General features: G+C 36.0%; 2 protein-coding genes and 1 non-coding gene across 3 annotated transcripts; 1 reads left to right on the top strand and 2 right to left on the bottom strand.

Annotated features, from left to right (window-relative positions):
- Window positions 1-217: 217 nt before the first annotated feature.
- On the bottom strand, window positions 218-336 carry LOC115802228 (small nucleolar RNA SNORA57). Its single transcript, XR_004022646.1, has one exon. It is a non-coding gene; the product is annotated as a small nucleolar RNA SNORA57 (small nucleolar RNA).
- Window positions 337-29,306: 28,970 nt separating this feature from the next.
- On the bottom strand, window positions 29,307-121,390 carry CEP126 (centrosomal protein 126). Its single transcript, XM_089915877.1, is given in 12 exon segments — window positions 29,307-29,473; window positions 29,476-29,532; window positions 29,535-29,759; window positions 31,582-31,657; window positions 34,549-34,661; window positions 49,417-51,577; window positions 55,196-55,391; window positions 56,574-56,648; window positions 76,869-76,980; window positions 84,095-84,240; window positions 114,605-114,724; window positions 121,069-121,390. Coding segments are annotated over 12 exon segments (3,576 nt in total). The 5' UTR covers window positions 121,197-121,390.
- A 4,618-nt stretch (window positions 121,391-126,008) lies between these two features.
- ANGPTL5 (angiopoietin like 5) lies at window positions 126,009-141,922 on the top strand. The gene is given in 8 exon segments (XM_022562070.2): window positions 126,009-126,254; window positions 128,452-128,596; window positions 130,461-130,564; window positions 131,454-131,547; window positions 133,766-133,866; window positions 135,500-135,620; window positions 137,705-137,890; window positions 141,127-141,922. Coding segments are annotated over 8 exon segments (1,167 nt in total). The 5' UTR covers window positions 126,009-126,158; the 3' UTR covers window positions 141,447-141,922.
- The last annotated feature ends 2,257 nt before the right edge of the window (window positions 141,923-144,179 follow it).

Below are 144,179 nucleotides of genomic sequence, written 5' to 3'. Positions count from 1 at the left end.
CTGCTTACCCCATTGGAATATCATTATTTATTTATTTGTTTGTTTGTTTATTTATTTACTGTAGAACAGCCTTTATAGTTTGCAATGCAATGTGGAAGAGGAGGGGATACCACAACTCTGGCTCCTAGGGCAGCTCCACAGACCTGAAATCAAAGAAGGCGTGAATACCCCAGGAAGGAGCCTGCTGAACCCTGGTTTTGCCCTGCTCCTTGGAGCCCGGTGTCTGGGCACTTGAGGTTAGAACATATGGAATGGAAGACTTCCGTGCCAAAGATGTGACACTGGGAAGGCCAGAGCCCTTTCCCTAGACCTCCATACATTACTGGGACCGAGAGGAATGTCATTTAATAAATGACATCAAAATTCACAAAATTGTATTGATGGCATAAAAAAATGTCTCAAAATAGTTACTAGTAGAGGCATACAACTTTCTATTTTTTAAAATCTAAGCTCTAAATTTACTCTTGCCTTCCTAAATTCTGCTCTTATACACCCCAAATAAGATGGTACAAAATGCTTCTTCTTTCAGTTGGTCATGACCTTGGGTGGGTTTAACTGTCTCTGGATTATGGTAACAGAATAATGATTCACCAAAAACAGTCACATTCTGGGCTTCCCTGGTGGCGCAGTGGTTGAGAGTCCGCCTGCCGATGCAGGGGACACGGGTTCGTGCCCTGGCGTGGGAAGATCCCACATGCTGCGGAGCAGCTGGGCCCGTGAGCCATGGCCGCTGAGGCTGCGTGTCCGGAGCCTGTGCTCTGCAACGGCAGAGGCCACAACAGTGAGAGGCCCACGTACCGCCAAAAAAAAAAAAGGTCACATTCTAATCCCCATAACCCATGACTATGTTATGTAAAATGGTGTATTAGTTTCCTATTGTGATGTAACAAAATACCTCAAACTTAGTGTCTTAAGACAATATAAATTTGTTACTTAGTTATAAAGATCAGAAATCCAAAACGGGTTTCTGTGGGCTAGAATCAAGGTGTTGATAGGACTGTTACTTCTGTAGGCTCTAGGGCAGAATTTGTTTCCTTACCTTTTCTTGCTTTTAGAGGCCACCTGTATCCCTAAGGGTGTGGTCCCCTCCTCCATCTTCAAAACCTGCAGTTTAGCATAATATGCATATCTCTCTCTGACTTTAACACTGACCCTCCTGCCTTCCTCTTTTACTTATCTGGACCCTTATGATTACACTGAATCCACCCAGATAACCCAGGATAACATCCCCATCTTAATATCCTTAACTTAGTCATATCTGCAAAGTTCCTTTTGCCATCTAAGGTCATATCTTCACGTGTCCTGAAGAGGAGGATGTGAACATCTTGGGGGACCATAATTCTGCTAACCAGTTCCATTTTGCCTAACTTTTATTCCTATAAAATTTGTGGTAATACCTTATTATTATCTTTTTTTTTTTTACTCCCTCTTGAACCCATTCCAATTAGATTTTTGTTCCAAAACTCTGCTGAATCATTTTTGTCAAAACCACCAGTGAGGGGCTTCCCTGGTGGCGCAGTGGTTGACAGTCCGCCTGCCGATGCAGGGGACACGGGTTCGTGCCCCGGTCTGGGAAGATCCCACATGCCGTGGAGCGGCTGGGCCCGTGAGCCATGGCCGCTGAGCCTGCGTGTCCGGAGCCTGTGCTCCGCAACGGGAGAGGCCACAGCAGTGAGAGGCCCGCGTACCGCAAAAAAAAAAACAAAAAACAAAAAACCACCAGTGACCTCCAGGTAGCCAAATCCAGCAGGAGTTTTTCAGTCTTAATTTAACCCAAACTTATTACCAGCTTTGACACAGTTGATTCCTCCCTCCTTCTTAAGACAATTTCTTTCTTCGCTGCTCAGATCTCTTCTCTAGCTACATTCTCTCTCCAGGTGATTTCAACTGATTTCACAGCTGTAAATATCATCTGCACACTGGCAATTCCCAAATTACATGTTGATTCAGGGCCACACACCCAAATTCCAGACTTGTGTATTTAACTACCTATTTAGTATCACCACTTGGATAGATAATAAGCATCTTAAACCTAAAAATGGATTTTCAGCCAAAACCTGCTTCTCCTTCCGTATGCCTCATCTCAGGAAATGGTTCCATCATTCACACAGGTACTCAGGCCCAAAAACATTGGAATCATCCTTGATTGCTCCTTTTCTTTATTTCACATCCATTCCATCATAAAATATTTCAAAATATATTCTTTATCTGACCGCTTATTACTGCCACCATTGTTAACCTGATCCAAGCCATAAACTTCTCTCACTTAGGCTATTGCAAAAGTTCTTTAATTGGTCCCCTCCTTAAATACTTGCTACCTTCTTCCCTCTCCTAAATATATGTTCCAGACACCGGGGTGATCCTTTAAAAGGATCATGTTCCTCCCTTACCCTAAACCCTGCAAAGGATTCATTCACATAAATCTAGGCTGAAATCCCATGGCCTACAAGCCCTAGATGGTCCTGCCTGTGGCTACCTCTCTTACATTATTTCCCAGTAATTCTGCCTTGCTTGCCGCTCAATAGCCATGCTGGCATTTCTATTCCTTAAACATGTTAAGCACACTCCTGTGGAAGGTCCCCTCTATGTAGAATTCTATTCTACTACCACCAAGGTTAGCTCTCCTACTCACTCAGATATTTGCTCAAATGTCACCTTCTCAGAGCCCTTCTCTGAGCACTCTACCTCTGTCTCTAAAATAGTACTCCCATCATTCTCTGTCCCTTACCATGCTCTCGTTTTCATTTGGTATACTGTATAACTATCTGATGTTATAGTTTTATGTTTTAAAATCTGTAATCCACACTAAAATTTAAGTTCCATAATGGCAAATAATAAGTTTTGTCTTTTATTGTATTTCTAACACACAGAGCAGTACCTAGCACATAGTAGGGGCTCGATAAGTTGAACAATTGAATATTTTTTCCTTTATTTGTTATTTTGATCTGCCACTATGTACCCTATTTTAATTCCTAAGGGCACAAACGAATGACAATCTTTAGTTTCCAGGAGCTCTCGATTTAGAAGGAGACATTTATACACACAAATAATTACAGTTTGGGGTACAAAGTACATAATTTATATACAGGAGGCAGTAGAGATGATTATTAGGAAAAATTGGAGAAAATTCAACCTAAGCAGAATTTAAAAGAATTAATTAAATTTTATTAGGCAGATGTAAGTAGAGTGAAAGGGAAGGCATTCCAAGATAGTAGTATATATACAAGCAGAGAGGCATGAAATAGCAGGTTGTATTTGGGAGTCTATAAAGAGTTCAGTATATTGGAATAAGTGGTGTGGTGAGAAAGGTGTTAAAGATGATGTAGGTAAGGAGGGATGACTCATAATATGAAGAGCCTTACATGCCACACTCAGGAGTGTAAATTTTCTCTAGTAGCCAGAGAGGAAGCTCTAAAAACATTTAAGATTGGATTGATATAATTTTCATTCTGGTCATTTCACTCACACTTTAGAAATGCCATTCTAGCAGCCTTATTGGTGCCAGAGGTAAGAAATTCATCTTGAGATAGTCCAGATGAGAGGTGATGAGAACATGAAGTAGAAATAGTTGATGGAAAATAAAAGGATGTATGAGACTGTCATAATTCTATGAAAAAATTTTTTTATGATCATACAACTTTTGGCTTTGTTTCTATACTGAAGAAAACAAACATAATATAATCTGGTTTCTCCAGCAGACTTTCTTATTGGGAAAAGAACATACCGATCAGGCAATTCAAGTAATCCAGTTGAGATTGCAGTTTATTTTTTATATTTACCATTTACCTTGTGAGCTTTGCTAGTAAAGTCAGTTTTTTAGAGACCCATCAGCCCTGGATAAAGTGATAACTTTAATTTCTGAACCTGCATAATTGAGAACAAGACCCCTTGGTAACATCTCCGAAGTACAGAGATCCTTCAAAGTCTTAAATAAATAGCATTACTATTTATGAGAGGAATTATTAATCATAAACTTTTTACACCGCTGTACAAAAATTTTGTAGAATTTATTAGGAATTTCAGAAAAACAAGCTTCAGTACTATAGCTAATACATAATTTGAATAATAAAATGCCTTATTTTATTTTTAAATACAATGACTTTATTTCCAGTAGCATACTCATTAAAAACAATGAAGTATTTTCATTCATTAAAAATGTATTTATCAATAAAAACATAATAAAGTATAATTTGTAGCATTAATGTAAACTAGTCAATTTATCTCCATTGCCCATGTTATGATTTACCTTTATTTTATGGTTATAGTGTTTTAATAATTAACAAATGCATAAATATATGATATATTTACAGGAGATTCTCAAAAATAATGATGTTACTGTTATACTTCATCAGTGTTTTCTCTGTGATCCGGATCCAACATCAGGATGGATTGGTCCTTGGCTGGCTGTTCTGTAACATAATTTCAGAATATTCTTTAACTGTAGTATTCATAGACTTTAAGGTAAAGTCTGTAAGGTGGATCTCCTTACAAAATACAGACTTTAATAAAACTAAACTCACAATTCAATTTCTCAAATGCTACATATACATCAGTCTCAACATAGTGACTACCACTTTACATAAGGCATCATACTAATCATAATAGTCCATAATCTTTACTCTTTGGTAAGATTTGCTTAAGAGATGCTTTTTAAAATCATAATCTGCTGTGTAAATGGTCAAAATTTAATAATTTCATTTTCTACAGGAGACACTTGGAGCCGATATAATACCCTAGGAATAGTTTAACAACATATTGGGCTAAAGAAGTTGCTTGGGAAGGTAACTGTTAAAAATTCATTAAATTTATTTCATTTAAAAAAGTAAATACAACATTCCAAACTAAAAATTCTGCTTCTAAGATTCCTAGTTTTTACATTGAAAAATCATGGTAGGTGTCTTGAGGATGCCCTGCGGTAACCCTATTATCCTATATTGTTTGCATTTTGTCTCTATTATAATGCACACTACTTCAGGAAAGGAAAGTGTTTTCCTCTTTCTAGTCCCAGCCTGGCACATGGTAAGAACTCAGGTAATATCTGTTCAACAAATAAAAAGAGACAAATACCATAGTTTTTACCAAAAAAAAAAAAAGAAAAAAAATCAGGCTGCTATGGTTTGCCAAAAAGAAGAAATTCTAAATTTTGGATGGGACAAAGTTTGGGCTGAATAAGCCCATCTAAAGGGGATGACACTGAAGTCAAGTCTTAAAGAAGAGTAGGAGAGAGACATTTACGAGCAAGTCCTGAGAGGCAGTGGGAGCAGTGTGGGCCTTGGAAGCTGCAAGAAGTTCCAGGGAGACCTGCCTGTTACTCAAGAGAGTGTAAATTATGAGCTGTGGAGCAACTGGAGATGAGGGTGAAAAGGTCTTGAATGTAGTTCTCTGGAGATATAATTTTATCTTTTAGGTGATGTGTAACTACTGAGGTTGGGTTTTAAGAGAGAGAGTGATATGTTCACATTTGTGCTTTAAAAAGATTACTCTGGTGGTGGTGTGAAAGAGGCAGTGGAGCGAGCAAACAGGGAGGCTGTTGAAATGGTCTAGATGAGACATGATGAATTCGTAAACTAAGATACTATCAGTAGAAATGGAGAGGAGTGAATGGATTTGAGATGCACTTTATTATTAACAGGTAAGGGAGAATGAGAAGGCTGGATGAGATACAAATTTCTCTCTGGGAAATTTGGTATATGATGGTGTCATTAATTGAAATAAAAATTGTAAAAGGAACAGATTTTGGGGGGAAGATGGGAAACTGTAAACCCTAGTTCACCACTGAACAGTTCTGAGGCTTGAGAAAATTACTTGATGTCTTTAGCTGAGAAGATTAAACAGAAGAATATGCATGACACCATTTGGCATAGTGCTTTTCAAGGATAGGAACCCAGTAAGTGTGAGTTTCCTTTCTTCTAATTATATCTCAACAATATTCAGTTGTCACAAAGAATATTAATTGATTAAATATTAACACTCAGTAAAGGGCTTTGGAAGAACTCTAGAAACAGTTGTACTTTTATGGAGTATAAAATGGTCAGAATATTAAAAAAAAGTTTCAGTTTCAAATAAATCTCTGCATTTTATTGCAGTCTGAAAAATGTGGATAATTTATATATTCAAAGCCCATGTATAAAAAATCATAAAATCTCAACCAATATTTTCAAGTATTTAGTATGTGCAAGTTTCTGTGAAGTAGGCAGATAAGTGAAAAATAGCCTCTCAGATTATAGTTCTAAAGAAGATTATTCACATATAAACACAACTAACAAAAGTGCATACGGAGAGGGCAGAGTCAAGATGGCATACGAGGAGGATGCAGAATTCACGTCTCCTCACAACTAGGGCACCTACCAGGCACCGATGGGGGACCATGGACACCTAAGGGGATGGGAGGAACCCCCAGTGACTGGTTGTTTCAATTATAGTTTAATTTCTCCTAATATATTTTTTATCTTTCTAATTTTATTTTGCTTTTTATTCTTTGATATTGTACTGCTCCTTTTTTTTTTTTTCTTTCTTTCTTATTTTTTTTTTTACTGCTCCACGAAGCTTGAGGGATCTTGGTTCCCAGGCCGGAGGTCGAGCCCGAACTCCTGTGGTGGGAACTCCAAGTCCAAACTGCTGGACTAACAGAGAACCTCAGACCCCAGAGAATATCAATCAGAGTGAGGCCTCCCGGAGGTCCTCAACTCAGCACCAAGACCTGGCTCTATCCAACTGCCTGCAAACTCCAGTGCTAGACGTCACAGGCCAAACAAACAGTAAGAAAGGAATATAGCACCACCCATCAAAACAAAACAAAACAAAACAAAAGAAACAACAAAAAATATGTTACAGATGAAGGAGCAAGGTAAAAACCTACAATACCAAATAAATGAAGATGAAAGAAGCAACCTACCTGAAAAAGAATTCAGAGTAATGATAGTAAAGATGATCCAAAATCTCAGAAATGGAATAGAGAAAATAAAAGAAAAATTTAACAAGGATCTAGGAGAACTAAAGAACAAACAAACAAACAGTGATGAACAACACAATTACTGGAATTAAAAATACTCTAGAAGGAATCAATAGCAAAATAACAGAGGCAGAAGAACGGATAAGTGACCTGGAAGAAAAAATGGTAGAAATAACTGCCAGGGAGCAGAATAAAGAAGAATGAAAAGAATTGAGGACACTCTCAGAGACTTCTGGGACAACATTAAATGCACCAACATTCGAATTACAGGGGTCCCAGGAGAAAAAGAAAGGGTTTGAGAACATATTTGAAGAGATTATAGTCGAACACTTCCCTAACATGGGAAAGGAAATAGTCAAGTCCAGGAAGCGCAGAGAGTCCTATACAGGATAAACCCAAAGAGAAACATGCCAAGACACATAGTAATCAAACTATCAAAAATTAAATACAAAGAAAAAATATTAAAAGCAGCAAGGGAAAGCAACAAATAACATACAAGGGAATCCCCATAAGGTTAACAGCTGATTTTTCAGCAGAAACTCTGCAAGCCAGAAGGGAGTAGTAGGACATATTTAAAGTGATAAAGCAGAAAAACCTACAACCAAGATTACTCTACCCAGCAAGGATGTCATTCAGATTCAATGAAGAAATTGAAACCTTTACAGATAAGCAAAAGCTAAGGGAATTCAGCACCACCAAACCAGCTTTACAACAAATGCTAAAGGAACTTCTTTAGGAAGGAAACACAAGAGAAGGAAAAGACGCACAACAACAACCCCAAACAATTAAGAAAATGGTAATAGGAACCTACATATCAATGATTACCTTAAATGTAAATGGATTACATGCTCTAACCAAAAGAGATAGACTGGCTGAATGGATACAAAAACAAGACCCATACATATGCTGTCTACAAGAGACCCACTTCAGAGCTAGGGACACATACAGACTGAAAATGAGGGGATGGAAAAAGATATTCCATGCAAATGGAAATCAAAAGAAAACTGGAGTAGCAATTCTCATATCAGACAAAATACACTTTAAAATAAAGACTATTACAAGAGACAAAGAAGGACACTACATAATGATCAAGGGATCAATCCAAGAAGAAGATAAAACAATTGTAAATATTTATGCACCCAACATAGGAGCACCTCCATACATAAGGCAAATGCTAACAGCCATAAAAGGGGAAATTGACAGTAACACAATCATAGTAGGGGACTTTAACACCCCCTTTCACCAATGGACAGATCAACCAAAATGAAAATAAATAAGGAAACACAAACTTTAAATGACACATTAAACCAGATGGACTTAATTGATATTTATAGGACATTCCATCCAAAAAACCAGAATACACTTTCTTTTCAAGTGCTCATGGACATTCTCTGGGATAGACCATAACTTGGGTCACAAATCAAGTCTTGGAAAATTTAAGAAAATTGAAATCATATCAAGTAACTTTTCTTACCACATGCTATGAGACTAGATATCAATTAAAGGTAAAAATCTGTAAAAAAATACAAACACATGGAGGCTAAACAATACACTACTTAATAACCAAGAGATCATTGAAGAAATCAAAGAGGAAATCAAAAAATACCTAGAAACAAATGACAGTGAAAACACGATGACCCCAAACCTGTGGGATGCAGCAAAAGCAGTACTAAGAGGGAAATTTATAGCAATACAATCCTACCTCAAGAAACAAGAAACATCTCAAATAAACAACATAACCTTACACCTAAAGCAATTAGGGAAGGAAGAACAAAAAAGACACCAAAATTAGTAGAATGAAAGGAATCATAAATATCAGATCAGAAATAAACGAAAAAGAAATGAAGGAAAAAATAACAAAGATCAATAAAACTAAAACCTGGTTCATTGAGAAGATAAACAATGTTGGTAAACCATTAGTCAGACTCATCAAGAAAAAAACGGAAATATTCAAATCAATAGAATTAGAAATGAAAAAGCAGAAGTTACAACTGACACTGCAGAAATACAAAGGATCATGAGAGATTACTACAGGCAACTCTATGACAGTAAAATGGACAACCTGGAAGAAATGGACAAATTCTTAGAAAAGCACAAACTTCTGAGCCTGAACCAGGAAGAGAAAATATGAACAGACCAATCACAAGCACTGAAATTGAGACTGTGATTAAAAATCTTCCAGAAAACGAAAGCCCAGGACCAGATGGCTTCCCAGGCGAATTCTATCAAACATTTAGAAAAGAGCTAACACCTATCCTTCTCAAACTCTTCCAAAATATAATGGAGGGAGGAACACTCCCAAACTCATTCTACGAGGCCACCATCACCCTGAAACCAAAATCAGACAAAGATGTCACAAAGAAAGAAAACTACAGGCCAATATCATTGATGAACATAGATGCAAAAATCCTCAACACAATACTAGCAAACAGAATCCAATGGCACATTAAAAGGATCATACACCATGATCAACTGGGGTTTATCCCAGGAATGCAAGGATTCTTCAATATACGCAAATCAATCAATGTGATAAACCATATTAACAAAATGAAGGATCATGTGATCATCTCAATAGATGCAGAAAAAGCTTCTGACAAAATTCAACACCCAATTATGATACAAACCCTGCAGAAAGTAGGCATAGAGGGAACTTATGTCTACATAATAAAGGCCATATATGACAGACACACAGCCAACATCATTCTCAATGGTGAAAAACTGAAACCATTTCCACTAAGATCAGGAACAAGACCAGGTTGTCCATTCTCACCATTATTATTCAACATAGTTTTCGGAAGTTTTAGACACAGCAATCAGAGAAAAAAAAGAAATAAAAAGAATCCAAATTAGAAAAGAGGAAGTAAAGCTGTCACTGTTCGCAGATGACATGATATTACACATAGAGAATCCTAACGATGCTAGCAGAAAACTACTAGAGCTAATTAGTGAATTTGTTAAAGTAGCAGGATAGAAAATTAATGCACAGAAATCTCTTGCATTCCTATGCACTAAATATGAAAAATCTGATAGAGAAATTAAGGAAACACTCCCATTTACTATTTCAACAGAAAGAATAAAATACCTAGGAATAAACCTACCTAAGGAGACAAAAGACCTGTATGCAGAAAACTATAAGACACTGATGAAAGAAATTAAAGATGATACAAACACATGGAGATATATACCATGTTCTTGGATTGGAAGAGTCAACATTGTGAAAATGACTATACTACCCAAAGTAATCTACAGATTCAATGCAATTCCTATCAAACTATGAATGGCATTTTTCACAGAACTAGAACAAAACATTTCTCAATTTGTATGGAAACACAAAAGACCCCGAATAGCCAAAGCAATCTTGAGAAAGAAAAACGGAGCTGGAGGAATCAGGCTCCCTGACTTCAGAATATACTACAAAGCTACTGTAATCAAGACAGTGTGGTACTGGCACAAAAACAGAAATATAGATCAATGGAACAGCATAGAAAGTCCAGAGATAAACCCACGCACATATGGTCACCTTATCTTTGATTAAGGAGGCAAGAATATACAGTGGAGAAAAGACAGTCTCTTCAATAAGTGGTTCTGGGAAAACTGGACAGCTACATGTAAAAGAATGAAATTAAAACACTCCCTAACACCATACACAAAAATAAACTCAAAATGGATTAAAGACTTAATGTAAGGTCAGACACCATCAAAGTCTTAGAGGAAAACATAGGCAGAACACTCTATGACATAAATGACAGCAAGATCCTTTTTGACCCACCTCCTAGAGAAATGGAAATAAAAACAAAAATAAACAAATGGGACCTAATGAAACTTCAAAGCTTTTGCACAGCAAAGGAAACCATAAACAAGACCAAAAGCCATCTCTCAGAATGGGAGAAAATATTTGCCAATGAAGCAACTGACAAAGGATTAACGTTCAAAATTTACAAGCAGCTCATGCAACTCAGTATCAAAAAAACAAACAACCCAGTCCAGAAAGGGGCAGAAGATCTAAATAGACATTTCTCCAAAGAAGATATACAGAATGCCAACAAGCACATGAAAGAATGCTCAACATCACTAATCATTAGAGAAATGCAAATCAAAACTACAATGCGGTATCACCTCACACCCGTCAGAATGGCTACCATCAAAAAATCTACAAACAATAAATTGTGGAGAGGATGTGGAGTAAAGAGAATCCCCTTGCACTGTTGGTGGGAATGTAAATTGATACAGCCACTATGGAGAACAGTATAGAGGTTCCTTAAGTAACTAAAAATAGAACTACCATATGACCCAGCAATCCCACTACTGGGCATATACACTGAGAAAACCATAATTCAAAAAGAGTCATGTACCACAATGTTCATTGCAGCTCTGTTTATGATAGCCAGGACAGGGAAGCAACTAAGTGTCCATTGACAGATGAATGGATAAAGATGTGGTACATATATACAATGGAATATTACTCAGCCATAAAAAGAAATGAAATTGAGGGCTTCCCTGGTGGCACAGTGGTTGAGAGTCTGCCTGCTGATGCAGGGGACACGGGTTTGTGCCCCGGTCCGGGAAGATCCCACATGCCGTGGAGCGGCTAGTCCTGTGAGCCATGGCTGCTGAGCCTGCACGTCTGGAGCCTGTGCTCCACAACGGGAGAGGCCACAACAGTTAGAAGCCCGTGTACTGCAAAAAGAAAAAGAAAAAATAAAAGAAAAAAAAAGAAATGAAATTGAGTTATTTGTAATGAGGTGGATGGACCTAGAGTCTTTCATACAGAGTGAAGTGAGTCAGAAAGAGAAAAGCAAATACCATATGCTAACACATATATATGGAATCTAAAAAAAAAATGGTTGTGATGAACCTAGGAGCCAGGACAGGAATAAAGACACAGATGTTGAGAATGGACTTGAGGACATGGGGAGGGGGAAGAGTAATTTGGGACAAAATTAGAGAATAACATTGACACATATACACTGCCACGTGTAAGATAGATAGCTAGTGGGAAGTAGCTGCATAGCACAGGGAGATCAGCTCAGTGCTTTGTGACTGAGCTTTGTAAACTTATCCCACCTAAAGGGGTGGGATAGGGAAGCTGGGAGGGAGACCCTAGTGGGAGGATATATGGGGATATATGTTTACATATAGCTGATTCACTTTGTTATACAGCAGAAACTAACATTGTAAAGCAATTATACTCCAATAACGCTGTTTAAAAAAAGTGCATATGGAGTATATGTATAAAAACAGAAATACTACAGTAATAAGTTCAGAGGAAGGTGAGAATATCATAGCTGGATCGGTCACAGACTTCATGGGAGAACTAACATTAAGTTGGAGCTTTGATGGTTGTACCTGAAGAGCAGAGCAAAAATATAATGTAGATAGGAATTGGGCATGAACGTAAGTGAAGAGGGCATGAACCTAAGTGAAACACTCTAAATGTGTTTGGCTGGAATGGAAGATTGACACTGTAAGAGGAAAGGCAGGTGGGACTACAAATTGTTAGAATAATTCTTATTTTTTTGAAGGGAAAGTTATACTTTGCATGTAAATTTCATGTAAGTACTTTCTGGAAAGTTACTTTTTTTGAGACAATTTAAACTTATTAAGATAATCATTATGGTGGCAATAATACTAATAATTTAGCTTAACATGTATTTAGCATATATTATGTGACAGGCTCTGTTTTAAATGTTTTACATGGGTGATTATCTCACATAATCCTCACAGGTGCTCCATGGGGATAGATATTATAATTATTAAGTTGATTATGAGTGTTCAGTGAAGGGATACAGGAAAGAGTGGGTTGAATACTTTTCTTCTGGAAATCTCAGAACTGCACTTGCTCTAAGAAATAGCAGAAGATTGCCTGTGCTGTGAAAGATACTGAGAAGGCTTCCTGCTCAAAATTATTCCTCTCACTCAAGTGTTAAAGTGCCTGAAATCCCACTATTAGAAGTTCATTATTGTTCTTTCCATATAATGGTTTTAAATGATTGAAATTGTTTTAGATCTTTTAAAATGATTTTTTGAAATGGTAAAGTGTCTTTTAAAATTCATGCTAAACACCTTAACAAGAATGAATACATCAGCTTACTTCTATGCCTGAGATAAACCCAAATCAACACCATCAATCACTCGTGTGGGGGAACAAACCCCAAAGGTCAATAGAAGGGGTAAATACACAAACAGCAACAACAACAAAACCACGCATGTGTGGGGTGGGGAGTAGTGGATTAATATATAAACTTCACCCAAGTTGTGAATTTTCCAGAGATAGATACAATTTCTGGGAATTAAGCATCAATTCTCAAATCTTTTTTTTCTTTTAGTGTATTTACTTATTTATTTATTTTTATTTTCGGCTGCATTGGGTCTTCGTTGCTGCGTGCGGGCTTTCTCTAGTTGTGGTGAGTGGGGGCTACTCTTCGTTGTGGTGTGCAGTCTTCTCACTGAGGTGGCTTCTCTTGTTGCGAAGTACGGGCTCTAAGTGTACGGGCTTCAGTAGTTGTGACAGGCTGGCTCAATAGTTGTGGCTCATGGGCTCTAGAGCACAGGCTCAGTAGTTGTGGTGCATGGGCTGAGTTGCTTCGCGGCATGTGGGATCTTCTCGGAACAGGGCTCAAACCTGTGTCCCCTGCATTGGCAGGCAGATTCTCAACCACTGCGCCACCAGGGAAGCCCAATTCTCAAATCTTAAACCAAGGACATTTGGGTTTTCAGTATTGGGGCACCTGATATTATATAATTAATGTTGCTAGGCTGAGAAATTCAGTTTCTGAATTAACTACATAATACTTGTACATTGTAAAGTTGTTATATAAGACAGTATAATTTAAAAACAAAATTCTTGTTAAGTTCATATGGGTATGAAAACATTGGAACTGAAATGTATAATAAAAAACATTGACAAAAAGCTTACCTGCAACATCTCCAAAATAACAAATACTCCTCAGTAGATATTTTTGCCATTGTTTGAAGAGATGGAAATCTTTTTTAGAAAAATCTCTATTGACTAGAAATAGGCTATACCACAGTTGTCCTGGTAAATACAATACAGTTTTAATGGTCTCTTGTGTCATACATACAGAAAGTGTAAGAATATGGTTATATATTGCCTTTCTAGAACTTGCATATTAAATAATTTTATGTATATAAAATACAATGGAGATCCAGGAACAAATTTTGAAATCTTTTAGAAGACCAAAGTATATCTAAAGCCATGCACTTTATTCCCAGGGGAGGCAATAAGTACCTATTTATTTGCTTTAACGTAACTCTAAAAGCTTGCATATCTGTTTTCTGGACTCTAAATAACAAGCAGTTAAATAGAAGACTTGAAGGCAATATATAGGTAGGAGTAAGTCCAGGTGATTAAAAGAAAACAAACAGGCTATAAAAGCATAAACTTTGAAACTCTGCATTTACCATAAATATTAACCTGAATCTAATAATGAGAAAACAATCAGACAAATTCAGATTACAGGATATTCAACAAGATAACTGGTCTGGATTCTTTGAAAGTGTCAATGTGTATGAAAGATTGAAAAAGAGCAAAGAGACTTTTCTAGGTTAAAAGACATGACAACTAATTGCAATGTATAATCCTGGGTTTGATCCTGGATCAGAGAAATAAAATAGCCACAGAAGACTTTTTTGTAGACAACTGAAGAACTCTGAATATGGAATGGGTATCAGATAATATCATATCTGATATTAAATTTCTTGGGTGTGATGATAGTATTGTGGTTATGTAGGAGAATATCTGTTCTTAGGACAAGATGTATGCTGAAGTATTTAGAGGGGAAGTATCATCATGTCTGTTATTTAGTTTTAAGCAGTTCGTTAAAATGTATGTTTGTGTGTGTGTAAGTATGTCTTATCCTATCCTATTCTATGTATTTTTTTCTACTCTTTCATCCATCCATCCATCCATCCCTCTATCAGATAAATCAAGTGTGGCAAAATGTCAACAATTGGTGAATCTAAGTAAAGAGTAAAGTAACATAAAATAAAAATAGCAGACAAAAGGGCAAACAAGAATAAAATGTTCAAATCCCTATGCAGAATATGACAAATGAAGCAGTATTGATGGAGGAGGGGGATGAAGTAATTTTGATGCCAGCTGCTTAAACAGGGAGTTAATAATTCTGTGAATTTATACCATTTTCCCTGAAAAAAAAGAAGTTTCCTGACCTATGTTAGTGATGTTAAAATACGGAAGAGTAACATGTTGGAGATAAAGAGACTAAGAAAGCTAATGGTAACCACCTGTCAAAAAGAATGAAAAAGATATGAGATAAAAATGATTTCAATCCTACCAGACCCTAATCACACCATTAACTTTTCAGTTAGTAGATACTCTAGCAACATGACACAGTGCACCAATGTGCACAAGATAGTAATTTGCTGAGTAGGTAACTTTCTCTTCCTGTTGAGTAGTATTTACAATTCATGCTCAGTCATTTGTGTTTAGTGAACTGTTTTCAACTTAAGTTGAAGTGTATAGAAGAGTGATCTCAGTCACTGTAGGTATTATCTCACTTAAGTGAAGTAAGAATCATAAATATCATAAATGACAAAAAATTGTCACAATCAAAATTCAGACCCAGAAAAATTAACACTGCAAAAATTACTTAAATTGCTGGAGATGAAAAATTGAGCAAAAAACACAACTAGGATGTAAAAAGTAACCATGAAAAAATACATCAGGAATTGAAATGACCTTTGCCAAGAGTTCCGTCTAAAAATTGTAGCATTAAAAATGCCACACCGAAAAGGTCACTTCTAAGAACCATGTGCTCAGAGGTAAATAATAAACTGCATGAGAGCAGGGACAGCCTCTTTCTTACTTACTATTATTCACTACTATACCCAGAGCATAGCAAAAATATGAGACATAAGTAAGACAAGTATAACTTTATTTATGTAAAACCAAATAATAAGAAATGAAGTGTATTTGCATAAACTTATTTTCTCCTGTCGAGATTTCATAACTGAGGGCACATGATGAAAATCAATTGAACAAGCATCCAATTAATTCTTTAAAATAACATTTCTTTGTTGAACATTTAAATTGAGGATTGTGAGAGTACAGATAATATCTTAATTTGAGGATGCCCTTTCCATAGACCTGAATGTCTCCTGATCACATCTGGCCAGATATGATTTTGTCCCTTTGTGATTTCCTAAGATTGTGCATCACATAGTCTTATCTTACCTTACATTACAACTATTTGTTTATACTATGCATTTATGTCTTTATCCCTGTTGGACTGAAAATTCCTGAATGCAATGACTGTTTTTCATTTATATGTATATCTCTGCCAGAATCCAGAGTCAAGGCAAAACTTGAAAAAAAAAAAAATCAAACTAGTAATGTCCAGTTTTGAAATCTGAAGACATGGAAGGGATATGAGCAAGGATGCGCTCATTATCAATGTAAACTCCTTAACAATCTTCTAATTAGGCTACATATCTAAAATTATTTGAAGAATAGTGCACTGATGCTTGTTTCTGTTCCCATGACTGATGAAATACTCTCAATGTAGAAATCTTTATATTATGATTTTTTATTTCTATTTTTACTTATTTTTATTTTCTTTTTGCAGTACGCGGACCTCTCACTGCTGTGGCCTCTCCCGTTGCGGAGCACAGGCTCCGGACGCGCAGGCTCAGTGGCCACGGCTCACGGGCCCAGCCGCTCTGCGGCATGTGGGATCTTCCCGGACCGGGGCACGAACCCGTGTCCCCTGCATCGGCAGGCAGACTCTCAACCACTGCGCCACCAGGGAAGCCCTAAAGTGCTTTTTGATGGATGGATTTTTGCAAATGGTTTCTTGTACATCTGAAATAATTATACCATGATATACAAATAATTTAGTTATGTATATTGAAAGAGAAGAATGACTAAAGAATCAAATATTAAATTCTGATATGTCAAAATATTCAAAATCGAGTAAGAGACTTATTTTCCTGTTGTCCCCAGAAACAGTCTTTATACTTATATTAAGTGAGGAAATAGAGTTAATTTGATTAAAAACAATTACATAAAATTTAGTTGCTAAAAAGGCATTCCTAGTACCTTGACTATTCTAAACCAATCTTTGTTCAAATGCTAGGTTATCTTTTCTGTTAAATTTTTCTTTCTTCTTTTTAAACCAAAAGTGAATTTCATTCTTGGAGCATCTCAGGAAAAAGTAGGAGATGTTTATTTAATTAATGAGGCACGAAAAAGTTTAGTAATTTGATCATCTCTTGCCTTTTTGGCTTTTGTCCACATAATAACAAGGGTCTGGGCAAAAGAAAAAAATTCAGGTGGAATCTTTTACATGAAGCATTTAAGATATGTGGAAATATCTAATGGAAAAAAGAACCCTCCAAAAAAACTGACTTGAGGTTTTTACTCTTTATCTTCATAGTTTTACATCTTAAACTTATAGCTTTAGTTCTGTATTGCTTTGTGTTTTAGCACCCTGCCTTTTATTAATATATTATTTAAACATTTTAATTTTGAAATTAACAGAGTATATAAAACATATATGCATATTTTAATTAATAATAATAAAGCTAACGTTTTGTGTAACCACCTAGGCTAAGACATTTGAACATTATCACCACTTCGGAGGCATCCTGGAGCTCCTTACCTCAACACTGCCCTGTGGATTGTACTCCCTTCCCTTCTCCACAGAGGTAACTCTCTAAACTGACTTTGTTTCTCTATAGGTTTAATACATATGTGTATATCCCCCAAACAACATTGTTTAGTTTTGCATGTTTCTGATTTTACATAAATAGTATTGAACTGTCTTTATTCTCCTGTGATTTTTCTTATTTTGCTCAAAATTATATGTTATTTGGATTCATCCATGATGTTATGTGTAGCCATAGTTTATTCATTTTCCTTGCTGATTAGTATTCCAGCACATGAATATACCACATTTACATATTTTTAATTTTTGGATTTTGTAACAATGATGATCTCTATATACTTATACATGTCTCCTGATACACATGTGCAGGGTTTTCACTAGGTATGCATGTAGAATTTAAATTGCTGGATTGTAGGGTATGTTCATGTTCAACTTATAAGGTGGTGGCAAAAAATTTCCTAAAAGATTGCCTCAGTTTACATTCCCACCAGCATTATAAGAGAGCTTTAATAGCTGTACGTCTTTGCCAACCCTGAGCATTGCCAGGCTTTTAAAGTCATGTCTTGGGACTTCTTACCTAGCAGTCCAGTGGTTAAGACTCCATGCTTCCACTGCAGGAGGCCCGGGTTCGATCCCTGGTTGGAGAATTAAGATCCCACATGCCACATGGTGACGAAGAAAACAAAAAAAATAAAGTCATGTATTTCTGATGTGTATATAACTATATCACATTGTTTTATTTTGCATTACTAATAATGTTGAATATCTATCAATGTTTATTTTCATTTTCATTTCCTTTGTTGTGAAGTTCCTGTTCAAGTCTTCCCCCCACCCCTCCATTTTTCTACTAAGTTGCCTTTTCCCTTATTGATTTGTAGTTTTTTTTTTTAACATCTTTATTGGAGTAAAATTGCTTTACAATCGTGTATTAGTTTCTGCTTTATAACAAAGTGAATCAGTTATACATATACATATGTTCCCATGTCCCTTCCCTCTTGCATCTCCCTCCCTCCCACCCTCCCTATCCCACCCCTCTAGGTGGTCACAAAGTACCAAGCTGATCTCCCTGTGCTATGCAGCTGCTTCCCACTAGCTATCTATTTTACGTTTGGTAGTGTATATATGTCCATGCCATTCTCTCACTTTGTCCCAGCTTACCCTTTCCCCTCCCCATATCCTCAAGTCCATTCTCTAGTAGGACTGGGTCTTTATTCCCGTCTTACCCCAAGGTTCTTCATGACATTTTTTTCCCTTAAATTACACATATATGTGTTAGCATACAGTATTTGTTTTACTTTCTCACTTACTTCACTTTGTATGACAGACTCTAGGTCCATCCACCTCACTACAAATAACTCAATTTCGTTTCTCCTTATGGCTGAGTAATATTCCTTTGTATAGATGTGCCACATCTTCTTTATCTATTCATCCAATGATGGACACTTAGGTTGCTTCCATGTCCTGGCTATTGTAAATAGTGCTGCAATGAACATTTTGGTACATGACTCTTTTTGAATTATGGTTTCATCAGGTTATATGCCCAGTAGTGGGATTGCTGGGTCATATGGTAGTTCTATTTGTAGTTTTTTAAGGAACCTCCATACTGTTCTCCATAGTGGCTGAACCAATTCACATTCCCACCAGCAGTGCAAGAGTGTTCCCTTTTCTCCACACCCACTTCAGCTTTTATTATTTCCAGATTTTTTGATGATGGCCATTCTGACCGGTGTGAGATGATATCTCATTGTAGTTTTGATTTGCATTTCTCTAATGATTAATGATGTTGAGCATTCTTTCATGTATTTGTTGGCAGTCTGTATATCTTCTTTGGAGAAATATCTATTTTGATCTTCTGCCCATTTTTGGATTGGGTTTTTTTTTTTGGTATTGAGCTGCATGAGCTGTATATAAATTTTGGAGATTAATCCTTTGTCCGTTGCTTCCTTTGCAAATATTTTCTCCCATTCTGAGGGTTGGCTTTTGGTCTTGTTTATGGTTTCCTTTGCTGTGCAAAAGCTTTGAAGTTTCATTAGGTCCCATTTGTTTATTTTTGTTTTTATTTCCATTTCTCTAGGAGGTGGATCAAAAAGGATCTTGCTGTGATTTATGTCATAGAGTGTTCTATGTTTTCCTCTAAGAGTTTGACAGTGTCTGGCCTTACATTAGGTCTTTAATCCATTTCGATTTTATTTTTGTGTGTGGTGTTAGGGAGTGTTCAAATCTCATACTTTTACATGTACCTGCCCAGTTTTCCCAGCACCACTTATTGAAGAGGCTATCTTTTCTCCACTGTATATTCTTGTCTCCTTTATCAAAGATAAGGGGACCATATGTGTGTGGGTTTATCTCTGGTCTTTCTATCTTGTTCCATTGATCTATATTTCTGTTTTTGTGCCAGTACCATATTACCTTGATTACTGTAGCTTTGTAGTATAGTCTGAAGTCAGGGAGCCTGATTCCTCCAGCTCCGTTTTTCGTTCTGAAGATTGCTTTGGCTATACGAGGTCTTTTGTGTTTCCATACAAATTGTGAATTTTTTTGTTCTAGTTCTATGAAAAATGCCAGTGGTAGTTTGATAGGGATTGCATTGAATCTGTAGGTTGCTTTGGGTAGTAGATTCATTTTCATAATGTTGATTCTTCCAATCCAAGAACATGGTATAACTCTCCATCTATTTGTATCATATTTAATTTCTTTCATCAGTGTCTTATAATTTTCTGCATACACGTCTTTTGTCTCCTTAGGTAGGTTTATTCCTAGATATTTAATTCTTTTTGTTGCAATGGTAAATGGGAGTGTTTCCTTGATTTCACCTTCAGATTTTTCATCATTGTTGTATAGGAATGCCAGAGATTTCTGTGCATTAATTTTGTATCCTGCTACTTTACCAAATTCTTTGATTAGCTCTAGTAGTTTTCTGGTAACATCTTTGGGATTCTCTATGTATGGTATTCTTGTTATCTGCAAACAGTGACAGCTTTACTTCTTCTTTTCCGATTTGGATTCTTTTAATTTCTTTTTCTTCTCTGATTGCTGTGGCTAAAATTTCCAAAACTATGTTGAATAAGAGTGGTGAGAGTGGGCAACGTTGTCTTATTCCTGATTTTAGTGGAAAAGCTTTCAGTTTTTCACCATTGAGGACGATGTTGGCTGTGGGTTTGTCATATGGCCTTTATTATGTTGAGGAAAGTTCCCTCTATGCCTACTTTCTGCAGGGTTTGTATCATAATTGGGTGTTGAATTTTGTCGAAAGCTTTCTCTGCATCTATTGAGATGACCATATGGTTTTTCTCCTTCAATTTGTTAATGTGGTGTATCACGTTGATTGATTTGCGTATATTGAAGAATCCTTGCATTCCTGGAATAAACCCCAGTTGATCATGGTGTATGATCCTTTTAATGTGTTGTTGGATTCTGTTTGCTAGTATTTTGTTGAGGATTTTTGCATCTATGTTCATCGGTGATATTGGCCTGTAGTTTTCTTTCTTTGTGACATCCTTGTCTGATTTTGGTATCAGGGTGATGGTGGTCTCGTAGAATGTGTTTGGGAGTGTTCCTCCCTCTGCTATATTTTGGAAGAGTTTGAGAAAGATAGGTGTTAGCTCTTCTCTGAATGTTTGAAAGAATTTGCCTGTGAAGCAATTTGGTCCCGGGTTTTTGGAAGATTTTTAATCACAGTCTCAATTTCAGTGCTTGTGATTGGTCTGTTCATATTTTCTATTTCTTCCTGATTCAGTCTTGGCAGGTTGTGCATTTCTAAGAATTTGTCCATTTCTTCCAGGTTGTCCATTTTATTGGCATAGAGTTGCTTGTAGTAATCTCTCATGATCTTTTGTATTTCTGCAGTGTCAGTTGTTACTTCTCCTTTTTCATTTCTAATTCTATTGATTTGAGTCTTTTCCCTTTTTTTCTTGATGAGTGTGGCTAATGGTTTATCAATTTTGTTTAACTTCTCAAAGAACCAGCTTTTATTTTTATTGATCTTTGCTATTGTTTCCTTCATTTCTTTATCATTTATTTCTGATCTGATATTTCTGATTTCTTTCCTTCTGCTAACTTTGCAGTTTTTTTGTTCTTCTTTCTCTAATTGCTTTAGGTGCAAGATTAGATTGTTTATTTGAGATGCTTCCTGTTTCTAAGGTAGGATTGTATTGCTATAAACTTCCCTCTTAGAACTGCTTTTGCAGCATCCCATAGGTTTTTGGTCATCATGTCTCCATTGTCATTTGTTTCTAGATATTTTTGTTTTTTTGTGGTACGCGGGCCTCTCACTGTTGTAGCCTCTCCCATTGCGGAGCAAAGGCTCTGGACGCACAGGCTAAGCGGCCATGGCTCACGGACCCAGCTGCTCCACGGCACATGGGATCTTCCCGGACCAAGGCATGAACCTGTGTCCCCTGCATCAGCAGGCGGACTCGCAACCACTGCACCACCAGGGAAGCCCTCTTTCTGGGTATTTGTTGATTTCCTCTTTGATTTCTTCAGTGATCACTTCGTTATTAAGTAGTATATTGTTTAGCCTCCGTGTGTTTGTAATTTTTACAGATCTTTTCCTGTAATTGATATCTAGTCCAATAGCGTTGTGGTCGGAAAAGGTACTTGATACAATTTCAATTTTCTTAAATTTACCAAGGCTTGATTTGTGACCTAAGGTATGGTCTATCCTGGAGAATGTTCTATGAGTACTTGAGAAAAATGTGTATTCTGTTGTTTTTGAATGGAATGTCCAATAAATATCAATTAATTTCATCTTGTTTAATGTATCATTTAAAGCTTGTGTTTCCTTATTTATTTTCATTTTGGATGATCTGTCCATTGGTGAAAGTGGGGTTTTAAAGTCCCCTACTATGAATGTGTTACTGTTGATTTCCCCTTTTATGGCTGTTAGTATTTGCCTTATGTATTGAGGTGCTCCTATGTTGGGTGCATAAATATTTACAATTGTTATATCTTCTTCTTGGATCGATCCCTTGATCATTATGTAGTGTCCTTCTTTGTCTCTTGTAATAGTCTTTATTTTAATGTCTATTTTGCCTGATATGAGAATTGCTACTCCAGCTTTCTTTTGACTTCCATTTGCATGGAATATTTTTTCCATCCCCTCACTTTCAGTCTGTATGTGTCCCTAGGTCTGAAGTGGGTCTCTTGTAGACAGCATATATACAGGTCCTGTTTTTGTATCCATTCAGCCAGTCTGTGTCTTTTGGTTGGAGCATTTAATCCCTTTACATTTCAGGTAATTATCGATATGTATGTTCCTATTCCCATTTTCTATATTGTTTTGGGTTCGTTATTGTAGGACTTTTCCTTCTCTTGTGCTTCTTGCCTAGAGAAGTTCCTTTAGCATTTGTTGTAAAGCTGGTTTGGTGGTGCTGAACTCTCTCAGCTTTTGCTTGTATTAGAGGTTTTAGTTTCTCCATCAAATCTGAATGAGATCCTTGCTGGGTAGAGTAATCTTGGTTGCAGGTTTTTCTGCTTTATCACTTTAAATATGTCCTGCCATTCCCTTCTGGCTTGCAGAGTTTCTGCTGAAATATCAGCTGTTAACCTTATGGGGATTCCCTTGTGTATTATTTGTTGTTTTTCCCTTGCTGCTTTTAATATGTTTTCTTTGTATTTAATTTTTGACAGTTTGATTAATATGTTTCTTGGTATGTTTCTCCTTGGATTTATCCTGTATGGGACTCTCTGTGCTTCCTGGACTTCATTAAGTATTTCCTTTCCCATATTAGGGAAGTTTTCAACTATAATCTCTTCAAATATTCTCTCAGTCCCTTTCTTTTTCTCTTCTTCTTCTGGGACCCCTATAATTCGAATGTTGGTGCATTTAATGTTGTCCTAGAGGCCTCTGAGACTGTCCTCAGTTCTTTTCATTCTTTTTTCTTTATTCTGCTCTGCAGTAGTTATTTCCACTATTTTATCTTCCAGGTCACTCATCCGTTCTTCTGCCTCAGTTATTCTGCTATTGATCCCTTCTAGGTTATTTTTAATTTCATTTATTGTGCTGTTCATCATTGCTTGTTTCCTCTTTAGTTCTTCTAGGTCCTTGTTAAATGTTTCTTGCATTTTCTCTATTCTATTTCCAAGATTTTGGATCATCTTTACTATCATTATTCTGAATTCTTTTTCAGGTAGACTGCCTATTTCCTCTTCATTTGTTAGGTCTGGTGGGTTTTTATCTTGCTCCTTCATCTGCTGTGTGTTTTTCTGTCTTCTCATTTTGCTTATCTTACTGTGTTTGGGGTCTCCTTTTTGCAGGCTGCAGGTTCATAGCTTTTGTTGTTTTTGGTGTCTGTCCCCAGTGGTTAAGGTTGGTTCAGTGGGTTGTGTAGGCTTCCTGGTGGATGGGACTAGTGCTTGTGTTCTGGTGGATGAGGCTGGATCTTGTCTTTCTGGTGGGCAGGTCCATGTCTGGTGGTGTGTTTTGGGGTGTCTGTGGCCTTATTATGATTTGACGCAGCCTCTCTGCTAATGGGTAGGGTTGTGTTCCTGTCTTGCTAGTTGTTTGGCATAGGGTGTTCAGCACTGTAACTTGCTGGTCTTTGAATGAAGCTGGGTCTTGGTGTTGAGATGCAGATTTTCACCGTTTGATATTACTTGGAGCTGGGAGGTCTCTTGTAGACCAGTGTCCTGAAGTTGGCTCTCCCACCTCAGAGGCACAGCAGTGACTCCTGGCTGGAGCACCAAGAGCCTTTCATCCACACGGCTCAGAATAAAAGGGAGAAAAAGTAGAAAGAAAGAGGATAAAATAAAATAAAGATAAAATAAAATTTATTAAAATAAAAAATAATTTAGAAAAAAATTTTTTTAAAAAGTAAAAAAAAGAAAAAGTGCTTCCCTCATGGTGCGGTGGTTGAGAGCCTGCCTGCCGATGCAGGGGACACTGGTTCGTGCCCCGGTCCAGGAAGATCCCACATGCCGCGGAGCGGCTGGGCCCGTGAGCCATGGCTGCTGAGCCTGCGCGTCCGGAGCCTGTGCTCCGCAACGGGAGAGGCCGCAACAGTGAGAGGCCTGCGTACCGCAAAAAAAACCAAAAAACAAAGTGGGCGGACAGAACCCTAGGAGAAATGGTGAAAGCAAAGCTATACAGACAAAATCTCACACAGAAACATACACATACACACTCACAAAAAGAGGAAAAGGGGAAAAAACCATAAATCTTGCTGTCAAAGTCCACCTCCTCAATTTGGGTTGATTCGTTGTCTATTCAGGTGTTCCACCGATGCAGGGTACATCAAGTTGTTTGTGGAGATTTAATCTGCTGCTCCTGAGGCTGCTGGGAGAAATTTCCTTTTCTCTTCTTTGTTCGCACAGCTCCTGGGGTTCAGCTTTGGATGTGGCCCCGCCTCTGCGTGTAGGTCGCCTTAGGGTGTGTGTTCTTCACCCAGACAGGACAGGGTTAAAGGAGCAGCGGATTTGGTGGCTCTGGATCACTCAGGCCGGGGGGAGGGAGGGGTACGGATGCAGGGCGAGCCTGCGGCAGAGGAAGGCGTGATGTTGCACCAGCCTGAGGCGTGCCGTGCATTCTCCCGGGGAAGTTGTCCCTGGATCACAGGACCCTGGCAGTGGCGGGCTGCACAGGCTCCCCAGAAGGGAGGTGTGGATAGTGACCTGTGCTCGCACACAGGCTTCTTGTTGGCTGCAGCAGAGCCTTAGCATCCAATGCCCTTCTCTGGGGTCCACACTGTTAGCCGCAGCTCGCGCCCATCTCTGGAGCTCCTTTAAGCAGTGCTCTTAATCCTCGCGCACCAGGAAACAAAGGGGGAAGAAAATGTCTCTTGCCTCCTCAGCAGGTCCAGACTTTTTCCTGGACTCCCTCCCTGCTAGCCGTGGTGCACTAACCCCTTCAGGCTGTGTTCACGCAGCCAACCCCAGTCCTCTCCCTGCGCTCAGACTGAAGCCCGAGCCTCATCAGCTCCCAGCCCCCTCCTACCCCAGCGGGTGAGAAGACAATCCTCTGGGGCTGAGTGCTGGTTGGCACTGATCCTCTGTGCGGGAATCTCTCCGCTTTGTCCTCTGCAGTCCTGTTGCTGTGCTCTCCTCCACGGCTCTGAAGCTTCCCCCCTCTGCCACCCGCAGTCTCTGCCCGCGAAGGGACTTCCTAGTGTGTGGAAACCTTTCCTCTTTCACAGCTCCCTCCCACTGGTGCAGGTCCCATCCGTATTCTTTTGTCTCTGTTTATTCTTTTTTCTTTTGCCCTACCTAGGTACGTGCGGAGTTTCTTGCCTTTTGGGAGGTCTGAGGTCTTCTGCCAGCGTTCAGTGGGTGTTCTGTAGGAGTTGTTCCACGTGTAGATGTATTTCTGATGTATCTGTGGGGAGGAAGCTTATCTCCGTGTCTTACTCTTCTGCCATCTTCCCCCTCTCCCCCTGTAGGAGTTCTTTATATATTTTGGACAAGGGTCTTTTTCCTATGTATTATAGATATATTCTCTTATTTTGTGGCCTGTTTTCTCATTATTTTAATGATGTTTTGTTATGAAGAAAAGTTTGTAATTTTAATATAGTTAAATTTATTATTTTTCTCCTCTACGGATTTTGATCCTTGTACTCTACTTAAGAAATCCTACCTTACCCTGAGGCTAGAAAATACTTTCTTATAGTATCTCCTAAAAGCTTTATATATTTTCTTTCACATTTAATCTTTAATCACCTTGTAACTGACTTTTATGTATGTTATTTGGTAGGGGTTCAATTTAATTTCTTTCTATTTGGTATCCAATTGTTACAATATGAAGTCTCAAAATGACCCCAGAAGTTCTTCATAGTTACCTGGGACCCACAAACATGTTCTCACCTCATGTCAGAGGGGCTTTACCTATACCCAATCAGTAGCTCCTTCTCCCAGCAAAAAAGGCTGCAATTTCTCACTTTGGGATCCCAATCACATATTTGTGAGACTGATTTATATTGTCCCACAGCTCTTAGATCCTCTGTTCTTGTATTTTCCCTCAATCTTTTTTTTTCTCTTGGTGTTTCAGTTTGGAAATTTTCTCTCACCTGTTCTCAAATTCATTGATTCTTTCCTCATCTCTGTTGAATCTGACAAGCCCATAGAATACATTATTCATTTCTGTTACAGTGTTCTTATTTTTCATATTTCTATTTGAGTCTTTTGTATGGGTTCCATCTCTCTGCTGAAATTCTGTATCTGTCCATTTTTGTAGACTCTTTCCCATGTTGTCCACGTTTTCCACTATAACCTTTTAACATATTAGTCATAGTTATTTAAAATTACCTACCTGATAGTTCCAACATCTGGGTCATCTCTGTGTCTCAATCTGTTAATTGCTTTGTCCCTTGACAGAGTTTTTTTCCTTACTTCTTTGTGTCTTGTAAGTTTTGATTGAATGTTGGACTTCTTGTTTAGAATAGTGGATACTGAGGTAAATAGTGTTTGTGCCTGGAAATGGGCATGTCTTTTCTGTTAGGCAATTGATGTGTGTATGTATGTGTATGTGTGTGTGTATATGTGTCTCTGTGTGTGTGTGTCTGTGTGTAATCAACTTAGGAATTGAGCTAGGTTTGGGTTTTATTGTTGCTATGGTGACCTTCAGTACACCAATGGTTTCAAAATCCTCTAGTGTTATTTTGTGCTTCTGCAGGAGTCATGGAGGTTTTTTTCCTTCAATTTTCCTGCTCTACTTTCAGCTTTTGGCCTTCCTGTGTGTCTGCACAATATCACTAGATTCTCTCTATGCCCTTGCCTTTCTCCAGCTGATTTCTATTGCTTGTGTTTTGGTACTTGCTGGCCTTGTGGTCGGGGAGTAGGGAGATTTTTCTGTTGTCCTGGTCGAGGCTGTCTTAGACATGTCCTCTATTCCTTCTTAGTCATCCTGCTCCTCCTTCCCATGGCAGTCAACTTTGCCTTGTATCTTTGGCAGGTTTTGCGCAAGACAATTTTGCGTCCCTCCTCCTATAGCAGGATACCTCTAATAATCTGGGCCCATGCCTCTTTCTTGCCCCTTCTCCAGAAGTAGAAGCTTACTTCTTTTACCTTTCCCCTACCCGGAGTAAGTCTTCATTTGTGCCCTGGGGGGCAATCAACGAAGTTTGCTGCCTCTGTCCCAGTATTTTATGACCTTTATTCTGTAGGAGAGAAGGTTCTGCATGGGGCTTCATACCATTCCTACAGTGGTGGCTGCTCCCCTTTTCCAAGCCTGCACCACTGAGAGAGGATTTCTCTGGTTTCTTGTTCTGCCCCCTCTTTTTCCCATGAACACACAGTGTAGGTTCATAAAGAAGAATCTGTGAGTGGTGTGAACAAGAAGAGTGTCTAGGCTCCTGGGGGTTTTACGTTCTCACAATAGTTCACATTTATCCTTGAGCAATTTGCTAAAAATATATGCATAATTCCTAATATCAACTTGTATGGAGCCTGGCATTTTTTTTTCTCCCATATTCAGCCATAGTTGAGCCAATTGTCATGTCATGTCTCTCCTTGGAAGTTCCTGTCTTTCCTTGGATGTCAGGCTACTTGGTTGTGCTGGAACCTCAGCTTTCTAATGGGTTTAAGAAAATCTATACTTTTGTTGTTTATCTGCTTTTTCTTATTCTTAGTGTGCGATTGCTATATTCCAATTTTCTACATTTTAGGCAGAAGTGGAATATATACACACACACAGTAAATACACATTTATTTATATATATGCATTATATATGAATACTGTATATATGAAAATACACATATTTTTACATTTATTATATACATTTGTATACACCATCTTATAGTATAGTATTTGTATTTGTCCTTTTGTCCTATCTCTTCTATGATTATTTTTATCTCCTTTCTTGTGTTAACTTGGTTTGATTTGATTTTTTTCTTTTGCATGTCACTTTCTTTCTCTAAGAGTCTGGAATTTGTATATTCTATTTCTGACTCTTTAGTTGTGACCTTAGTAATTACCATAGACATGCTTCATTTATCAACATCTAAAGTTAACCTGTATCTTTACTCAATTCCTTAATAATACAAGAATCCTAGCACACTTTAACACCATTTATGTTCTCCAACTTATGTATTATTTTTGATAGGTATTTAAATTCTGTTTTCTCTTTGAACCACATACAACTTTTAAATTACATTTATTGTTTTATACAATGTTCAAATTTACCCTCTCAGACTGTCCATCTGAGATTACTTTTGGTTTGCTGAAGTACATTCTTTAGAATTTCCTTTAGTAAGAGACTGCTGTTGACAAAACCTCTTAAAGAGTTACGTCCTACACAGACATACATGCAGAGAGGTGAAAAAAGCTTGCATGTCTTCTCCCCTCATCTGCTTAATATTGAAACTTAAGTTATGTAAGCTTTCTTTTTACCCCTCTCTCTGTTTCTCTGGCAGTGTAAGTCTGTATAAGACGTAGCTCTTTGGGAGGCCCAACTTTAGGGTGGGAGGATCTTCTACAAGGCTACTCATCTTAAGTAGGCCATGGATTTTGTCTTCTGTTCCCATTTTTCTGTGAGGCCATGAAAAGCAAAGCTCAATTTCACTCTATGGGTTAAATGTTCTCAAGAGAAAAGCTAGCAGCAGCACTCTCCTTATCATTCTAGGTTCTTATTTATATTTACTTCCTGGTCTTAAGAATTTCTTATATTCTTACCAGCTCATTGCTATATTTAAGATTTTTAAAGTACTTAATCCTGAATTTATGGTTGTTTTTGATGGATGGTCAGTAGAGATAGCCTGTCACACTGCTGAAATGAAGTCTATTCAAGCATTCCCAAAAGACTGTTAAGCCCGCCAATGAAATTGGCATCAGCATAAATGAAATGAGTACAGTATACCCGAAATAGTATGGTATATTCAAATAAATTTTTGTTATATACTTGATTCAAGTAGGTGATAATCTGGATACATTTTGTATTTTTATTTTTAAATTAAATTTTAAATTAAAATTGTTTAAGTATAAAATTCAACATTTCTTACAAAAGGTGTTCTTCCATACTTACAGTGTATCCTTGCATTGAGATGATTAAGGGACTGTAGGATCTTTTGTTCTTCAGCTGATAGTGCACAGATGTTAAATTGCTGGGTTTTATTTAAAGTCAGATTTGATTTCTGTAGCTGCTTGCTATTCATGACAGTTAGAATTTCATCCTCAGGCACTGAAGCTTTCACTAGGTTTTCAGCCATCAAAAATTCAGAAGTACTGCCTGAAACTATAGAAACTTTACATTAACTATTCTTTGATCCCTTTTTGTCTTTGGGATTAGCCCTTATACATACTTAACTGACATATGTCTGTATGTATTCATTTCACAAACAGGAACCTAGTAAATCTTTTGTTACTTTGCATTGTATTTACCAGGATCTTCTATAGCTACCATTTTCCCATCTCTAATTAAAAAAAAAATACTCAAAATGATGGCAGTGAGGTAATAATTTCTAGAGTGTTACCTGAACTAAGGAAAATAAATACATTATGTATATGTAGATTATTTCTGTTTTGCTTTTGTTATTCATTGGTAGTTCAAGGAGAAGGTGAAGTAGATTGTCTTTATAATAGCAATTATGATGAGTTATAAATAAAAGTAAGAGAAAAGAAACTTATGGAAATTTTATAAAATTAGATGATCAGCTGAACAGAATTGAAAGCCTAGAAACTGACCAAATTCAATAAAAGAACATATGATCAAAGAAGTATCAAAGACTTGAGAGAAGGGAAAGATGACTCAATAAATTAGTTTGTTGTTTATAAAATAATCAATTTGGAGTATCACTTCACATCGTCTATTTAAACAAATTCCAAAGACCTTAAAGAATTAAATTTAATGTATCAAACCATTAAAGTAATCTAGAGGAAAAGAAACATTTCTAATTTTCTGCATTGGGAAATTTCTTTGAGTAATGGACAAATCACTAAGAAAAGACTAAAAACAGGTTTATTTAAGGTCAGACTTCCCTAATAGATTTTAAATTCTGAAGGCCAAGACTTTTGTATGTTTTGTTAACTATTGTATATCCAAAATATTTAGTTGCAGGCAGGAGATTGGCTCTCAATAATTATTTATTGAATGAAAAAATGTAAAGTAAGACTTCTATATGTAAAAATAAAACATTAAGTGGAATAAAATGCACATAGTAAAGTGTTAAAAACATTTGTAACTAACATAAGGATCAGAATCCTTGATATTTAGAGTTCTCAGAAATGATTAAGAAAATACTAAAACTCCAGTATTTACAGGGAAAAATAATATGAAGAAATAATTCATCAAAATAAATATACAGGGCTTCCCTGGTGGCGCAGTGGTTGAGAGTCCGCCTGCTGATGCAGGGGACATGGTTTCGTGCCCTGGTCCGGGAAGATCCCACATGCTGCAGAGCGGCTGGGCCTGTGAGCCATGGCCGCTGAGCCTGCGTGTCCGGAGCTTGTGCTCTGCAACGGGAGAGGCCACAACAGTGAGAGGCCCGCGTACCGCAAAAAAACCAAAAACCAAACAAACAAAAAAAAAATTAAGCCTATTATTAATAAAAGATGTACAAATAAAAACTAATAATATATCATTTGTCTGTCTTATAAGTAAATAATAGAAGTGATTCTACCTCAAGTTGGCATACACCCCAGAAGAATTTTGAATGATAATACTTTTCAGGAAAATGCTATAGGAATATGTATAATAACCTCTAACAATGTTTATTTCCTTTGATCCAGTACTCATTTAATACAGAGTTTCATTCAACAAATATTAATTGGGTGCCAATTAATGCCAAGTACTGTAATTTTAATTCTGGGAATCTAAATATGGAAATAATTGAAAAGTCTGAAAAAACAATGTAGATAGATGTTCAGTACATTACTATTTAGAATAAATTAAAAAACTGGCAACAATCTAAATGTGCAGGGTGTGGAGAACTCAGGTCCCCAAACGGTCATTTAACAGTCATGTAATATGTAAGTACTTGGGAAAATATGTATAAGAACAACAAAAAAGAAATCATTGGGAACAAAGCTAAGAGGAAAATGTTTAAACTAAAACATACCTTCTTCAATATTAGAAGTAGCCCTTGTGGTTTGTTTTGGCTCACTTGAACTTAGTTGGACACTTTGTCCAAAATTCTATAAAAATAGAATATTGAATCAGAATATAATTCCATATTTAAAATTAATGATATATTGACTTAGCAGACTTTTACTTGCTGTTTATATTTTCAGCTATCTCTGTTCATATAATATATATTTTCTTTTTTTTGGAGCAGAAATCAAGAATTATGGGAATAAGACCTTTCTATGATGCCTAAAGATTAGAAAAATGTTTTATGTAGATTTTGGTAAATTTTCAGATTGCAATATTGTCTTGGACATTTGAAAGAAGGAAGTAAGTTGGGTGGCAATCAGAAGTGCTAACTAAAGGAAAGGTAAAAAATTACCTTAAGGCTGGTTTATCCTTGTAAGGGTAAGTCACAATTATTGATAGTAGCCAAAAACCTCTGATTATGGCTAATACCAAGGACAGGTAAGTGTCTTAGGTGACAAAACTTAAAACAGAAATAGCTGCCTCGATGTTGCACAGTACTGGGAAATGAAAAATATCAGAGCACTGGCAATTAGCACTCCCATTCAATACTATGAGTGATACCAACTCTCCTTCCTTGGATATGGTCTACTTTGATTCTTTACCTCCATTCTGTTCCACTTTTAAGAACTGACTGTTTCTCTTAGATAAAATTGCCTGGCTATGACTATACCTAGCTTTTGTTCAGTCTAATTTGAAGAGTAACCGATGCAGGTTTCTTCAACAGCCCTGCTTCGATAGCTCTCATAGCCTCGCCTAAACTCCATTATAGACTTGAGACAACCTGGACTGAGACCCTGGCACAAAGTGGCAATGGTGCTTTATCTGTCTTTCACTAACCTCTTTTAGATTCTCTCCATGTAGAAGTAGTGGCTGGGAAAAAATCCATTGTGATAAAATATATTTCCTAATACAAGGTGACAGGGCTGGTGCTATAGTAATTGAATGCTTGTTTAAGCTCTTGAGTAAAAACAAAATCAAACCCAACCCAAAACCAAATATCAAACAAAACAAGAATGAAAAACAAATAAACTTCAAAACTTTGTTTTGATTCAGGAACACTGACCTATTTTAAAGCTAACAAGACTTTGGTAGATGTATAAGTGGTGTGTGAGTGGAAGATGTGTATTATGTGAAACTGGAAGTGAAGCTTCTGGAAAGAATATAAATGGACTCTAAAGACAGCAAGATAGAATGCAAAGGAGCAAGACACAGAAGAACAGAATAAGACACAGAAAAATAAAGATGAATTTAGAAAGGGCACTAATAATGGCATTTAAAATTTAATTTGTTCTATTTTTGTTATAACAACTACACATTACTTTTAAATTTAATGTACATTAATAAAAATAAAGAAAAAATAAAGATAAAATTTGTTCACTTTATAGATTTTGAGATGTTTGATGTGGACAACATGGAAATTAAAAGGAAGGACTTAGGCATTATTCTATTTGTAATCAGGAAGTTATGTTTGTAATTAAGTTTGTTATTAAACAGTAAAAATATATTGGTAATGAGACAATATTTACATAAATAAAAAACTAAATGACTTGTTTTGCTGATAAAATTAAATCACTGTTGATAATCTTCATATTAATAATCATCTATATAAAAATCAATAGTTTCTACAGTATGCAAATAATAGGACCCTCAACCTTTGACGTGGAGTATAAATTCCTCATAAAACACTCTATTTCCAGTTCTATTAAAAATCAGAAGTGGTATTTAAGGTAGAAACTTCAAGTGAAATGCTATTCACTTATCCATCTAGATTTTTTAATATTTGTAAATTTTATTTATTTATTTATTTATTTATGGCTGCATTGGGTCTTCATTGTTGCATGCAGGCTTTCTCTAGTTGCATCGAGCCGGGGCTTCTCTTCATTGCAGTGAGTGGGCTTCTCATTGCAGTGGCTTCTCTTGCTGCACAGCATGGGATCTAGGTGTGGGGGCTTCAGTAGTTGCAGCACTCAGCCTCAGTAGTTGTGGCTCGCAGGCTCTAGAGTGCAGGCTCAGTAGTTGTGGCGCACGGGCTGAGTGGCTCTGTGGCATGTGGGATCTTCCCAGACCAGGGCTTGAACTCATGTCCCCTGCATTGGCAGGCGGATTCTTAACCATTGCGCCACCAGGGAAGTCCCCAAGATTTTTTAATATTTTAAATTCAACCCTTGGGTCATGCTAGACCTCTAGAAAATGTCATATTTAGGTCACATTTACTTAGCTCTTACAGAATTACATCCACTAATTTTTAAATCAACATTATTATGCTATGGACCTTTATTGAAGATCTCTATTTGAAACAGCACATGAAACTCCTTATTTATTTGTTGTTGACTGTTAATAGGGATATATCTATTATGAACTTCAAGGTTCCCTATAGAGGATTCTCAATGGAAAATGGCTTTTAATACAGTATACCTCATATGAAATCATTATTGATATCCCCTGATAACTATGCAACACCTTATTTTCCTTCTTGCCATGTCTTCCAGGAAGCTTAGATACCAATAGGATATTTAAACACATGGAACTATATTAGTCTTCATGATAAGCATACTTGCTTCCTGTTTCCATGGCTCTAATTTACTTTTCTTTTCTTTTTTTTCATTTTTAATGTATATTTAAATAACTGTTGCGAATAACCTGTTTTTTCCCAGAGTTGAGTATAAATAATAACAAGTAAAATAATGTGATTTCTTAAAGTTAGTTTAAAATATTCATTAGTAACTGATCATTTAGGCTAACTAGAATATAGTGTATTAGTACAGTGCAGTAAGCCCCTAGCATAGAGTCTGCACTGCTTCACAATGGCTTTGGCTATATCATTTATGTTGTGGTGCACAGTTTACAGGAAAAGCACAATCCTGTAAGAATATTCTGTTTTCCAAGCAATTTTTCACTATTGAATAAAGATTTTTACTAACACTGTACTTACATTCATCTGCTCACTGTACTTCTGTCCTACAGATCCAGGGTTCTGTCTTTTTTGCTCTAAAAGACTTCTGTGCTTATTTTCAACAATTTGTTTTCTTCTTGTAACAGTAGAATCTTAAACAAATGCCAGGACAATGTCAAAATTTACACAAGTTGAGTAGACAGTATATACCCACTGTAAACTTCCAAGTTACCTTCAAACATCACAGAAAACCCTGTTTCTTTCATTCAGTTGGCAAACTTCTATTGAGCTTCTCTTTTATGTACTGTGCATGGCACAGTTACAATAAAGAATTGAACAAAATCTCTGTTTTTGAGGGGTTTATAGTTTAGAGCAGTGACCTCTAAAGGTGGTGGTAGAGCACCAGAATAAATCACTGCTGCACAGGAAGAACATATTAAAATTCCAGTTTAAATTTATTACCTAAAAATTAGAAATTTAAACTTTACTATGGTAATATATGATTGACACTGGCACCTTTGTCAGTTTGCAAGGTAGATGGTCATACACTGCATACAGTAAACAAAGTTATCTTGGAGGAACAGTAGAGGTTCTAAGTGTATAAGGTTGGCAGTGTTATCATTCATTAGTGTTCTTTTGTGTCCTTCAATGCACTAAATTTTATGTGTGCCCTCAATTTATGGGTAACTCGTAGTATCTGAATGAGTCCTCACAAAATAGAAAAGAGAATAAAAATGACGTTTGTAGGGCTTCCATTGTATGTGCAATGTTTTATTATTTAAGCTGAGTGGTGGGTACATGGATAATTATATTATTTCCTATGCTTTCTCTATGACTAACCAAAAACATAGTCTTGCAAAATCATAAAGATAATACTAATAATGCAAGCACAGGTAAATAAGAAAAAGACAGAGCTGACACACATCTTATTCTCATTACAAACTCTTTGCCACATAATAACAATGGCAGTATAGTTATATTGTAACAAAGAATCACAAATTTAAAAATTAAAAAAAATAACAATAAACCTCACCCTAAATGCATATTGTTCCTTGAGATATTATCTAAGGATGGTATATGGAACGAAGTCATCAAAATTGATAAGACATTTGAAACTAAGCATTCAGAAAATTACTTATAATACATGAGATTTTTTTGTATATTAATACATAAAATTATTTTTATAATTATCTTAAAATGTATGATTTATAAAATACAAAATTTAAAAATTATTTAAAAAGCTTGTACTTCATCTTTACCTCATTTAAAAAAATTTCTAATTCTGGCTAAGGTCCTTAATGTATGTATTAGTACAGTAATACTGTACTAATATATGGCATATACATTATATATATGCCATACATATATGTGTATATATACATATATGTACATATATGGCATATATATGATATTTGCTTTTAATAGTTTATTGTACCACTTTTAACAGTGGTACAATAAAAACTCTTGGAGTCCAGTGGTCCAGAAGAATGGATATAAATTTAAATGATTACAGTAAAGTGAATAAATTCTATGTGGAGCAATAAACAGAATTAAGCGAAAGCACAGAGGCTACAGTGTATTTGTAAGAATCAAGAAAGGCTTCACACTGAACCAGGAAGAATAGAAAATATGAACAAATCAGTCACAAGCATTGAAATTGAAACTGTGATTAAAATTCTTCCAACAAACAAAAGCCCAGGACCAGATGGCTTCAGAGGCAAATTCTACAAAGCATTTAGAGAAGAGCTAACACCTATCCTTCTCAAACTCTTCCAAAATATAGCAGAGGGAGGAACACTCCCAAACTCATTCTATGAGGCCACCATCACCCTGATACCAAAACCAGACAAAGATGTCACAAAGAAAGAAAACTACAGGCCAATATCACTGATGAACATAGATGCAAAAATCCTCAACAAAATACTAGCAAACAGAATCCAACAGCACATTAAAAGGATCATACAGCATGATCAAGTGGGGTCTATCCAAGGAACGCAAGGATTCTTCAATATACGCAAATGTGATACACCATATTAACAAATTGAAGGAGAAGAACCGTATGATAATCTCAATCGATGCAGAGAAAGCTTTTGACAAAATTCAACACCAATTTATGATAAAAACCCTCCAGAAAGTAGGCATAGAGGGAACTTTCCTCAACATAATAAAGGCCATATATGACAAACCCACAGCCAACATCGTCCTCAATGGTGAAACACTGAAAGCATTTCCACTAAGATTAGGAACAAGACAAGGTTGTGCTCTCTCACCACTCTTATTCAACATAGTTTTGGAAGTTTTAGCTACAGCAATCAGAGAAAAAAAGAAATAAAAGGAATCCAAATTGGAAAAGAAGAAGTAAAGCTGTCACTGTTTGCAGATGACATGATACTATATATAGAGAATCCTAAAGATGCTACCAGAAAACTACTAGAGCTAATCAATGAATTTGGCAAAGTAGCAGGATACAAAATTAATGCACAGAAATCTCTGGCATTCCTATACATTAATGATGAAAAATCTGAAAGTGAAATTAAGAAAACACTACCATTTACCACTGCAACAAAAAGAATAAAATATCTAGAAATAATCCTACCTAAGGAGACAAAAGATGTGTATGCAGAAAATTATAAGACACTGATGAAAGAAATTAAAAATGATACAAATAGATGGAGAGATATACCATGCTCTTGGATTGGAAGAATCAACATTGTGAAAATGACTCTACTACCCAAAACAATCTACAGATTTAATGCAATCTCTATCAAACTACCACTGGCATTTTTCACAGATTTGAACAAAAAATTTCACAATTTGTATGGAGACACAAAAGACCCCAAATAGCCAAAGCAATCTTGAGAACAAAAAATGGAGCTGGAGGAATCAGACTCCCTGACTTCAGACTATACTACAAAGCTACAGTAATCAAGACAGTATGGTACTGGCACAAAAACAGAAATATAGATCAATGGAACAGGATAGAAAGCCCAGAGATAAACCCACACACATATGGTCCCCTTATCTTTGATAAAGGAGACAAGAATATAAGTGGGGAAAAGACAGCCTCTTCAATAAGTGGTGCTGGGAAAACTGGACAGGTACATGTAAAAGTATGAGATTAGATCACTCCCTAACACCATACACAAAAATAAGCTCAAAATGGATTAAAGACCTAAATGTAAGGCCAGAAACTATCAAGCTCTTAGAGGAAAACATAGGCAGAACACTCTATGACATAAATCACAGCAAGATCCTTTATGACCCACCTCCTAGAGAAATGGAAATAAAAACACAATTAAACAAATGGGACCTAATGAAACTTCAAAGCTTTTGCACAGCAAAGGAAACCATAAACAAGACCAAAAGACAACCCTCAGAATGGGAGAAAATATTTGCAAATGAAGCAACTGACAAAGGATTAATCTCCAAAATTTACAAGCAGCTCATGCAGCTCAATAACAAAAAAACAAACAACCCAGTCCAAACATGGGCAGAAGACCTAATTAGACATTTCTCCAAATAAGATATACAGATTGCCAACAAACATATGAAAGAATGCTCAACATCATCAATCATTAGAGAAATGCAAATCAAAACTACAATGAGATATCGTCTCACACTGGTCAGAATGGCCATCATCAAAAAATCTAGAAACAATAAATGCTGGAGAGGGTGTGGAGAAAAGGGAACCCTCTTGAATTGTTGGTGGGAATGTAAATTGATAGAGCCACTATGGAGAACAGTATGGAGGTTCCTTAAAAAACTAAAAATAGAACTATCATATGACCCAGCAATCCCACTACTGGGCATATACCCTGAGAAAACCATAATTCAAAAAGAGTCATGTACCAAAATGTTCATTGCAACTCTATTTACAGTAGCCAGGACATGGAAGCAACCTAAGTGCCCATCAACAGATGAATGGATAAAGAAGATGTGGCACATATATACAATGGAATATTACTCAGCCATAAAAAGAAACAAAATGGAGCTATTTGTAGTGAGGTGGATGGACTTAGAGTCTGTCATACAGAGTGAAGTAGGTCAGCAAGAGAAAAACAAATACCGTATGCTAACACATATATATGGTATCTAAGAAAAAAAAAAGTCATGAAGAACCTAGGGGCAAGAAGGGAATAAAGACACAGACCTACTAGAGAATGGACTTGAGGGTAATGGGGAGGGGGAAGGGTAAGCTGTGACAAAGCGAGAGAGTGGCATCGACACATATACACTACCAAATGTAAAATAGATAGCTAGTGGGAAGCAGCCGCATACCACAGGGAGATCAGCTCGGTGCTTTGTCACCACCTAGAGGGGTGGGATAGGGAGGATGGGAGAGAGGGAGATGCAAGAGGGAAGAGATATGGGAACATATGTATATGTATAACTGATTCACTTTGTTATAAAGCAGAAACTAACACGCCATTGTAAAGCAATTATACTCCAATAAAGATGTTAAAAAAAAAAAAGGCTTCATAGAGGTTATGTTTAAGCTTGGTCTTAAAGGAGTAATAGCTCCCAAATAAAAAGATCTTTGAGTCAAAAGGAACACTATGTTCTAAAGCACAAAGTAACAGTGACACATAGTTTAAGATTCTTGGGGCTGAAATGTGGAAAATTCAGTTAGTCTGGGACATAGAATATGAATATGCATGTAAGGACACAAATGTCTTGGGAATTACATGGGAGTGTGTATATGTACTTTTGTGATATGAGTTCAGGTAGGAAAAAATGATACAAATATTTTTAGCCCTGAAATTAAGTACTGAAAGAACATGAGTACTGTATCTAATTTATGTTACCATAGCTAATATACATGTATATTTTCTCTACATAACTATACATATATAGTTATACACATACACTATAATTAAATATTTGTCTATATAACAACAAAGACACAAAAGCTTCCAACTTTCAAGAAAGTTGGCTAGTAATTGAACACCTGACCTTTTAGAATAAGAAATAATAACATAATTCTAGCTAATGTGTTGAGCACTTGTAATTGCCCAGGCATTGTTCTAAACTATAGGCACTATTATCATCACTATATTTACAGATAGAGAAATTAAGGCACAGGAGACGGTAAGTAACTTGCCCAAGGGCAAAGAGCCAGTAAAGAGCAAAGCTGGGATTTAGCTCCAAACAGTCTTTAAAATCTAAAATTCTAGCTCTTACCCTCTATGTTAGTAACTTTCATTCTGATTTGACTGTGTCTCATAGAAAGATATTTTGCATTGTGAATTAGGATGTATACATAGTTTTGTGAAACATACTCTTATATAATGCTCTCTGGTAGTTTCTATTCTAGAACATTCTACAATTATATTTCATTAAAAAATCCTGGTCACTACTCATTAAATCAATTTTATAACCCGCTAATGAATCATGACCAGTAGTTTAAAAAGTACTGTATTATGTTTATTCTCACCTATATGGGAATGCTAAATATGTTAAATGATAGATATGCTAAATGTTATAGTTTATAGTGAGATCATTTGGGCAGTATAAAGTTTTTATACTGTTTTGTATGCTTGGAATTGTCTTCCCCTAAACCTTATAAAGTCTCTATCTTTCTATTTTTGAACAGCTTTAAAAATATATTAAATAAATGAAAATTAACTTGGCCACATGAGTGCTGTATCAATAATTTTTCCCTTCCTTTAGCCCTGTTCATAAATCTTCTGGAGGCAAGATCTACCAATACTTTTGTACTTTCTTTATTTGTAGCATAATTGTTTTTGATTGTTATTTATGTAGATGTTCAGTTTTGTGGATTATAGACTGACCCCAGGAACAGATGAAGGGGAAGAACCTACAACCAAGACTACTCTACCAGCAAGAACCTCAGTCAGATTCGATAGAAAAATGAAAAGCTTTACAGACAAGCAAAAGCTAAGATACAAGTTTATGCTTAAAACTGTTCCACTCACATACATGCACTTAAATACTATTTACTAATTAATATAATAGCTGACAACCTTGGTATTTTTGCAAAAATAATATAGCTTGTAATGGCATCTCTGGCCAAATTTCTAGTCTCAATGAAAATTCTAAATATGGTAGTTTTACTACCAAAACTCAAAATAATGCTACTAATCTTTAGTAAAGTATTACTTTTTTTTTTTTTTTTTTTTGGTGGTACGCAGGCCTCTCACTGTTGTGGCCTCTCCCGTTGTGGAGCACAGGCTGCAGACGCGCAGGCTCAGCGGCCATGGCTCACGGGCCCAGCCACTCCGCGGCATGTGGGATCTTCCCAGACAGGGGCATGGACCCGTGTCCCCTGCATTGGCAGGCGGACTCTCAACCATTGCACCACCAGGGAAGCCCAAGTATTACATATTTTAAAATTTGCAATATTCTTAATTATAAACGAGGGAAAAATCTGGAGACATTCACGGAATTATATATTCAGATGAGATCTTAGACATTAACTAGTTCAACCACTTACTCATAGATCTAAATCACTCAGAGGTGAACTTGAATGCTTAGTGATGGGGAGCCATTACCCCATGTGGTGCCCTCCTCAGTTGTTGGTGGTTTAAGCTCAAACCCTTACTTATGCTGAGCTGAAAACATCCTTGCACTTTTTACCACTTCATCTTTTTCTGTTTTCTCCTTCTTTTACATAATAAACCTTCAAACATTTGTACAGAGCTATCATGTCTCTTAGGCTTGAGCTCCTTTAATTGGTCATCAGACCAAACCCCTCCTTCCAGAGTCGTGGCTCACCCCAATTTTTTATATGCAGCCCTTAAAATATATAGCCTAAAATAATGTAGAGTATAACAGTACTTCCAAAGATCTGGTTATTATAGCCTAAAATTATATTAAGTTTTTAACAGATATAGTAAACTTTTTTTTTTTTGGTTTAGCTTTGTGTGAATTTTTTCTTTTTTTTAAAGAACAGTTGTCAAGATGGATATCTTTCTTCTTCTGTAAAATTAAAAGAAAAAAAAACCCCAACTAAATAGATACAAGCAAAATGCAAAATGCAAAATGCAAAAAAAAAAAAAAACCACATTAAAATGTGTGAGTTTTGGGCTTCCCTGGTGGTGCAGTGGTTGAGAGTTCGCCTGCCGATGCAGGGGACATGGGTTCGTGCCCCGGTCCGGGAAGATCCTACATGCCGCGGAGCGGCTGGGCCCGTGATCCATGGTCGCTGAGCCTGTGCGTCCGGAGCCTGTGCTCCACAACAGGAGAGACCATAGCAGTAAGAGGCCCGCGTACCACAAAAAAAAAAAAAAAAAGTGTGAGTTTTATTCACCAAGAAGAGAGAAACTACAAATCACAAATTGGCAGAAAATATATGCAACACATATAACTGATGCAGAATCCTAGAGTATACAAGGAACTTATATCAATAAGGGAAACACCTTCCCGCCCCAGAATCCAAGAGCAGACATTTCACAAAAGAGGTAATGCAAATAGTGCATAAACACATGAAAAATGCTCAGTTCATTAGTAACCAGGGCAATGCAAATCGTTATAATTAGACACCATTTCTCACCCATATGATTGAAAACATTAAAAAGTCTGATTATCAGAGTTTTGGTGAGCATGTAGTAAATGGGACTTTCATATATTGCTCTGGAAAATAATTTGGCATTACCTATTGAAATACACTTAACCTACTTAAAAATACACATACTCTATGACCCAGCAACATGTTTATCAGTAGATGTGCAAAACTGTTCCCAGAAGCATTATTCATAAAAGCAAGAAACTGAAAGCAACCCAATGTCCAGTAATAGGAGAATGAAAAATTTTTGTAGAATACAGCAATTTTAATGAAATGTAATACAAAAATGAATACAAATGAAGTACAACTAAACTAAAACAAAACTATTGAGTATTGTTCCAAAAAACAAATCTATTGAGAAAAGCAAATCATAGAGGTATATAGATGAAATGGCTCCATTTATATGAGTTACAAAACTAGGCAAAACTAAACAATATATTGTTTGAGATACATTTACGCATGGTAAAATTATAAAGACAAGCACAGAATAATTAACACAATTCTATATAGTGTCATTTTGTAAGATCAGAGGGGGATGCAATTAAGGAGAGGCATGTGAGATTTCAACAATACTAGTGATTTTCTATTTCTGAAACTGGGCATTGGGCACAGGGTTCTTTTATTATTAGTCTTTAACTTGTTCTTGTACATTATGTACATTATTTGTATGTAAGACATATTTCTCAATTGAGAACCTTTAAAAAGTATATTGAGTGCAAATACATGACTATAGTTATCTCTGCTAAACCAAACTTTATTAGTTTTTGCTTATCATTTCAGTTAGTAAAGATGATTTTAAATCTTCATGCCATTCTTCATTTTATTAATGACTTCCTTTGTTACTCTGTACTTTCCACAAACTGTATAGATGAATGTACTATTTTTTAAAATGTGTATCACTGAAAAATCTAGTTATTCAGCGTTTTAAAAATTAAATTTATATTCTCCAGCTTTATTGAAATATTGACAATACAACATATTTTGTTTACAAGTTATACAATGTGATTATTAGATACACATATATATTTCAAAATAATCACCACAATAAGGTTATCTCCATCTCCTCACAGAGAGAGTTTTTTTTTTTTTAAACAAGCTAAGTAATTAAGAGAACAGATGCTAGAGAAAGAATGCCTGCATTTTAGTCCTGGCTCTGCCATTTATACTAGTTATGTGACCTACACAAGTTATTAGCCCTCTCACTGTTTCAGTTTCCTCATTTATGAAATGGGTGTAATATTATTTACTCACAGAGTTATTGAGAGAATTAAATTTGTTTCCATATGTAAAGTGCTCAGAATAGTGATTGACACACAGTAGATGCTATCTAATTTTTACCTAAAATAATTTGCTTCAGTGTCTCTGATTACATTTCTGATTCCATGAAAACTAGATTTATTCTAAGGTAAGAACACTGGAGCTTCAGTACAAAATCCTGGCTTTGTTTTGAACTACCTGTGTCATCTTGAGCTATATAATCTCACTGTTACGTGTGTCAATTTCCTCATCCATAAAATATGGGAGTTAAGCTCAATTGCATCTTTGATCTTTTCTAGCAATCAAATTTTTGATTCCTTGAAGGTATTTTTAATACTTCCTAGAAAAGAAAAAAAATACATTCTTTCTGAAATCAGGTTTCGAAGTATTTGATATGCCAACATCATTTGGCTTTTTAAAAAAGTGAAGTATAACCACCTATAGAAACATGCGCAAATTATAAGTATACAGGTTATGTAGACACACCCAGATTGCACAGACACCCACTGAAAAAGCTTTCCTTATAACCTGTTTCCATATACCCCCATCCATAGTTGTACCTATTCTTCAACCTGATAGAAATGGAATATAATATGCATTTTAATGACTGGCTTCTTTTGCACAATATCATGGTGATTCATCCATGTTACTGTTTCTTAGCAGTGGCAGATTCATTTTTTATTATGGTATTTCTCTGAATGAATAAATTTCACTTTATATATTGTAGTGTTGAAGAACATTTGAGATCATTCTAGATTATGGCTATAAAGCTACTAAAGTTTTAGAACTTTAGAAAGTTCTTGTACATGTCTTCTGTTTTACATATGAATGAATTTCTGACACACACACACACACACACACACACACACACACACATCTCTTGGTCTGGAATTGCCAGGTCAAAGGATATGCATATATTCAAATTTAGTAGACGTTGAGTTTCCAGGTGTTACACATCTTTGTTAATACTTAGTATTGTATTTTAAAAATTTTAGCCATTCTGATAACGTGTGTGTAGTTGTATCTAATTGTTTTAATGTGAATTTTTCTGAGGACTGAAGATGAGATCTTTCCATGTTTATTGACCATTTGGCTATCCTCCTTTATGAGAAGCTAATTCAAATATTTTGCCTTTAAAATAAATCGGTGTGATGGTCTTTTTGATGTGTCATCTGTCTACTGTCCCCAGTTATTCAATCAAATACTAATGTGTTGCTGTGAAGATATTTTGTAGATGTTATTAAAGTCTATAATCAGTTTGCTTTAAGTAAAGGGGATTATCCTAGATAATCTTAGTGTACCTGAGTCAATCAATTCAAAGGCCTCAGAAGCAAGCTTTCTTGAGAGAATACAAAATTCTGCCTGTGAATGGCAACGTTTGTCTATTCCTATGAGTTCCTGCCTTTCCTCCTGGCCTGCCCTAAAAATTTCAGACTTGCCTAGATACCCTCCTCCCCCAACTCCACACACATTTATGTAAGCCAACCTATTGAACTAAATCTTAATATATCTTACTGGTTCTGTTTCTCTGGTTCAAACCTGACTGATATAATTAGGTTGTCTTTTTCTTATTGATTGTAGGAGTTCTTTATAGATTCTGAATATGAGCTCTTTGTTGGTATTATGCATTATAACTATCTTCTTTCACTCTATAGTTTGCTTTTTTAATATCTTAATGGTGTTTTGGATGAAAAAGTTTCAATCTTCTCTTTAATGGTTAGTGCTTTTATGTCTGTGTAAAAAATCCCTGCCCGTCCCAAAGTCATAAGCATATTCCCTATGTTATCTTCTAGAAGCATTTCTTTTTCACTTTCCATACTCATATATACATTTCACTTGGAATTGATTTTTGTGTATGGTGTGAGGTAAGGGTCATTTTACTAATTCCATATAATCATTCAATTGACTCAGCACCATTTAATAAAAAGACAAATATTGGGCTTCCCTGGTGGCGCAGTGGTTGAGAGTCCACCTGCCGTTGCAGGGGACACGGGTTCGTGACCCGGTCCAGGAAGATCCCACATGCCGTGCAGTGGCTAGGCCCGTGAGCCATGGCCACTGAGCCTGCGCATCTGGAGCCTGTGCTCCGCGATGGGAGAGGCCACAACAGTGAGAAGCCCGTGTACTGCAAAAAAAAAAAAAAAGACAAATCTTTTCTCCCTGCTATGCAGTACCACCTTTGCCAAAAATCAAGCATTCAAATATGTGGGTCTGTTTCTAGACTCCATTCTATTCCATTGGTGTAAATATCCTGGTGCAAAAAGCATATTGTAGTCAGAGAGAAGGATGTAAATAATTACTAATTTTAGGAATAAGTTATTGATGTTGACCTGGTCCAGAGTATGACAAAAGGAATGGGTACTTGAGGCAGAATGGTAGAGAAATTCATTAGAGGTGAGAAAGGATTGAGAGAGATCAGGGCGTTGGATTGTTCATTCACATCAATACTGAATCACCAGTATATTGGCAAAGACTTTTCCAATAAAGAACGACTGTGAACCAGATGCCAAAGTCCTCTTTCAGGGGAAAAGTTACTTGAGAGATCAGGAGTTGGCATAGTTGAATGACTTGGGTCTCATGGAAATAGAGTTTTTACTGAGAGTTTTGCTGGAGAGTTCTGGATATGCTAATGGAGAGCAAGATGCCCTCCACAATTGTCAACTCTGGGTACACTGTGAGAATAAAAGTGACCTGGCAAATAGGAGAGTAGAAAAAAAATGAATAGATGCTCACTGAACTATAATCCAGTATTAGCAAAGGGTTCATTTGAAATGTTTAATATTTAAATAGTTTTGAAAAAAAAAAAGCTTGAATGACTGAACATACAAAGATGTTCAGTAATGTAATACTGAACAGATGTAATCCTGTTAGTATTAGATTTTCCAAGTATAATTACAGTATTAAGAAGTATAGACATATACAACAAAACAGAGTGGTACTGGCACAAAAACAGACACATAGAACAATGGAACAGAATAGAGAGCCCAGAAATAAACCCATGCACTTATGGTCTATTAACCTACTTCAAAGGAGGCAAGAATGTACAATGGAGAAAAGACAGTCTCTTCCATAAGTGGCGCTGGGAAAACTGTACTGCTACATGTTAAAGAATGAAATTAGAACATTCTCTAATACCGTATACAAAAATAAAATCAAAATGGATTAAAGACCTAAATGTAAGATTGAAAACCAAAATGGATTAAAGACCTAAATGTAAGACTGGAAACTCCTAGAAGAAAACATAGGCATAATACTCTTTGACAGAAATCATTGCAATATTTTTTTGGCTTTGTCTCCTAAAGCAAAGGAAATAAGAGCAAAAATAAACAAATGGAATCTAATTAAACTTAAAACCTTTTGCACAGCAAAGGAAACCATCAACAAAATGAAAAGACAACCTCATGAATGGGAGAAAATACTTGTAAATGATATGACCAATAAGGGATTAATATCTAAAATATATAAATAGCTCATACAACTCAACAGCAAAAAACCCAATCAAAAAAAAAAAAACAAAAACCAAGCAGAAGACCTGCACAGATATTTTCCCAAAGAAGACATATGGATGGCCAACAGGCATATGAAAAGATGCTCAACATCACTTTAGAATTAGTAGAGAAATGCACATCAAAACCACAATGAAGTATGACCTCACACCTGTCAGAATGGCTATCACCAAAAAGTCTACAAATAACAAATGTTGGAGAGGATGTGGAGAAAAGGGAACCCTCATACACTGTTGGTGGGAATGTAAATTGCTGCAGTCACTAAGGAAAACAGCATGAAGCTTCCTCAAAAAACTAAAAATAGAACTACTTTCACTCCTCGATATATATCTGATGAAAGCGAAGACACGAATTTGAAAAGCTACTTGCACCCCAATGTTCATAGCAGCATTATTTACAATAGCCAGGATATGGAAGCAGTGCATAATGGAATATTACTCAGCCACAAAAAAGAATGAGATTCTGTCATTTGCAATAACATGGATGGACCTAGAGAGTATTATACTTAGTAAAATAAGCCAGACAGAGAAAGTCAAATACTCTATGTTACCATTTATATGCGGAATCTAAAAAATAAAACAAATGAATCTATATAACAAAACAGACTCACAGATGTAGAGAACAAACTAGTGGTTTGAGGGAAGAGGGAATGGGGGAGAGGCAAGACAGGGGTATGGAATTAAGAGATACAAACTACTATGTATAAAATAGATAAGCAACAAGGATATATTGTACAGCACAGGAAAATATAGCCATCATATTCAATAACTTTAAAGTATAATCTATAAAAATATTGAATCACTATGATGTACACCTGAAACTAATATATTGTAAATCAACTATACTTCAATAAAAGCAAAACAATGAACAAAAAAATAAGTATAGACATATATAACAATTTCAATATTTCTATCTCTTTAAAAACATGGCAAAAAATGTTAAAATTCATTACATTTTCCAGTGTTCCTCATACAAAGACCCCTAAGAACTATTACCTACTTTGGTTAAATGTTAGAAAAATATTGGTGTTTTAGATTTTATATATATATATATATATATATATATATATATATATATATTTCTTTTAGCAGAGAAGAGATCATAATTTTCATATGTTACCCTTTTATGCTTGAGCTATTGGGAAACTATATTTCCTAATATTTTTCCTGATCGGCTCAGACTCCGATACATGTTCACTTAATAATTATATTTATTACATAGTTTTAGTAGAAAAACTATGGGACTTGGAGCCATAGATATTTGAATGAAAGTACCATTTTTGCTATTTCCTAGCTCATGACCTTGGGCAATTCTATTTCCTTCTTTGCAAAATGGGGTTTTAAAAAATACTTATTTGTCAGGGTTGCTGTGAGGTTTAAATGAGACAATAATTGTAAAGCACTTAGCACTATAACTGGCACAGAGTAGGAATTCAAAAAAGGCAACCATCATAATTTATTTACCATAATTTCCTTTAAAATATCAAATCTACATGATGCTTTCATTTTCTGGAAGGAGTGTGAAAACTGAAGTTACATTGTGAAGTGGCTGGATAAAAAGAAAATGAAACCTTTTAGTGAGAGAAATAATAGTTAAAAATCTAGGTTTAGATTAAGGTCTTTGCATTTAGCTTCCCATCTGCTAATCTGGCTTGTGTCCATTCAATTCAAGAAAAGACTGGATGCCTACTAAGTGCCAGGCAGTGTTAAAACCTGGGGATAAGGTGAAGAATTACAAAAATAGTCCCTTGTTCTTAAAATCTCATGGTCTAATTGAAGAAGCCTTTAAATAGTTTAAATTTAAACTAACTACCTCATTATATCCTCTTTATATTTATTCATACCTTTGGGAGAAGAAAAGGGTTGCTTTTCTGATGTTTCCCAAGTCTTATCTATTTCTGAATAGGCAATTGATTTCTACTGGTAGGAAAATTTATGGGCCTATAGTCCATTCACTTAGAGGAAAGTAGCTTCATGAGGCATCAACCAGCTACTAAGGGCAAAGCCATAATATAGAGAATTAATTTTCAAAAATGTTTAAAGGAATGCTATCATTTTTTCTCCATATGAAACCCTACATACATAACAGATAAAAGTAAAGTTGCCACTCTTTTGGAAAGAGAATGAGAGGGGTAGGCACACCTATTATTAGCTTATAACAATTAAATTTAACAAACATTTTAAAGAAGAATAAAGAAAAGTATTATAATCACATTTATTCACCTATTTAGAATAATTTAAACAACATTTTTCACTGTGGTTACTTGACAGAAATTTTGACTGTAATATTGGGATAATAACAGAATGATATGGGACAAGAATAAAACTGCATTCTTTGTCTTCCCTCTTTTAAACTAACAAGAAAAGTCATGGAAAAAATGGAGGTTGGCAAAAGTTTCTAGTTTTAGTTGAGCAAAGGTTGGGTCATTCGCTTAAAAGCAATAGCTACTAGATAGACAAGGGTACAATATTAAGGGTGATAAGTTATTTCTATAAAGCTGTTATTATTTAATATTAATATCTTATAAGGTGCATATTGCCATATCTGAAGAAAAGAAAGTTCACATGAATTTAAAAACTTGTACTTTTTACCTATAAAAATACACAAATTTATTCTTACCAGCGGCCTTTTCATTTTGACCCAGAATATTATGCTGTATTTTCCACAAGGGAACAAATTCTTCTTTAGTAGTTTTAAGAGTCACAGAGGAATGACTTTCTTCATATGTTGGACATCTTTGGGTGTAATATAATGTCCCATCTTGCTGGGCAACCATTTGATTGCCATTTGAATGATTTAGTTTTGCTAAAGTTTGGCACTCAGAAGAACAATATGGTAGCGATGGCATCGCAGTGACTAAGTCAGGACAAACATGTGAGAGTGGAAGACTACTTTCTTGATTCCACTGATTTAACTTGTGTTCTGTTGGAAGCACATGTTTTGAATTAACATAGTCACATGTACTGATGTTTTGAGAATTTTCAGGCATTACAGTTTGATACTGAGATACTTGTATATTTTTACAACTTCTAATATTTAATTGAGATTTAGGAGGAGGATGAGGTACAATTAATTTACCCTGAGCTTGTAAAAATGTGTTGGCTTTGCTCGCAGACTGTGGTCGAATAACAGCGCCTTTTCTGTTCATATATATAAAGCCTGATTGAACTTTAGCAGATCTTGTTCTTCTAATTACTTTTGCTCCACCCTTTTGTGGATTAGTTTTCTGAGTTTTAGAATCACCACTATTTACAGGGGATTTACTTTCCTCTTCTTTTGAGTCTGGCCAGGCTTGTTTAGCAATGTTATAACCTGAAGGTATAAAGCAGTTCAAAGGCACATGGTCTATTCCAGATCCTCCTAAAGCAGTGACATTTTCAGAGATAAAATCATCCTTGGGCTTTTTCTTATCAGCAGAATTCACAGAAGAAGCAGGAATAATACTAGTAATGTTGCTGGCAGCAACACTTTTAGTTTGAATGTGGAATTGTTGAGACCACTGTTGAGTTATTCCTATTCTATTTTTCAGTGAATGATTATCTTCAACATGTTTTTCTGTATCTTCAGTTTCATCAATCCATCTCAGTTTTTTAATAATCTTTGGAATTTCTGCACTTTTCCCTTTTTCTTTTGTTAATTCAATACTATCTCTGATATCTGCTGCTTTTTGATTTCCTAACTTAAAGCCTTGGTTTGTAACCAGTGCCTTAAAATAATCATGTTCGTATTTAGATTCTTTCTTTAAAATACTTTTAAGAAACCTCACACCATTTCTCTCATGAATATTGCATTTCATTTTCTTGTGCTGACCAACTAAGTCACGATTAGAAATTATACTATACAATGATGTTGATGCTTCAGCTATTTTCTGTTTTTTATCTTTTGAGTCAGAGTTGTAAGGTATACAGCCAGCTTGAAAATTATCTGAAAATAAAGACAACTCTTCCTCATCACAGTTAGAATATCTTATCTTTTCATCTTTAATGTCTTTCATTTCCCCTAACTTATCAGAACACTGCACTGGGTCAATTTCTTTTATATGTATACTTTTTTTTGGTAAAGGCCTAGCTGATTGTGTATTCAATGGCAAAACTAAAGGTTTTGCCACAGGTACAAATGAAGTGGGAACTGAAGTAGTTCTATTTTCTTGAGTCAATTCAGAATATTTCTCTTGGTCTGAAATTGTTGCCATTTCCTGGGTTGGAGAATCTGGATTGGCCTGGGCTTTGCTGAATTTAAATGTTGGGCTCTCAGTAACTAATGGTCTCTCCCTTTTGAATGATCCAGGAGTGGTGTCAGTTGTCCTCATAGCACTAGTTTCAGAGGTCTTTTTGCTTTTTTTATCTTTTACAAATATGGGTGGACTATATATAAAGGCTACTGAATTGTTAGCAGTATTTGTGGCTCTTTCCACAGTTCTACTCAGAGCAGATGAATTTTGTTCTTCACTATTAAGACATTTACGTGAAGGTAGAACATTAGGTTTACTTAAAATATCTGAGAAAGGTGTGACAGTCTGAGTGTTTGGATCATCTAAATTTATAAGCCAATTATTTATATATTGAGTTTTAGAGAATGACAGCTTATCTTCATCAAAGCAGCTTAGATTAGTTGATTGCAGATTTGCGGATTTGAGGGAAATAGAATTCTGCTGCTGGATTGATGTAGAAGGCTCCTTATTAAGTTTTAAATATATTTCTTCACATTCCCTAGCCTCAAGACTGTCTATACTTGAGAGGGTTTCAGAATTTGTTATATGATTAACTTCATCACAAAATTTCTGAAAGAAAAAAAAGAACATTGTTTTATAGCTTAGAAAATTTTAAGTGCCAAAATTAATGATTCAACACACCATTGTTACTGAGCCCAATTCTATCTGGCATATAAAATAGAGTAGTACGACTACAAACCGTATAGGTATATAAATAATCTATATCCCTGGAGTAGTCTTCAGAGTGAAAAAGAGGGAGCCAACAAAGACTTACAATAAAGTGTGTGTGCCTTAATTTCTTCACCTTAAAGTATTGATAATTACTTAATTATCCTAGCCATAGTTATAGCTTAAAAAATAATTTTGCTATTGCTGTTCCATTCAGAGAATGGAGTTTCTTGATGATTTCATAATGGCATGTGAAATTCTGAAAAATAGTAATTTACAAATGGTATTTTTTTCCTGAAACCTTCACTAGACTTGAACAAGGCTCCTAAAAGCCCTATGACTCTAATATGAGCTTCCTATTGGTAAGGCTACATCTTTTTATAAAAGTTAATCTCATGGTCTGTATAATAGAGTTCTCAACTCTGGCTGCATATTAGAACCACATAAGAAGCTTTGTAAAAACATGCCAGGTCCTGCTGATTGAATACTTGGATGGGGTCCAGATACTGGTGGTATTATTATTATTTTTAAATTCCCCAGGTAACTCTAATGTGGATTTAGGATTGATTTTAATGACTCGTTTTTGGAGATTTAGCACAGTAATAATTTCTATGAATTCCTTACATGTTCTTATCGCTACTTCAATGAAATTTCATGGAAATTATCAGTTTTTAAAAAAATTTCATGATCACTTCAAAGTATAGTCAATGTTTAAAACTATTTCTAATTTCTCACATATATAACATATGTTTAGAATGCATTAATCTGTATCACATATGTAGAAATAAATTCAAGAAAACTTTAAATTGTTAATCTAGTCAAGAAGTTAACTGGACTCAAAGAAAATTAGTTCCCTTAATATTTTAGAAAATTTAAATATTTTGGTATTAAACAAAAATTTATTATTTTTATAGCCCCCCAAATAAACTGAGAAACCAATGAAATCAGTTACAGATAAAATATTTTACTTCGTATAGTTCATGCTTATTGATATACTATTGCGAAATGTTTTGAAAATGATTCATAAGAGTTTGTTATTACTAGCATTTACTCCCTGCCTGTCACATCCTTCAGTACTGTGATATCTTTTTAAAGAGATGGTCACTCTACCTAACTAGAACAAATCAAAGCACAGCTTCTACAGTGCCTGTTTTTGGAATTGAGTTATATTAATTGATAATGAGGCTCCTAAAACCTCTATGACTCTAATATGAATTTCTTTGAGATTACATCTAATGAGATATAGAAATCTGGGTTAGAAGGTCCTTCTAGCTGTAAGTGTGATGTTCATGGCTTTAAGATTTCTCTTCGCATAGGTCTGTGATGGCTTCATTTCCCAAAGCACCTCAGAAGAAATTCAACAACTTCTGATTTCACTAAATTATACTATTTTTTCCCTCAGAAATTTTCTTATACTAAAAAATGAAACATTATGATCAGCTTCAAGTTTTGCTTGTAAGTTACTGATATAAACTGTACTAGACTTAACATGCCTTGTGTTTTAGTCTTTAAATCAACTTTATTGAGATATACTTATCTACAATAAAATGCACTCATTTAAAATGTATAGTTCGATAGGTTTTGAAAAATTATTTACCCATAACCATCATACTGAAATATTTTAGAACCTTTCCATCTGTTGAAATTTCCATCATGCTTCTTTGTAGTCAATACTTACCCACTAACAACCACTAATCTGTTTTCTGTCACTATAGATCTGAGTTTTCATCTGTTATCATTTTCATTCTGCCTGAAAAATTTCTGGGAGCATTTCTTATAGTGCAGATACTGGTGGTGGTGTTCAGCTGATGTTTGTTTGAAAATGCCTATTTTGTCTTCATTTTAGAAGGACATTTAGAAGGACATTTTAGTTAGATACAGATTATAAGTTGGTCATATTTTTTTTTCTCAGAACTTTAAAAATATTGTTTCACTGTCTTCTGGCTTGAAATTAGTATGGTCCATCTTATCTTTGTTCACCTGCACATAATACATCTTTCCCCCCCTCTAGCTTAAGCTAATTTTCATGTGCTTTTATGAGGGGTGTGTGTGCACATGCACATGGGTGCACACTTATCCTTCTGGAGTTTGTTGAGCTTCTTTGATTTGTGGATTCATAGTTTCATCAAGTTTGAAACATTTTCAGCCACTGTTTTCTTTAAAGATTCCCTCTACCCCTTGTGAGATTTAAATTAAATGTATGTTAGATTTAGATATTGTTCCTCAGGTCACTAACATTTTGTTATATATTTTTTCCATCTTTTTTCTCCCAATGCTTCAGTTTGGATGATTTCGGTCCACTGATCTTTTTGTCCGTAATGCCTGCTCTGTTAAGTCCATCCAGTATAATTTTAATCTCAGAAAATATGTTTTCAGATCTAGAAGTTCTATTTGGTTCTTCCAAAAATTCCATTTTCATTATGTTCATTTTTCTTTAATTCCTTGAAAATATTTAAAAAGTTATTTTAAATTCTTGCCTAATAATTTTGTTATCTCTGTCATTTATGTGTCTGATTATATTGGCTAATTTTTCTCCTGGTTATGGGCCATACAGGTTTCTGCTTTTTCATATGTCTAGTAAGTTCTGATTGAGTGTTGGACGTTGTGAACATTATGCTGAATGTTTAGATGTCAATCTTCTTTAGAAAGGGTTGGGGTTTTTTTTGACAGATAGTTGGAATACCTGTGGAATTTTTTTAGGCTTTTCCAGAGGACATGTACAGGTAAAAAGCTTATGTGATCATAGGGCTTACCTCATTTGTTTCCCTTATTTTTCGTGATCATATCTTATACTACCTGTTCTATACTGTCTAAAAATAACTGTTTCATATTATTTATTCAGAATTATAGTTGTTTATGGCAGGAAGGCACTTCATCCTAGCCAGAAGAAGTCTCCTGCTTCGCTTTTCTAGTCTTGCCATAATTGCTCAGTTATTGGATAAATTAGGCCAAGGTTATGAATTTAATCTTGATATCAGCCTACTAAGAATGTCATAACTGTGTGTAATTACTCATAAAAAATAAAGTGCATGAATATTTCAGGAAATGTAGTATGAACTCCATGCTCATTTGTGGGAAAAACCAAAGTAAATACCATATTAGAGTCAGAATAGAGACACCATTTCTAGCTAATTGTGCCATATTTTCATTAAGAACCTTATGTCCATATGTATTATAATTTTCAAGTTGCTTTTTATAATCCAGTCTTTAATAATGTTACTTGTATTACATTATACTTTCAAATAGCTTTCATGTTTTTCAGAAAATAGCATCCATAAAGCATATTTTTCTAAATATGAGAGATGGAAAAATAAGAATAAAAGCAGAGAGAAAAATGGAGTAAAAGGTTAAAAAAATATTAAAAACTTATTTCATTAGTATCTGTGATGAATTTGTGCTGATTCATCCAAACACACCCTTGGCTAGTGGTATACATTTCTTTAGTGGAGAACACTGCAAAAATGGGACAGAATTATTGCTAGATATTAAAATATTAATAATGTATTTAGAGTTTCATACTTGCAAACTGCTTAGATGCTGATCTTCTAGGAGTTTCTGAGTTTCCTCCAGTTTAAGCTGGAATGCATCTTTGTTAGTAGTCAAGTTTGCCTTGCTGTTTTCCTTCATTTCTTTATCAGAATTGATTTTGGATAGATGTTTCTGATGCTTGTGATCATTTTTTGACAATGATGAAGGCAAGGAATTATCTATGACTCTGTGAACCATACATAAAAAATGTTTAGTACATTTAAATAAAGTTAGCATGCATATGATATATTCATATGTATGTGTGTGTGTGTGTGTCCAGATAATCACATATAAGAATATTGGAGAAATATATAGACATATTAGAATGGGAATTTCAAGGAGTCAACAGTAGAATAAAAGTGGATGTGAGATTACAGTGCCAATAAAGCACTCTGTCTTCATGTAGGAATATCCAATTATTCATGGCTCTGATTATTAAATCCTATTCCTCTATCTATTGTTTGGGATAGATATAGAAGTAATTCCTATAGATGTATAGAGTTAGTCCTCAGCTCTTTAAGAGAATTCCTATCTGGATAATGATATGCTGCATACCCTTAGTTCTGAGTTGATGTCATGGATGGTAGGTATCCCTATAACCCTAATAGAGTTGGTTGAAGATTCAAGCAGATAGAAAATAAAATTTTTTGTTAGGGTAGAAAGGAATTTCCATCTAACTTTAGTAGTTTTGGAAGCTTGGATTTTATTGCATGGAGAAGAGTGTACATATTTATTTTCAGTTGTACCACAAATATAAGCATGGTTTTCATGCCACAGAGGGGGCTACCTTTATTTTTAGTGTGTTAAAGTGCCATCCACAAATTATTAGTGGATGACATCATCTTTTAGAATTTCGCATCTTCTGGAAACTTATAGCATGTAACATTTCAATATATGTACAAAGTGAAAAGAAAAGAACAAAGGAATAATTTCTTTTTGGGGGGTGAAATATATCAAATAGCTGACTGCTGTTGCATTAGGGGCAGTAGTGAGAACCCCAAGGGTATTTATTCCCAATTCATTGGAATTATTCCCAGTTCAATGAGGATTCAAATGTTTTGGAAGGTGACACATGGCCACATGTGACATATATCTATCTCCAATACCCATATATATCTTTATTTGGACAGACTGGAATAGTCAAAGTCAATGATTACTAGATTCCTGACTATCATTTTGTGACCACAGAGGGATCAACAAGAGCAAAAAGGTACCTAACACAAGTTCCTGAACACTGAGAATATGTTTCTCTCTCTTGCTTTTAGGTTTCCTACTCTTATACTCTTACATATTCCTTCCTCTTCAGTCACCCTTCCCAAATGAAGTATTGCTAAATCTACAAAATACCTAATAAACTAAATTTATTTACCTTTAAAGTTGTCATCTGTCTTTTTCTTCTCTATTTCTTTCTTCTCTACTCCACTTGCTTCTCTTCTCTTCTCTACTTTCAATTTGTGAGGAGGATTGAAGGAATGGATAGGAATAAAATGAGATGGGGAGGTAGAAAGAGAGGAAGAGTGAAGCATGGGAAGAAGAAATCATAAAGGAAGAAGAAACAGGAGGAATTAGAGACGGGAAATCTAAATTTGTTGGAGGCAAATACAGAGAGGGAGATGAATGCAAAGGAGAGGAAAAAAGAGGGATAAATGAAAGCGGTAAGAATGGAGAGGTAGAAGTGGGAGGTGAAGGAGAGGAAAAAACAGATGAGGAGGAAGGAAACTGTATAGAGGATGAAGAAGAGGATATGGAAGTAGAATATGAAGACAAAGAAGAGGATGGAGAATGATAGGGAGGTGGATGGGAGAAAACTGATGTAGGTGGATGATCTACAAAGGCCTGGGGCAGATTTGATAATATTATGGTTTGTGGAACAGATTGCTGGACTGACTGAAAATGATCTAAGCTAGCAGGATGTTCAGGCAATGGAGTGATAGAAGAAAGAGTGGGGATAGGTTGATGAGGGGGATGACTGGACAAACAGGAAGGCTTCAAAACAGGGAGACCTTCCAAAGGGTTTGGGGAAACAATCAGTTGAGCTGGAAGGGAATGATGAACAAGGGCCGGCATTAGAGTGGTTGGGGTAGAACGTTGTGCTGGAAGGAAATGTTTCGGTCTGAAAGTTTTGTAAAATAACTTTGTGAGTCAGAATCAGGAATGACTGGTGAACCTCGGGGTGGGTGGGGTAAATAGGAATTGGGCCAGAAGGAATTGGGGCTGGTAGACGAGGGAAACTGCTAGAAAAGCTGGAAGTAACTGGGGCTGGAGGGCGAGGAAGATATTTGATTGGGTAGGACAGTAATGGGTCTGGTAAGAAGTTCTTTGGAAGAGTAGAGGGGACAGATGGACAGATAGGCAGGGTATGGGGCTGGTAGGTGGGAGAAACAGTTGGACAGCTAGGAAGAATTTGGGAATGGTGGGACAGCAATGGGGCTCTTAAAGGAGACAGCTGATTAGGTAAGAGGGGATCAGGTATGGAGACAGCTGGACAGGCAGGAATGGATCTGTACAGGTGGAAAAGCATTTGAACAGGAAGTAGAGAGACAGCCTTATTAAGATGGTTTTTTGATTTATTGGGCTGCCTCGAGGCTTTCAATTCATATTATGTTTTATTCTGAGGGTCCATGCATGATGTTCTTCTGATCACCCAGTGTCCTCTCATGAGCTGAGAAATGTACATAGCCTACTTATTCAGGTTCCTCTTTCTCATTCCTTGCTCTTAGAGTATTTTCACCACTCAGAAGTCTTATAGTCATACAGATAATGAATATGGGCTAGAAAATCTGGTTTAAAGTACTGGTACAAAGGGCAAAAAGAGGTCAAATAGATTACTGCTTAGCTCTGGTCAGATTTCTCAGGGTAGCCTGTGGTTCAGGATCAATTGTCTCACCACAAATACATGGATATTGGAGATAGATATCTAATAACATCATTTTAAAGTATAAAAATATGGGGAAAATATAGCTTATTTTACCCTACATCTACCAGAAGAACGGTCAAGTACATTATCTTTGTGATAAGGATTTGGTTGTGATGGAAGGCTTTTATTTTATTAGTCATTTATTAATACTCTTATATCTCATTATTTCCTAAGTAGCTTTTATTTTCATATGGACATAAGTCTCTGATTTTTCTTGAGGCTTAAGCATTGAATGCCCTCCATTTTTTTCATACAACATTTTTTCTCCTTTAGATTATCACATTACAACATCTTAAATTATTTTAATCTAAAACTAATATTTTCTACATTAGAACAATCATTTGTGAGTACTGATATACCTCCCCTTCTTTGGAAGCTCCCTGTTTCTTGACATTGCTTTATTCTCTAACATATTTTAGGCTTATATTGTACAGAAAATGTATTTTTAATGTGACAATAGCTTATAAGTATTTGTAGTTTAATTATATTTTCAATAACAGTACATATAAATATTTCTATTAACCTAATACTTGATCTTTAATATTCCAAGCTGTCATATTTATAGTATAGCATTTTATAGTTTACAAAGCATTTTCACATACATGATTTAATACTGTTAGTTATCTGTGGAGAGGAGTTCAACTTTTAAATAAGTAAACAATAGTGTTCTCTCTATAAATTGTATACATTTGTTTTCCAAACACATAAAATTTATGTGTGTGTATGTATAGGTAGATATAAATATCATGAAGTCATAGTCATAATAGTATATTACAATAATAACTGAAAACTATGTATTCTAATTTAGAATGGAGATAATTTCTCATAAAACAAAGTTGATATAATGGTCCTAGCAAGATTTGGTATAATAACTATATGTCTGTTTGCTACAGGGAAATCAAAATTGTCTGACGCGTTATCTCTTCTAAGTCTTTAAGGAAGTCTTAGAAGAGACATTGTTGAACAAAAAAGTCTATCTTTTCATTCATAATGCAAAAGAGCTTTTTTAATTGAAAATGTCTGATAACACAAAGGGTAATAATGCACAGAAAAAGAAATCTAATAGTGAAGAAAACCTGTATACAAAAATGCACATTACTTCTATACTAAATGATTTGGAATTTTTTATCACTCTAAATTCCCCTTGACCCTAACCCCCCACCCCCACTAATTGTCTGTCATCTTCCTTTTCAGATAAAACTTTCCACAGAGTACTCTAAAATTATACTGTGTTCACTGCCACAACTTCCATTTGTTCCTTAACTTACTGCTATCTGGCTTCTACCTCTACTGTTCCAATGTACTGCTTTTGCTAGCGATTAACTAATTGACCTAATTGCAGACCTAGACACTTCTTGACCACTATCTTTCCTGACTTTAGTTCCCTTTATTTCCATATCATCATACATTTCTGGTTATTTTCTGACTTCTCTGGTTGTTTCTTCTCAGGGTCTTTTTGAGCTCCTCTTTCTTTGCTTGGATATGCTGGAATTTTTGAGAGTTATGTCATCCTCTTCTTTGCTTATATATCCATACTCTGTGTAATCTTATTTATACTGTCTGTGTATGTATCTGTATCTGTATGTGAGTGAAGGGTTAACAAAATCCATCCTCTGTGGACCAATTCAACTTTGGGTTAATTTTCTAACTCTGTTCCCTGGATTACTAGCAGGACTTGAACTGTGTTTCAGGCACATTGACTATGTAAAAAATGACCCTTTATTGGTAAACTCTATCTGTACTGGGACAACTGTGAATAAATCATAGATACCTGGTAGGAAGCTATAGCTTTAGGTTTCCCTGAGTGTGGTAATTCTTATAACTGGACATATCTCTTACATGGAAACTATTCATATACAGCCATTACAAGAAATATTGGCTTCTGTTTGGAACATGGGATTTCTAACCCAGGGTGGCTGTCTGCTCCTTGTGATGTCATCACTTGTGGGAATAGGGGCACAGCAAAGATCAGCACTTTGACTGTTTTGTGGCATGCCATGAGAAGTCCTCCTGTTGAAGAATGTTGCCTATCGACATGCAATGTTTTATGCCTTCTAACTGAGGCCAAACCTGGTCTATTGTAGTCATGGGAGTTTGATTGTTTAGCTGAACCAAGACCCCCACTCCACTGGTGGGTATTGAACCATGGCTTTAACTTCATCCATTCATTGACAGCTATCATATCTATATTCACTGCCCAGACATCTTACAAATGAGAAATTGACTCCAGAGTAGCCCATAAGTATCTCAAACTCACAGTTTATCATCCTTCCAGTTACTCTCTCCCTTAAACCTCTTTGTACTGAATGGTCCTTATTTTGATACATGGTTTCACTATCCATTAACTGACCAAACTCCATCTCCAGAGTCATCCTTGATTCCTCCCATTCACTTTTCAGTTCTTAAAAAATTACCAAATCACATTGATTCTACCTCCTAAACAGGTCTTAAGAAGCCATTGTTTTCATTAAATAAAGTACCATTTTATCTGATTTTCCCACTTTTAGTCTTACCTTACTCTTTCTCATTCTGGCAATATTTCTAAAATGTAAATGTTATATGCTTTCTTCAAATTTTTCAGCAATTGTTTTTAGGACAAACTCCTTAACAAGGCTCTTCATGATTTAACTCATGGTTTCCTTTCTAAACAACCTAACTGCCTACAATTTCTCACTGTACACACTAGTCAAAATGAACTACCTATGAACTTATGGTTACCAGCGGGGAAGGGTGGGGTGGAGGGATAGACTTGGGATTGACATGTATGCACTACTTTATTTAAAATAGATAACCAACAAGGACCTACTGTATAGCACAGGGAACACTGCTCAATATTCTGTAATAACCTAAATGGGAAAATAAATTGCAAAAGAATAGATACATGTATATGCATGACTGAATCACTTTGCTGTACACCTGAAACTAACACAACAATGTTAATCAACTATGCTCCAATATAAAATAAAATAAAATTAAAAACAAACAAAAAACCCCACAAAATGAACGACCTACTTTCAGCTCCCTTAATACAACATGTCCTTTCATACCTTCTTTCCTTTTCACGCACTACTTGTTCCCTCTTTCTGGAGTTCCCTCTTTCTGGAGTTCCCTCTCAATGTCTCTGATGAATATCTTTCTCATCTATTAAACTTCAGGTCAAGTTTATATCCTCTGAGAAGTTTTCATTATGCCAGTGATGTTTCTCTATTCAAAGTATTTATTGAATACCTCCAACATGCATAGCACTGAGCTAAGCACCATATGGAATATCTGCATGTGTAAGATTTAGCCATTGTTCTCTACAATACTACAATCTGGTTGGGGAGACATAAGTACACATAAAAATTGAGCAACATACACAATCAGGACTTTAAAATTTATTTCCATAGCCTTGACCTCTTGTTTCATCTTAGGTCAAACTGGTTTTATACATTTCTACTTGGATATTTACTCCCTAAACTCAGAAGGCTCAAATGACGTTTAATAATATCTTGCCAAACCTGTACGTTTTCATTACATTCTTTTTAATTTTTAAAGTCATCAAGTTCCCTCAATTATCAAAGACTCAAAATTTCAGGTTCCTTTGATTTTTGTTTTTTTCATTTTCATTATTCCACCATACACCAAAGTCATAATCTAGTCTTTCCATGAAATACCTTTTCCTTCTGTCTTTCTTTTCTATTTCACTACCACCCTTTTAACATAGGTCCTTTTAAACTCATGGCTGGATACCTCTTGATTTTCCTGCACTGCTTTGTCCAAACTCCATTTTTTTTTTTTACTATCAAGGGACATTTTATTCTATATGAAACTTATCACATTACTCTTATTTTTTAAAATTAATTTATTTTTTGTTGATCTATAATATTGTGTTAAATTCAGGTATATGGCAACTGATTCAGTATTTTTGCAGATTATGCTCCATTATAGGTAAGATAATGGGCACAATTTCCTATGCTATACAGTATATTCTTGTTGTTTATCTATTTTATATATAGCAGTTTGTATCAGTTAACCTCATATCCATAACTTGTCCTTCCCCCCCCTCCTCTGGCAACCACAAGTTTGTTTCTCTATCTGTGTGTCTTTATGTTTTGCATGTACATCCATACGTATTACTATTTAGATTTCACATATAGGTAATATCATACAGTATTTGTCTGACTTACTTCATTAAGCATTGTATCCTCTAGGTCCATCCATGTTGCTGCAAATGGCAGAATTTCATTCTTTTTTATGGCTGAGTAATATTCCACCACATATATAAAACACATCTTAATCCAATCATCTGGGAACGTGGGATGCTTCCATGTCTTGGCTATTGTAAACTGTGCTGCTATGAACATTGGGGTGCGTGTATGTTTTTGAATTAGTGATTTCATTTTTTCCAGATATATACCCATGAGTGGAATTACTGGATCATACGGTAGTTCTATTTTTAGTTTTTTGAGGAATCTCCATACTGTTTCCCATGGTGGTTGCACCAGCTTACATTCCCACCAATAGTGTACTAGGGTTCCCTTTTCTCCACATCCTCTTCAATATTTGTTATTTGTATACATTTTGATGATGGCCATTCTGACAGGTGTAAGGTGATACGTCATTGTGGTTTTGATTTACATTTCTCTACTAAGTCGAAAGTGATATTGAGCATCTTTTCATATGCCTGTTGGCCATCTATATGTCTTGTTTGGAAAAACATCCATTCAGATCTTCTGTCTGTTTTTTGATTGGGTTTTTTCTTTTTGCTGTATTGAGTTGAGTTGTATGAGCTGTTTATATATTTTTGCTATTAACCCCTTATCCCTTGTAAAAAATATTTACAAATATTTTCTCCCATTCAGTAGGTTGTCTTTTTGCTTTGTCTATGGTTTCCTTTGTTGTGCAAAGGGTTTTATGTTTAATTAGATCCAATTTGTTTATTTTTGCTCTTATTTCCTTTGCTTTAGGAGACAGATCCAAAAAAATATTGCTATAATTTACATCAAAGAGCATTACCCTTACGTTTTCTTCTAGGAGTTTTATGGTTTCCAGTCTTACATTTAGGTCTTTAATCCATTAAGAGTTTATTTTTGCATACAGTGTTAGAGAATGTTTTAATTTCATTCTTTTACATGTAGCTGTCCAGTTTTCCCTGGACTATGTGTCTTTTCTCCATTGTATATTCTTGCCTCCTTTGTCATTGGTTAATTGACGATAAGTGTGTGGGTTTATTTCTGGGCTCTCTGTTCTGTTCCATTCCATTAATCTATGTGTCTGTTGTGCCAATACCACGTTGTTTTGATTACTGTAGCTTTGTAGTATAGTCTGAAGTCTGGGAGGGTTATGCCTCTAGCTTTGTTCTTTTTACTCAGGATCGCTTTGGCAATTCAGCATCTTTTGTGAGTCTATATAAGTTTTAGGATTATTTGTTCTAGTTCTATGAAAAATGTCATGGGTATTTTGATAGAGAGTGCTTAAATCTGTAGATTGCTTTGGGTAGCATGTCTATTTTAATAATATCACTCCCTCCAACCCAAGAGCATGGGATATCTTTCCATTTTTTTGGATCATCTTCAATTTCCTTTATCAGTGTTTTATAGTTTTCAGAGTACAGGTCTCTCACCTCCTTGGTTAAGTTTATTCCTAAGTATTTTATTTTCTTATGTGATTATAAACAGGATTGTTTACTTTCTCTTTCTGATATTTCATTACTAGTGTATAGAAAGACAACAGATTTCTGTATATTATTCTTGTATCCTGCAACCTTTCTGAATTCATCAGTTCTAATAGTTCTTGGGTGGAGACTTTAGGGTTCTCTATATAGAGTGTCATGTCATCTGCAAATAGTGACAGTTTTACCTCTTCCTCTTAAAATCTGCATATATTTTATTACTTTTTCTTGTCTGATTGCTGTGGTTAGGACTTCCAATACTATGTTAAACAGAAGCAGCAAAAGTGGGCATTCTTGTCTTGTTCCTGATTTTAAAGAAAAACTTTCATTTTTCATAATTGAGTATGATTTGGCTGTGGGTTTGTCATAAATGAACTTTATTATGTTGAGATATGTTTCCTCTATACAAACTTTGATGAGTTTTTATGATAAATATTGAATTTTGTTAAATATTTTTTCTGTATCTATAGAGACAATCATAATTTTTATCTTTCCTTTTCTTAATGTGGTGGATCCTAGTGATTGATTTGTGAATGTGAACAACTCTTGTGACCCTGGAATAAATCCAACTTGATCATGATATATGATCCTTTTTATGTATTGTTGGATTCAGTTTGTGAATATTTTGTTGAAGATTTCTGCATCTATATTCATCAAAAATACTGGCCTGTAATTTAATTTCTTTGTAGTGTCTTTGCATGGTTTTAGTATCACAGTAAGTGTGGCCTTGTAGAATGAATCTGGGAGTGTTCTATCCTCGTAAAGTTTTGGAATAGTTTGATTAGGACAGTTATTAGTTCTTCTTTATACATTTGATAGAATTCCCCTGTGGAGCTGTCCCATCCTAGAATTTTGATTGCTGGGAGTCTTTTTTTAATTGCAAATTTTATTTCACATCTAGTGACTGGTCTGTTCAAATTGTCTGTTTCTTCTTGACTCAGTTTTGGTAAGCTCTATGTTTGTAGAAATTTGTCCATTTCTTCTAGGTTGTCCAGTTTGTTGGCTATAATGGATCATAGTATTCTCTTATGGTTTTATTTTTTTTTAACATCTTTATTGGAGTATAATTGCTTTACAATGGTGTGTTAGTTTCTGCTTTATAACAAAGTGAATCAGTTATACATATACATATGTTCCCATATCTCTTCCCTCTTGCGTCTCCCTCTCTCCCACCCTCCCTATCCCAACACTCTAGGTGGTCACAAAGCACCGAGCTGATCTCCCTGTGCTATGCGGCTGCTTCCCACTAGCTATCTATTTTACGTTTGGTAGTGTATATATGTCCATGCCACTCTCTTTGGCACAGCTTACCCTTCCCCATCTGCATATCCTCAAGTCCATTCTCTAGTAGATCTGTGTCTTTATTCCCTTCTTGCCCCTAGGTTCTTCATGACCTTTTAAAATTTTTTTCTTAGATTCCATATATATGTGTTAGCATACGGTATTTCTTTTTCTCTTTCTGACTTACTTCACTCTGTATGACAGACTCTAGGTCCATCCACCTCACTACAAATAACAATTTCGTTTCTTTTTACGGCTGAGTAATATTCCATTGTATATATGTGCCACATCTTCTTTATCCATTCATCCGTTGATGGACACTTCGGTTGTTTCCATCTCCTGGCTATTGTAAATAGAGCAGCAATGAACATTTTGGTACATGACTCTTTTTGAATTATGGTTTTCTCAGGGTATATGCCCAGTAGTGGGATTGCTGGGTCGTATGGTAGTTCTACTTTTAGTTTTTTAAGGGACCTCCATACTGTTCTCCATAGTGGCTGTACCAATTCACATTCGCACCAGCAGTGCAAGAGTGTTCCCTTTTTTCCACACCCTCTCCAGGATTTATTGTTTCTAGATTTTTTGATGATGGCCATTCTGACCAGTGTGAGATGATATCTCATTGTAGTTTTGATTTGCATTTCCCTAATGATTAATGATGTTGAGCATTCTTTCATATGTTTGTTGGCAATCTGTATATCTTATTTGGAGAAATGTCTATTTAGGTCTCCTGCCCAGTTTTGGATTGGGTTGTTTTTTTGTTATTAAGCTGCATGAGCTGCTTGTAAATTTTGGAGATTAATCCTTTGTCAGTTGCTTCATTTGCAAATATTTTCTCCCATTCTGAGGGTTGTCTTATGGTCTTGTTTATGGTTTCTTTTGTTGTGCAAAAGCTTTGAAGTTTCATTAGGTCCCATTTGTTTATTTTTGTTTTTATTTCCATTTCTTTAGGAGGTGGGTCAAAAAGGATCTTGCTGTGATTTATGTCATAGAGTGTTCTGCCTATGTTTTCCTCTAAGAGTTTTATAGTTTCTGGCCTTACATTTAGGTCTTTAATCCATTTTGAGCTTATTTTTGTGTATGGTGTTAGGGATTGATCTAATCTCATACTTTTACATGTACCTGTCCAGTTTTCCCAGCACCACTTATTGAAGAGGCTGTCCTTTCTCCAACTGTACATTCCTGCCTCCTTTATCAAAGATAAGGTGACCATATGTGCATGGGTTTATCTCTCGTCTTTCTATCCTGTTCCATTGATCTGTGTTTCTGTTTTTGTGCCAGTACCATATTGTCTTGATTACTGTAGCTTTGTAGTATAGTATGAAGTCAGGGAGTCTGATTCCTCCAGCTCCAGTGTTTTTCCTCAAGGCTGCTTTGGCTATTCGGGGTCTTTTGTGTCTTCATACAAATTTTAAGATTTTTTGTTCTAGTTCTGTAATAAATGCCATTGGTAATTTGATAGGGATTGCATTGAATCTGTAGATGGCTTTGGGTAGTATAGTCATTTTCACGATGTTGATTCTTCCAATCCAAGAGCATGGTTTATCTCTCTATCTGTTTTTATCATCTTTAATTTCTTTCATGAGTGTCTTATAGTTTTCTGCATACAGGTCTTTTACCTCCTTAGGTAGGTTTATTCCTAGGTATTTTATTCTTTGTGTTGCAATGGTAAACGTGAGTGTTTCCTTTCTTTCTCTTTCAGATTTTTCATCGTTAGTGTATAGGAATGCAAGAGGTTTCTGTGCATTAATTTTGTATCCTGCAACTTTACCAAATTCATTGATTAGCTCTAGTAGTTTTCTAGTGGCATCTTTAGGATTCTCTGTGTATACTATTATGTCATCTGCAAACAGTGGCACTTTTACTTCTTCTTTTCCAATTTGTATTCCCTTTATTTCTTTTTCCTCTCTGATTGCCGTGGCTAGGACTTCCAAAACTATGTTGAATAATAGTGGCAAGAGTGGACATTCTTGTCTTATTCCTGATCTTAGAGGAAATGCTTACAGTTTTCACCATTGAGAATGATGTTTTCTGTGGGTTTGTCATATATGGCCTTTATTATGCTGCAGTAGGTCCCCTGTATGCCTACTTTCTGGAGAGTTTTTTTTATTATAAATCGGTGTTGAATTTTGTCAAAAGCTTTTTCTGCATCTACTGAGATGATCATATGGTTTTTATTCTTCAATTTGTTAATATGGTGTTCACATTGATTGACTTGCGTATATTGAAGAATCCTTGCATCCCTGGGATAAATCCCACATGATCATGGTGTATGATCCTTTTAATGTGTTGTTGGATTCTGTTTGCTAGTATTTAGTTGAGGATTTTTGCATCTATATTCATCAGTGATATTGGTCTGTAATTTTTTTTTTTTTGTAGTATCTTTGTCTGGTTTTGGTTTCAGGGTGATGGTGTTCTCATAGAATGAGTTTGGGAGTGTTCCTTCTTCTGCAATTTTTGTGAAGAGTTTGAGAAGAATAGGGGTTAGCTCTTCTCTAACTGTTTGATAGAATTCACTTGTGAAGTCATCTGGGTCCTGGACTGTTGTTTGTTGGAAGATTTTTAATCACAGTTTCAATTTCATTACTAGTGATTGGTCTGTTCATATTTTCTATTTCTTCCTGGTTCCGTCTTGGAAGGTTGTCCATTTCTTCCACGTTGTCCATTTTATTGGCATAGAGTTGCTTGTAGCAGTCTCTTAGGATGCTTTGTATTTCTGCGGTGTCTGTTGTAACTTCTCCTTTTCCATTTCTAATTTTATTGATTTGAGTCCTCTCCCTCTTTTTCTTGATGAGTCTAGCTAATGGGTTATCAATTTTGTTTATCTTCTCAAAGAATCAGCTTTTAGTTTTATTGATCTTTGCTATTGTTTTCTTTGTTTCTATTTCATTTATTTCTGCTCTGATCTTTATGATTTCTTTCCTTTTACTAACTATGGGTTTTGTTTGTTCTTCTTTCTCTAGTTCCTTTAGGTGTAAGGTTAGATTGTTTATTTGAGATTTTTCTTGTTTCTTGAGGTAGGCTTTTATTGCTATAAACTTCCCTCTTAGAACTGCTTTTGCTGCATCCCATAGGTTTTGAATCATCGTATTTTTGTTGTAATTTGTCACTAGATAGCTTTTAATTTCCTCTTTGATTTCTTCAGTGATCTCTTGGTTATTTAGTAATGTATTGTTTAGCTTCCATGTGTTTGTGTTTTTTACAGTTTTTCCCATGAAATTGATTTGTAATCTCATAACGTTGTGGTCAGAAAAGATGCTTGATATGATTTCAGTTTTCTCAAATTTACTGAGGCTTGATCTGTTACCCAAGATGTGATCTATCTTCGAGAATGTTCCATGTGCATTTGAGAAGAAAGTGTAATATTTTTTTTTGGATGGAATGTCATATAAATAGCAATTAAATCTATCTGGTCTATTGTGTCATTTAAAGCTTGTGTTTCCTTATTAATTGTCTGTCTGGATGATCTCTCCATTGGTGTAAGTGAGGTGTTAACGTCCCCCACTATTATTGTGTTACTGTTGTTTTCCTCTTTTATAGCTGTTAGCAGTTGCCTTATGTATTGAGGTGCTTCTATGTTGGGTGCATATATATTTACAATTGTTCTGTCTTCTTCTTGGATTGATCACTTGAACATTATGTAGTGTCCTTCATTGTCTCTTGTAACATTCTTTATTTTAAAGCCTATTTTATCTGAAATGAGTATTGCTACTACAGCTTTCTTTTGACTTCCATTTGCATGCAATATCTTTTTCCATCCCTTCACTTTCAATCTGTATGTGTCCCTAGGTCTGAAGTGGGTCTCTTGTAGACAGCATATATATGGGTCTTGTTTTTGTATCCATTCAGCGAGCCTGTGTCTTTTGGTTGCAGCATTAATCCATTCACGTTAAAGGTAATTATCCATACGTATGTTCCTATTACCATTTTCTTAATTGTTATGGGTTTGTTTTTGTAGGCCCTTTTCTTCTTTTGTGTTTCCCACTTAGAGAATTTCCTTTAGCATTTGTTGCAAAGCTCGTCTGGTGGTGCTGAATTGTCTTAGCTTTTGCCTGTCTGTAAAGCTTTTGATTTCTCCTTTGAATCTCAATGAGATCCTTGCTGGGGAGAGTAATCTTGGTTTTAGATTTTTCCCTTTCATCACTTTAAGTGTATCATGCCACTCCCTTCTGGCTTGTGGAGTTTCTGCTGAGAAATCAGCTGTTAACCTTATGGGAGTTCCCTTGTATGTTATTTGTCATTTTTCCCTTGTTGCTTTCAATAGGTTTTCTTTGTCTTTAATTTTTTGTAAATTTGATTACTATGTGTCTTTGCGTGTTTCTCCTTGGGTTTATCCTCCCTGGGACTCTCAGCGCTTCCTGGACTTGGGTGGTTATTTCCTTTCCCATGTTAGGGAAGTTTTCGACTATAATCTCTTCAAATATTTTCCCGGGTCCTTTCTCTCTCTCTTCTCCTTCTTGGACCCCTGTAATTAGAATGGTGGTGTATTTAATGTTGTCCCAAAAGTCTCTTAGGCTGTCTTCATTTCTTTTCATTCTTTTTTCTTTATTCTGCTCTGCGGTAGTTATTTCCACTATTTTATCTTCCAGGTCACTCACCCATACTTCTGCCTCAGTTATTCTGCTATTGATTCCTTCTAGTGCATTTTTCATTTCAGTTATTGCATTGTTCATCTCTGTTTGTTTGTTCTTTAATTCTTGTAGGTGTTTTTTCTTTAATTTTTCTAGGTCTTTGTTAAACATTTCTTGCATCTTCTCAATCTTTGCCTCCATTCTTTTTCCGAGGTCCTTGATCATCTTCACTATCATTTTTCTGCATTCTTTTCCTGGAAGGTTGCCTATCTCCACTTCATTTTTTTTGTTTTTCTGGGGTTTTATATTGTTCCTTTATTTGGTACATAGCTCTCTGCCTTTTCATCTTGTCTATCTTTCTGTGAATGTGGTTTTTGTTCCATAGCCTGCAGGACTGTAGTTCTTCTTGCTTCTGCTGTCTGCCCTCTAGTGGATGAGGCTATCGAAGAGGCTTGTGTAAGTTTCCTGATGGGAGGGACTGATGGTGGGTAGAGCTGGGGGTTGCTGTGCTGGGCAGAGCTCAGTAAAACTTTAATCAGCTTGTCTGCTGATGGGTGGGGCTGGGTTCCCTCCCTGTTGGTTGTTTGGCCTGAGGTGATCCAACACTGGAGCCTACCCAGCTCTTTGGTGGGGCTAATGGTGGACTCTGGGAGGGCTCACGTGAAGGAGTACTTCCCAGAACTTCTGCTGCCAGTGTCCCTTTCCTCACGGTGAGCCACAGCCACCCCCCGCCTCTGCAGAAGACCCTCCAACAGTAGCAGGTCTCGTTCAGTCTCCTATGCGGTCACTGCTCCTTCCCCTTGGTCCCAGTGTGCACACTACTTTGTGTGTACCCTCCATGAGAGGAGTCTCTGTTTCCCCCAGTCCTGTCGAAATCCTGCAATCAAATCTCTCTAGCTGTCAAAGTCTGATTCTCTAGGAATTCCTCCTCCCATTGCCAGACCCCCAGGTCGGGAAGCTTGACGTTGGGCTCAGAACCTTCATTTCAGTGGGTGGGCCTCTGTGGTATAAGTGTTCTCCAGTTTGTGGGTCACCCGCCCAGCAGTTATGGGATTTGATTTTATTGTGATTGTGCCCCTCCTGCTGTCTCATTGTGGCTTCTCCTTTGACTTTCAATGTGGGGTATTTTTTTGGTGAGTTCCAATGTCTTCCTGTCAATGATTGTTCAGCAGTTAGCTGTGATTCCGGTGCTCTCACAAGAAGGAGTGAGCACACGTCCTTCTACTCCGCCATCTTGAACCAATCTTTCTGTCAGTTTCTTTTTTGTATGTAGATTCATTTGTATTATTTTTTAGATTCCATGTGTATGTGATATCATTATTTCCTTCCTTCTGCTGACTTTGGGCCTTTTTTGTTCTTTGTCTAATTCTTTTACATGGTAGGTTAGGTTGTTTGAGATTTTCCTTATTTCTCGAGGAAGGCCTGTTTTGCTATGAATTTCCTTCTTAGAACTGCTTTTGCTGTATCCCCCAAATTTTGGAAAGTTGTTTTCTACTTTCATTTGTTTTGAGGTATTTTCTGATTTACTCTTTGATTTCATCATTGACCCTTGGTATTTAGTTGCATGTTGTTTAGTCTCCATGTGTTTGTTCTTTTCTGTTTTTCTTTCTGTAGTTGATTTCTAATTGATACCACTGAGGTTGAAAGAAATGCTTGATATAATTTCTATCCTGTTAAATTTGTTGAGGCTTGTTTTGTGACCTAGTATGTGATATATCCTGGAGAACATTGCATGTGCACTTGAAAAGAATGTGTATTCTGCTGGTTTTGGATGAAATGTCCTGAAGATATCAGTTAAGTCCAACTAGTCGTGCTGTGTCATTTAGGACCACTATTGCCTTATTGATTTTCTTTCTAGATGATTTGTCCATTGATATCCGTGGGGTGTTAAAGTCTCCTACAATTATTGTACTATTGTCAGTTTCTCCCTTTATGTCTGTTAGTATTTTCTTTATACATTTAGTTGCTCCTGTATTGGGTGTGTATATGTTAAAGAGTATATATCCTCTTCTTGTATTGATCCCTTTTAATCATTATATAATGCTCTTTTTGTCTTTCATTATAGCCTCTGTTTTATTTTGTCTGATATGAGTATTGCCAGCCCTGCTTTCTTGTCATTTCCATTTGCATGAAATATCCTTTTCTATCCCCTTACTTTCAGTTTGTTTGTGCCTTTTGCCCTGAAGTGAGTCTCTTGTAGGCAGCATATTGAAGGGTCTTGTTCTTTTTTTTTTTTTTAACCAATCAGCTATCCTATTTCTTTTGATTAAAGCATTAATCCATTGATATTTAGAGTAATTTATTGATAGGTATGTACTTATTGCCATTTTATTACTTGTTTTCCAGTTGTTTTGTATTTTTTCCTCTGTTGATCTCTTCTTTTTGTTTCTCCCATTATGGTTTGATGATATTCTTTTGTAGTATGCTTGAGTTTCTTTCTTTTTGGTTGTTGTGTATCTATTGTAGGTTTTTGCTTTGTGGTTACCATGGGGTTCATATATGTTAACTCATAATTATATCTACTTGCTTTGAACTCATAGTCATTTAACTTCGAACACATTGTAAAAGATCTACGTTTTTTACTCCCCTCCCCCATATTTTGTTTTTGATGTATTTTTTACAGCTTCATGTTTATCCCATAAGTATTTATTGTAGTAGGAGTTGCTTTTACAACTTTTTGTCTTTTAATCTATGTACTGGCTTATTTAAGTGATCTTCAATCCCCATACATATGTCTTTCCTATTGGGATTTTTCCCTTTCTGATAGATTCTTACTTCTTTTCCATTTTGAGAAGACCCATCAACATTTCTTTTAGGGTAGGTTTAGTATTGCTGAATTCTTTTAGTTTTTGCTTGTCTGAGAAGTTCTTTATCTCGCCTTCTATTCTAAATGATAATCTTGCTGGGTAGACAGTCTTAGGTTGCAGGTTCCTCTGCCTTTTTACTGTATTTAACTTTCTGTATCTCTATGATTTTGGGTGAAACAGTTACCTATTGTGGTCTTGAAGGGGTGTTCTTATGTGGGTGTGTCCCTATGCAGACTGTGTGTGCCCAGTGCATTTGGTGGATTTGATGTGGATGCCAGTCATATCTTTCTTCATGGTATGCTGGCCTCTATCACCTTGGTAGGGAATGTGGCTAGTAATGGAGGAGTTAGAGACTGTGTGGGGCGTGAGATGTACTTCCACTCTGCTTAGTGGCCATCACTGCCCTGTCAGGGGTGAGATCTGCTCTGAAGTTGCTGGAGCAGAGGCCCTGAGATTTCGGCTCAAGCTGGTTCTGCTTCCTTTAAGTGTGTGTTTTTCCTTCTTCTTGCACTGGGCCTTTGACCCAAAGGTGGGGAGTGCTGAAGCAAATGGGGCTCAGGTGCTTATAGAGGGCTGATATGCTGCCCTGTAGGCATCTGTGACTCCACTCAGATGTAGCCTAAGTTTGCATCTTTTCCCCTGTTGTGATTGTCCCAGATCTAGTGTAAGGCTATGGCGTGGAGTGGGAGGGGTTGGAGCGTTTGCTTGTCTGGAACTGGGGAGCATGGAATGGTGGTCATGGGAGTTCAAGCACCTGCACTGCCATCAGAAGTCTGGGCTGCTTCTGGGGCACTGTTTAAGTAACTGCCAACAATGGACACTGTTCCACTTAGACCACACCCCAGGCCCTAGGTAGCCTCTGCATCTTTAGATTGAGTCTTTTCCCAGGTCCTGTCTGGCCTAGATCCAGGGCCAAGCTGTGGCTTGGAGTGAGCAGGGCTTGACATTCACTTGGCTCAGACTGGGGGGTGTGGCAAGGCAGCAGCCATGAGGGCACACCTCTCTCTGCCCTGTCTGGTGGTAAGCTAACACTTGCACACTCCTCATGAGTGGAGTCTAGGCTTCTCTAGCCTTTCAGTGGTTCTCCAAGCAGCCAAAGGGGCTTGTCTCCTATATGTAGGACCCCAGGAGGGTGACGTCCAGTCTGTGGCTTGACCCACTCACTTCCCAGGGTGAATGTCTGCCTGTGTGATCTCCCTTTTCCTCTTAGTCCTCTCCCAGAGGCACAGCCCTCTTACCTGATGCTTTTCTTGCCATCCTAGCCAATTACATGTGTATCTTTCTTACAGCCTTGGTTGTATAGGAGTCCTTCTACATGTTTCCAGTTAGTTTTCCATTAGAATTGTTCCACATGTGGGTGTATTTTTGAATTCTTTGTCAGGGGAGGTAAGCTCACATCCTCTTCATCTCCCACCTTCCCTACTCCAATTCTTACACTTCTATTTGATCAATATTCTTAAACTCTTATTTATGTCTCTTCTCTGCTGTGAAAAGGCATTTTCATTTTTTCTTCTCTCATCTTTTCCTTCTAACCACTCAAAATATTTTTATTCTTTGTCAGATTTATCCTTTTGTCACTATACAAAATAGTACTATTTTAGTTTAGGCAGTAATGATCTATCCCTTGGATTAGCCCATTAAGTTTTTTTAGTCTCCTTGCTTCCAATTTCTTTCCACTCTTTTCATTCTCCAACATTCATACCAATTATCTTTCAATAATAATAAAGAGGATTATATCACTTCATGCTTAAAAACTTCCACTGATTCTCTACTAGTTATAGGATAGAAATTAAAAGTTCCTAGACATACAAGCATTTCATATCTGATCTCACTCTACATTTCTAGATAATTTACTGTCCTACCAGCAACACATACTACAGTCCTGCCACTCTGAACAAGTTCTATTTCCTTAGGTGTCTTTGTCTTTTACAACAATGTAGGCCTGAACATGCCTAAAATCAACCTATGCTACTTTAGTAGACAACTGGTACTCATCCTTTAAGTCTCCTCTCCAACGTCAAATTTCATACTTCTTTATCACTTTGCTAGTATTTCTGTAACTGCCCCCATAATGCAGTATTACTTGTGTCTTATGATGTAACTACCATTAAACAGTATTATAATGTAACTGCAAACCCTTCTTGGGCAGAGGACCATATCTCTTTCATATGTATAACCCTTGCTAATCAATGTCCAAATAATAGGTACTTAAGACACTTAACAATTTTATTCTCTACTTTTCTAGACTGCAATTCTGTTACTCATCAGTTTGACATCCATATTTAAACATGATAACATCTCTTCCATCTTAAGGGAAAAAGCCATATCTTGGCCCTATATCCCCTCTGGCTATTGTTCTACAGCTCTTTTCCTTTCACAGCCAAGCTACACTTGGTATTTTTTCTTTCTTGCTCTCCATTTCTTTCCAACTCATCACAATCTCTTTTCTGTCCCTATCCCTCCACTGAAATTTCTCTGACAAAAGTTGCCAGTGTGACTTTTTTGTTGTGAAGTATAGTGGACACATTGCCTCTAAGCTGGATATTTTTTCTTTGCCCCTCCTGATTCACTTTCCATACTTCTCTACTTGTCTCTGCTAGGCAGAGACCAAATGATCCCTTGCCTTTTGATTTATGGCTGACTTTGTTCCTCTGGCTTCCCCTCTTCTGGGCTTGGTTTAGTAGTGGCAATGTTACTCTACCTAGCAGCCCTCTCGTATAGCTATAGCTCTTTTCAGTTCAGGTCTGTGGTGGTAATACTGACTTTGTTGTCAGTTCTAGGGTTGCTGCATCATCCACTGTTGGCTTCCCAGTCTCCTTACTAACCTTTTTTCATTACCCCTTTTAAACATTACATGTTTTCTGCTAGCATCCTGATACAAACTTTTTATTTTACTGATTCCCTAGAAGCCATTTGATCTCTGTAAACTGCTTTTTTCCCCATGAAAGTCTGTATTTCCTTAGTTCTACCTTCTCTCACTATATAGTCCTGTATCAACCATTCTGTTCCTATCTGTAGGCTTCTCTTTTTTTCACTTCCTTAAATGTTACTGTTCTTTAGTGTTCTAACCTAGTTCTGTTGTCATAGTATATAATCTCCACAGGTGATCTCATCCATTGTTTTGGCTTCAAATGTCTTAAGCCTAGATCTTTCTCTTGAGCTCTAGACCCATATAATTTCAATTACATATATTAAAATAGCCTCCTGTTTTGTCCTCTTTCAATCAGTTATCAACACTTGTTCACAATAGATTGGAACGATATGTTAAAAAAGAAAAGTTGATCTTATCTCCCATCTGCTCAAATCCTTAACTCCTCCTAAATGCTCAGGATAAAGTTTATATTCCTTAGCATGTAGGTCATTTACCTCTCCAATCTCACATCTAGTGAGCTATTGGTATTCTGCATTCTATTATTCAGCCATCTCTGACTCCTAGAACACATCATTCCTTCTGTTACTCTTGGCCTTTCCACATGCTCATCCCTCTGTCTGGAATACCAACTATCCACTTGTTTCATGATTAACTCCTATTTTCTTCAGAGCTTTGCTGAAGAGTTTTTTATTCCATGAAGTCTTTCTTGAACTATAATAAAGACTGAATGAATTTAATTGTTCTTAGATCTGATCAAGGGAACTATTTGCCACAGGTATTCTAAAAATGGAAGTACTTTAGTAAATAACATTATAAACATGTAAAATATTAACATAAATTACATATGAATTGTAGACATCATTACATAAATTAATATTAAATATTATTATCATTACCCATTTGGTACTGTTCTATACTTTTTGAAGCATTATTTTACTTCTCTCCTAGATTATACTCTTGGGATTATATTTTTGAATATTACACTTCTCCATATCCCCTTCTCAATGCCTGATATAATGCTATGTACATAGTAGGTTCAAGAAACATTTATAATAAATAAATGGAAAATACAGGATGTCAGAGGGTACTCTCTGGTTGGTTGGTCCATCCTACTGCTTCAAGATAATTCATTTAAACTAACCTGGAGAGGAACCAGGAGGGCCGGTAGCTTTTTAAAGATATCCAGGAAAGATTTTCAGTGAGGAAAAACCCATTTCTACCATAAAGTTACTCCTCTTACCTAAATTTATATCATTACAACTCAAATTTTTTTTTCTGTCAGTAAAACCAATATCAATATTTTTAAATGGGTTTTATGATAATTCCCATAGAAAAGTACTAACATAGGCAGCATTGTAATACCAAAGACAACAAATTAAAATTCCTTACTCTTGAAGCAGCTTATATTGTACTCTACCTCAATTCAATGTGTGAAAATAAAATAGTAAACTCTAAAACAGAGGTAAGGAGTAACTGATGAAAAGGCCTACAAACTCAGCAACTAGAGAACTATTTAATTATTATATATTAGAAAATTACACATGATAATCATAAATTACTTACCTCCAGTCTATTATTGGTCTGTGGGAAGAGGGAAGGTTTACCTCTGATTTTAAGTTGGATTCCTGAATTTGTTTGAGGGCCTCTTCTAATGGAGGAACTGGTTTTTGAAAAACTAAGGGGATAATAAAGGTCAAATAGTACAGAAGCACTTCATCTTCAACACTCTGTTTATATATAACTTAATTGGTCAATGATAAAATACTACCTTAAAATTTTTGTAAAAAATATTTTTTAGAATAGTGTAAATATTTTAAATGTAGACACCCAATTCCCCAATAAGAAACAGTTACCTCAAAATTATCATCACCAATTTTAAGAATATTTATTTGGAAAAATGAAACATTGAGAAATGTCCAGCCTTTTTAGTGTGGCATGCAAACTCCATGATATCTGATTTCATAGTTCCATAAACTTCTGACAAAATTTACAAATACTCTTATGAAGAAAAGGGGAAGATATAAAAACACCATTTAACATTTATTGAGCATTTACTGTTAAAGACATTATTTTTAAGCACTGTATAAGTATTAACTAATTTAATTCTTACTAAGGCCTTTGAGGCAGATGCTATTTGAATCTCCATTTTGCATCTGAGGAAACTGAAGCATAGAGAAGCTAAGTAACTTGTTCAAGGTCATACATTATATGGACACTCCTCCACATACCACTCTGCACAACCTCTAATCCAACCCTAGATCCCATAAGTATCCACTTTCCCAAGAATTTCCATTGTGCACTTTGGTACACACCTTTTTGTTTCAGGTGAAACATAGCTTCTTTTTAAAGGATATTGCTTTTCCTTCAGCCCTCTTATGGGGAGGCACAAATAACTAAAAATAACTCAAGGTCTGAAGGTAGAATAGGTGACTTTCTAGCTCTCCAGTGACACTACCAAACTGTTTCCTCCTTTCTTCTTTAAAAAACCCATGTCCTCAGACTTTTCCACTATTATAATGTTTGTTATTTACCTTAAAATGTTTAAGCAAAACCAGTATATTTTTATGAATGGGTTAGTTCAAACTTGAACTCTAGAGTCAAGGGGTGATTGCATAAAATACCAGTGAAAAATGCACAGTTACAAGATGGTTTGCTGGATATTCTAATCATAAAGGGCCAATCCTCTTGAGGCAGAAACTATCAAGCTTTAGATTTTGATTGTTTTTCTAATTAGCATAATCAATGTCTCAAATGGTTCCTTATTGGAAAAACTAATGGCCAGTTGCACAGCCTGATGAATGTTAAAAATGGATTTTCTTTGTTGAAATTTAAGATATTTAAGTGGACTTTCCTAAAATATTTTAATCACTCTCTACCCTTGCATGAACAGAGAATAAGAATCTAGGGAGGTCTATACCCTATACCCTTACAGATGGTATTGAGGTTTGATCTCTGATTAGTCTTGGCTCCAGCTGTTAAACAGGAATATTTCTGATGGTCCAATGCCAGAAGGCACGTAAATTTTGTCTCTGGAATGTGACTGTGTAAGTCTGAGTGGACCTTTCATATAAAGTGTAGTCAGAGCACCTAAAAGGACGGAGGACTGGGACTTTATTGAGCTTAGCAAACAAGTAGTACCAATCGTTTTTTGTCTGCTTTGCTAAAAAATGTTTAGTTGTGCTAGACTATAGTCTGAGACTTTGCTTTTATTAACACTCACCACTTATTGTCTATCAAAGAGAACTTAAAAACTACCTTTAAAACTAAGGTAGTTTTACAAACAGTTTACAAACACCCATTACTCTTTCTTGTTGCTGTTGTCTAATGACCTTCTAGTCACTACCTCATACTCACTGATGAAAATTTAAGCTTACATTTTTTGTATACTTATGGTGTATTCGGGCTTTATTATTTCATTTAAACCACTAGGCTCCTCCTTCCAGTTCTTTTGCTCTAATATTCTAACTCCAACAATTCTCTGACTCCAAAAATTTTCTGACCTCATCGGAACTCCCAATCCCTTTTTCGAAGCAAGGGGAAGCATCAGTTATCATGCACATAGGGTGAACCTTTGGTTTAACTCTCATAATTTGGGAATAAACTAAACCAATAGACAACTAAATAAACAGTTATTTATCATAGCTTTGTTGTTGCTCTTCACTCATGGCATTACATTTTCTTAAAATTTTAATCTAATATTTTGTACAGGTAATATATTCATGTTCAGAAATCAAAAAAATAAAATACACATTTGGAAGTCTTGCTCTTATTGGTCATTTGTGTATTCTATCACTGTTTATGTGAATACAAACATACCTAAGTATATATTCTATTTTAAAAAGTTGAAGTATAGTTCATTTACAACACTATATTAGTTTCAGGTGTACAACACAGATATTCAATATATTTATAAATTATATTCCATTTGACATTATTAAAAAATAATGGCTATATTTCCCTGTGCTGTACAGTATATCCTTGCTGCTTGTCTATTTTATACATAGTAGTTTGTGTCTTTTAACCCAGCAGTCCCCAACCTTTTTGGCACCAGGGACTGGTTTCGTGGAAGACAATTTTTCCACAGATGGGGTTGGGGGGTATGGTTCAGGCAGTAATGCGAGTGATGGGGAGTGATGGGGAGCAATGGGGAGCGGCAGATGAAGCTTCACTCGCTTGCCCACTGCTCACCTCCTCCTGTGCGCCCCTGTTCCTAACAGGTTACAGACCAGTAGTGGTCTGCGGTCCAGGGGTTGGGGACCCCTGTTTTAACCTATACTCCTATTTGTTCCACCCTTTCACCCTCCACACTGGTAACCACTAGTTTGTTCTTTGTATCTGTAAGGTTATTTCTGTTTTTAAATATACATTCATTTGTTTTCTTTTTTTGATTTTGCATAAGTGATAACAGAGCTTGTCTTTCTCTGACTTATTGCAATAAGGATAATACTCTATAGGTCCATCCACATTGTTGCAAATGGCAGAATTTCATTCTTTTTTGCGGCTAATATTCCATTGTATATATTTTCCCTAATTCAGTTAGAATTCTTATTACTATTGCTTTGAGTTCTTTATCTGGTAAATTATTTCTGTTTCATTATTTGTTTTTTTCTCTTGCTCTTTCAATGGAGACAAATTCTTCTGTCTTCTCATTTTGCTTAACAGTCTCTGTCTCTATGAAATTAGGTGAAACAGCTACCTATTGCTGTCTTGAAGGGGTGTCCTTATGTGGGAGCATCCCTATACAGCCTGTGTGTCCAGTGGTTTTGGTGGGAGGGCTGGATTTGACATGAACACAAGTCATGTATTTCCTCAGGGTGTGCTGGCAGCTATCACTTTGGAAGGATGCGGGGCTGGAGAAGGGGGTGGGGGAGGGCCAGAGCCAGGAGTGAGCTGGGGCTTCCTCTCTGCTCAGGGACTGTCACTGCCTTATTGGGGCCAGGGTCGGGTCCCAAGTTGCTGGAGCAGAAGCCCTAAGGATTGGGTCTGAGCTAGCTCTGTTCCATTTAAGTGTGAGCTTCCCCTCTCCCAGCACCAGCACTCTTGCCCCTGACGTAAGCAGTGCTTAAACAAGAGGGGCCAGTGTGAGCTCTTGGTGTGTGACCAGGTGCAGGCTGCAACAGTTTGGCCACATACAGAGTTTGGGCTGCTTTTGATGTGCTGCCTGTGCAAGTGTCCATAATGGCTGCCCTCACCCAAAGGATACCACTTTGGTTCTGAATTGCCTCTGTGTCTCATGGCTGAGCTGTTTCTTTGGTTGTGGCAGCCCTAGTTCCAGTGTGGGGCTGTGACATGAAGTAAGCAGGGATTGAGCATTCACTTGGCTCAGGCTGCGGTGTGCTCCAGAGCAGTTTCAGGAAACCAGTCAGCCACCTGTGCAGTTTCAATCTGCCTCTCTGCCGTCTTTTGGGAGTAAGCAAGTGTGCGTGTACTCCCCCCAAGCTCGAGTACAGGCTTCCCACAGCCCTCCTGTTAGTCCCACCAGTCCTCCAACCAGCCTAGGGGCTCATCTTCCCTGTGTTGGAGCCCAGGACTGGGGTGCCCAATATGTGGCTGGAACAGAATCACTCATTCCCCAGGGAGGATTTCTGCCTGTGTAATCTCCCTTTTCCTCTGAGTACCCTTCCTGGAGCACAGGTCCCAACCTGATCGCTTCTCTTTCTTTCCTACCCTATTCCATGTGGATCTTTCTTTCAGCCTTGGCTGCACAGGAGTCTTTCTACCAGTTTCCAGTGAGAACTGTTTCACATGTAGATGTACTTTTGATGTGTTTGTTGGGGGAGGTGAGTTCTATGTCCTCCTACTCCACCATCTTGATCTCCTCCCTTAATATATATTCTAATTTCCCTCTTGTCTTACACAGAAGGTAGAATATTATGTATACTGATATGAATCTATGCAATTTGGGGGGCTTCATTAAGAAAAAATACTGCAAAACTACTAATATAAAATTAGATGTAGAGGCCATGACAGTGAAACTTAAACCTTATTGGCTTTATGGTAAATCTATCTCTGCTGGAGTTTGTTCCGTATAAGTCCATAAAGAATTTCCCAGTTTTTTAATAGCTGCATTATATTCCATTGAGTGAATGTGTATGTCATTTGTTTTTACTAAAACTCCTCACTTTCTGTACGTAGGCCCTTGGGTAGTCAGCATCCCCTCTGGGGCAAATGATACTCATGAGTGGTGAGTACTCTGAGGCATTTAATACAACTGACCACATCCGCTTTCTTAAAACTACCTTTTCTTTGGCCTCTTATAACAATTTTCTTTGTTTGCTTTTGTTTCCCTTCCTACTTTCTTGATAACTACTTTTCAAAATCCATTTTTAGTTTTCATTTCTCTACTTATAATAAATGCTAGTGTGCACTAAGGTTCTATTTTAGGCCCTATCTTCAATCTGCATCTATATCCAATATTTACCTTACCTTTCCACGTGGCTTCCTTTACCAACTATATATCTATTCATCAGTGACTCTTAAATATAATTTCTATTCCATATCTTTTTCTTAAGTTTCAGATACATATTTCTAGTTGTTGATTTGATTTCCCTATTTGCATGAGTCATGGGAAGCTCAAAATCAATGCATTTAAAACTTAATAAATAATCTTTATCTCTAACCTGATTCTTCTTCTTTACTTGCAACCTTGATTAATATCATCATCCACCAAAATAACTGATTAATTAACCAAGTCCTTACTGTGCTAAAAATTTGTGAGGCTCTGCGCTAGTTCCTAGGGGCATTGTTCTCCTAGTCTTTCTTCCAGCCATCTTGATAAATTAGTAACTGAATCTATTGATTATATCTCTTGAATATATTACCTCCTGTCTCTATATCCAGTGCAGTGCTTTAATTTAGCAGCTTAACACTTCTTGCCACAAATACTGAAATAGTCTACTACTAGTCTACCTACTTTAATATGTCTCTACTTCAATTCACCTTCCATGTTGTATGGATAATTACCTTTCTAACAAATCTAATTTTAGCACAGACTCTTAGTTTCCTACCTAATATCCATTTTCCCTTTGTTCCTTGGTAACACACCCTATATTGTTAGGGGTGGCAATACAGCCACATTAAAAAAAACAACTATATTTTCCAGTCTCCCTTGCAGATGGAGTTGCCAATTAGATATAAGCAGATAGATGGGGGCTTCTAGAAAAACAATTTAAAGGGAGCTCAGAGGTATATCCTTCTGTCCTTTCCATTTCTTCCTTCTTCCTGTCTACAACACTGACATTATGTCTGGAGCTTCAGCCGCTACCATATGAACATGAGGGTAAAGCTATGTAAATCACATACTGAGGGCAGCTGAGCTGAGAGACAGAAGGAGTCTGTGTTCCCAGTGACTTTGCATAATCATCAAACCAGCTCCTGACTGCCAAACTGAGGACTTCATATTACACTAGAGAAAAATAAACCCCTATGATGTTTAAGATATTATTATTTTTAACAGTGTTACTAGCTGCCCTTACTTTCAGTAAGATCTTTTATTGACCCAGTTAACTGGCTTCTTTCCAGTTAAAAAACTTTAAGTGGACTGCATATTGGATAAAGACAAAATTCCTAGCATGGAACACAAAGTTCTTAGAGAATTGTTCCAACTCATTTTTCTAGCCTTATATCCATTTTTTTCCCCATCTTATGCTTTGGATACACTTTGTATTTGCAATGTATAATTTACTTGTAAAAGCTGTTCCTTATGTCTGGGATGTTTTTAAATTGTCTCTTTGCTTGGCAAAATGCTTATTCTTTAAGATTCAAATTTTTCCAGGGATGATATCCCTCATATCCCTGTATAAGTTTAGTGTTCTTTCCTCTGTGCTCTCATAGTACTTTACACATTCTGCTACCATAGCAATTATATTTATTGACATTAATTGTTTATATCACTCTCATCTCCAAAATAAACTGTGAGGTCTTTAATGGTAGAGTACAATTAGATTTCTCTGTATCTCAGCATCTCAGCTTAGCCCAGGGCTGTGTACAATGGAGCACAACATATGTTTGCTGAATACATAAAGGTTCTGCTTCTCCTATTTTTTTGAAGCTTTGACATTTTGTTGCTAATTCTGTGTTACTATGTAAGGCATAAAAAAATGTAGATGTGATATTGAAGAATCAAACATAATCATTTAAAATTCTGAATTGGTTTCAGTCTTAGATTGTTGGATTATGTCACTCTGTACTTTTGTTTTATTTTGCCAGTCTCTCAAATATGAATTTGAGCAAAAATGTGGACAAAATGCCAAAATGAATCTGACATTAATTTACTAAACCTAACGACTTCTCTGCCAGTCCAGTGGTTAAGACTTCATGCTTCCACTGCAGGGGGCACAGGCTTGATCCCTGGTCAGGGAATTAAGATTCCACATGCCGTGTGGTGCAGCCACAAAAAAAAAAAAGGATATGTATATATATATATATATATATATGTGTATATATATAAATTTACTAAACCTAAATGCTAAATTTTCTTTTTATGTTAAGCTATTTATTAAATCAGTTTTAAAAAGACAAAACACTGTAAGCCAGTATTAAGTAGAATCAAACTTGTGTGCTTTCCACATTTACAAATAGAGCCAACAAAATATTAATTCTCCAAATTAAACCTATATCAAATTGCAATTTTTCATTTCATTTCACTTTAGTCCTGTTATTCAAAAGGCATAGTAGCCTTTTAGTCTGAATTTCCACTTTGTTTCTTAATTTATTTTATTGTCTACTCAAGCTGAATGTGATTATAACTTTCATTTTTTGTTTTTATATTGTTCTAGAAATTAAGGCACCTGTTCTCTTCCGCTGTGAAAGAGGAATATGGGCCCGCTGGAATTTTTCAGTAACTTCTTCAAACTTTTTTTTTCGTTGTTGAAGTATTTGTTCTCTGATTTGGTGTTCTCTTTCTTCTTGTTGTTTTCGTTTCTCTTCAAAAGCTCTGTATTTAAAACACAAGGTGGACAACAGAACTGACAATAAGTTTATAAAATCGCAACACAGAAAATAGTTCCAAAACAATACATTTATTATATAAGAGTGTTTTCATATTTCAAAAGTTTAATTACTTAGAAAAAACAAGTTTTAAATAAAAAAAGGCCCTTTGCTAAGAATTTAAATACCTTTGCAAATAGTAATTTCAGAACCTTATCTAGGTCTTTTGCAACTAAGAGAAGGCCTTTAATGACGCTCTTTCTAATTTTGGGCAGGCCTGCACACACGTCCCACTTCCACTTCCCAAGCCCTGCTGTGGAAAAAGTCTTTTCTAAAAAGCGACACTATTTTCTATAATGTGAAGAACTAACTCATTGGTAAAAGAATCAGTCTTGCAAATTATGGAGTAACCAGGAAAATATTGTATATTTCTCTTTTTCTTTTAGCCAAAAGTTCAAAATTGGCAGTCATGTTGAGCCTGAACTGTGCTAAAAATCTGGACAATTTACATAAAAATCTTGATTCTTGACTTCTCTTGAAAATATGAAAGATTTGGCAACCCTGGACTCTTATTCACACATGGTTATAAACACCTGCCCATAATTCTTACCATCTCTATTTTTCTTAACTTTCCTGTTTCATTTATTTCTGATTGTCCCTAGGCATTTGAGTTTATATTCAAAGAATTAATTTCAAAGAATTAATTATGTTCATAAGAATGTGTGTGTTTGAGTGATTCAATAATTATCTTCTGGATAATGAGAAAAATGAAGAAGCAAGTTTACAACTCACTGGTAGAGAAACCTCCAAGTACCTCTTTGGAATACATGGGGTTGGGAGGTGGTTGGTAAGAACTCTTTAAATTTTTCAGTGCCATAGGTTACTATTAACCATCCTTCCGAAGACCTCCACTGGCTGGAGCATTATTCTAGTTTAATAACTCAGATTTTAGGAACTATAATTCTGGGCAGTAGGGCCGTAGATCTTCAAGTGGTTCAATCTCTGTGGTAGGTATGAGGTAGTGGTATGGTGCCACAGGTGGGAGAGGATATTTTTACTTCTCAAAATAATCTCCTTCAAGAATTACCCCAGAATCCATCAGTGGGTACTTGAACCGGCCCTGCTGTCCCAGGAGTGCACGGAAACCTTTCACTACTAGGAAATCCGCCAGTGGCTTCCAGGACCAGCCAGGTGTCCTGGGAGTGTGTGGATAACGCCTCCCACTAGGAAATTTGCTAGTGGGTGCCAGGGCTTTCCATGGTGTCCCAGGAGGGCGCAGATAGCTCCCTGCACTAGGAAATTCACCCAGAGGAGGGGCTGAAACCACAGCTGAGCCCCAGGGGCTATGTGACTAAGAAATAAGAGCTTAAATCTCTCCTCGTGGCTGCACAAACTGTGGACTTACACCTCGGTTGACAGCTTCCTAAATTCAGTGTCTGCAAAACATCTGAAAGGACAAGTGCTCTTGCATCTGGGATGGGTCTGGCTTTACCAGCTGTGGGCTCTGTGGGCATGTACATGTGGGAGTAGGGCCAGACCGAGTTTGAGCTGCCTCCATAGTTCCCACAGTGGGTCCAGGTGCATGATTACTGCAGTACTGGGACCTAACCTCAGTAGACCTGCACTGGTGGCTGGGTGAAAAGAATGTCCGAGAGTTACCAGGGCCAATTACCAGCATACCCACAGTTAAGGTGGGACTGAGAGCAGTGCCAACAACAGATACTTTCTGACCCCACACAGTGGGTGAAAGGGGACACAACAGAGCATATACACAGGTGAACAGCTCTAAAGGAGGAAAACTCAGTGGCTTCTCTCCTAGTGGGAATGCTCCAATTCTTCTTACCTTGCACCACAGATCAGAATCACAGTGAAGAAACAGATCTGGGGGCCTCTACTCCAACAACTAGGGAGTAGACTCCACTCCTGACAGGGCAGTGACAACCACAGAGCAAAGGGGAGCCCCTGCTCAATATCTAGGGCAATATTTGATCACCACAACACAAATCAAAGCCCCTATCAAGGGAATAACAGCACAAGCCTCTGGACCAACCTCTCCCAACAGGGGGCAGACACCAGAAACAAGAGGAACTACAACACTGTAGCCTGCAGAAAGGAGACCACAAACACAGTAAGTTAGACAAAATGAGATGACAGAAAAATAAGTTACAGATGAAGGAGCAAGGTAAAAATAGACAAGGCCAAATAAATGAAGAGGAAATAGGCAATCTACCTGAAAAAGAATTCAGAGTAATGTGATAGTAAAGATGATGCAAGATCTAAGAAATAGAATACAAGCATAAATCGAGAAAAGACAAGAAATGTTTCTTTAGACCTAGAAGAACTAAAGAAAAAATAAACAGAGATGAACAATACAATAACTTAAATGAAACATACACTAGAAGGAATCAATAGCAGAATAACTGAAGCAGAAGAATGGATACGTGTGCTGGAATATAGAATGGTGGAAGTAACTGCCACAGAACAAAATAAAGAAAAAAGAATGAAAAGAAATGAGGGCAGTCTCAGAACTTCTGGGGCAACATTAAACGTGGCAATATTTGAATTATAGGGGTCCTTGAAGAAGAAGAAAAAGAGAAAGGGTCTGAGAAAATATGTGAAGAGATTATAGTCCAAAACTTTCTTAACATGGGAAAAGAAAGAGTCACCCAGGTCCAAGAAGCCCAGAGAGTCCCATACAGGATAAATCCAAGGAGGAACACAGCAAGACACATATTAATCAAACTAACAAAAACTAAACACAAAGAAAAAATATTAAAAGCAGCAAGGGAAATGGAACAAATAACACACAGGGGAATCCCCATAAGGTTAACAGCTGATCTTTCAGCAGACACTCTGCAGGCCAGAAGGCAGTGGCAGGATATATTTAAAGTGATGAAAGGGAAAAACCTACAACCAAGATTAGTCTACCCGGCAAGGATCTTATTCAGATTCTACAGAGACATCAAAAGCTTTACAGACAAGCAAACGTTAAGAGAATTCAGCACGACAAAACCAGCTTTACAATAAATGCTAATGGAACTTCTCTAGGCAAGAAACACAAGAGAAGGAAAAGACCTACAAAAACAAACCCAAAACAATTAAGAAAATGGGAATAGGAACATACATATTGATAATTACCTTAAATGTAAATGGATTAAATGCTCCAACCAAAAGACACAGACTGGCTGAATGGATACAAAAACTGGACCCATATATATGCTGTCTACAAGAGACCCACTTCAGACCTAGGGACACATACAGACTGAAACTGAGGGGTTGGAAAAAGATATTCTATGCAAATGGAAATCAAAAGAAAGCTGGAGTAGCAATACTCACATCAGATAAAATAGACCTTAAAATAAAGACTGTTGCAAGAGACTAGGAAGGACACTACATAATGATCAAGGGATCAATCCAAAAAGAAAACATAACAATTGTAAATATATATGCACTCAACATAGGTGCTCCACAATATATAAGGCAAATGTAACAGCCATAAAAGGGGAAATTGACAGTAACATAATAATAGTGGGGGACTTTAACACCCCACTTACAGCAATGGACAGATCACCCAGATAGAAAATTAATAAGGAAACACAAGCCTTAAATGACACATTAGACCAGGTAGACTTAATTGATATTTATAGGACATTCCATCCAAAAGCAACAGAATACACTTTCTTCTCAAATGTACATAGAAATTCTCCAGGATGGATCATATGGCCAGTCAAAAATAAAGCCTCGGTAAATTTAAGAAAACTGAAATCATATCAAGCGTCTTTTCTAACCGCAATGCTATGAGACTAGAAATCAATTATAGAAAATACACCATAAAAAATACAAACACATGGAGGCTAAACAATATGTTACTAAATAAACAATGTATCACTGAAGAAATCAAAGAGAAAATTTTAAAAAGTACCTGGAGACAAATGACAATGAAAATATGACAATCCAAAACCTATGGGACTCAGCAAAAGTAGTTCTAAGAGGGAAATTTATACCAATACAATCCCAGCTCAAGAAACAAGAAAAATCTCAAATAAACAACTTAACCTTACACCTAAATCAATTAGAGAAAGAACAAACAGAACCCAAAGTTAGCAGAACAAAAGAAATCATAAAGATCAGACTAGAAATAAATGAAACGGAGGTGAAGAAAATAGAAAAGATCAATAAAACTAAAGCTGGTTCTTTGAAAAGATAAACAAAATTGATAAACCTTTAGCCAGACTCATCAAGAAAAAAAGGGAGTGGAATCAAATCAATAAAATTAGAAATGAAAAAGGAGAAGTTACAACTGACACCACAGAAATACAAAGGATCATAAGAGACTACTACAAGCAACTACATGCCGAAACATGGTCAACCTGGAACAAATGGACAACTTCTTAGAAAGGTACAACCTTCCAAGATTGAACCAGGAAGAAACAGAAAATATGAACAGACAAATCACAAGTAATGAAATTGAAACTATGATAAAAAATCTTCCAACAATCAAAAGTCCAGAACCAGATAGCTTCACAGGCGAATTCAATCAAATGTTTAGAGAAGAGCTAACACCTATTCTTCTAAAACTCTTCCAAAAATTTGCAGAGGAAGAAAAACTCCCAAACTCATTCTATGAGGTCCCCATCACCCTGATACCAAAACCAGACAGATTGGAAGAATAAATATTGTGAAAATGACTATACTACCCAAAGCAATCTACAGATTCAATGCAATCCCTATCAAATTACCAATGGCATTTTTCACAGAATTAGAACAAAAAATTTTATAATTTGTATGAAAACACAGAATACCCCTAACAGCCAAAGTAATCTTGAGAAAGAAAAACAGAGCTGGAGGAATCTGGCTCCCTGACTTCACACTATACTACAAAGCTACAGCCACCAAACCAGTATGATACTGGTTCAAAAACAGAAATATAGATCAGTGGAACAGGATAGAAACCCTAGAGGTAAACCCACACACTTATGATCACCTAATCTATGACAAAGGAGGGAAGAATATACAATGGAGAAAAGACAGTCTCTTCAATAAGTGGTGCTGGGAAAACTGGACAACTACATGTAAAAGAATGAAATTAGAACACTCCCTAACACCATACACAAAAATAAACTCCAAATGGATTAAAGACCTAAATGTAAGGCCAGATACCATAAAACTCTTAGAGGAAAACATAGGCAGAACACTTTCTGACATAAATCACAGCAAGATATTTTGATCCACTTCTTAGAGTGATGAAAATAAAAACAAAAATAAACAAATGGAACCTAATTAAACTTAAAAGCTTTTGCATGACAAAGGAAACCACAAACAAAACGAAAAAACAACCCTCAGAATGGGAGAAAATATTTGCAAATGAAGCAACTGACAAGGGATTAATCTCCAAAATATACTAACAGCTCATGCAGCTCAATTAAAAAAGAAAAACAATCAAAAAATAGGTGGAAGATCTAACTAGACATTTCTCCAAAGAAGACATACAGATGGTTAATAAACACATGAAAAGATGCTCAACATCACTAATTATTAGAGAAACACAGGTCAAAACTACAATGAGGTATCACCTCACACTGGTCAGAATGGTCATCATCAAAAAGTCTACAAATAACAAATGCTGGAGAGGGTGTGGAGAAAAGGGAACCCTCCTACATTGTTGGTAGGAATGTAAATTGGTACAGCTATTATGAACAGTATGGCAGTTCCTTAAAAAACTAAAAATAGAGCTACCATATGATCCTGCAATCCCACTCTGGGGCATATGTCCAGAGAAAACATAATTTGAAAAGTTATATGCACCCCAATGTTCATTGCAGCACTATTTACAATAGCCAAGACATGGAAGCAAGCTAAATGTTCATCAACAGAGGAATGGATAAAGAAGATGTGGTGCAAATATACAATGGAATATTACTCAGCCATAAAAAGAATGAAATAATGCCATTTGCAGCAGTATGGACGGACCTAGAGATTATCATACTAAGTGAAGTAAGCCAGACAGATAAAGACAAATATCATATATATCACTTATATGTGGAATCTTCAAAAATGGTACAAATGAACTTATTTACAAAACAGAAACAGACTCACAGACTTAGTAAACAAACTTATGTTTACTAAAGGGGAAAGGTGCAGGGGAGGGATAAATTAGGAGTTTGGGTTTAACACAAACACTACTATATATAAGATAGATAATCAACAAGGACCTACTGCATAACACAGGGAACTTTATTCAACATTCTGTAACATCTGCTATGGGAAAAGAATCTGAAAAAGAATGGATATATGTTTATAATGGATTCACTTTGCTGTAGACCTGAATCTATCACATCATTGTACATAAACTATACTCTAATATAAAAGTTAAATTAAAAAAAATTTCTATATTAAACATATATTACTTGCATGATTTAAAAAAATATTAAAGGTAGTTACAGAAAAAAGACACATTACATATAGGGGAGCAACAATATGAATGACAGCTAATTCTCAGTGAGAAACATGAAGGTCAGAAGGCAAGAGAGTGGCATTTTTATAGTGCTAAAAGAAAATAGCTCTTAACTCAGAATTGTGTATTCAGTGCAACTCTCTTTCAAAAATGAAAGCAAACTAAAGTTATCTTCAGATAAACAAAAGCTGAGAGTGTTTGTTGCCAGATGTCCTCCACTACAAGAAATGCCAAAGGAAGTTCTTCAGGCTAAAGGGAAATTACACCAGATGGAAACATGGATCTCCACAAAGGAATGAAGAACACTGGAAAAATAAATTTGTGGGTAAATGGAAAATAGTATGTTAATTCTCTCTTCTCTAACTGTTAAAAAGACTACTGAGGGTTTAATACAAAAAAATACAACATTGTATTTTGGGTTTATAACATGTAAAGATGTAAAAGAAATGACAATAATAGCACAAACGATGCCAGAGTTGGGGTGGGGTAGACAGAATTATAATGTTAAAAGATCCTCATATTTTATGTGAAATGATCCAATATTAACTCTAAATAGTTAAGAATGAATTTTTAATTCCTAGAGGAGCCACTGAATAAAGGAAAATTGGAAAAAAAATTGTTTTTACTAAGCCAAAGTAAGACAGGGAAGGAGGAAAAGACAAACAGTAGAAAAAATACAGAATTAATAGAAAACGAAGTTAAATGATAGACCTAAATCAAACCATTTCAATAATTATTAAATGGAAATGGATGAAACACTCCATTTAAAAGGCAGAGTCTTGGTTTTGGGAGATAATTCTCTATGAATATTTCATGTTTCCACACAGTCCGGGTCCTCTGTGTGAAGGCATTTACAGCCCAGTTCAAAATGTTTGTATAAGGAGACATTCCAGGATAGTAAAGCTTAGAGAGGTTTCTCTTCCTGGAGACAACCTGGGGTAGTAAAGATAGAGATCTCTCCTTGCTTACATTCCAGAGTAAAGATAGGATGCCTCTCTCTCCCTCTCTGGAGGGGAGGATGGGCAGTAGCCATGCATAAGATCAGTTTCCCAATTCTGTGGTTCCGACTCTGTAATGAACCCCACTGCATGTATAACTGCTGTCTGGCCTTCAGTACACTGCCCTTTGGGGACTGGAGGTTGGGGAATTGACACAAGATATTGCTTTGGCTACTGCTTTTCCTGTGGAAACTCTTTGTCTTTGAATTAGGGGATTTATGTTTATGATATGAAGAAATTGTATCCAGAATACATTAAAAAACTTATAAGAAGAAAATGACAACCCAATTAAAAAATGAACAAAATAGGGCTTCCCTGGTGGCGCAGTGGTTGAGAGTCTGCCTGCCGAGGCAGGGGACACGGGTTCGTGCCCCAGTCCGGGAAGATCCCACATGCCGCGGGGCGGCTAAGCCCATGAGCCATGGCTGCTGAGCCGCGCGTCCGGAGCCTGTGCTCCTTGCAGAGAGGCCACAAGGGTGAGAGGCCCGTGTAAAAAAAAAAAAAAAGAACAAAATATTAGAACAGAGACTTCACAAAAACCATACAGGAATGGCTAGTCAAGGAAGTGCAAAATATAACCATTTAAAACCTATTATACGGCTAAAATGAAACAGACTGGATTGGAAGGTTCTAAAAGCCACTGGGGCTCATGTACATTGCTGGTGGGTGTGTAAATGGTTAGCCCTTTTGTAAAACTGTGGATAAACACACACATACCCTAAGACCCAGCAATTCTACTTTTAGGTATTTATTGGGAGAAATGAAACACACGTCCACAAAAAAATTTTCTTAATTATTGATTCTTTCATGTGAATTATCTTTCAGCCAGCAGCTTTATTAATAGTCATAAATTGAAAAAACATAATGTCCATCAATAGGAAAATGGATAAACAAATTATGGTATTTTCTTACAATATAATGCCACTCAGCAATAAAAAAGAATGAACTACTGATATATGTAATGACATGGATGACTCTCAACATTAAGAAAAAGAAGCCAGAAACAAAAGTGCAAAAACAGGCAAAACGAATTCTGATGACAGAAGTCAGAGCAGTGGTTGTTATAAAGGTAGAAATAAACTACAAGGGACTTGAGGGTATATGCAAAGGAATGATAATGACAGATCATGGAGTGAGAAGCTCAGTTTGAATAAAAGTGCAGATATGAGGCATGGAATGAACAGAGAAAGGGTGATAGGATAAGTGGACTGGAGTGTAGTCTTAGAATTGCTGAATTCAGAGTACTAGGAGGAGGTGATATGGAAAGATAGGAGGTATAGATTAGAGACTGAGATGCTTGAAATTTAGGTTTTGGAGGTGGAGGAGCAATTGGTAACAGCTGAGGTGAGGTGCCATTGACTGGGTGAAGTTCAAGAAAATAACAGGTCACCAGGTTGGATGGATGGTCTAGGCAAATATTAAAATTACAAAGAACAATCACTGTAATAGTGGTAGGGAGACAAAAAGAGCCAGGTGCTAAAACTTTCAAGGGATGACATAGAGGATCTATAAGTGGCTACAATCAGAGAGGAAGTGGTGAGCAACATAGTTTTGATGGGATTTGCTTCAGAAGAACTGGGGAATTTTAAAGAAAAGAGAGAGAAATTGTTAGAAGTGATAATGAGTAGCAATAATGATTCCTTATACCTCATCCTCAACAATTTTTATATTGTTCCACAGTGGCCCTGTTCTCTGGGATAAAACGTATATAGATAGTAATAATAATTTCACACAGCCCTTTCTTGGACCATAGGAAATAAAGCCTGTGATAGACTGAATCAAATTAAACCAGAGATGGAATGTGATCAAAAAGCAGACGTTTCCACTCCTAAACTAATAGGCCCAATAATAAAAAGTTTTGATAAGCAGTTGTAGTGATGATTACTGTAGTTCCTTCATTATTCAGTTAATGACTAGTTATTGATTTTCTTTTATGCTAATATGTGCCAGGCACTGTGGTAAGTGCTGTGGGAATAGCAGGATCTGGTGATAAAAATGAGAAAGATAGCTTCTCTACCATTGTAGAATGCAGAGTTGGAAGAGTATGTTGCTGCATCCCATTAACCCTGGGATTAGCCTTTTTCACAGAAGAAACATGGTCTGAAACATGGTCTGTCTTGGCAACATAAAAACATTTTTTTTTGATAAATAAAAAGTATATATATTAAAGGTTTACAACATGATATTTTGATATATATGTATACATTATGAAATGATTACAACAATCAAAATAATTAACATATCGATCACCTTTCATAGTTACTTCTTTTGTGTGTGTGGTGAGATCACTTGAGCTCTACTCTCTTAGCAAATTTCCAATATATAATACATTATTACTAACTACAGTCACTGTGCATTAGATTTCCAGAACTTACTCATCTTATAAATCAAAGTCTGTATCCTTTAATCAATCTCTTTCCTTTTATCCCACACCCTCCCACCAGCCTCCATAAACCACAATTCCACTCTGTTACTATGAAGTCAACTTTTTTTTTTAGAGTCTACATATAAGTGAAAGATCATGTAATACTTGTCTTTCTGTGTCTGGCTTATTTCACTTAGTATAATGTCCTCCAGATTCATTCATATTGTTGCAAATGACAGGATTTCCTTTTTTTTAAGGCTGAGTAATATTCCATGGTATATATATTCCACATTTTCTTTATCCATTAACAGACTTTTAGATTGTGTATTGTGAATAATGTGCCTTAGCAACATTAAAAGGGTCTATTTAACATGTACAATTTGCCTCATGAAAGATGTAGACCACCTTGGCTCAAAGCGAGACACCTCATAAAATGATGGCCATATACTAAACTGTTTGTTCTGGTTTCCTGGGAATTTACAGCTATGACATATAATTTTCTTCTGTTGGAAATATTCTTAAGAAGAGAACAAATAACCACCATTGCAATAACTTTCTTTAACAATAGAACCCAAGCTGTAGTAATTAAGAGTAACTGAGGGGGAGACCTTCAAGATGGTGGAAGAGTAAGATGTGGAGATGACCTTCCTCTCCAGAAATACATCAGAAATACATCTACATTTGGAACAACTCCTACAGAACACCTACTGAATGCTGGCAGAAGACCTCAGACTTCCCAAAAGGCAAGAAACTCCCCACATGCCTGAGTAGGGAAAAAGAAAAAAGAAAAAACAGAGACAAAAGAATAGGGACAGGACCTGCACTTCTGGGAGGGAGCTGTGAAGGAGGAAATGTTTCCACACACTAGGAAGGCCCTTCACTGGTGGAGACGGTGTGTGGTCCGGGGGGAAGCTTCAGAGCCACGGAGGACAGCGCAGCAACAGGGGTGCAGATGGCAAAGCACAGAGATTCCCGCACAGAGGATCAATGCTGACCAGCACTCACCAGCCCGAGAGGCTTGTCTACTCACCCACCGGGACTGGAGGGGGTTGGGAGCTAAGGCTCTGGTTTCAGAGTTGAGATCCTAGGGATAGGACTGGGGTTGGCTGTGTGAACACAGCCTGAAGGGGGCTAGTGTGCCACAGCTAGCTGGAGGGAGTCCAGGAAAAAGTCTGGAACTGCCTAAGAGGCAAGAGACCATTGTTTTGGGGTGCGCAAGGAGAGGGGATTCAGAGCACCTTCTAAATGAGCTCCAGAGATGGGTGCAAGCTGCGGCTATCAGCACAGACACCAGAGATGGGCATGAAATGCTAAGGCTGCTGCTGCAGCCACCAAGAAGCTTGTGTGCAAGCACAGGTCACTATCCACAACTCCCCTCCCGGGAGCCTGGCAAGCCCACCACTGCCAGGGTCCCATGAACCAAGGACAACTTTGCTGGGAGAACACACAGCACACCTCAGGCTGTTGCAACATCACGCTGGCCTCTGCCACCGCAGGCTTGCCCTGCATTCCGTATCCCTCCCTCTCCCTGGCCTGAGTGAGCCAGAGCCCCCTAATAAGATGCTCCTTTAACCCCATCCTGTCTGAGGGAAGAACACATGCCCCCAGGCGACCTACATGCAGTGGCAGGGCCAAATGCAAAGCTGAACCCCAGGAGCTGTGCGAACAAAGAAGAGAAAGGAAAGTTTCTCTCAGCAGCCTCAGAAGCAGTGGATTAAATGTCAACAATCAACTTGATGTACCCTGCATCTCCGGAATACCTGAATAGACAACAAATCATCCAAAAATTGAGGTGTTGGACTTTGGGAGCAACAGTAGACTTGGGGTTTGCTTTCTGCAACTAATTTGTTTCTAGTTTTATGTTTATCTCAGTTTAGTATTTAGAGTTTATTATCATTGGTAGATTTGTTTATTGATTTGGTTGCTCTCTTCCTTTTTTTAAAAATATATACATATATATATTTTTCCTTTTTCTCTTTTTGTGAGTATGTGTATGCTTCTTTGTGTGATTTTGTCTGTATAGCTTTGCCTTTACAATTTGTCCCAAGGTTCTGTCTGTCTTTTATTAAATTACTTTTAAATATTAAAAAAATTTTAATATATTTTTAAAATTTTAATAACTTTATTCTGTTGTCTTATTTTCTTTCTTTGTTTGTTTCTCCCATTTCTTCTGAGCCATGCGGTTGACAGGGTCTTGGTGCTCTGGCTGGGTGTCAGGCCTATGCCTCTGAGGTGGGAGAGCCAAGTTCAGGACATTGGTCCACGAGAGACCTCCCACTTCCCCATAATATCTAGTGGCAAAAGAAGCTCTGCCAGAGATCTCCATCTCAAGGCTAAGACCCAGCTGCACTCAAAGACAAGCAAGCAACAGTGCTGGGCACCCGACGCCAAACAATTAGCAAGATAAGCACACAACCCGACCCATTAGCACAGAGGTTGCCTAAAATCATAACAAGGTCACAGACACCCCAAAACACACCACCAGACAGGGTCCTGCCGAACAGAAAGAAAAGATCCAGCCTCATTCAAAAGACACAAGCACCAGTCTCCTCCACCAGGAAGCTTACACAACCCAATGAAACAACTTTACCCACTGGGGGCAGACACCAAAAACAACGGAACTACAAACTTTCAGCCTGCGAAAAGGAGACCCCAACACAATAAGTTAAGCAAAATAAGAAGACAGAGAAACACACAGCAGATGAAGGAGCAAGGTAGAAACCCACCAGACCAAACAAAGGAAAGGAAATAGGCGGTCTACCTGAAAAAGAATTCAGAGTAATGATAGTAAAGCTGATCCAAAATCTTGGAAATAGAATGGAGAAAATACAAGAAAAGTTTAACAAGGACCTAGAAGAACTAAAGAGTAAACAAACAATGATGAACAACAAAATAAATTGAAATTAAAAATTCTCTACAAGGAACCAACAGCACAATAACTGAGGCAGAAGAACAGATAAATGACCAGGAAGATAAAATTGTGGAAATAACTACCAGAGAGCAGGATAAAGATAAAAGAATGAAAAGAATTGAGGACAGTCTCAGAGACCTCTGGGACAACATTAAATGCAGCAACATTCGAATTATAGGGTTCCCAGAAGAAGAAGACAAAAAGAAAGGGACTGAGAAATATTTGAAGAGATTATAGTTGAAAACTCCACTAATAAGGGAGAAGAAATAGTCAATCAAGTCCAGGAGTCCCAGAGAGTCCCATACAGGATAAATCCAAGAAGAAACCTGCCAAGACACATATTAATCAAAATATCAAAAATTAAATACAAAGAAAAAGTATTAAAAGCAGCAAGGGACAAACAACAAATAACATACAAGGGAATCCCCATCAGGCTAACAGCTGATATTTCAAGAGAAACTCTGCAAGCCAGAAAGGAGTGGCAGGACATATTTAAAGGGATGAAAAGGAAAAACCTACAATCAAGATTACTCTACCTGGCAAGGACGTCTTTCAGATTCGATGGAGAAATCAAAACCTATACAGACAAGCAAGCTATGAGAATTCAGCACCACAAAACCAGCTTTACCACAAATTCTAAAGGAACTTCTCTAGGCAGGAAACTCAGGAGTAGGAAAATACCTACAATAACAAAACCCCCATAAATTAATAAAATAGTAATAGGAACATACATATTGATAATTACCTTAAATGTAAATGGATTAAATACTCCAGCAAAAAGACATAGACTGGCTGAATGGATACAAAGACAAGACCCTTATATATGCTGTCTACAAGAGTCCCACTTCAGACCTAGGGACACATACAGACTGAAAGTGAGGGGATGGAAAAAGATATTACATGCAAATGGAAATCAAAAGAAAGCTGGAGTAGCAATTCTGATATCAGACTTTAAAATAAAGACTATTACAAGAGACAAAGAAGGACACTACATAATGATCAAGGGATCAATCAAAGAAGAAGATATAACAAGTGTAAATATTTATGCACTCAACATAGGAGCATCTCAATACATAAGGCAAATGCTAACACCCATAAAAGGGGAAATTGACAGTAACACAATCATAGTAGGGGACTTTAACACTGCACTTTCACCAATGGACAGATCATCCAAAATGAAAATAAATAAGGAAACACAAACTTTAAATGATACATTAAACAAGATGGACGTAATTGATATTTATAGGACATTCCATCCCAAAACAACAGAATACACTTTCTTCTCAAGTGCTTAGGGAACATTCTCCAGGTCAGATCATATCCTGGGTCACAAATCAAGCCTTGGTAAATTTAAGAAAGTTGAAATCATATCAAGTGTCTTTTCTGACCACCACACTATGAGACTAGATATCAGTTACAGGAAAAAATCTGTAAAAAATACAAACACATGGAGGCTAAACAATACACTATTAAGTAACCAAGAGATCACTGAAGAAACCAAAGGGGTGATCAAAAAATACCTAGAAACAAATGACAATGAAAACATGACAACCCAAAAACCCATGGGATGCAGCAAAAGCAGTTCTAAGAAGGAAGTTTATAGCAATACAATCCTACCTGAAGAAATCAGAAACATCTCAAATAACCTAATCTTGCACCTAAAGCAATTAGAGAAAGAAGAATAATAAAAAACCCCCAAAGTTAGCAGAAGAAAAGAAATCATAAAGATCAGATCAGAAATAAATGAAAAAGAAAAGAAGGAAACAAGAGCAAAGATCAATAAAACTAAAAGCTGGTTCTTTGAGAAGATAAACAAAATTGATAAACCATTAGCCAGACTCATCAAGAAAAAAAGGGAGCAGACTCAAATCAACAGAACTAGAAATGAAAAAGGAGAACAACTGACAGTGCAGAAATACAAAGGATCATGGGAGATTACTACAAGCAACTACATGCCAATAAAATGGACAACGTGGAAGAAATGGACAAATTCTTAGAAAAGCACAATCTTCTGAAACTGAACCAGGAAGAAATAGAAACTATAAACAGACCAATCACAAGCACTGAAGTTGAAACTGTGATTAAAATTCTTCTAACAAACAAAACTGCAGGACCAGATGGCTTCACAGGTGAATTCGATCAAACATTTAGAGAAGAGTTAACATCGACCCTTTTGAAACTTTTCCAAAATATGGCAGAGGGAGGAACACTCCCAAACTCATTCTATGAGGCCACCATCACCCTGATACCAAAACCAGACAAAGATGTCACAAAGAAAGAAAACTACAGGCCAGTATGCCTGATGAACACAGATGCAAAAATCCTCAATAAAATACTAGCAAACGGAATCCAACAGCACATTTAAAGGATCATACACCATGATCAAGTGGGGTTTATCCCAGGAATGCAAGGATTCTTCAATATAGGCAAATCAATCAGTGTAATAAAACATATTAACAAACTGAAGGAGAAAAACCATATGGTCATCTGAATAGATGCAGAAAAAGCTTTCAACAATATTCAACACCCATTTATGATAGAAACCCACCAGGAATTAGGCATAGAGGGAAGTTACCTCAATATAATAAAGGCGATATATGACAAACCCACAGCCAATATAGTTCTTAATGGTGAAAAACTTCAACCATTTCCTCTAACATCAGGAACAAGACAAAATTGTCCACTCTCACCACTATTATTAAATAAAGTTTTGGAAGTTTTAGCCACAGCAATCAGAGAAGAAAAAGAAATAAAAGGAATCCAAATCAGAAAAGAAGAAGTAAAGCTGGCACTGTTTGCAGATGACATGATACTATATATAGAGAATCCTAAAGATGCTACCAGAAAACTACTAGAGATAATCAATGAATTTGGTAAAGTAGCAGGATACAAAATTAATGCACATAAATCTCTTGCATTCCTATACATTAATGATGAAAAATCTAAAAGCAAAATTAAGGAAACACTCCCATTTACCATTGCAACAAAAAATAAAATACCTAGGAATAAACCTACCTAAGGAGGTGAAAGACCTCTATGCAGAAAACTATAAGACACTCATGAAAGAAATTAAAGATGATACAAACAGATGGAGAGATATACGACATCCTTGGATTGGAAGAATCAATATTGTGAAAATGACTATACTACCCAAAGCAATCTACAGGTTCAATGCAATCCCTATTAAATTACCAATGACATTTTTTACAGAACTAGAACAAAACATTTCACAATTTGTATGGAAACTCGAAAGACCCTGAATAACCAAAGCAATCTTGAGAAAGATAAATGGAGCTGGAGGAAATCAAGCTCCCTGACTTCAGACTATACTAGAAAGCTACAGTAATCAAGACAGTATGGTACTGGCACAAAAACAGAAATATATCAATGGAACAGATTAGAAACCCGAGAGATAAGCCCATCCACATATGGCCACCTTATTTTTCATAAAGGAGGCAAGAATATAAAATGGAAAAAAGACAGCCTCTTCAATAAGTGGGGCTGGGAAAATTGGACAGCTACCTATGAAAGAGTGAAATTAGAACACTCCCTAACACCATACACAAAAATAAACTCAAAATGGATTAAAGACCAAAATGTAAGGCCACACAGTATAAAACTCTTAGAGGAAAATATAGGCAGAACACTCTATGACATAAATCACAGCAAGGTTCTTTTTGACCCACCTCCTAGAAAAATGGAAACAAAAATGAAAATAAACAAATGGGACCTAATGAAACTTCAAAGCTTTTGCACAGCAAAGGAAATCATAATCAAGACCCAAAGACAACCCTCAGAATGGGAGAAAATATTTGCAAATGAAGAAACTGACAAAGGATTAATCTCCAAAATTTACAAGCAGCTCATGTGGCTCAATATCAATAAAACAAGCAACCCAATCCAAAAATGGGCGGAAGACCTAAACAGCCATTTCTCCAAAGAAGACATACAGATGGCCAACAAACACATGAAAAGATGCTAAACATCACTAATTATGAGAAAAATGCAAATGAAAAGTACAGTGAGGTATCACCTCTCACCAGTCAGAATGGCCAACATCAAAAAATCTACAAACAATAAATGCTGGAGAGGGTGTGGAGAAAAGGGAACCCTCTTGCACTGTTGGTGGGAATGTAAATTGATACAGGCACTATGGAGAACAGTATGGAGGTTCCTTAGAAAACTAAAAATAGAATTACCATATGACCCAGCAATCCCACTACTGTGCATATAGGCAGAGAAACCCATAATTCAGAAACAGTCATGTACCATAATGTTCATTGTAATTCTATCTACAATAGCTAGGACATGGAAGCAACCTATGTGTCCATCAACAGATGAATGAATAAAGAAGAGGTGGCACATATATACAATGGAATATTACTCAGCCATTAAAAGAAATGAAATTGAGTTTTTTGTAGTGAGGTGGATGGACCTATAGTCTGTCATACAGAGTGAAGTAAGTCAGAAAGAGAAAAATACCGTATGCTAACACATATATATGGAATCTAAAAAAAAAGGTTCTCAAGAAGCTAGGGGCAGGACAGGAGTAAAAATGCAGACGTAGAGAATGGACTTGAGGACACGGGTAGGGAGAAGGGTTAACTGGGACGAAGTGAGAGAGTGGTATGGACATATATACACTACCAAATGTAAAATAGATAGCTAGTGGGAAGCAGCTGCATAGTACAGGAGGATCAGCTCGGTGCTTTGTGACCACCTAGAAGGGTGGGATAGGGAGGGAGGGAGGGAGATGCAAGAGGGAGGGGATATGGAGATATATGTATATGCATAGCTGATTCACTTTGTTATAAAGCAGAAACTAACACACCATTGTAAAGCAATTATACTCCAATAAAGATGTTAATAAAAAGAAGAAAGAGTGGGCTTCCCTGGTGGCACAGTGGTTGAGAGTCTGCCTGCCGATGCAGGGGACACGGGTTCGTGCCCCGGTCTGGGAAGATCCCACATGCCGCGGAGCAGCTGGGCCCGTGAGCCATGGCCGCTGAGCCTGTGCGTCCGGAGCCTGTGCCCCGCAATGGGAGAGGCCACAACAGTGAGAGGCCCGCGTACTGCAAAAAAAAAAAAAAAAAAAAAAAAGAAGAAAGAGTAACTGAGGTCACAAGGGACACCACTAGAACTGGAGACCAGCCATTTGTGATGTATTTCTTTTTCCTGTTTGGAACCATAATTCAGACTTATGTAAATATAACTTTCTAGAGATATGATCACATTTAAGTTTAAAACTCAGCACTATTTTGAGATAGATAGAAATTAAAGACATTTAAAATAGGATAAAATATTATTCTTTCAAATTAAAAAACGCAATTGGAGAAATATAGTTTTTAAAAATAAAGAATAACATTTTAAACAAACAATAATGTCAACATCCTATAAGAAATAAAACAACTGAAGAATATACTGTCAGTTTTCACTGCTTGGCAAAAAAACACATATGTCCCAGTGGTTATTAATCCTGTACTTGCCAAGACTTAAACTTATTTGAAATCCCCCAATCTATGTTGAATATCATATTTCCAACTTATTGTCTGTCACTTTGCTGGAAAAGAAAACAAATAAAAAATTAAAAATGACCCTTAACAGACTATTGGAATGGAAAATACCCAAACAACAAAGATCCATATTCTGATTTAACACAGAGAATTAGTAATGTACATACTACAAAGGCAAAATATAATAGCACCTCATTTCTCTAAAAGCTGAGGTGTCAGCCAAAATAAACATGTCAATATCAATTAACTGAAGCTCATAAATTTAATCATAAGAGTCTCTTAGGTCCTTATTCACATGAATTGTTATTAGATTCAGTTCCAACAAAATCCTTTGTTTACTTTGGTAATAATGTATTAGAAATATAAAAGAAGAAAGGTGAGGGAACTTCTAGAAAGAGAAAGACTAAAATCAAAAAGGAATAAATTTGGTGGGGAGGAGTCAGATGGCAGAATAGGAGGATTCGGAATTTGCCTCTCCTCACAAGTACATTAAGAATACATCTACAAATGGATCAATTCTCACAGAGCATCTGCTGAACACTAGTGGAAGCCCCTGGACACCTAAAAGGACAAGATAAATCCCCACACAACCAGGACAGATGAAAGAAAGAAAGAAAAAAAAGGAAACAGGAAGGAACCATCACCCCTGGCAGGGAACTGAAGGTGAGGAGAGGTTCCCACACTCACAAAAGCCCATTCATGGCAGGGAAATCAGCTGGGGCAGAAAGGGACCTTCAGGGGTTTGAAGGGAAATGCAGCAACTGGTCTGTGGAAGGCAGGACAAAGTAAGAACTGTGTGTATGGCCCATGCTGCTGCTCTGCACACCCCAGCCTGAGTTGTGTGTCTCCAGGTGGTGAGGGAGGCTGGGTGCTGGAAAGTGGGGTTTGGAGAGTGGATCCAGGGAGGGGACAGCTGCTGGCTGTGAAGAGACAGCCTGAAGGGACAGGAGTAAGGAGCTTCACAACCTGGAAAGTTTTCTGAAGAATCCTGGAGCACTATAGAAACAAGTTGCCATTGTTGAGTGGCATGCAAGGGGTGGGGCCGCCACTGCAACTCCCTTCCCCACCTACCAGCCCCCTGCCTCTGTGGGCACTGGGAGGGGCACCCGTCTGAGCAGGCCCACCCGCTCCTCAAGCCAAGGTCTCTTTGGTGCACAGGCTCCAGAGTCCTGAGCTCCACCACTGCCAAAGCCTCCTTTGAGTGCACATGGGGCCTGTTCACGATGCCCATGCCAAAGCCTCATCCAGAATCAGCCCCGGGCACCCCAGACTGAGACAGGAAGCCGCCAATGCTGGCGGGAGCTGAGTGCTAAAGCGTGGTGTTAGAAGAGTGGATGTGGGGAGAGGACTGCTGTTGGCTGTGCAGAGACAACTTGAGGAGACGGGAGTGAGGGGCTCCATGGCTGGAAATGCTGCTAGAGGAAGCATGGTCTGCCTTGGAAACAAGGTGCCATTGTTGAGTGGTGCACAAGGGGCAGGGTCACCATTGCAAAACCCTTCCCCACCTGCTGACCGCTGCCTCCATGGGTACTGGGAGGGACTCCCACCAGACACGTCCCAGTCTGTTGCATCTTCCTGCTGGTCTCTGCCACAAGCACTTTGCATGTGCCACAGTTGTGGCCTCCTTCTCCCTCCCTGGCCTGAACGAATAAGTGCCCCAATCAGACTGAGGGACCCAATTGGCCACTGCTCTTGCCTCTCTCTCACCTGGATGGCGAACAGAAACCTGAGGGTGGCCCACATGCAGAGGTGGGGCCAAAACCAAAACTGAGCCCCAGGAAGAGGAACGGAAATCTCTCTGTGCAGCTGCACAAGCCACAGATTAAATCCCAGTGATTTTCTTGGTAAACCCTGCACCTGTGGAATATCTGAATGGACACTGAGTACTCCCACAACTTAGACCGGTCTAACTTTGGCAGCTGTGGACTTTGGGGGCAAGTGCATGTGGGAGTTGGGCCAGGTCAGAGTCTGAGCTGCCCCCACAGTGGCCATGGCAGGTCCAGAGACCTACCTAGAGGTACAGGAGGGCCTCCTGGGGAGGTGGGGGTTGACTGTGGCTTGCTGTCAGTGGGGGGCAAGGACACTGACAGTGAAGGACTCAGGAAAATATTATTACTAGTATTATTTTTTCTCTCTTTTTCCTTTTTGTTTCATTTTGTTCTGTTGTTGTTTTCTGTTTTTTAATTATATTTTATTTGTTACTTACTTTTTCTTTACTTATTTCTTTTTTTGCTTTAATTTAAAAATTTTCAAAATATATTTTTAAATTAAAAATTTTTACTTTTTTGTTTTGTGATTTTTCTTGTTTTGTTTTTATCATTTTTGTTTAAGTTTTCTTTTTTTCAGCTTGCTTTCTGTTTTTGTTCTGTTCTTGGTTTTTGTTAGTTTTGTTTTTATTGTTAGTTTTGTTTTTATTGTTTGTTTTTGGGTTCTTTTGTGTGTTAGGTTGTTCTCTGAATTTTTGTTTTCTTTTTTTGGTTTTCTTTTCTTTCTTTCCTTGTTTCTTTCATTTTGTTTTTATCATTTGTCTTGGGTTTTGTTGGTCTTCTTTTCTTTTTCTTGGCTGTGCCACACAGCTTGCAGGGCCATGGTTCCCTAACGAGGGGTCAGGCCTGAGACTCACGGGTAAGAGCACCAAGTCCAAGATGCTGGAATGCCAGAGAATTTCCGGCCCCAGGGAGTATTAAACGATGTGAGCTCTCCTGGAGGTCTCCATCTCGACAGCAAGACCTGGCTCCACCCAACTGCCTGCAGGCACCAGTGTTGGACACCCCACACCAAACAACCAGCAAGACAATAACACAGCCCCATCCATTAGCAGACAGGCTGCCTAAAGTTGTACTAAACTCACAGACACCACAAAACACACTACCTGATGAGGCCCTGCCGATCAGAGGGACAAGACTCAGCTCCAGCTACCAGTTCAGGCACCAGTCCCTTCCAACAGGAAACCTACAAAAGCCCCTGGACCAACTTCACCCACCAGGGGGCAGACACCAGAAACAAGAGGAACTACAACACTGCAGCCTGTGGAAAGGAGACCACAAACACAGTAAATTAGATAAAATGAGATGACAGAGAAATAGGTTTTGGATGAAGAAGCAAGGTAAAAATCCACAAGACTAAATAAATGAAGAGGAAATAGGCAATTTACCTGAAAAAGAATTCAGAGTAATGATAGTTAAGATGATTCAAGATCTCAGAAATAGAATGCAGGCATGGATCGAGAACATACAAGAAATGTTTAACAAGGACCTAGAAGAACTAAAGAACAAACAAACAGTGAAGAACAACACAATAACTTAAATGAAAAATACACAAGAAGAAATCAATAGCAGAATAACTGAGGCAGAAGAATGGATAAGTGAACTGGAATATAGAATAGTGGAAATAAATGCCACAGAACAGAATAAAGAAAAAACAGGATGAAAAGAAATAAGATCAGTCTCAGAGACCTCTGGGACAACATTAACCCCACCAATATTCAAATTACAGGGGTCCCAGAAGAAGAAGAGAAAGAGAAAGGGTCTGAGAAAATATTTGAAGAGATTAAAGTGGAAAACTTCCCAAACATGGGAAAGGAAATAGCCACCCAAGTCCAAGAAGCCCAGAGAGTCCCATACAGGATAAACCCAAACACCAAGACACATATTAATCAAACTAACAAAAATTAAATACAAAGAAAAAAATTAAAAGCAGCAAAGGAAAAGCAAAAATAACATACAAGGGAATCCCCATAAGGTTATCAGCTGATTTTTCAGCAGAAACTCTACAGGCCAGAAGGCAATGGCAGGATATATTTAAAGTGATGAAAAGGAAAAACCTACAGCCAAGAACACTGTACCCAGTAACATTCTCATTCAGATTCTACAGAGACATCAAAAGCTTTATAGACAAGCAAAAGCTAAGAGAATTCAGAACCACCAAACAGCTTTACAACACATGCTAAAGAAACTTCTCTAGGCAGGAAACACAGGAGAAGAAAAACACCTACAAAAACAAAACCAAAACAATAAAGAAAATCGTAATAGGAACATATATATCGATAGTTACCTTAAATGTAAATGGATTAAATGCTCCAACCAAAAGACACAGACTGGCTGAATAAATACAAAAACAACATCCATATATATGCTGTCAATAAGAGATGCATTTCAGACCTAGGAAAACATACAGACTGAAAGTGAGGGGAAGGAAAAAGATATTCTATGCAAATGGAAATCAAAAGAAAGCTGGAGTAGCAATACTCACATCAGAAAAAATAGACTTTAAAATAAAGACTGTTATAAGAGACAAGGAAGGACACTACATAAGAATAAAGGGATCAATCCAAGAAGAAGATATAACAATTGTAAATATTTATACACCCACATAGGAGCACTTCAATACATAAGGCAAATGCTAACAGCCATAAAAGCAATTGACAGTAATACAATAATAGTGGGAGACGTTAACACTCTACTCACACCAATGGAGAGATCATCCAAACAGAAAATTAATAAGGAAACACAAGCCTTAAATCACACATTAGACCAGATAGACTTAATTGATATCTATAAGACATTCCATCCGAAAGCAGCAGATACACTTTCTTCTCAAGTGCACATGGATCATCCTCCAGGATAGGTCACATCTTGGGTCACAAATCAAGCCTTGGTAAATTGAAGAAAATCGAAATCATATCAAGCATCTTTTCTGACCACAATGCAATGAGGTTAGAAATCAATTACAGAAAATAAACTATAAAAATCACAAACACATGGAGGCTAAACAATATGCTACTAAATAACCAATGGATCACTGAAGAAATCAAAGAGAAAATAAAAAAATACCTATAAACAAATGACAACAAAAAGATGATGACCCAAATGCCATGGGACTCAGCAAAAGCAGTTCTGAGAGGGAAGCTTGTAGCAATACAATCCTAACCTCAAGGAACAAAAAAAAATCTCAAATAAACAACCTAACATTACACTTGAAACAACTAGAGAAAGAAGAACAAACAAAACCCAAAGTTAGTAGAAGGAAAGAAATCATAAAGATCAGAGCAGAAATAAATGAAATAGAAACAAAGAAAACAATAGCAAAGATCAATGAAACTAAAAGCTGGTTCTTTGAGATGATAAACAAAACTGATAAACCTTTAGCCAAACTCATCAAGAAAAAAAGGGAGCAGACTCAAATCAACAGAATTAGAAATGAAAAAGGAGAAGTAACAACTGACAGTGCAGAAATACAGAGGATCATGAGAGATTACTACAAGCAACTATATGCCAATAAAATGGACAATGTGGAAGAAATGGACAAATTCTTAGAAAAGCACAACCTTCTGAGACTGAACCAGGAAGAAATAGAAACTATAAACAGACCAATCACAAGTAATGAAATTGAAACTGTGATTAAAATCTTCCAACAGACAAAAGTCCAGGACCAGATGGCTTCACAGGTGAATTCTATCAAACATTTAGAGAAGAGCTAACAGCTATCCTTCTCAAACTCTTCCAAAAAATTGCAGGTGGAGGACCACCCCCAACCTCATTCTATGAGGCCACCATCACCCTGATACCCAAAGGTGACAAAGATATCACAAAAAAGAAAATTACAGGCCAATATCACTGATAAAAATAGAAGCAAAAATCCTCAACAAAATACTAGCAAGCAGAATCCAACAATACATTAAAAGGATCATACACCCTGATCAAGTGGGATTTATCCCTGGGATGCAAGGATCCTTCAATATATGCAAATCAATCAATGTGATACACCATATTAACAAATAGAGAAATAAAAGCCATATGATCATCTCAATAGATGCAGAAAAAGCTTTTGACAAAATTCAACACCCATTTATGATTAAAAAACTCTCCAGAAAATGGGCATAGAGGGAACCAGCCTCAACATAATAAAGGCCATATATGACAAACCCACAGCAAACATCATTCTCAATGGTAAAAAACTGAAAGCATTTTCCCTAAGTTCAGGAACAAGGCAAGGATGACCACTCTCACCACTTTCATTCAACATTGTTTTGGAAGTCCTAGCCACAACAATCAGAGAAGGAAAAGATATAAAAGGATTCCAAATTGGAAAGAAGTAAAACTGTCACTGTTTGCAGATGACATGATACTTTGCATAGAAAATCCTAAAGATGCCGCCTGAAAACTACTAGAGCTAATCAATGAATTCGGTAAAGTTGCAGGATACAAAATTAATACACAGAAATCTCTTGCATTCCTATACACTAATAACAAAAACTCAGAAAGAGAAATTAAGAAAACTATCCTATTTACCATTGCAACAAAAAGAGTAAAATACCTAGGGATAAACCTACCTAGGAGGCAAAAGACCTGTAATCAGAAAGCTATGAGATACTGATGAAAGAAATCAAAGACGACACAAACAGATGGAGACATATACCATGTTCCTGGACTGGAAGAATCAATATTGTGAAAATGACTATACTACCCAAAGCAATCTACAGATTCACTGTAATCCCTATCAAATTACCAATGGCATTTTATAAAGAATTAGAATAAAAAAATTTACAATTTGTATGGAAATACAAAAGACCCCGAATAGCCCAAACAATCTTGAAAAAGAAAAACAGAGCTGGAGGAATCAGGCTCCCGGACTTCAGACTATACTACTAAGTCATTAAAATAGTATGGTACTCGCACAAAAACAGAAATATAGATCAAGGGAACAGGATGGAAAGCCCAGAGATAAACCTAGGCACCTATGGTCACCTAATCTCTGATAAAGGAGGCAAGAATATACAATGGAGAAAAGATGCTCTCTTCTATAAGTGGTGCTGGGAAAACTGGACGACTACATGTAAAAGAATGAATTAGAACACTCCCTAACACCATACACAAAAATAAACTCAAAATGGGCTAAAGACCTAAATGTAAGGCTGGACACTATAAAAGTCTTAGAGGAAAACATAGGCAAAACACTCTTTGACATAAATTGCAGCAAGATCTTTTTTGACCCACCTCCTAGAGTAATGAAAATAAAAACAAAAATAAACAAATGGGATCTAATTAAACTTATTAGCTTTTGCACAGCAAAGGAAACCATAAACAAGATGAAGAGACAACCCTCAGAATGGGAGAAAATATTTGCAAACGAAGCAACTGACAAGGTATTAATCTCCAATATACACAAATAGTTCATGCAGCTCAATGTCAAAAAAAAAAAAACCAGAAAACAACAACCCAATCAAAAAATGGGCGGAAGACCTATACAGACATTTCTCCAAAGAAGACATACTGATGGCCAACAAACACATGAAAAGATGCTCAACATCACTAATTATGAGAGAAATGCAAATCACAAGTACACTGAGGTATCACTTCTCATCAGTCAGAATGGCCATCATCAAAAAAATCTACAAATAATAAATGCTGAAGAGGGTGTAGAGAAAAGGGAATCCTGTTACACTGTTGTTGGGAATGTAGATTGGTACAGCCACTATGGAGAACAGTATGGAGGTTCCTTAAAAAACTAAAAACAGAGCTACCATATGACCCAGTGATCCCACTACTGGGCATATACCCAGAGAAAAACATAATTTAAAAAGACACATGTGCCCCAATGTTCATTGCTGCACTATTTACAATAGCCAGGATATGGAAGCAAGTTAAATGTCCATCAACAGAGGACTGGTTAAAGAAGATCTGGTACATATATACAATGGGATATTACTCAGCCATAAAAAAGAATGAAATTGGGTCGGTTGTAGAATTGTGGATGGACCTAGAGAGTCATACACAGTGAAGTAAGTCAGAAAGAGAGAAAAAAAATATCGTATATTAACGCATATATGTGGAATCTAGAAAACTGGTATAGATGATCTTATTTACAAAGCAGAAATAGAGACACAGATGTAGAGAACAAACGTATGGATACCAAGGTGGAAAGCGGGGGGGGGGGCGATGAATTGGGAGATTGGGATTGATTATATACAGTATTGATACTACATATAAAATAGATAACTAATAAGAACCTACTGTATAGCACAGAGAACTCTACTAAATGCTTGCTCTGTGGTGACCTAAATGGGAAGGAAATCCAAAAAGAGGAGATATATGTATACATATAGCTGATTCACTTTGCTGTACAGTAGAAACTAATACAACATTGTAAAACAGTTATACTTCAATAAAAATTAAATTAAAAAAAATTCACCAAGCTTACCAGTTGAGGCTAGTACTGTAAACTAAATAAAGCTTAATAGCTCAAGGACAATACAGTAATATAACAGAATAGAATATTTGATGCCCATAATAATGATTCTAAGGCATAAAGAATAGATCAAACTGCATTTATCATAATTTGTATAAAAGATTACAGAAATATGCATTGCAATTTAGGAGGATTTATATTAATAATGTCAATAACATTTGCATAACTGATAAGTATTCCATTTCTGACAATGCTCTTCATGCACCACACATAACTGACCTTTGACTCCTATTGACCCTACCTACTCAATCCCGACTCTACCTTCATACTCTACCTTCATACCTTCTCTGGCTTAGATCACTATAACAGCTTTCTACCTGTCTTCTTTGCCTCCAGCCTGTGCTTTCAATTCATCCTCTACCCCTCTGCTACAATGAGATAAAATATAAACATAATCATGATACTTTTATGATTTCACTCTTTCAACAACCTCTCAGAGTCCTAAGGATAGGGTTTAATTTCTTCAGATTGACACAAAAGTTATTTTATGAAATGACTCCTATCATCTCTATAGCTTCCTTTCCTGATACCCTTCCACATTTTCCTGTGCCTAAATCACATAAAACTTTTGTCTTTTATTTCATAACATTAAGCTTTTTCACCTATTGTTCTCCTTTATCTCTCAAGTACCCTAACTCCTGGTTATCTAATAAGACTTTACTCTTCCAGGAGTTCTTCCTTGTCCTGCAGTATATGAGATGTACTTCTACAGCACCTTGTAGGTGACTCAATCATAGTATTTATTGCATAGCATTGCCATCCTTTATTACTTCACTATTAGTAAATTGAGGGCAAGAATCATGCATTTTATTTTTATCCTCTAGTATATGAAACCCAGTAAATGTTAGTTGAATGAATAAATGCTGTCCTGTATGACATTTTAAATGGTCAAAGATAACTTCTAAATATACTAAATTCCTTTAATTTTCCTTTAATACATTATGAATATATTATGGATAATATACCCATGGATATATAAACCCACTGATACCTGGATTTGAATCTGTTTATATTTTTTAGCTTATACCAAACTTCTATATATACAGGTTTGATTAATATGACTTATTGCTTAAAGTATAATTCCTTCTTATTTATTCTAAGGTACATTTTTCCTGCTTCATGGGGAACTCCAAACTCCATCATTCTCACGAATAGATAATGCAGCTACCCCATACTTCATGTTCACCAAGTAATTCATTCTGTGATTCTCTAGGTAATTTTTTTTTCTGCCTATAGGATATGTAAGGAATCTTTTTTAATTATAGATTTTAGTGATTCTTCCTAAGTGTTTGTCTCTCACCACTTGGTAGTGTTTCCTCTTCTCTTTATTTGGGCAGTTTTCCCCATTCTGTCAGTTTCTTTCTTATTCTGCCAGTTAGTTATATAGTCTGATCATCTGAACTTTTAAGCCTACATGCTTATATTATATTGTTTTAAAACTATCTGAAGGTTCCTTTTGAGTTCTTTACTTCTTAAAATTTATTTCAATTTATTTTCCTCATGAAGTCATGTTAAATTAGATTATTGACATTTCTAATGTTTAGTGATAAAATAGGTTAACCAAAATTATTTTTTTCTCCCAATATGATGTTTAATAATTGGTACTCAATTAGCTATGCTTGCTAATGAATAAATGCTTATTCACTAATTTATCAAAAGATAGTTCTAAACTTGAAAATTAAAAACAATGTAGGAAATAATTTAATTTTCTTTATGTGTGTATATATTAAAATTACTTGGTCCACAAAGCAGCCTACTAGAAAGTTACCTGAGGATGTGATCCAGCAATCTAATGTTATAAAACAAAACAAAAAAAGGGATGCTATGAGGCAAGAAACTGTGGCTCCAGTTCCTGAGACCAATAAAGGGAAGTCTCAGATGCCCGTTGTGCATTAGGTCTAAAAGGTAACCTGTATCTGTTGTAGCAGTACCTAGTGATGAAAGGAGGAGGACTTGGAGGGAAACAAAGGGGACTCCACTGTATGGACACTGAGGGACAGAATGGAAAACTTAAGAATGTGATAAAAACATACAAGAAAAATACTGGCAATAGAAATGCAAAAAATAATACATAACAAGAAAATTAAAATGTGTGTGATTTTAAGTGATTAATGCAAGTAAACAAAGAGCACTTGGTGCTATGAACATCTTTTGAGTACTATTGGGGAAACAGTACTGACAATGTCAAAGTATAAATTTGTCTCTTTTTGTAGAAAAAAACAGTGTTAGGAGAATATCTCTACTTGTAGGAAAAATATTTTTTTCTAAATTCTATGACCATAATATGAATAGACAGCATAAACTTAGATGATAAGCATAGATAGGCCAAAAAATCCATAATGATAGACATATTCTGAAATTCAGAAGTGTACAAATAATTTGGTCCCCTTTTAAAAGGTGAAATATAGAAACAAAAGATTAGTGTTTTAAAATAAATTTTTATGTGGCTTTACAAAAACAAAAAGGGTTTGTTTTTTTTTACACCTCTGTAGGGTGACAGAAAAATAAAATATAATCAAATTGTATTGGAAAATGTTCTGCCTCTTAGAATTTTAAACCAAAAATTTTCTTCTATATTTTCTACATCAGAATTCTTATGGGTGTTTGATGAGAGAAGACAGGTTGGAACTTTATGAATCAAATTCCATATGTAAAGCCTGCTATTTCATACAGCAAGACAATTATTAGAAAATATACAACTGACAAATATTAATTTATTAATCAATAAAATAAGCTTAATGAAGAGCACTATGTGACAAATACTTCTACATGCGTTCTCAACTATTCATCTCTAATATTACCTTTTTTGCTCTATGTAACAATTCCTTGAAAAATATTGTATTAATTCCAATCATAAATAAGAAACTGAAGCTCAAAGAGATTAAATAACTTGCTCTAACTCATGGAGCTAGGATTTAAACCTAGATCTCTGATTCCAAAGCCCATGACCCTTTCAACATATGATTATTCATTTTTATTGAACTCCTATCATGTGCCTCTTATAAGCTTCAGGAGCTGAAAGGTAGGAGAAAAACAGAAATACACAAATACAAAACAAAAACAAAAACAAGCTTCATTAAATACTTTCAACTACGCCAGGCAATATAGAGTTAGTCTAAAGATAATTCAGCGCCAGAAAAAAATTACAGATAAACAATTTTGTATTCCCCAAATGGGATTTGCAACATATGCCCAATGATGTAGTAATAAATTCTAGGGCTTTTCTACTATTCACCTATTGTAGAACTATGAACAAGGTAGCAAAAACAACAATAAAAATGGCATAACCACTCTGTATTAAAAAAATCTAATAATTCAAACACATCTTGAAAAATGTCAAGCAGGGATAGGATGGTTTGCATTTTTACTTTATTTAGTTTCCAGTTTATATTAGAAAGCATCTTTTTTCATGGCACTCATTTATAAAATTTTTTTAATCATATTTCCACAATTATTCATATTTTCCCCATTTTTCTGACTGGATGAATGAGGGTAGCACATATAGAAAAATTATATATAAGTAAATAATGAATTAAAATGAAATATGTTCTATTAGAGCCTAAATGCTAATTGGTAACCTTGTATCATAAAATGTTACAAAAATGAAGAATACTTTTTATAGTCATTTTAAGAAGTGAATATGACACTAATAAGTTCTATGACAAGAAAAGACTGCTACAGTCATGGTCAGTAAACTAGATGATACATCACTATCTTTGTGCTGTGGCAGAAAAACAATAAAATTTAAAAGCCACAAAAATCTTGATCAATTTTATAGATAAAACACTGTCATGACTTAGGTTCATAAAATGCTACAAAGTAGAGAAATGATTAATTTATGACTTTGAGTTTCTATGCTTCTGAATAAAATACAGTTACTTACTTTTTTCTCCGGTTTGACTCCACAAAATATTTACGTGCTTGATTTCGACATACTTTTTGTTGCTGTAGTAAGATTTGGCGCTCTTCTTCTAAATTTTTCTCAAAATGGATTTTCATATCTCTAATGGTAGCATAAAGTTAAGGACAGTGGTTTATGTCTTTACTGGATGAGTATCAGTGCTATCTGATAAGTACAATTACAGCCTCATACTAATGATGTAATGATTTTTTGTGGAACAATTAGTATGTGTACACATCAGTGTTAGTGTATGACCGGCACATGTTTTATATTAAAAAAACTCTTGGCTTGGTATTAGAACTGAAGATACATTTTACTTTCTTTGGGGAAAAAAATTAATTACTTTTAGACATCATGAGCCCAGATAAGGAGACTACATATCTTTTCATTCATTATACAGATATTTGAGTACTTATTAACAAGTTACTATCTTAGGCATGTATATAGAAAAATGAAAGAAGGTTATATCTCATTAATAGAAAGCCGATGAATTAAACGTTTCAGTAGATCCTTTAATCCATAGCATGAAAGTCATATTCAAATATTAAAAATCAAATAGCAATATAACTGGGAAGTTTGGGAATATAGTTTACTTAGTGATTTACTCATAAGTTAAAAAACAAACCATTAGGAAAACCATACACAGTAATGTTTACTCAGAATTTTGCCAAATATGGAGTATTTTAGTTATCCTAATTATCCATTCATTTGAAATTTACTGTATAAAATTAAACTTTCTTTAAATAAGTTGAATTGATATGGTTAATTGATGTCCGCACTTATTTAGTTACATTTCAACTAGCATTAATGAATGCCTTTACCAAATTTATCACAGTATTTTTCTGTTTTTAATGATTTTGAAGTTTTAGAAAGTGGTCATTCAATTACCATTTTCAGTACCTCATCATTAGATGTAGATGCGTACAAGATTGTACTGAAGTTATTTATTGCAGGGCATGCCTATTTGTCTTTTTAGAATAAATAGTGTGTTTAAATTTTCTCCCCTCAAAATAAAGGTATGAAATTCTCTTTAAGAGTTCTATTTAATCAAGATTTTTTTATATGTCATAAATATTAATGGTAAAACAGAATATAAGAAATACATTAAATAATAAATTATGCTATACATAAGTTGTTAATTCAAAATGTGTTAATTTTAGGATCCTGCAGTGCTTCAGCATCAACACAGTAAAAAAAACCTTATATATTTCAAAACAAGCACGTCTATTTGAACTTTTTGGTCATTTGAAACTTTGCTAATGGGAGCTTTCAATTATGTTGCTATTTAACCATTTTTATGCCATTGCTCATAATTTACCTGTATTAAAAATTTTGCACTACCTCACCATAAACAAATACACGCACTCACACACAATATTTTTACTTAAAGTTTCTTTTGAAGGATTTATAAAAATGAAACAGAAAGGGAAGCAACCTGTTTTTTGGTTTTTTTTGTTAGCATAGAAACAGCTAAAGATTTAGCTTGTTCTCTTCTAATAGAGTACTTTATTAGAAGGAGTCAGACTTTAACAAGATGGCTAACTACGAAGTCACAACATGGCAGTGGAGGAAAGTGCAACTTCCTTTCAGGGTACCCAAGAGCAACATTGTCGGGGGAGAAAAGGGAGACATTGCTTTGGCTCAGGTGAGAAATATGCAGGACTATGATGCATGTGGAGATAATTCTGTTCTCTGTTTAACATGCTTGAAGTCTCACCACAGGAACATAAAGAAAATCACAAATGTAACATTTGTAATAATGTTCTGACAACTATATATTGTTAGATTTAATTAAATGTCTCTTACTCTATATAATATACACACGTATTATATATAATACATGTATAATATTGCCTGCTGAGTTGTAAAAAATACCGCTGCCTTTGCATCTCTTCAAAGTATGGTATCCAAATTTAAAAAATATTAGATGGCTGGTTAAACTTTTATTTTTCATACAAGCTGTGTTGTAAAGGTAAGATATTTCCATAAGAATCACTGTTAAATACTTGTTCAAAGGAAGGTAATTTTTATATATTTAACAGTAAAATAACCAACCAACAACAAACCCAAGAATACTACGGGCACGTAATACATAATGATTATAATTTAAAAGCATAGCCTAATCTACCCCACCTCATCCTCATCTCTTCTTCTCCCAATTTAGTCTTTTTCTAATTGTAGCTCATTTAGGTTGTTTTAAATATGTTACCATCACTAATAACTATGAATCATATAACCCATATTCTTGTCAAGTTTATTAGAGCCATCCAGATTCTTTTTCTTCTTCTCTGTACCTCTCCACAGACTTGGCTCAGATGTTCTAAATCCCTTGCCTGGACTACTTCAGTAGTCTTCTAACTCATCTTATTACAGTACTCCTAAACTTGCCGTCCTCCATTTGAACCTCCACAAAACCAGCTAAACAGAAATCTAACTGGGTTTCTCATTCTTTGCTATTCTCTAAAATCTCCCTATCACCTTCATGATGCATTAAAAATTTCTTGGAATATACAGCATTTTATAATCTGGTCTGTTTTTTCAACTTCATTTTTCAACATTTCCCTGCATGTCTCCGATGCTCAGCCATACTAAGATACTTATTAACAGAACAAGCCATGATGTAGCATGCCATTATCTTTTGGCACTTGCTGGCTAATTCTACTCATCCTTTCAGGGACACCTCAAGAAGTCCCTCCCCTGTGAAGCTTTTTCTAACCCTCACTGGATGACTTGACACCCTCATGGGTACGTCATATGTGTCTCCTCTGTATTTCTGTAACTCCAATGCCTGGCATGGTGCTTAGAATATGGTAATGGCTTAATAAAAGCTTACTGAATGACTTCCTTGGAGAAAATTCTCAGTAGATAAACTAGGACAAAAGGTATACACATTTTTATAGCTTTTAGTGCCTCACAGACAAATTGGTTTCTAAAAGGGTTCTATAAATCTACATGTCATTAGAAATATATGAACATGAGTTTCTACACCTCACGAGCATAAGGTAGTACTTTTTTTATAGAAAGACCGAATGGAAAGTCATGTTTTATTATGTATGTATTAGCAAAATAGAATAATTGCCATGTTGGGCAACTAATTTTTATTTTCCTCTTTGGTGAATCGTTAGTTCAGAGTCACTGGACATTTATCTATTGAGAATGTCATTTAAAAAATCAATTTCAGTAAATTCAATAGAGATAGAATAGTGTAAATATTAACCTCTATCATAGTTACTACAAGTATTTTCCCCAGATAATTTGTTTTATTTAATTATACAATTTCCCCTTACACTGAAGTTTTAAATTAATGAGTTATCTTTGAGATATTTTTCACTTGAAATTGATTCTTTCTTTTCAAAAGGTAAAGTTACTATACCTTCAAACTATGAAAGTGTTGAAGTTCTATTTTCTGTCAGTTTTCCTTTATGATTTTGTACTTATTTTTATATTTACCCTTTTTATCAGTTCAAGCATATTTTGGAATTTAGTGTAAAATGTGACTCAAGATAGAGATGGTGAATTTAGACTATAATTTTTTAGAGGTTTGACTAAGGAGACAGGAGATATTAGAACACAGTTAAAAGGGTTTGATTGTTAGTTTTAAGGATAGTTAAGACCAGAGCATGTTTACAGGCTGTAGGGAAAGAAGGCTATTTGACAAAAGTTGTAAGTAAATTGTAAGAGAGAGAGAGGATAATTTACAATCCAGGGTTACTGAGAAGAGAGGTGATGAAAATAGGGCACAAGTGAATGGATTCACCTTCTACAGTAAAAGTGATATCCCATCAGTGAGCCTGGAATAAAAACAGGGTAGGGGATTGAGGGTGGTGATGGGAGTAAGGTTTGTGTTGTTTGTTGGGAGGGACCTGAGGGAGTTCATGGCATCCATTCTCTTATGAAGTATTGTAGTAAGACAGTCTACTGCGAGTGACGGGAGGTGATCAAGATCTGCCACAGAAACTAATTAAGAGGAACAAGAGAGAACCCTGTTCTTGTTCTGGTGAAGCTGGAAACCATCAAGCTGTAGCGGTTTTGTGATTTTTTCTCTGACAGCATTGAAGGAGCGAAGGAGTAGAGAAATAGGGTTGTAGTAGTTACTGGGTGGTTGAGGAAGAATAGGAGTGCAAAGAACCAAGGATGTTGGTGAGAGAATATGTGTAGATAATTAAGAATAGGGTGTAAACTGGGTAGGGAATAAAGAGAGGCAAAGTGGGGGCTAGGATAAAATGCAAGGGGAAAAGACTGGAGATATTTATGAGAAAATAAGAGGCATAGTGTGAAGGGGACATGAAAGAACTTCACTTTTTTATTCTATTTCTATATATATTTGAATTATTTTAAGAAATTGAAATTATAGAACTTCAGCTAATTTTAATTAGATGAACTTAAGGTTTTGTTCCTTGCCTTTAGAGTCAGGGAATTCTAACTTGAGTGAGAGAACTTCAACAGAAAGCTGGATGGCCTCTGAGTATTGAATTCATATTTGGAAATCACATGTAGAAATTTTACCAAGCCACTTGCTTATTTAAAGTCTGCAGTTCATTTTTTAAATTTAGTCATTAATTCAATAAATTTGCATACCTACTTTGTACCAGGTATCCAATATGAAACATTACAGATACTAAGAACATCCAAAATAATACAAAAGGTGCTTAAGTGTTTCTCCAACTAGTAACATAATGATATTCTTGATTTAGTGTCATAGTCTTTATTACGTTCAAAAGAATTCCTCTATCCCAATTTAAATATATATACTAATTTTATATATACTAGCAAATATATATATATATATAAACTAGCAAAAAGTATATATACTTATATATACATACAGATGCATATATATACACACATACTAGCAAAAGTTGTTGGATTTTAGCAAAGCTCTGGACATCTATTGAAATGATCATCTACAACTTTCTTAATTTTAACTATATATTTATAATTCAAGTATATTTTTAGCAATACATTTCTTTATAGGAAACCAACATAATTCTGGAATTATGTCTATTTGGTTTTGTTCATTTGAGGTACTGCTGAATTTATTTACAAATATTTCCTTTGTTGTATCAATATTCATACCTCATAAATTTAAAAATATTAAGTTTATGACCATTTCACTAATGAAAATGATGGAAAGATACACTTTGTCAATGAGCCACTTACAGTGCTTTCCTATTTTCTGATTTAGCTATAAATCAGAGTCGGTGTAATAGGAGTTCGGGGTCCAAGAAAATACAATGTCAAGGGGACAGAATCAAATCCATACAGAAAGCAATACAGTTTATTTCAGATTACTTCTTGAGCGAGGACAGTTTTGAGAAGTAGTAAGGGCAAAAGCTAAAGTGAATGGAGTTAATAATGAATAGATGAAAAGAATTAGAAGCTGCTATTGCGGTTAGGGTTTCTGAGAAGTTGACTAAAGAAAGAAAAGACAGAAGGGTTAAAAGCTTGAGGAAAGCATGATCAGAGGGGGGGATATTTTACCATCAGTTAAGCTTTGTACATATCTGTCTTCCTCACTAGAGTTGTATCCCAAGCACCTAGTTAAAGAGCAGGCACTAAATGAAAATTGATTGACTTGCTTTTAAAAGTGCAACATCCCAGAAGTGGAAGACAATAAGGATAAGAAAATGGGGTTTAACTTGAAAAGTGAAGACACTCCATTCTCTGACAAGAATGAAGATGATTATACAGCACCATCACTACCAACCAAGTCCTTTGAGAATACAAAGGTTACACTTTAATTATCATAACATTCTCTGAAGGAATAAACATGGTTTACATATTTTGAAAACAAAACTCTTTCAATTTTCTACAATGCAACCAACAGCAATCTCAAAGGTGGGCTAGACCAATTCTTAGGGACAGGTCAGAGATAATCCAGTGCGAAGCCTCCGGGTCCTTTGCTTCTAATTTTCTGTCTGTTGTCTCTCTGACAACAGCCTGGGCAGAGGATGGAAAACAAATTAACCAACTGTGTTAGGCTTTAGCAGCTCTGGTAAATAAATTAGGGAAGTGCTAGGTTAACTGTTAAAACGGACTGTTTCAGGAGAGCAAAACATTTTACCTATTTGTGGAATTCTTTTCTCCAAGCAGCATGCTTAATCAGGGTGTGGATAATATGAAGTAAAGAGCATAATGGCATAACTCTAGAAGACAAAACAATCCCCATAGAACACACGGTTGATCTATTTGAAAACTCACAAAAAATTTACACCAAAGTTGAATGGGGGTGAGATAACAAGGTGGCCGGGAAAGCGGTCCTAGAATAGGATAAAATGGTATTTCAGGTTTAAGGGGAGCAACGACAGTTACTGAATCAAATATCCGCACTAAGATGACTAGCTAGTTTCTATCACCTTGCATCTGTGATAATGGGAATCTAATGGGAAAAAAGATGGGCCCCGCTTCCAACATCGCTACGCCGGCAGCCACGGCTGGAAGGATACAGGTAAGCGCCAGGTCGGTGACGCCCGCCGCTCAACCGAGGGCTGAGGGGGGCTCTGACGCGGGTGTCCGAGGATTCAGTGCCCAGTCTCGAGACCGCGCTCCGGGCTCCGGGCCTCCCGGTCATCATCCTTCATTCACCTCAGCGCCGCCTCTCGGCTCGCCCCTAGAGCCTCCCTCATGGCAGCTCCGGCTTCATCCTCCTCCGCCCCTCCCTGCACTCCGTCTCTCAGGCCCCGCGTCACTGCGGCGGGAAGGTTGGCCGCGGCAGCTCCGGTTCACGCACAGTGGCGCTCTTGGCTGTGGTGGCGCCGGCAGCTGCAGCAGCGGCGACCTTGCCTGGCAATGTCAGAGGTGGCGGCCGCGACCCCAACGCCTCCGCCATGTTGACAGCCAACCGACGCCGCGTCCTTCGCGACGGCTACCAGGGTGTGGGGGCGGGGCGCCAGAGGCAGCCAATAGGAGGAGCGGACTACCGCCTACTCCCCCCCACCCCTCTGAGCTGACTGCGGGCGGCGGCCGGGAACCCTAGCATCCTCAGGGACGGAAGTCTTCGCAGGAATGCGGAGCTGACTTGTTCCTCGGAGCCTGACTCCGTTCTACCTCCGTTTTTATGATGATGTTTTCGTGAGGGTATTGAGAGTGATGAAAGACAGTGAGACGCAGAATCTTCAGATACAGGCAAACGCCACCGTGGGGATTCTGAAATGATTGCCTCGGGGATAATTCAGGGTAGGATTTGTTGTTTAACTACCGAGTCCTGCTGTGGGGTTTGAGTTGTGTCTTTCTGGAGCATCACTATCCCCAAACACCATCTCTTTTAAAAGGCTTTGTGGAGTGGAAATTTCCTTTCTCTACATTCTCTCACTCACTCCCTGACGCTTCTGCCATTCCGTCTGCAAGTCGTCCTCCTTGCCATTTCCCTACGTCGCATTTCAAAGGCTTTTAATGGTGCCAGCCTTGCTGCCAGATTCTGGAAATAGATCATCGGCGGCCAGGAAAGTAGTGCAGATTTAATTCAGTAATCTCCTGGGAAGATATGCCAAAAGAGATCATCATATTGAAATTGTTTCAAGCTCTTATGGAAAATTGGATATTTTAGCCACCAGGTTTAGTGGTTTTGCAAGTAAAAATTTGAAAAAAGGCTGAAACTCCTTTTTGGAGTTCATTTTAAAAGTACATATAAATTCTGACTGTATTTCAGCCAGGTTTTTTTGTTTTTTCTTTCTTTCTTTTTGTGTGGAAAAAACTCCCAGATTGGAAGCAGAATGTACAAACAGAATAAAAATCACTCGCCCACCATTCAAATGCCTCTGTCTTTGTGAATCAATTTGTTCATTTTTAGAGTTCAAATAATAAACTTTTCCAGTTGAAGCTATTTAAAACAGAGTTTTTGCAAAGTTGGATACAATGACTCAAATTGGAATGTGTTCTGGTGACTGAGATTCAAAAGTGCCACAACAAATCCAGTTTTGAGTTAAAACACAAAACACATAAGCCCCCTTCAGGACCATGCCAAGAGGGTAGAATAGATAATCTTGACAAAGAAAGGCTAAATGTGTATACTGGGATGATTAGCTATCTTTGCAAATTTTTAACTGGCCTAGTCACAGGAATTTAAGTTGATTCTATTCCCACTGCTATCATCACAAGTCTGTTTCTCCAGGGCCAATTTGAGAGAGAGTAAGCAAAGTAGGGCAGTGTAAAGTGCAAATAAAAATGAGAAGGTTGTGCTTACTGTTTGAAGTATTTGGGCATGGTTAGCCTTCCTGAAAGTCTAGTTTTTTCTATATTATTAATTTGATATCTCATCACTCATAGTCACCTTATTGCTTTGTCACATGGTGTATTAGCATTAAGAAGCATAACTTGGTTTCTTAGTTGCTTACAGATGTTTACTCTTATAATCATTCTTCATTCAAATATTGCTTTACAATGATACCCAAGAAAAAAGAAAATTTAAACACAATGTTACCAACTTTTTAAAAAATTACAGATCTATTTTTTCACCTTTAAATTATTTATTTCTTTCTTCAAAATTTTAAGCAGGTTTTTCATGTTTTATTTAAGTTGTACAGTCCTTTATTAAGTTGTATTGATTCTAAAAAAAAGGCTTTAAGATTAGATATTTGGATAATAGAAAGATAATTTGAGACATAAGTTTTTTCTCTTGGCAGGAAAGATAAGTATGATTTAAGCAATAAAAAAGAGTATTACATTAAAGTCTCTCTATTTTTTTAAAGAGACATATGAATTAAATATAATGGTTAACTTTTCACACTTCAAAAACCATAAAATAATTCATTCTTTTATGAAGGAAATAAATATTGAGCACCTACTATGTGCCAAGCACTTTCTAGGTGCTGGGATACAGTAGTGAGCAAAACTTCAAAGTCCCTATGCTCATTAAGCTTACATTTATTTTTCTTTCCTACTAGAATATATGAGGTAGTGAAAAGTGCTATGAGGAAAAATGGAGTAGTATAGAGGGATAGAGACTGATGTCAGTTCTATTTTAGATAAGGTGCTCAGGGAAGGCCTCCAAGGAAGGGAAATTAGGGCAGAGGTCTGAATGAAGAAAGAAGGTTGCCACTCAAATATTTGGATGAAGAATATTATCTAGAAGCAGTGGGTACTTTAAATACAAAAGGCTCTGAGGGCAGAATTTTATTTGATATGTTCAAGGAACAGCAAGAAGACCACTGTATCTAGAAAAGAGTGGGGTAGGGGAAGTGTGCTAGGACTTGAAATTGGAACAGTGCATGGGGGATATCCTTCTAGTGCAGTGGAGACTTATGTAGTATACAAGGGATTAATATAAAATCCAGCTTCCAGTGGAGGGAAAGCCATTGGAGACTTTTGAGTAGGAGAGTAAGATCTAATTTAATCTTTCAAAAGGATCACTCTAGTGGCTATGGAGAAACTAGGCTACAGTCGATAAGGCTAGAAACGAGACTTGATTGAATGTTGTAATGGTAGGCTGGGTGAGAGATTATGGCGGCTTGGACTAGGATGGTAGTAATAGAGGTGGCAAGAAGTCTTCCAGATTTTAAACTTGAGCCAGTAAGATGTGTTGATGCATGGTTGTGGCAAGTGAGTGGAATTTTTTAAAAAAGTGTCAAATGTGACTCTCAGATTTGGAGCTGGAACCAACTGCCTAAAGTGTATTGCCATTTCCTAAAATGGGGAGGAGTAGGTTGAGGGTGGGAGAAAGAATAAGATTTAGGTTTCAAATATGTTAAATGTGAGATGCCTATTAGACACCCAACTTCATTAACATGGTTTCAGAAATTGTTAATGATGTTTTGTTTACAAAAGAAAATATAATAACCAATTTATGTTTACAAAACATGTTCACGTAATTTATCTAATTTGGATACCATTATAAATAACATTGTGAATTATGTGAGGCAGCATGTGATGGACAATTTCTTGAGCTTTCACTTTCATCTTGGCTGAGGCTATTTTTTCTTCTGCTGAAGTATTTTCTTGCTGAGGCTATTACTTTTTCTGTTGAAGTATTTTCTTGCTCAAGTAAGAATTTCCTGAATTTGTCTCTGGGCATGCTGTGAAAGAATAAAGTATATTAATGTCTGACTGATTTAAAATTGCTAAAGTTCTGCCATCTTCTTTTCAATTTTATGAGACGTCAACTAGAAATTTAAGATTAAAGATACATACTCGTCTAGTTCTAATATAGATTTTAAAGGTCATCAATATTGCCAGCAATGTTAGAACTGTATTTTAGAGCAAGTCAAATAATAATGATGATAATAATAAAAAAAATAATAATTATACCACTTAACACTTGAGTACTTGTCGTGTCTCTTGCACTGTGCTAAGTGCTTACATATATTAAATAACTGAATCCACACAACAATCCTCATTCTACAAAGAAAGTAAGCTATAGTGATATTAGGTAATTTTGCCCAAGTTTCCAGAGCAAGGGAGTGGTGAGTCAAGATTCACCCAGGCATTCTGGTACCAGAGCCAGCACTCCCAACCCCCACCCAAGCTGCCTCACTGGAGAAACTGAGAAATTTTCAGTAGAATAAGAGATAAGAGTGTTTGCATTTAAATAGTGCGTGAGGATGTAAAGTCAGAAAATAGATAATTTGTTTAAGATATTACTTCATTAATTGATATCCTAGTGCCTATACCATACCAATCACTATGCAAGTACCATAAAAACTATGATCTCTGCCCTGTTGTTCTTGGGCTAGGAAAGGAAATGGATAAAATAATACCTTGAATAGGAAGCAAGACTCAGGAAAATCTTAATTTTAGGATAGTGAAGACTTAGGCATGCTTAAGTGGTGAAAAACAGGAGCCACTATCATGGAGAATTTGAAAATTCATCACAGACATTGATCTATCAACTTTCAGAGAGTGGTAATTTTCAATAACAATAGTCCCCTTATAGTCACAATTTTTGAAGTTTTGACACTATTGATGTAAAACATATAAATCAATTAGAGTCCTAGAAATTTGGCATTATGTGGTTAATGTGACCATCACTGATAGCTAAATTCAGTTGCAAACATATTTTAAGTCTGAATTATCTGCTCTGGGTGTCCACACTGATTAAATTTCTACTTAGTATTTTGTAGAAATAGTTCCAATGTAATATTCTTCCCTCTACATCACTCATTTCTACTTTTTTACTATTTTTATGCAAACTGGTTTGCAATTATAGAGTTATACCTTATCAAAGGTATTTTTTCCTAAGGGCAAAAAAAAAAAAAATGTGACATAAAAACTAGATGATGCTATAAATTCTTGCTTGCTTACTTGATTTAGCTACCTAGCTGGCTGGCTACTGCCTGTATTCCAAAAGCATGGATTTACAATGCAGGCATGTAGTGATAGAAAAGGTTTGTATAACTTAAAATGACTGGATCTCTAGAGGCTACCTTGTTTCTCATATGAAGGGTGTTTCAAATGAGGGCATGGAAACTAGTAAGTACTGGCTTCTGTTTTTGTTGTACACCTTCCAGAAAATTTTGACTGAAGACTCTGTGTACTAGAGTTCTTTCCACACAGAGCTGACTGATATTTGAAGAAAATTTTCATTTCTCCAACCAAGAAAAATATGATTTATCTTTTCCAAGCTTCACTCTTGTTTTTAAATCTATGTATTTTTACTTATGGAGAAGTTATACAAGGTAACTGTGTTCATCATTCTACGGTAAGAATTTCAGCAATATTATTTCAGCTAGGAAAGCATGATTATATAGTTTTCAAGATATATATTAGATGTTTGAAAAGATTAATTACAGTACTCAATATAATTTATGGGAAAATTAAAGTGTTTATTTAGAAATGCTGAGACTTATGCTTAAATAATATTACTTTTAAACTTAGGAAACCATAAACTGAAGTTGACTCTTAATACATTTCTTGTGAAAAATTGTTAAAGAAATTGCAGGCCTTGGTTAAAAACTAGCCAACAACTTTCCAGTTAACTTTAATAATGAAATATCTGGTAGGTAGTAAAAAAATTCACTTTGCTTAAAAAAAAACTATTCTAGAAACTTTCATACTTCAAATATAGTCTTGTGACTGGTTACCTAGGAAATGTTAAATTTTAAAATTAGAAAATTTTATTCAAAACAATGTCAGAGTGATTGATAGCTAAGATAGTGTATGTAATACTATGAGTAGATTGTGATTTGAATCTCTATACATTTAAATGTTGGCTTATAATTTTTAAATGTTATAAAATGTATTTACCACTGTATCAATACTAAATTCCAAAGTTGAAGCAAGAATAAATTCTAAAAAAGCTACAGAAATATTAATAACAATTCTCTATACTAAAAATTTAAGAATCTTATTTAGATCTAAAAAATATAGTTGTAACCTAAGTTTTTGAAAACATCTACTATGTCAATTATTATAGGAGTTTAGGGGAAAGAGCAAAAAGTTAAAAGTAGATCTATGTAACAAAATGTAAGCATCTTTTTGGGCAAATATCTTTTATATTGTGATTAGCTCTTTACCTTTCTCTCAATATCCAGGTCAAAGAGGACAAAGCTTGTTATTATTCTCTTTAAATTACAGAGTTATTCTAAATCACATAACTTATACCAAAGGATGTTTTAACATTAAAAAAACCAGTAGTGTGCCAACAAGAATAGATACCTTTGGAATGACATCTGTAATTGGCTTTCTTTCTTTTTTCTTTTTGAATAGTAGTTAGTACTTTTTAATCTCCTACCCCATCTTGCACCTTTCTCCTTCCTTCTCCCCACTAGCAATCACAGGTTTGTAGTTGGTTGTTGGCTTTTTAAGTTAAATTTAATTTTTAAAAAATTTATTTTATTGAAGTGTAGTTGATTTACAATGTTGTGTTAATTTCTGCTGTATAGCAAAGTGATTCAGTTATACATATGTAACTGAATATATATATATATCTTTTTTCATATTCTTTTCCATTATGGTTTATTACAGGATATTGAATATAGTTCCCTGTGCTACACAGTAGGACCTTGTTGTTTATCCATTCTATATATACGGTTGCTGGCTTTTTAAAATGATATCTGTTGTTGATTTTGCAAAGCAAAATTCCGTGCTTTTTTTCTGTTATCACTGCTACCTTTTTAAAAAAATTTTTTTAACTTTTTATTTTATATTGGAGTATAGCCGATTAACAATATTGTGATAGTTTCAGTTGCACAGCAAAGTGACTCAGCCATACATATACACGTATCCCTTCTCCCTCAGACTCCCCTCCCATCCAGGCTGCCACATAACACTGAACAGAGTTCTCTGTGCTATACAGTAGGTCCTTGTTGGGTATCCTTTTTAAATATTCAGTGGTACCTTTTAAATCTATGCATACTTTACCTTTCAAATCTGTAAATACTTTAGCTTATACAAAAGCGACAATTCTCCTGCACATTTTCCCCAAACCACGATTCCTAATAACTAGTGGCAGAAAGTGTTTTTGGCATAGAAATGTTGTAGGCATCTCAGGGAACCTTCTTAGTACCCATTCAAAGAACTTCAAATTGCACAATTTCTGGAAGAGGGATGGTCAGAACTATATCGCACATGGAAATGTGTAAAAGTTAAAGGTCAAGGCCATAGAGCCACCACACGAGAACGTAGACCCTAAATGATTCCTTTTGGAATTGGAGAAGAAAAAAAGAGAGCAAAAATAATGAATTAACATATATTTATTGTTCATACCTAGAATTTACCCATAAGGTTTATTTGTGGAAGTTTGAACTAACCAGTTAATTATGTTTTTTTCTAATGATCATCCTTGTATATGCCCTGAAATCTCATCTTTTTTTCTACACTCTTCTTATTTATGACATATTAGGTAATATAACATATTTCATATATTTTTTCTTATTTCTATTTTTTTTAATATAAAGGATTCTCCAGTAGTTAACATTGTAGAAGATGAATCTAATGCAAAAGGTGAAAGTAAAAGTAATGCTACTGTTTATAAAGAAGATTGTGAGGAATCATGTGATGTTAAAACTAAAATTACACGAGAAGAAAAACATTTCATGTGTAGTAAGTATTAAAAATAACCACAATTGGGCTTCCCTGGTGGCGCAGTGGTTGAGAGTCCGCCTGCCGATGCAGGGGACACGGGTTCATGCCCCGGTCCGGGAAGATCCCACATGCCGCGGAGTGGCTGGGCCCGTAAGCCATGGCCGCTGGGCCTGCGCGTCCGGAGCCTGTGCTCCGCAACGGGAGAGGCCACAACAGTGAGAAGCCCGCGTACCGCAAACAAAACAGAACAAAAAACCTCCCCCCCCACAATTATACAGGTATATGATTTATTATTTCTAGGGTAGAGATGGAAAAATATACCTTAGCATTTATGTGGGTCATTTTATATATATCCTGATCATCCTAGGCCAGGAGTTTTATGTGTTTGGCACATAGTAGGTGCTTCGTAAGTGTTTGGTAAATGAACAAATCCTTCTTTTGTATAATATGGCCCAGTGACACCAACTAGCCACCGAGGGAAGGGGCGAGCCACAACGCACTGATGGTATCAATTCACCTAGCACTATTTTCTTACTTCCGTCTGAACAAATGGCAAATTTCACCTGAGTTTTGAGAAGGAATTCACTAATATTGAGTAAATGCTACAATAGATATAATACAAATTCACAGCGAATTTATGTAGCAAAGCATAAAAAATAAAAAGTTTTTAAATCTCCATTTTTGTTTAAAACTAGTAATAGTGCAGTAATTTTCATGATCTATTTATATGTACATAGGCGGTGAAATGAGCCAGGGGATCAGAAAGGGAGGAGGTTCTGATCCAGTTCTTATAGGACTGTAACTCCTAGGTCAGAAAGTATAAAAAGCTCACTTTATTGTGTTTAATTCTATGTGTAACACAGGTATCTCAGGCTTCTCAAACCTATGAGTGTGGCTTTAGATCCATTAAGACAGATGTCTAAATCCAGGGAGTATCTAATAGAAAGTGAGAGACTGAAAGTAAAAATGAGAGATGAAGCTGGATGAGGTATATTTTAAAATACCATGAATTATTAATGTGATTCTACTGCTAGAGTAAAAGTTAGGAACATAGAAATAAATGATTTTTAAAAGAATAATGTATGCCATAATGTGTGACTCCTTTTGTTGTAAAGGACATCATCAGTATAACTGAATAAACTTGGATAAAATCTGAGAAGTACATGGTAGTCAATGTTTATTTCCTGATTTTTATGGCTGTGTTGGGGAGAATGTCTTTGGTGTAAGAAAAACACACTGAAGTATCCAGGGGCATCATGGTGGCATGCTCAAAAGAATTAAGAAAAAGTTCTTCATACTGTTCTGGAAACTATTCTATAAGTAAGATTGTTTTAAAATAAAAACAAAAATACATAGTAAAAGTTTAACCAGAAACCAACCAGCTAAAACTTTTGACTAAGATTTATTATGAGTATATATGTATGTGTGTTTGTAATTTGTTTATATAAAAATATAGCATTAATGGAAAAAATTTAAAGAAAGATTTACTTTTAAAATTAACTTACATGATATGGAATTATTGCCTTTTACTTTCTTATGTAGTAAGAATTGATGAGTCTTGGACCTCGTGCTTCTGTACCTCTCATCTTATAAAGTGAGAATTGATATTCAGAATGTTGTCTCGCATTTATATCAGATTAACTTATTTGGGGGTAATCTAAATTATTAGGAAGCATACTTTCATTGCGAGGTATTGAAATAATTGTTTTCTTGGATAATCCTGAGTTAAACAAAAAAGTACTAACTAGAATATGCAATTCTATGTATTAGATTGAGCTTTATTGTTACATATTTATCCAAAATCATTTTGAAATTATTTTTCACTGTAATTGTTTTCTATAACAAAATAATATTTAGCAAACACATTTTGTTATGATTTAAGGAAATTTGCAAAATTCTATTGTTTCTTATACACGAAGTACCAAAAAACTACTAAGAAATATGATGGATGAGCAGCAAGCTTCCTTGGATTATTTATCTAATCAGGTATGGATTTTTTAGAATTGTGTTGTTATTGTATGTGTACATTGATATACTTAGCTAGAGGTATAATTGTTTAATTTTTTAATGCATTAAAGTCCATACATCTATTTAGCGCCTACTATGTTAGAGGCACCATAGTAAGCCTCAGGCAAACAGAAAGCAATAACAACAAAAAAAGATCTTCACTTAAAGCTTATACAGTCTAAGAGAGCAGAAAAATGTATTGAAAATGTTGTGACTGCTGTCAGAAAGATGCACCAAAGAGATTCAATATCTGAGCTATGAGAAGTGTTCCCAGATGACAGAGATTATGAACTGAATCATGAAAGATGGATAAATGCTTCAAAGGTCACAAATGTGGGGTAAGAAGAGTAGGACCTTCCATTCTGGGGAACTGCTTGAAGTGGTGCAGGGGTGGAGTGGCTGGTGAGGTTGAGGTGTATAAGGAAAACTGACTTAAAGAAATAGGAGCTAACTCATGCCACACCAAGGAGTCATTGAAGTGTCTGAGCAGGGAAATGCGATGATTAGATTGACAGCTAGTGAGGAGGATGACTTGAGGAAGAGCAGAGGGAGGAGACAGGGAGATCAGATAAGAAACTACAGCAAAGAAGCAGGCAAGATACAAAGAACAGATCTGCAAGAGCAGTCAAATGCAGAACTGGGCAGATGAAAGCAATGTGTAGGAGGAAAACAGTACTCAATTTAATGATTGCTATTTAGTAATGCTTTTCTTTACTGCTTAGAGCAGTAAGGAATTCAAAAGAAAAATGGACATTATATATATTTCAAAGCCGGATTTATAAGAGGCTTAGAGATATCACTTATAAAATTCAGCTAAGAGAGTTTTGTTCAAATATAAATTTGCTTAAATGTATGCATGTGTGTTTAGGTTAATGAGCTCATGAATCGAGTTCTCATTTTGACTACAGAAGTTTTTAGAAAACAGCTGGATACTTTTCCTCACAGACCAGTTCAGTCACATGGTGAGAACTTTGGTATTTCACCCTTTTCATACTTGTCTTTTATTGCTTAAAAATTTCCTGGACAGGTTGGAGCATTTAGAACTTTTGTTTAAAAAATACAGCTCATTATCATCTAACAGACTGGAGGAGTAATACCTGCCAAATTTCAACCCAGACAATGTGTACTTTCCTGAATTGGGAAGCTTTTCTGACCATTTGAAAGCTATGGCTGTATACAGATATTCTGAATCTGTTGAAAATAGCATAGTTTTATGTAACTGAATTCAGGCTCTCCTTTTACATTTTAATATTAATAATCAATCTTCAGCTAGAAGAAAAGAAGGTCTCAGAATTCCTCCCACCTGTAAAAACTATTTTTAACATGTTTGAGATGTTTCAAATTGGGACATAAAATTTGAAAAGTAAAAGAAACTTAAGACAAAAGAAAGTGGAATTTAGCACTGTTTATACTAAAACAATATATAGTAATTCCTAAAGTCATGGGTTTCTAAGAAAAGTACCCTATATATCTTACAGTTGTGAATTAATAACAAAAAGTTCCAAGCAAGTAAATATTTATTGACAGCCTAGTGAATGATCTTTCTTTTTTCCTTACAAAGAGAAGGAAATAAACTGTTACTGAGAATCACCTATGTGTCAGGTACTATGACAGGAACTTTCACATGTTATTTTTTGTTATTCTATTATATCTCATTTATTTTCCATAAGTGAGTAGTGTAGGTAGGTAGTGTAACATGGTGGTTATGAGCATGGACTCTGGTGTCAGATCACCTGTCTTCAAACCCCTCATCCACTGTTTCCTTGATATCAGTTTCCTCATCAGTAAACTGATAGTACCTACCTCATATGGTTCTTATGAGGATTAAATGAATAAATACACCAAAAGCTCCTAAAATATTGCTTGATGCATAGTAAGACAGTATAAGCATTTGCTATGATGATCTTCATCATCAGATAAGGAATATGGAGCCCAGAAACATCTGAATAACCTGTTCATATTTATTTGGATGGTGATGGCAAAGCAGATATTCCAACTCAGATTAGTCCTTCATTGTAAACTTCTATTATCATATCTCTGAGCATAAAGTTATCATGAAAATGTCTCTTAGCAATTCAGAAGAAAGGCAACAAATCTATATCTTCTAGAAGTGAAGGGGAAAGCAAACAATTTTTTATAGCTAACTTTTTGTAGATGAGATTTTCTGCATGTTTACTGTGCGCTAGGCACTGTGCTAAGTGCTTTATATTGATATAATGTCTTACTATGTAAATCGTCAGAATAACACTATGAAGTAGATAGTATTATTATTATAACAATATTGCACATGAAGAAAAGTAGTTCTGGCTAGTAAATATTAGTATAGGAATCTAACCCAAGCTTCTGGTTCTGAAGTATCAGGCTTTCATGTGTTTGTTCTCTTGGTAACTAACTGATGCTGTAAGGGTTGAATTTGTTTTATCACATTTATAAAAGATAACACAAAGTAAAGTAAACTATAACATCATATCTACATACATATCTACATAAAAGATAACACAAAGTGTAAACTATAATATCATATCTACATAATATATTTACAATCGCCTAGAAAGGAGAGTGCTTAAGAGAAGGTGATTATAGACTGCTACAGTTCTAGCTATTGTGAACAGAGCAGGCTCTAGCCTCAGCATCATTTTCTCTGGTGAAGAAAGTGATTTCCCCTTCCTCTCCCTTTGCCTGCTTGTAATGGTGGGCCCCAAAACACCAGAATCTCTGAAATTTCAAATAGTGGAGAAAGGATGTGTCAATAGTAATTAATCTACTTATTCCTTTGGATTTTCTCCTCCTCATTCACACAGATTTCTGTTGCATATTATGTTCCCCAAATAAGCCTAGATTTCTGAAAGGGCATTATTTATTGGACAAGAGAATGCATAATCATAAAATATATTAAATAAATGTTGATACCAAATGGAATACTAATCAATAACAGTGAGTTAGTTATTAGTGAAGGTTTATTGCAGCATAACTTATTCAATCCCAGTTCCTCCACCTATCTAGTTCCTTCTTATTTCTAAAGTTGAGATAATTTTTCATTTTCAAAAAGTTAAAATCATCATCATTACTGAACATTTTAATAATAATAATTTCAGATAGCACTGTCAATTTTCTTTTATAAAATGATTGTCTTAAATGTATATGTGGAAATATCCTAAATAACTAATTTTACTTTTCTAGGTTTAGATTGTACTGATATTAAAGATACCATTGGTTCTGTCACTAAAACACCAAGCGGTTTGTATATAATCCACCCAGAAGGATCTAGTTACCCATTTGAGGTAAAGTTTTCCCTTATTATATGGAATAGGATAGGCATCTAATTTATTTAAATAATATTAGAATTTTAATTGTTTTAATATTTTATTTTTTCTTAAAAATTTTAAAATAAATCAGTATAAGTTCCAGTTTCAAAATTTTTGTTTTCTGGAATTCTTTGCCCAAACCACAAACCAATAAAAGAACTAGAGGGTCTTTCACTTTTCTATTTGAGTGTTCATGGTTACACTCTTTAAAGTAAATCCATTTGGTGCAAGATCTTATATTATCCTTACAGTAGGCAGAACTATGCAAAATAAATACTTACTTGCTTGAATTAGCTTATGGATATTAAAAAATAATTGTGTGCTTTGCCTTGGGGCTTGCTAAAAATACTTTAGTTTCTCTTCCTACACTTGGTTATACTTTCTTTGGATGATAAGTGATTTTTTGTGATTGTATAAAAAATTAATAATTAAAAAATCCTTTCACTGAATTGTGAGACAGATTGAGAAGCTGATCCATTTCTTAAATCAAATAAAATAAATTACTCATATTTATCCTTAGTAGTTCTATACCATGATTTCTAGAAGAAAGTTCTACTAGAAATTGTGTTATTAAAATTAGTATTATAATGTTACTATATTACATATAGTATATATAATATATAAAAATTATATATATATAATTTTCTGGTTACTTTTTTGTGCATAAGAAATTTATAATATCAATATCATACCTTATTGTCTTTATTAAAATATTAAAATATATTTTCTAAACCAGTTTCTCGTCTCAGAGTTACTAATGTTATTTTTTGACATCTATTGACAGGATGTCAAAAATTGGGAATTAAGTGGGAAATAATTTTAAGTTACCTAAATTACTTCACCTACAGATTCAAAAATGGACCTGAACAGATGTGGAAAGGGAAGGCTTCTAATTTTGTGAAGAGTGGGATGCATAATTACCTCTTTTGTGGGAAAGTGTTGGTTCCCTAACTTCCTCCACACTGCCTTTTTCTGTCTGTGTGTGGGAAGTTTCTGATGGGGAGGATTGGTCAGATTTTCTCGCTGTGTCACTTCTATGGGTCCCCTACGGTTGTCCTCTTAGAGGCATTTAACAGAGCGCCACAGATGCACCTATGAGTGCCTGCTGAGATGGGGCACAAATCATGCCTTTCTGTCTGAAAATCCCAGTCTGAACACAGGCCTTCCAGGCTTTTGGAGGAAAAAAGCAATCAAAGACAGGTACACAGGCACATTTAACACTGTTTTTTAAAAAATCAGTGTTTTAATTAAAAGGAAAAGTTAATTTATAAAGAAATACATCACTCTGCCATATCAGATTGGTACAGTTATTACTCAACTGAAAAATATTTATGGAGTTGAGGAATAAGAGGGTAACCTTAAAATGCTACAAACACATATGTTAAAAAAATGACTGATACAAGGACCACAGTTAGGTTTGTTTTATAATAAACAGTATTATTTCTAGAGATTTTTTAAAAATCTGAATACATTAATGACATACAGTTGCATTGAAACTTTCAGTGGAAGTATCTTCTCTTTCTCTAGGCTTTAAGGGTGAAGTATGAGTTTTATATAAAAGAATGAAAATAATATTATATTATTTTTGTGTTTTCTGGGTTTATTTTAGGTAATGTGTGACATGGATTACAGAGGAGGTGGATGGACTGTGATACAGAAAAGGATCGATGGGATAATTGACTTCCAAAGGTTATGGTGCGACTATCTGGATGGATTTGGTGACCTTTTAGGTCAAATTTTATTTATTTCTCCTCTTTTTTCTTCTTTTTGACAATATGCCTATGGACTCTGTCTCTATTGGTCAAATAGTAAAAATAGCAAATCCTTGTGAATATAAAAATATGACAAATTACCCTCCGGTTATATGCCAAATTACTTAAAATAAATAGGTCTTCAGTTGAGATATGAAAATCTTTATTTTTAGTTGAAATATGATTTGAGTGAAAATTCTAAATTGTGTTATTTATTAAGCATTGACTATGCTCCCAGCAGAATTCTGGCAGATACTCAATAACTATTTGTAGAATGAAAACCTGAATGAGCAGGGACCTTGAAATTCTTGAGATTTGTGTTGTGTCTACATAAGCAAATGAAATAGAGAATTGAGGTCCATAGCTGTAGGAATTCAAATTATGTAAATGTCAGTAAAAATCACTATGCTCAAAACTTGGAAAATGTAAACCCCAGGTGAACTGTAAAATCTGTTCACGTTATTACCAAATGGCAGCATCAACTTTTGCGGGTGAATAGAAGCACCAGTATTTCTGAACCCTGCAGAATTTTACATTAATTGGAACATTTGCAGGTGACTTTGATCATTTTCATGCTCTTATTTTAAGTTATTGTTGTTATAATTTAGAGTCTTTAACATCCCATAATAATGTCATCCAAGGATTTAATAAGTGGTGGTGTTTGTCCTACTGCTAAAAACCCTACAGCATGCCAATGATGTTAGAAGGGACATGAAATGTAATAAAATGTCATAAGTAAGGCCAAATAGCTGCCATGCTATGGAATGCATTTGAAATACTTGTGTTTTCTCAGCATTACCTCCAATTTTCCAGTAAGGGCTGCCTTCTGAATTGAGCTGTCATAGATCTGCAGGCTCTAAGTTGTTATCTTCCTTACTTAATGCTTATGTCCATGGGAAAATTATCTGAGTTTTGACAAAAAATGTCTTCAGGAAGGTATACTTCACATAAGCAGACTGCTTTGTACTTGGCCTATTTAAAAAAAATAAACTTGGGATTAAGGAAAATGTATTGTTCAGTTAAATCTGAGGTTGGGGTAGAGGGGAAAGATGGCAAGGACACTTAAATTGTAGTGTCAGACTGTGAGAAACTAAGCAGGCCCACCTTCCTTCTTGTACTTCTTTTTTACTTCCTATACCCCCTTTCTTCCAGTATTTCTTCAGAATACTTTTCAGTTCTAAGTGGGTATGTAGCTAAAATGCCCCTGTAAGGCCTGGAGAGTGACTTAGTATCTTACCTATAGTTTTAAGATTTGAATTCTGTCACATTGTCTCCCAACTCTTGAAGTTTGTTTTGACTAGATCCTTACTTCCTTCAGTAATTTCGTGATTCAAGCAGAGGGATATACTTCAGAGCAGGAGTGTCTACATTTAGGTTATGCCACAGTGGGTAGAGGGAGGTAGAAAGTCATTGGCTAGAACATGCAAGAAGAATGCAGTCTGAATTAAGGAGTTCAATAATCCATCTTGGATCTATAATCATCTTGAAAATATTGACCCTTAACCTGAGTATGCTCCAGTGTTGCTACATTATGTCTTCATTCATAGGTAACTGATGAGCTTCATTACAACAAAGAAATATTTGTTCACAAAACATTATTCTCAAAGACAGAAAAAATAATTTCTACTGAGCATTTTCAGAAAATATTTCTTTAGGAGTTGCTGATTTGGAGGCTAAACCTCTTATACTTACTGGTACACATCATTTTGTTACCTGCCATAATATTTGAACTCATTTTTTGTTGACATGCCTTAAGGTAAAACTTGACTTTTTACATGATCTTTAAATGAATTTTTGAATTTAATTTGGGGAGATAAAAAAATGAAACAGAGACTAGTTATCCCAAGTCTAGTAAAGTAGAAGTGGGAAGATACACATATATATATGTTTTGGTAAATTAGGCAAACACTGATAATTTGAACCAGGGCAATCTAGTCTCTCAAATAATTTATGTGTGCCATCTTGGAGTTATTGAAACACTAAGCAAAGCCAAAGACTTAATAACAAAGGGTTATTCTAACTTGTATTAAAATATATTTAAAAAAGCATTTTTTTTTAAACAGGTGAATTTTGGCTAGGGCTGAAAAAGATTTTTTACATAGTGAATCAGAAGAATACCAGTTTTATGCTGTATGTGGCACTGGAATCTGAAGATGACACATTCGCTTATGCATCATATGATAATTTTTGGCTAGAGGATGAAACAAGATTTTTTAAAATGCACTAGGGACGATATTCGGGAAATGCTGGTAAGTTTTTTTTTCCTAAAATTACCCAAAAGATTTAAATATAGCTGACTCAATATTAGATGAAGATAAAAGTAATGCATTTCTTTTGGTATATGACACATAACTGATAACAGAATAGGTTAGGAATGAGAAAACTGGCTAAGTCTTGAGTTATGAAACTCTGCTATGATGGTTGCATCACCTTGTGATTTTGAAGTGCTTTATACACTTTAAAACAATTTTGCCATATGTAATCACAATTGATTATTTAGATAGCAAATCTGTGGGGCAGGCTGGGAAGGCATTATTTACATTTTCATGTACTGAGAGGCTGGTGTTTAGAAGTCATAGAATGTTAGAGCTGATCTTCACTCTTCTCACTCTGCAGGTTAAGAAACCTGAAAGATTAAGTGACTTGCCCAAGAGTCCCAGCTCATCACATCTGAGCAAGGGCAAGGACCCAGGTTGATAGAACAACTAGTTTAGTGGGGTTTTTTTCTTTTTTTTGGCTATATCTCAGTACATCTACTCATTTCTAAAAAAGTTAAATTTTTAGAACTTCAAAATACTTGATATTAAATTCATATTTTAATGCTGATATTTTTAACTTGAGTTAATACTAAATTCAGCTCTCCTGTTCATTGCTCATCATTGTACTTGTTCATTAGGTATGTTTAGTGTTAGAAATCCAAAAATGAATGAGTTATGTTCCCAGTTCTTTAACTGATCACAATATAGAGAGGGAGATTAAATAAAACTGAAAACACAGAATACCGATAGAGCTTTGGGGGCTAAAGAGAAAGAATGATTCCAATGGATTACATCCAGAGAAGGGTAGTTTTCAACAAAGAATTAATGGTAGAGTCAACCTGGGGTGCTTTGTGAAAGTACATACTCATGCAGAATCTGATTCAGTAAGTTTGGGCCCAGGTATTTGTATTCACTAGATGGATATGTTGGCATCCTTATAGTTGAGAATCACTGATCTGTACTTGGAGGAATGGATAGGCTTTTGGCAAATGAATGTTGGCAAACAGAGCAGCTTGAGTCAAGGCACAGAGGGAGGAAAATTACTGGGCATGAGAAGTTGTCTGGTATGGATGGAATCTCTGATATCTGAGGGGGTTTAGACTTAGGATATTAAGTAAAAGTCTGAAATTTAAATATTGACATATAGGGACAATTTTAAGGAGTTATATAATTTTTGAGGCTTCATCTCTAAAAGAGTAAAGAACTATCTAAATATGGAACATACAATGTTAGGAAAAGTTTATGTGGGATTTCTCTAGAAGATGACTAGGATCTCATTAGAGGATACAATTTATAATGACAAGAATTTTTTCTTTGGAAGCCTCAAATTTTGTCATGCCTTATTCTGCCTTTTCCCAATAAAGTTGTTAAGTAACTTTCAAATGTTGATCACATAATATAATCAAGATAAAGAAAAAGATGTCAAAAGAATGTAAAGATAGCAGTATAGTTAAGTATGATCAGGTATTTGGTAGAGGTGAGCCAGACATTTGACTTTGAGCTCAGAGCAAAAATAGAAATATGAAATTTGAACATTTGAGGAGCACAGTTGTTCCATGAGGACACATTGTCCTGGTTCTAAAACTTAAGAGATATTTCTCTGGGTTCTTAGCGAAAACAAAGTGTCATGTTTTCTAATTACACTCGGACAGAAAACGTAACAGTGAGTTTTAATGGGCCATTTCTTTAAAAATAGACCTATGCATTATATTTTTAGAGTAAATTATTAAATATAATCCATTGAGGAGCTCATATAATGTATGATCCTTCTGATGGTTGGACTTAACCAGGGAGAGTATCTGTGGAGGGATCATATAATTTAGGCAATGCTCCATAAGTGTTGTCTTTCTCATTTGAACTTCTGAAAGGTTTTGCACCATGTGGTATTGAAAATGATATTCTCCCTGCAAATATGTGCAATTTTGGCATTTTGTTCCTATGAAGTGCATGGTCAGAGACAGGGCTGGGGTACAGGATAGGCCACTACCATTAGTGAAGTTCTCCAGGTTCCTCAAAGACATCTCAAAAGATGCCAAACATTTGGAACATAATGAAACAAACGTGGGCTTTGAATTCTTCAAAGATTTTACATAGCTTCACTTTTACTTAGTGTTTCAAACATCTTAGCAAATTTTATCTATAAGTGAAATCTAAGTACAATGGGACTAATTAGAATCTTTTATTTATATGGTTTAAAAGAAACAAACAAACATGACTTCTACCCCTGCTACTTAGTTAGCCAGGTTGCCTTGGCCAAGATACTTAATCTTTAAAGATTACTGTGACTATCAGGGATACCATACATAGAATGTCCAATGTAAGTCTCTAAAATATGGTGGTGTTTTAACTACTATCCAATTAGTGTGCATATCATATGGAGAGCCATGAAGAAAAGACATACCTCAGTGGTATAGCTGATTTTTTTCTTGAGGGCATTGGGCATTTAATACAAACTTGGTGGCCACTAAATAAAATCAAACAACTTTTGCAGTTATAAATTTGTTCCTGAAAGGTAGAGGTTTCACTTTCATCCATACCTCTCTATCTAAAGTGATGTAAAATGGTACTGGTATAAAAATTTGTGTGTAAATTATTTTCTTTCCCTAAATTACCAATTACCATATTATTCTTCCCCAAAGTATGACAGGTTTATACACCATATTTTTGACCTAAATTATCTGCTTCTGTCTACACAGCCAAGCTTCCATTTTGTGATTTGTGATTTTATATCGAATGTCCACTTATTCATGTTTACATATTCTGAGCCTATTTATATGAAATAATTGGAATGACAAAATTGTAGAAATGGAGAGCACATTACCCCTGGTTACCAGGGGTAAGGGATGGGATTTAGTTTTTAAAGCATATGAAGGAAACTATCATTCAATTTATACTGCTACTGTTTGGTCCTTTCATACAATTATGCAATGATTTAATAGTTTTCAATTTATTAACTGATAATATGCAAAGTTTTCCTAGGCCATCACAGACCAACATAATTTGTCCCGACAAACGTCTACTTAAACATGCCTATCATGTTGAGGAATTTATTACCAGATTTTGGCATATTGCACCCGGAGGAGAGATTTTAATATAATACCTATTAAAATATAATTTAAACCTTAGTTCTGGAATGTAATGCTTTTGCATAATGGGTTGGTAAAGGTTGATTAAAATTACAAAAAATGCCTTTAAATTTCGTCATTAAAAAAATCTATTTTACCTAGGTGATGCATTCCGGGGTTTCAGAAAAGAAGATAATCAAAACGCAATGCCTTTTAGCACATCAGATGTTGATAATGATGGATGTCGCCCTGTATGCTTCATCAATGGTCAGCCTGTGAAGAGCTGCAGCCACCTCAGTAACAATACCGGCTGGTGGTTCAACCAGTGTGGTCTCGCAAATCTGAATGGCATTCATTACTTCCCTGGAAAATTGCTTGCAACTGGAATTCGATGGGGCACATGGACCAAAAACAACTCACCTGTCAAGATTAAATCTGTTTCAATGAAAATTAGAAGAATTTACAACCCATATTTTAAGTAATCTCATTTTAAATTGTAATGAGTGTTCCACAGTTATTTTTGATAATATATAAACAATTTTACATAGTTTCTCTTTTTACTGAGTGTTTCAAGCATATTAGCCAAAATTTAACCATAGGTGACATCTAGGTATTATGAGTCTAAATAGAAATCTTTAATTTTGTAGAGTTTTATAAAGGAAAACATGGTTCAATGTATGCTTTTACTACTAATTATATTAACAATATGTAATAAAATTTGTTTTGAGTGTATTGCAACCTGTCTACCTGTAGTCTGTTGTCCTTTTAAAAAATTTTCCCTTTTCTTTAAAACATATAAACCATAGTGCATTATTAGGAAAATTAAAGAAAGTGTTATATTTATTTCTATATTTATTTGAAATGGCTAAATATATAATCTACAGATAATTTCTGTTGAAGACAATTACAAGGAATAATTTTGTGCAGATTAATATATAAACTTCACATAGTTTGAAAACCTTACTATTTCCAGGTGATTCCATAATATTTTACAGGTAATAAGAGTTTGCTGCAAAAATAAAGTCCTTCTTGTTTTCCTATTTTATTGTGGTTAATAAGTTTATTCTTATTTGTAATGAACTTACTATACATTTGCATACTGATCAGTTGCATCCTAAAACACATTTATATCCTAACTAACTCTTTTTAAGGCAATAGGAATGGTATGAGCTTTAAATGAAGGAGAAAAAACAATGAATCACTGGTCTAGAGGTGGCTCTAGGAGCAAGCTTTTTTTAGGAAGTTGGAAGGAGTTGGAGTGGTAAGGCTTCCATGGGAAAACACAGCAAGGAATGTGCTAGACCATATTCAGTTAATTAAGAAAATTAGGGTTGAGTGGAAAAGTACTTTGTCCAGAGTTAGGGTTATACAGTGGGTAGAAGTAGCTGAAAAGTGAGGTGGGAGGAGGTCTGAATTAAAAATACATATGAGGGTACAGAGATCACGGTGAGTTATCTGAGTACAGCAGAGGGCTTAGTTTGATCAGAACATAGAACCTGATCTGAGTTCAGGGATGAGCAAAAATGACATGGTCACCTTTCAAGATTGCTTTCACTTTGATCTCCTCACCAAGCAGTGAATAAACCGTGTACAGATTATAGAGAGGATACAGTTGCAAATGGTTGAGCATGGTTCCCCATGGCTTCCCGTCCATCTCATAGAGGCGCAGTTGAGGTTCTGTGTCTTAACATTGGGGTAAGATGTCTACTAGGTTGCAGGAGCAGAGAACTGTAGGTTCACTGCCTGCAGTGATATGAGTACCAGAAACAAATTTATATACAATTAAGGAAATAATTTTGCTACTCAGCAAGCTACGTCTAATGTGTGGATTCTGGACCTTGAAATTCTTGGTCCTATACAGGGGAATCTCCTTTATTGTACTGCAAGGTCTAAGGGCTTCACATTTTTACCCTACCATAAAGGTTATGGAGATACTGAGGGTAAAAGCAGAGTGGGAATAAATGTTGGGATGTTAAGGGAATGACAGACCCAGACAAAAGCAAGAAATTTTAATTTCTCTGGGTTTGGGAATAAGAAGATGTATTTGACTTTGAATGGGTAAGAGACAATGGCCCCCAGGATGCCTTATGAGAAAGTGTGAAAGTACTAAGAGGCCTCAACCCCCACTGCAAAGGAGAAGCTATATTTTGGTTAATAATCCTGAGCTTCAGACTTCCAGAAATGAAGTGACCTTAACCTTGGGAGAAGTATCAAGACAATGGTTCCTTTTTTGCCCTCTATTATCCCAACACCATGCCCACATCTCTTAGAAGTAAGCATAAAAGATTGGAGTATCATACCCAAGGTCTACATGACATCATTGTAGATTCATTCTTTCAGAATCTGAGGACTTCTCTGGATAAATGGTCCCATTTAAAAATACAAATAATTTATTATTTTGTCAATTTAATTATCAGTAAAATTGAAACTGTGTCCAGTTAAAAATCAAAAGGAAACTATACAGATCCAAAAGCTTCTCTCTATACCAGCATATATTAGTTATAAATAAAAAGGTTAACATTCAAAATAGCTTTGAGAGCTATAGAAGTAGGCTAATAATCTATTTAAAAATAATTATAAAACATTACCAAGAAACATAAATGACTCTAAATAGCAGCACAATCATGTTCTTTGAATAGAGGACTTGGTGCAAATATCTCCAGATGTATGAATGGAGTAGTGGGTTTGAGAACCAAGAGCAGTTTGGAGTTACAAGAACAATATGTGAGGAGGACTTAGGTCATGCCAAGGAGATCACTGACACACTGCTTCACTGACATATATGAAATAGGGTTTATTGGGGAAAAATGTACAGGCTGGCAGGTAGGAGAGCCTACTTACGCTAATGAATAGTGCATTCTGGGAGGGCATTTTTGTAACAGTACAATTTCATGGTTGAGAAAGTGGCTTTGTTTGAAAGGGGGAGCTCACTCACTCAGCAGCTGGTACCAGCTTGTTCTTTCCATTGAGCCACTGCAGATCCTCTGAGCCTGTTCCTTTATACCAAAGGGAAGGAGACTATTTGGATCTGTCACCAAAGTAATCCATAAATTTAACATAAGGACACCATGAATTGTCAGTACGATTTTTTTTTACTTGAGAAAATTTGAAGCGCTTCTGGAAGTGTAATGAATGAGAACAGATAATGTTTGAAAAAGAATTGATATTGTAAATATATTAGTTTTTAAAAATTATTATGGGACAACTTACCACAA

The sequence above is a fragment of the Delphinapterus leucas genome, chromosome 7 (assembly GCF_059928025.1).
Source record: "Delphinapterus leucas isolate spDelLeu-1000000601 "Yukka" chromosome 7, BTC_Dleu_Yukka2, whole genome shotgun sequence".
NCBI lineage: Eukaryota > Metazoa > Chordata > Mammalia > Artiodactyla > Monodontidae > Delphinapterus > Delphinapterus leucas.
This window is presented reverse-complemented; position numbering and strand designations above follow the sequence as displayed.